The sequence below is a fragment of the Pinus tabuliformis genome, chromosome 3_2, assembly GCF_031772625.1.
Source record: "Pinus tabuliformis cultivar Carrire ecotype Pingquan chromosome 3_2, CPIR1, whole genome shotgun sequence".
Taxonomy (NCBI): Eukaryota; Viridiplantae; Streptophyta; class Pinopsida; order Pinales; family Pinaceae; genus Pinus; species Pinus tabuliformis.
Genome location: NC_142302.1, coordinates 766968400 through 767112578, shown reverse-complemented (window position 1 = coordinate 767112578; position 144179 = coordinate 766968400).

Genomic DNA, 144179 nt, shown 5'->3' with positions numbered 1-144179 from the left:
TAACGCATAAAACACAGATACATAGAGATTTTCCCCTGGATCCCAAAACCGGGACTGCCAACTTGATTTTTCATTATGTTCCTTTCAATGTTACAATACATATTTATACATGCCGAAGCATCCAATAACATGGACTGAAAACCATCGTGTCCAAAACCATGGACTAAAAAACCATTCCGTCCAAAACCATGTGCGAAAAACATGCACAAAACCATAGGTAGGTCTGCCCAACCTAACATAGGGTCCAAAACCAAAATTTTCCAGGGCGCTACCCAGACCCCATAGAGTTGGGTTACCTGTACCCCTCAACCCCCATATGACTCCCCTCGCCACGCAATCAGCATAACGAAGGGGGGGCTCCACCCCCTGTCACACGGAATAAGTCGATCTTGCGGACAAGATAGACCTTCCTAGAATCTAAAGAAGACCTAATGACAAGCAAACCAATCACACACTATCTTTCTCTAAATATGCTTTTATAAACAAAGGCAAACAAGTGTTTTAGGCCTACCTTAGGTCCAACGCAAGTTTGTGGATGCCCTCGCTCCTTCGATCCAAATGAGCTCCCTTGTCGCGAATCTGCAAACACAAACAAGCAAACAAATTAAATAGCACCTGAAAAGCCAATATCATAAAACATATTTAACATGAAAGTCAAGGAATTCATGAAACAAATGACATGAGACAATTTGTTGAGAAAAATGAGTTTGATTGTATTAATTCAAAAGAAGAAGAACTTTACAACCTGTGCCTTGACGCTGTACAAGCTCCTCCCAGGGTCCAGCAAGAAGTCTCCTCTACTTTGACAAGTTTCACTCTCTTCCCAATGAAGCCAAAAAGGTATGTGATCTCTCCTCTTAAGCTCAACTAGGAATTTTTAATTTCACCAGCATTTACCCTAAAAAATGTTCAGCTTCTAACCTCCTTAGCAACCAGCCCAATGCCTGAATTTATAGTGCAATGGAGGGAAGTTACTAGGTCCTCCTTCAAAAGGATAAGGCCCTCCTTCAAAGGGATAGCTCCTCTCATCAAGGGATTAGCTCCTCTTTTGGGATGCATGAACCACCTAAGAGCGACCAATCCACGTCAAAATTCCTTCTAGAAGCATCTAGAATTTACGCAAAGTGAGTTTTTTAGAATAAACTTGCGCCTTTTTACTTTCACAGGGGTCCGCACCCACACCTTTAGGGACAGAGTGGGCAGGTCTGCAGTTTTTGTAAACAGAAGGTGCGGGACTGCAGGTAACAGTGAGAGAAAGTGTGGAACCAGAGTTTCATTGATTTTCAATGTCTTTCTCTCATTTTCAAAGCTTGACTTAAAGAGCTGAGGTCTAAGACTTGCTTAGGAGGAAAGTACAAGTGATGACAAACCCATACTGACTGCAAATAATCATGGTGACGATATTTTTGTGTAACAGATTGCCCCCTAAAGTGCGAAGTCTGTAGTAGATGAGGATTTCATTTATCGTTTAGGAAGAGTGAAGTACTTTATCATTTCGAGGATCATCTTGTGGAGAGCCCGGTTGGAACCTGTAAAAACATTCAAATGCAAGATATATATATGAGATCATATCATCGCTGAGGTAGGCATTCCCATACTCAGATCAAAACTGACTTAGAAAACTAACTACTGCTCTGATACAGGAATGATCTTGTAATACATCACAAGTATAGACTCATGTGGACACAGTATGGGCGCAACCATCTGTTTATGAATAGTCCATTATATAATGAATACAAAATTCCTCGCAGCCTGGATTGTGGAAACTAGATCCAGGGTCTTCATTTCTACTTCCCGAAACAGTATGATTCTATCCATGCGAATGAATGTGTTGAAGTCGAACATGGTAGAAACCACTTGATTACCAGTCAATGATGTAAATTGTTAACAAGTGTGAGAGAAACCACCAGTGATGTCAATGGCTCTCAAAGTACCTAGTACAATCTATGAGATGTGAATAAATGTGTTGATGTCGAACATGTCACGGAATCCTTTGATCGAAGGTTAATGATGCAAACTGTCGTCAAAGGCGAGAAACCTGCCATTGAGGCATGCAGATCCCAAGGTACTGACGATTTCTAGATCATCTTTCTAGATAATGAGCTAAAGTCGATAGAAAGCGATCCGTCACAGGCAAGCCCACAACACGAAATCATAGATCAAGTTGAAGAAATTTAGTTGCAAGGACTGACTCAGGGATGGTCAAGATGGATGACAGATATTTTGCAGATGAATGGCTTATTGGCAGTGACCTCTTGAACACATAATGACACAACAGATGGCTTGGTGACAATTGCTCCAAAGTTAATACCCAGAAACCGGTTGAAGACTTTCAATGTGGTTTGATCAACTGCTAGGCAAAGGATTTCCCAACCCGGGTGAATAATAGTGTTGTGTTCAAGAGTGGTTACAAAGTATGACAAACAGGCTCATTTTTCTCTCTTTTCCCCCACCATTTCTAGCAAGTACCTCTTTATTTTTAACAAGCTTGAGGAGGATAACATTTGCTTGATTATAAGCTCATCCTTCGGATGAGTCCAACCTAGTTTAAATTCGAACCCTAAGAAGGAGTGGTTCGTTCCTGTTTGTAATTGAACAGGTCCTTTACTGTGAAATTTTAACGAGTCCAGTATAGGAGAAACTTGGCGTTTTTCAATTTTAGAGAGTCTGAAAAAACTTAAGAAGACTCCAGGGTTGACCTTTTTCGTAAATTTGTGTCTCCCAAGCCTGAAAAAGTATAAAATAATACTTGAGAGAACCGCTTGATCTTTACGACCAAGGAGTAATTTTCGTAATTAGTGCCCCTGATCCGAAAAAGTAAAAAAGCGATCAATGACACGTTGTTTTATAACCAATATCGAATTTGAAATGACAAAAATCCAACAATCTTTTCATGTTTTTATGGTCAGAAAAGAGCTGTAAGTGGTGTAGGAATTTACAGGGTAAGTTCCTCAGACAGAACACCAAAGGACACCGCTCACAACCAGATCACAGATCAATACACCAGTATTTTTGACGTGGTTAAAACCCTCAAAGAGGGAAATAGTCCACGACCTGAGCCAACGCGGCCACTTCAGACAATTTATTAATAAAAGAATGAAAATTTACATAAGCTTCTCTCATAGATGAATTACCCTACAAATGACCCTTCATGCGCTTTAAATAGAGATCATGGACCAATCAAGTGTCAAGCCACAGATCAAGTGTCGGTAATACCGAGGAGAGAATGAACCGTCGGATCACTACATATCGTGACCGTCGGATTGTAAGTTACAAAATGTACAAGGTAAAGAAACACACTTTACCTAACTCTATACCTAACTCTATACTAGACCAAGTTGTACTTAACTATTTCCTATGTGTCGGAATATCCTAACATCCCCCCTTAAGAACAACTTGGGATAGGATTGAAGGATTTACAAATATGACACAATAGGAGAAGGAAGGAGGCACTAGAGCCTATCCCCCCTTAGTGACAACTTCCTGAACTCCAACCATAAATCAAAGTTTAGTGAACTTCGCCTATGTGAGAGCCTTTGTAAAGATGTTTGCAACTTGATCATCTGTTGAACAATATTGCACTTCAAGAACATGGTCATGGATGAGCTTTCTGATGAAGTGCATGTGCAGTTCAATGTGTTTGCTGTGCTGATGTTGGACTGGATCTTTGCATAGCTGAATGGCACTTTGATTATCACACCAAAGTGTAGTCGGATGCTGCTGCTGAAAGCCAAACTCTGACAGGATCTGACGAAGACACAAGGCTTCCTTACTAGCTTCTATGGCACCACGATACTCTGCTTCTGCTGAAGAAAGAGAAATGGCCCCTTGTTTCTTGCAGGCCCATGTAATAGGTCCTGAACCAAGAGTAAACACATAACCTGCAGTAGACTTCCGATCATCAGGGTCACCAGCCCAATCAGAATCAGTGAAACCAACCAATAGAGGAGCTGCTTCGGCACTGTAATGAATCCCAAACTGAACTGTACCTCGAACATAACGAAGGATTCTTTTAGCTGCTTTCCAATGACTTTCACATGGGTTTTGCATAAACTGAGCAACAAGGCCAACAACAAAGGAAAGGTCAGGACGAGTATGGGTTAGATACAAAAGTTTTCCTACAAGTTGATGGTATAAGGTAGCATCAACTTCAGGAGAAGTACAAGTGACTGAAAGTTTGACTCCAGACTGGAAGGGAGAAGGGGCTGGCTTACAGTCTTCCATGTGAAAATGGCGTAGAATATCACAGGCATACTTGGACTGGGAAAGGGAAATACCCTCCTTGGATGGCAAGACTTGAAGACCGAGAAAATAATTTAAGTGTCCTAAGTCTGTCATTTCAAATTTCTTTTTAAGGCTGGACTTCACATGGTTTATAAGGTTGGGATCACTACCGGTAAGGATAAGATCATCAACATAAAGAACAAGAATGATAAGAGACTTGCCCACTTTCTTAGTGTAGACAGTATTGTCAGAATGACACCTAGAAAAGCCAGATTCTAAAAGAAAGCTATCCATTTTGGCATACCAAGCTCGAGGAGCTTGCTTGAGACCATAAAGGGATTTCTTAAGCTGACATACAAAGTTGGAGTCTGTTTTTATGAAGCTAATGGGTTGTTCCATGTAGATTTCTTCATGCAAGTCCCCATGCAAGAAGGCAGATTTAACATCCATCTGATGGACTTCCCATTTGAACGAGGCAGCAAGGGAAAGAACAAGGCGGATAGAGTTCATTTTGGCAACAGGGGAGAAGGTTTCAGCGTAGTCAATGCCTTCAACCTGTGAAAAACCTTTAGCAACAAGACGAGCTTTATGTTTATCAACTTTCCCATCTGGTCCATACTTGGTTCTGTAAACCCATTTTCATCTAACAAGTTTTCGTCCCTTTGGTAGAGGAACAAGATCCCATGTATCACTTGCCAATAATGAATGATATTCTTCCTTCATAGCTGCTTCCCAATATGGATGGCCTGAAGCTTCTGCAAAGGTGTCAGGATCATAATTTACTGGAGCTTGAGCCAGTAAAGAAGAGGTTCTGTCAAACTGAGAACGTGTGCGTCGCTGATCTGTAGGATCATCGACAAGATCACCTGCTGCATCTCGAGTAGCACGAACCCATTTTGGAAGCTGAGGAGCTGAAGGAGGTTCCTGAGATGGTGGGGGAGGATTGTCATCCTCACTTTCATCATTTGAAGAAGAAATGTTTTCAAAAGTAGAAGAGATAGGGAGAGGTGGCACATCCACCGGACTAGGCGCGCAGGCCGATATATTTTCATCAAATTTTACATCTCTTCTAATGATAACATTTTTGGACTTAAATGGAATAAGTCTATAGCCTTTGACATCTTCAGAATATCCAACAAAAGTACAGTTTTCACTCTTAGGTTCTAAAGCTTTATGATTTTCTTTTGGAATATGGGCCCACACTTCACTTCCAAAAACACGAAAGTGACTTATATCTGGTTTGATTGAGCTCCATGCTTCTTCTGGAGTGATATTTTTTAAAGCTTTAGTAGGAGTGCAATTTATTATGTAATTTGCACAGTTAATTGCTTCTGCCCAAAAACTAAGACCAAGTCCTTTAGATTGTAGCATACAATTAGCCATTTCCTTTAAGGTGCGATTCTTCCTTTCAGCTACACCATTTTGTTGTGGAGTATATGGAACAGTATGTTGCATTTGAATTCCATTCTCAGTGCAAAAGTTGATGAATGTGTTTTTAACATATTCTCCACCATTATCAGATCTTAGCTTAAGAATTTGATGTCCAGATTGTTTTTCAACTAAGGCCTTGAAGGCCAAAAATGTGTTAAATACTTCACTCTTGAGTTTTAAGAAGTATACCCAAGTGCGTCTGGAGAAATCATCAATGAAAGTTAAGAAATACTCGCAGCCAGAGAATGAAACAACTGGAAGTGGACCACATAAATCACTGTGCACAAGCTGTAAAGGGGCTGAGGCGTGCCAAGAGGCACGTTTTTCAAAACTGTCCTAATGATGTTTTCCGAGTACACATCCGGAACAAACACCATCTCTGCAAGATACCATAGGAAGACCTGTCACCATCTTTTCTTTACATAGATGCTGAAGGGAGCGATAGTTTAAGTGACCAAATCGCTCATGCCAAAGGTTGCTCATTTCATCGTTATGAGCAACAAATACTGAGGGAAGATTTGATGACCCAAAGTTGTGAAACTTATACAACCTTGTAGAATCATCAGCAATGCCAGTAGCTAAAATCTGTTTAGGATCTCTTAGGTCCTTGATTACAACATCATGAGGTGAAAATTAAACGATTTTACCTTCACCTGAATGAGTTATCTGATATACAGATAGAAGGTTGCAGGATAAGGTTGGAACACATAATACATCATTAAACTGACCATTGTCTAGATGAACAGTTCCAGTCCCTACAACACTAAGAGATCTATCATCACCAACATATATATTTTTGGTGTTACAATCATTTAAAGAAGAAAACATGGCTTTGTTTTTGGCCATGTGATAAGAAGCTCCAGAATCAATGAGCCACTCATGAGAATGAGAAGAAGAAGATACATTTAGTGCATAGCCAGGCTGAGATGCTTGACAACCACATGCAGAAAGTGCCATTCCTGAAGATGAAGTTGAAGTTGAAGATTGCTCCAATTGGATGTTATGCTTCTTCATTGCTGCTTCCAAGGCTTCCATCTTCTTAAAGCATTTGGATTCTAAGTGGCCATCTCGATTACAAAAGTTGCAATGTCTATCAGTCTTCTTCCATTTGTTTTTATTTGTCTTATCATTTTGTTGAAATGATTTTTCATTTTGAGGCTGAGATTGCTTAGGACCCTTGTTTGGTTTAGGACCATTCTTTTTAGGATATGACTTCTTAGGATTCTTTGAATTTGGTTGCTGCTGGGTGGCTAATGCTTTCTTAGAAGAGTTTCCAAGATTAAGAAGACCAAGGTGTAAGAGTTTTTCTTGTTCTCTTATTAAAGAATCACAAAAAGAGTCAAAGGAAGGGGACTTGTAGTCTATTCCTTGAGAAATGAAGGCTTCTCCTGTAGAATGGAAGGTGGAAACAAACACAGAGTAGGCTGGTCCCAACTTAGTAAGAATGGAATAGATAAGGTTACTATCTTCTTTCTTAACCTTAACACCTTTCAAGCGATATCTAAGGGTCTTGAACTTGGACAAGAAATCTTCAATGCAAGAAAAATTATTAGGGTCCAATGTAAGCAACTCATTTTCAAGTTGATGGGCTCTAAGTTTATTTTTAATCCCAAAAACTTTATTGATTTGTTTCATTGCTTCATCAGGAGTATCAAGTTCTGCAATATGGAATCTAAGATCTGGAGAAATAGACATCCCTATCAATCCACGTGCTTGATCTTGCCTATTTTCCCATTTAGCAGCCTTATCTTCATCCTTCGGTTTCTTTTCTTGGCTTGAGGCAATTCTGTAGAGACCTTTACTTCTAAGTAAATCCTCAATGTAGGACAACCATTGGAAGTAGTTGGTGCTGTCAAGGGTAACTTGGTATTGACTTTCCATTTCGACGGAAACTGAAGCTAAAGATGTTGAAACTAAGTGTTCCAATGGATAGATCTCGAAAAATTAGGCTGGTTTAAAAAAAACGGCTCTGAAAACGGCTTCCGGATGAAGAAGTTATGGCTTTTTGAAAAAAAGTTGTTGAAGATGCCGACGAAGTGCGGGAATGTGCAGAAATGAAAAATCTGCCCTCACAAAAAGGAGATTTGAACCCAAGACCTCTACTCTCTTAAAATAGCTTTGAACCAATTGAGCTATACAAAAAATTTGAGAGAGAGAGAGAGAGAGAGAGGGTTGATGCTTTGGGTTGCGTGCTTGCTTTGAGAAAGCTCTTTTTCCCTACAAAACAAAAAACACAAAACCCAACATGGACATGCAAAGAAAACGAACCTTACGGCTCGAAGTTAGCTTTAGCCGAAAAACTAAATATTTTCAAAAATGAACCTTGCAGCTCAAAGTTAGCTTTAGCTGGAAACTATATTTTCCTCAATGTTTCCGATTTTCCGAGATCACACTAAGGCGCAGGGAAAAGAGCATACGCATGAGAAAAATCCTTCCTTTCTGTTTCTGATTTGCCCAGATCGCATAGAGTCATAGGGCAAAGAGCATACACAGAAATGAAAGGTATAGATCCGGTAATAAAAAAAGCTAAATAAGTCGAAACCGAAATAAACAGAGAGAAAATAACTGTAAACTGCAAATAAACACTGTATACCTCCAGATCTTAAAAATGACGCAGCTAGGGCTACCGAAAACCTTTTCACGTGAAACGAAAGGGGTTCCTCACTGGAACAGATGCTCCCAACACAACATAGCAGTCCTCTCGGCCCGAAAGCAGTCAGAAACAATAGATCTAGGAAACGACAGTCGGATGCAGTTCTACCGGCTTCAGATTTGGATCACCAATGGACGCGGCCCTCAAATAGCTCTAATACCATGTAGGAATTTACAGGGTAAGTTCCTCAGACAGAACACCAAAGGACACCACTCACAACCAGATCGCAGATCAATACACCAGTATTTTTGACGTGGTTAAAACCCTTAAAGAGGGAAACAGTCCACGGCCTGAGCCAACGCGGCCACTTCAGGAAATTTATTAATAAAAGAATGAAAATTTATATAAGCTTCTCTCATAGACGGATTGCCCTACAAATGACCCTCCGTGCGCTTTAAATAGAAATCATGGAACAATCAGATGTCAAGCCATGGATCAAGTGTCGGTAATACTGAGGAGAGAATATACCGTCGGATCACTACATATCGTGACCGTTGGATTGTAAGTTACAAAATGTACAAGGTAAAGAAACACACTTTACCTAACTCTATACCTAACTCTATACTAGACCAAGTTGTACTTAACTAGTTCCTATGTGTCGGAATATCCTAACAAGTGGACCGTCTTTTAGTTCTGTTTTAACGAGTTTAAAAGAAAAACTTAGCAATCTTTTCATGTTTCAGGAGTCAGAAAAGAGCTTAAAGGTGACTCTAAATATTTTTTCGTCGAAAATAATAGATCTCACTTGAATAATCCGTTATCCTGAACAAAAATGCAAACATTACTCATACCTGTTTGAAATGGATAAAAATGTTGCAAAAATACCTTTCCAAAGTGAAACATAAACAAATTTACAATTTATTTACCCAAAAAACTTATAAAAAGGGTTTTCATTAATTCATTTTTACCGTTTGAGTTTTGGGTGAGAAAATAATGCTTTTGTTTAGAAAACTTCCCGTGAAGATTGCGGAAAATCCAATCGTCGGAATCGAACGCCGTCTTCTCCAGGTAATCCACATCATCCTACTCTTCATTTTTAACCGTTTCATTTCTTGTTTTAGGCTTTCATTTCATTTTTTGGAGGGTTTTTAGGCTTAAAACCCGCGCGCGTGGGCCCGCAGGTTTACCACTGCTAGCCCTCGGACCCCGACTTTTTCTCAATGGGGAAAAAGTCACGGGTCCGCACCTTCCATGTAGGCAAGGTGCGGACCCACGCACTGTGTCTAACCCAGAGGGTCCGGTCCCCACCACAAGGGTTTTTAACGCAAAATTTCTCAAAATTTGCCCAAACAAAATAATTTCTAGCATTCTAATTTATCTTTTAACTTGATGCAGAGAGTACATCATGCTAGATTGGCATGAACGAGAGCATGAGGATGTGGATGCTGCCGCATGGAATCATCAACCTTCACTTGATGCTTTGAAGGCGTGCGACTTGTACAAATTCTGGGCCATACCTGGAATGAGGGCCCAGGTGTATTTCTTACAGTGGCTGGTTGACAAATGGAGCATACAGGACCAGTGCTTCTTCATTGGCGGCCATCAGCTCGAAATCGAGCCGGCAGATATATATTTCTTGACTGGTTTGCCTAAGAGAGGCGAAGACTTGACTCTATTCAGGGCTAGGCCAGGTGGCCAGTCTATCGATAGCCTCTGGCTAGAGTTCTGCAACAGCCAGGCTAGAGACAAAGGGATAGACATAAAAACCATATCCTTTCTTGAACTCATGGTGATCACGTTTACTGTCACCAGAATTTGCGGGAGTACCGCCTTACATGTTGCCACCGGATCCCAGATGCGTATGGCAGTTGATTGCTTTCGAGGCACCATCTTCAACTGGTGCGATGCTGTGTTGGCCAATGTGAAAGGCCAACTGACCAGAGCCAAGAACGGACAACTAAATACCTTTGGTTATGGGGCTTTGGTTGTGAGCTTTGGTCTGGAGAGGGTTCCCATGTTGATCCCGCAGCACCTTACTGTTGGAGCTGGGCTTCCTCGAGAGCCCAAACTGATGCGATGGGTCGTTGTTATGGCTCGTCATCCAGACGAGGGGACAGAGGTTGTTCGATTCAAACCTGAGTATTTCCAATGGTTGGAAAACCAGGTTTTTTCTATTCAGGACTTCCCTTACGCTGGGGTAGATTTTCGTGGTGACCTAGACATGGCTCTTCCACCAGGAGAGTGGTGGAATGACTCAGGTAAAATCATTTTCAACATTTTTCCTATTTTAATTTTTTTTTATTATTTTTCTATCGTCCCAAAACTGATAGTAAAAGTTTCAAATGTAGATGTGGTTCCACAGCAACCAGTCACTCTCCGGTCTTACGAGAGGAAACAACCAGTTGCAGCCGCGCCAGCCCCACAGGACGAATCAGCAGAGGTCTTGGCCGAGTTGGAGGGTCATCTCGAGCGCTTGATAGAAGATATTCCGGAGACCACTATATATGACATTCCTCGTCGACTTCAGCGCTATGTGATTGGGGTCCTAGGACCTTTTAGGAGGTTCCTTTGCAAAGTGGTTTCTTATCGAGATCATCACCAGTGATAGGATGATCGCCTATTGTGGGCACATATGACATTTTTGTTTTTTGTACTTATCATTTTTGCTGATCATAATGTGTTTTTCAACCTATGATCGAGGACGATGTATTTTTTGACACACTCCTATATATATATATCACTATTACCGGCTTATCTTGTAAATCATGTTATGGAATCGTTTTAAATTTACATGTATGATTATTGCAAATGTCTACTTAACATTCGAGAAGCAATTGCATCTGCTAATGTATTTAAAGATCTTGGAATATGCTTATATTCAATATAATCAAATTCACGTTCCAAGAGATGCACTCTCAAAAATAACCTCAATAACATTGGATTTCTAGTGGCATGCACTCTATTAAGCTGTAATACAACGAGTTCAGAATCTAACCTCACTATCAAACTCCGAATACCAAATGAAATAGATTCAGATAATAACTCAATCACTGCACTATACTCGGCAATGTTGTTCGTTGTATGACCGAGGCTTACCCCATGCATAGATACTAACTCGTCAGAGGGCGAATAGATAACCCAAGCTGTGGAAGAAATGTTCCGTGTATCACGACAAGCACCATCAGCGAAACCAATGTATGTTTGGAGAGGCATCGACATCTGCAATATCAAGAGTAAAACCAAGATAAGCAGGAATAATGACAAAAAACACTCTCTAAGCTAAGCACATTGTTTAAACTAAAACACACCAGCTAGAAAGAAAAGCTATCCTAACTAAAAATCTCCATACCCATTCTTTAAGCATAATACCTCTTCAGGTAAAGACCATTTCTGGGTTTACCTAAAGAGTTCCCGTCAAAGTCTACCAATTCATAGGCCCCTTTTGCTAGCTTTCGCTTGACAACATAGGGACCATGCCACATAGGAACGAATTTTCCAGCACCTAATTTATCATTAGCTTGATCGTAAACTAAGACTAGATCTCCTTTCGAAAAATTTCGAGGGGTCACATTTCGATCATACTGAGCTTTCATACATTTTGTGTGAGTCTCGATCGCCAATGCAGCATCACGTCGATTCTCATCTAATTGAGCCAAGTATAAAAAATGCTTTTCCTCTTTGGAAGTGGCTGGGAATAACTCGATGGCCATTTGCAATGACGGGATTTCGCATTCAATGGGTAACATAGCTTCCAGACCATAAACTAGTTGGAAAGGAGTGAACCCTGTTGATGTTTTTACTGAAGTTCGGTACGCCCAAAGCATTGAAAATAGCATGTTATGCCAATTTGACCGATGAATCCCAATGATTCCTCGGATCATGATGACTAAGACTTTGTTGATGGATTCAACCAGACCATTAGCTTGTGGATAATAAGGGGTTGAACTATCATGACGCAAACCAAGCTGGTCTATAAGTTCGATCATCATAACATTTCGAAAATGATGCCCATGATCAGTGATTATCGCTTGTGGGACACCAAACCTAGCGATTATATGATTGAACATGAAAATTGCAGCTGTCTTGCCATCTGCCTCAAATGTAGGCATCACCTCGGCCCACTTGGTAAAATAATCTACCGCAAGGATGATATACGCATGCCCCCCGGCTGAGTGAGGGTTACATGTAATAAAATCGATACCTCATTTGGCAAAAGGACCAACTGCAATTATAGGGTGGAGAGGAGCAAGTGGAGCGCGCATCTTTCGATAAAAAATTTGGCAGTTGTGGCATTTTCGGACCACAGTAATACAATCTTTAAACAAAGATGGCCAGAAGTAGCCAGCACGCAATATCTTTTGGGTTGTGGCATACCCAGACATATGACTGCCACACGCTCCAGAGTGACAGTCATTTAGAACCCTTTCAGCTTCCTCGTGAGTTAAGCAACGTCGAAAAATAGAGTTCGCCCCACGACGATAAAGAGTATCTCCAATAATCCTAAATTGTTGGGACTGGAATCGTATTTTCCGACGTTCCGACCTTGAAATTTCTGGCCGAAAGGACTGGGTCTGGAGATAAACGATGATATCCCCATACCATGGATCTAAAGTGCTGATTAGAAACAAGGATTCGTCCGCAATGGGCTCCTCCGCCACAGTTTCCGTGTCAGCACGCGGGAAGTCACACATTAACTCCGCAAAAACTAAATATTTCTTAGACTTAAATTTTTCAAATTCCAAGTCGAACTCCTGCAGGATAACGATCCATTTAGAGTACTTGCCCCCTAGCAATTGATTTGTCAAAATGTAGATCATAGGGTTGCAATATGAAATTACTCTAGTTTTACGCAGTAAAATGTAGTGACGAAAATGTTGGACAACTTGAATAGCTGCCAATGCCAATTTCTCCACATGTGAGTATTTTAGCTCAGTTGTATTTAAAGTTCGACTAAGGTAATATATCACATGCTCAGTTCCGATTTCAGCTTCCTGAAATAAGACCATTCCAATGGTGGAATGAGAGGCGGCGAGATACAAGAAGTAATCCTGGTTGTAGTTGGGAGGATGCAATAACGGTGCATGGGTCAACGCATGTTTGAGTGCATCAAAAGATTTCTGAGCTATCTCATCCCAATATGATGGAGTATTCTGTTTCAACAACCAGGTAAAACCCTTTGTAACCTCGGCGTAGTTAGGAATGAAGCGTCATAAAAAGTTTGCTTTCCCTTGAAAACTTTCGAGTTGGCGAAGACTCGAAGGCAATTTGACAATAGCTTCGACCTTCGAGGGATCGACGCGAATGCTGGCTTTCGAAACTACAAACCCCAGCAATCGACCCGTCTCTATACAGAAGACACATTTGTGTGGGTTCAACCGAATCCGATAATGCCTACTCCTCATAAAGATTGCTCGTAAATGGACGAGTTGATAAGCTCGATGTAATGAATGAGCGGGCAAATCATCGAGATAGGGTTGCACAATGTGCTTGATGTCATGAAACGCATAAGACATGGCCCTTTGAAAAGTTGCTCCGGCATTCTTGAGTCCAAAAGGTAACTTGCAATAAGCAAATGTCCCCCATGGACAAATGAAAGCCGTTTTTGGTTGATCGGCAGGTAGAATATTGATTTGATTGTATCCGGAAAAACCATCCATGAAGGAAAATATTTCGCTGCCGGCACAATCATCAATGTTTTGATCGATATAGGGAGTTGGGTAATTGTCCTTTGCACAGGCTCGATTAATGTCCCTATAATCGATGCATATTCTTATTGTTCCTTGCTTTTTGTTAACGGGAACAATATTCGATACCCAATCCGTTAACGGGATCGGATAAATGAAACTTGCTTTGAGTAATTTTTCAACTTCTGCTTTAATTGCAACAGCTTTTCTTGGGTGAATCTGACACAAACGTTGCCGGACGGGTTTAGTGTCCGGGTAAGTCTTGATCTCATGAACAACAATCGTGGGATCAATTCCTAGAATTTCCTCATAGGACCAGGCAAACACGTTGCAGAATTCTTGAAATAGGGCCTTATATATTTGAATTTCGTCATCTGTACACGAGGCACCTATATGAATGTTCTCAACACTTCTAGGCTTAACCGAAATGTCAATAGGAATAGTTCAAGAGATGTTTCCCAAATTTAACTCTGAATCGGGATGTTTCATTGGATTCTGAGGTTCCTTGACATATTCAGTCGTAAAAATTCATGAAAAATCATTTTCAAAGCGATCATTCTCGGGTAAAAACGAAGATCTGTGATGGAGATCTTCCCATGGTAAATCATCTACACATAGGATTTCACGAATTTGTTCATCAGAGTAAACAAGTTCAGAAAACGTGATTGAATCCGAGCTTGTTGTGAAAAGTGATTCTTCACGGACCACATTCATGAAGTCAATTTCGGTTGAAGATGGGTCGGTAAATGATTGCACAGCCTCATACGCAATTGAATATGGACTCAAAGGCATGACATCACCAAATGAGTCTATCTCAGATTCAGAAGGAATGATCCAAGGATCATCATAAACAATGGTGTCTGACGTAATCATATGAATGGTTGCAAATGAAGACGATGCGTTGATCGGAGGAAAAGGAAAAGTTCCCAGTAAATCGGCATCTTTAACTAGTCCTTCTCCAACATCCTTATACGGGATAGTTGTTTTACCGACATGCTGAATACTTTCAGAAGAGGCTGGGTCGGATGAAAAATAAGCCAGCTGGTCTATTGCTATGATCTTTCCATTATGAGGAAACTTAATAACCCGAAAGACCGATGAAACGACCACCGTCATAGCATAAGACCAACTTCGACCCAAGAGAAGGTTGTAATCTAGAGGGGCATCAACCACTTCCACATCTAGATTAACGGTTTTTCCTTCAACCCCTATAGGCAAATCCTGTAGAATGCCAAAAGGATGAAACCCACGGCCATCAAAGGCCTTAAGAATCATCGGGGATTGATTTAGCGAAGGAGAACCAAGCGATCTCCAACACTGTATCGACATAATACACGTTGAAGCTCCCTCATCAATCACAATCCGATGAATAGGCCTGTTTTTGACTATCACTGGAATCTGGAAAGCCATTTGATGAGGTAAACGCAGTGTACTATTTTCTAGATAGAAAATTATTAGGTTCGAGTCCTGAACGTCAACAACTCCTATAACCGACAAAAGTAATTTACGCTGTGTTGGATATGATTGCAGCACTTCCAAAGCTGACATTGCTGAGGGTGAAACAGCTAAATCCTCAACAATGTTATAATTCTGAGCCACTCTTGCATGTGGACTGAAAGCTGACTTTCGAAGTATACCCTTGGCGGGCAGTTTGATTACCAAGAATGGATTAGGTTTCTTGATCTATAGTGGATCGGAACCGGGAGCTGAGGTTGATGGATTAGAATGAGAAGATTCTGCTTCTTTACCATCAACAGGACTTTTACTACCATAATCTTGCGATCGAGTCGCAATCCTAACACGGGACATCATCATTATGGGTTCTTCATTGGCACTCGAGGAAGAACCTATCATCTTACTGTCTTGAGCTGGAAAAGGATCCTTCAAAACAACAGGCATTTGGGAACCTTTGACAATCTTCGCAACCTCTGCATGATGAGGTCAGTCTCTTGTAAAATGTTCATCGTCACAAATGAGACAAGGATAACGAGGTTTGTGTTTTTCATCATTGGATTCCGCTTTTTCAGGTTTCTCCTTTGAATTTTTGTCCGTTTTATTCTTCTTCTTCCCTTTCTTCTTCCCACCGGATTTTGATTTGGCTATAGATGACTCTACAATGTGAATATCGACGGAAATCTCCGCAGAAGAATCTCCTGTTGGGGAATCAGGCAAGGTTATGATAGGAGAAGAATTCTTAGAGGATTTCTTCATACTTTTAGTGTTAACCGTACCAACCATACCATCGGCGGCATGAGATCCTGAAGGAACTGCAGCGATTTGATTTTTCTTGGGAAGATCGGGGATTTTCTCGTGTAACGTACCTGACTGAGTATAGACCAAGTCAAGGTACTGTGCTTGAGCAATTACTTGCTCCTCAGTAACAACTCCGGCTTTAGCTACATCTTCAGTGATCTTTGGAAACAAAGACTTTATGAACCATTCAGCCAAGATCTGATCCGGAATAAAAACCTTCACTAAATGCCGTCGATGTCTCCACTCATGAATATGATCTAAAATGTAAGTGGACGTCGATTGTTTTAACGAAGTTAACAATTCCGTGCCATTGTCATATCAGACTGGCAACTGAAAATGAGTTAAAAACGAGGTAGCTAACTAACTAAAATTATAAAAAGTGCCTCGTGGTAACTCAATGTACCACTTGGCCGTGAGACCAATTAGAGTGCGTTGGAAAAGTCTTAGATGGGTTGAATAATCTGAAATGGAGTTAGACGCACACCAGAGGTGATAAGTCATCCAATGGTTCGATGGGTCCTCTCCTGATTTGCCTTTGAACTTAGGAATATCACTAGGCAACTTATTCGGCATTGGCGGCCAAATCAGAAGATAATTAATGGGATCGTTCGTTAGGTGCGACAAGTCAGGCAAGTCGAAAGTTGCGATAAACAGTAAATGACGATTAGGGTCCCTAAAACTCTGGGTCATGAGACCAGCCCCAGGAGGAGGATATCCAGGATAACTAGGAATAGGAATTGCATTTGGGATATTGTATCCTCCCGGAAAACCAGGATTTACCAGACTGTACTGGGGTTGTTGAGGTTGTTGATATGTGTACCCAGGGTACAGTTGATACTGATAGACTGGTTGCTGCACAACAGGACCGAATTGGTACTGTCCCTGGTACGGTTGATAAGTAAATTGTGGTTGACTTGTGACAACCGTACTTGAACCAGGTTGTCCTACAGGCATCTGAACCGAAGTTTGAATCGTGGATCCAGACGGTGGTAAAGATGTCTGAGGAGTAGATACAGGAACAGTAGAAACTGGAGCTGTCGATACTCCAGAAGTAGGTGGGGTAGATTGAACAGATGTTGCGACAGTTGCAGCAGTCGTTTGAGGTAGAGTACGAGGTGTACTAGGCCCAAGCTGAGAAACTACCGAAGGTACAGAAGTTTGAATATTAGATTGGACTGGTTGTTGGGGTGTACCAGAAACTAAGGGTTGTCCAGTTTGAGATGACAATTGTACATTTGGCTGCAACACCTATTGAGTTTGCGATGGATCCCACACTAAATTCATTCCAGGGTACGGACCCATAACAGGTTGAGAATATTTAGGACCATAATCGGGTTAAGGGTAGGATTGATAATTCAAAGGTACATTTCCCGTTCCTTGAACATATGATTGACCGGAGGGTGGCTGGAAACCTTGGTTCAAGTACTGACCTTGGGGTTGATACCCTTGAGGCACGTACTGATATTGGGGTTGACCTTGAGGTATAAGTTGATACTGGGGTTGACCTTGGGGTATATATTGAGTCTGGGGTTGACCTTGAGGAACGTACTGCCCAATAGGTATGTATTGTCCTTGAGGTTGCCCCCCAGATGCAAATTGGGTACCTTGAGGTTGCCCCCCAGGCGATAATTGAGGCTGCCCCCTAGGCGGTAACTGGCCACCTTGAGGTTGAGGATTGGGAATAGAACCTGACATCATGAGAATATCTTCTACGCTCAACGACTTAGTACCATTGCTTCCAGTTAATAACCCTTGTTCAATGGGTTGAGGAGATGCTCTCGAAAAAGTACCAGAGAGTGACTGATACCCAGAGGGAACAGAAGGACCGCCGTACAAAAAGGATTCAGGCGATTAAGTAAACATGGACGACTATCTTGACATATTTAACGGAGGATAATAACCTCTAGGTGTTGGGTGATAAAGAACACAAGGTGGTGAAAAACTTAACCCTGGGTTTTTTAAGAAATTAGTCAAAGAAAGATACCAAGTACTGCTCCTAGGTGGACTGTAAAAAATTGATTCACGCTCCCTTAGCTCAATAACAGGTTGATTTTTAGGGATAGGGATGCCTACTTCTTCTTCCGGAGTAGCAAGTTCTTCGATAGCTATAAGTCCAGAAGGAAGATCTTGGGTGATTACTCTTTCTACCCTAGGTGAACCAGGACCACTAGAAGCTGGAGAAGCAAACCCTGATGTCGGAGTAGCAGCAAATTCACTTTCAGGTTCAGATATTTCAGGTTCCTCACCTATATCACTAGTAGACGAAAAGCTACCAGTAACTTCAGAAACAAACACTGACTGTGGATTATAATATGCTATTAAAGCTTGAAAATCAGGATGTACTACCAAAGAAGACTCTCCTTCTTCAGGTGACCCAACTCTACTGTCTCTAGGAGTTACAAGGACTTTCAAACCTTCAAGCTCGCTCGGTGAAAACTCAGGAGGTTGGCCCCAAAGTCTACGTGACTTCCTCGGTAATTCAACCACGGTTAAAAACTTTTAACTACTTCACACGCAAACAAAGTAAAATCTCAATGAAAACCACCTAAAGCCTCTAAAGAACCAAACAAATTTGAATCACACGCCTAAAGAATCTAGGAGATCAAACACAAACAAACAATAACTTTCCGTACTGAAAACACTAGTTGGTGATGACATCCAACGTGACAAAGTTCAATACAGAAATGGCGGTTGGAACAGTTACCCCGGCAACCTACTTAATGAATAGACTGGCACAAGTTCCTCCACTTAACCGTCTCGAGTGAAGAGAACCCCCCAGAAAATCCAAGTGAGTCTAGCCGACGTCTACTCCAGGTACAGTGGGATCTTCCCACCACTGTCACCTCAGGCAGAATCCTAAAGAATATGGCCACTAAAGTTACCAACTGAAACAAATATACCTGGGGGAACAGTCTACGATCCGATACACACGCAAGGGTAGAGTAGCAAGCTCAATCCCCTTGAAGGCTCCTTGACATAATCCAAGGTTTACCAACAAGTGACCCCAGGCTCCTCGACAATGGTTAATATGAGGTTTACCGTTTTTAATACATGAATATCTGGTGTCGTTCCCAATGAGGAAGGATTGATTCCCACACTGGTTCGGACACGATCTCGTGCTTCTCCTTTAAGAGGATCTTTCCCAGAGCATAAATGCAACAATTGGATTTCTTCCCTACCACAAGATACAACTACTTGTTTGTTTTTACTGTCTTGGAGAGTTAATTACTCTCCTACTCCAAGACACTAGCCTAAGCTAAGTTGGTGTATCAGAGCCCTAGAAATAAAAATGTTACTAGATGAATTTTACTTTAAGCGTTATTTTTATTGGTTTTTGTTTAAGTCAAAAGGTGCGGAGATGAAACTCGTGGTATGAAGACTCAACTCAAAATCACTAAAAATGCATCTAAGATGATTTAAACAATCTTTTCCCTTCGATGAACTTCTAGCTAGGAAAGAGTTTGAGAATGCAAAATACTTTGTAAACACAAATATTTCTTAACACACAAATTAAAAGAAGACCTTTTGTCCTTTCCAATGCACTCAAAACGAGACAACTAGTTATTTCACAAAAATTTCCCTTTTCTTTTCAAAGCACTCAACCACTACAAAAAACAAACTTTTTCCAAAAGAGATTTTTTTTTTAATTTTATATAAAACACTCAAAACTATCCAAACAACTAACTTTGAGATCTATAAACTATAAAAACCTATTTGAAGTCAAAGCCTACAAGATGTATTTTTAAGGATGTTTTACTTAGCTCGATATAAACTAAGGACCAATTTATGCAGAATCACAAATCAGTCAAAAACAACCAACTTTGTTTTCTTTTAAAAAATGAAAATCTAAACTTTTAAACACAAGCTTTTCGAAGTTTTGTAAAGAGAAAACACAAAGCAGATTCCTCAACAAGGGTAGATTTCATAAATGGTCAAACTCATAAGAAGGTTGGTAGACACCAAGGTGATCTGAGGTCCCTACATATTCTAAGCTCAGAGCTACTACAAGACCAAAACGAAAAACAAACCCAACAAGCAAAACTCCTAGGAATTTCACCTAAAACCCTAACACCAATGAAATCAACCTAAGGAAAGCTTCTGACAGGTTATATGCAGGTCTGGGCAGTGGATAATAACTTCTAAACAAAAACTAAGCTGACTAACAGAGGAAATCTTAGGTTTTTCAAAATTTTGACAGGGTCCGCAGGCCCACAGTTAACACAGGTGTGGTACCGCTCTGTACTAAAAGCAAAAGTGCGGATAAATACGCATTGTGTCAAAAGGCTAGGGTTCGGTCCTCTCCCAAAGCTATGAAAAACGACAAATAACCCTGGATCTACAAACTCTACCCAATTTTACACACAACAAGCCAAAAACATAAACAAAAACACAGTTTCTCAGGTCAAAGTAAAAACAAGGAAAAAATCAAGTCCCCAGCGGAGTCGCCATTTTGTCACACGGAATAAGTCGATCTTGCGGACAGGATAGACCTTCCTAGAATCTAAAGAAGATCTAATGACAAGCAAACCTATCACACACTATCTTTCTCTAAATATGCTTTTATAAACAAAGGCAAACAAGTGTTTTAGGCCTACCTTAGGTCCAACGCAAGTTTGTGGATGCCCTCGCTCCTTCGATCCAAATGAGCTCCCTTGTCGCGAATCTGCAAACACAAACAAGCAAACAAATTAAATAGCACTTGAAAATCCAATATCATAAAACATATTTAACATGAAAATCAAGGAATTCATGAAACAAATGACATGAGACAATTTGTTCAGAAAAATGAGTTTGATTGTATTAATTCAAAAGAAGAAGAACTTTACAACCTGTGCCTTGACGCTGTACAAGCTCCTCCCAAGGTCCAACAAGAATTCTCCTCTACTTTGACAAGTTTCACTCTCTTCCCAATGAAGCCAAAAAGGTATGTGATCTCTCCTCTTAAGCTCAACTAGGAAGTCTTAATTTCACTAGCATTTACCTTAAAAAATGTTCAGCTTCTAACCTCCTTAGCAACCAGCCCAATGCCTGAATTTATAGTGCAATGGAGGGAAGTTACTAGGTCCTCCTTCAAAGGGATAAAGCCATCCTTCAAAGGGATAACTCCTCTCATCAAGGGATTAGATCCTTCTCTTTTGGGATGCATGAACCACCTAAGAGCGACCAATCCACGTCAAAATTCCTTCTAGAAGCATCTAGAATTTACCCAAAGTGAGTTTTTTAGAATAAACTTGCGCCTTTTTACTTTCACAGGGGTCCGCACCCACACCTTTAGGGACAGAGCGGGAAGGTCTGCAATTTTTGTAAACAGAAGGTGCGGGACCACAGGTAACAGTGAGAGAAAGTGCGGAACCAGAGTTTCATTGATTTTCAATGTCTTTCTCTCATTTTCAAAGCTTGACTTGAAGAGTTGAGGTCTGAGACTTGCTTAGGAGGACAATACAAGTGATGCCAGACCCATACTGACTGCAAATAATCATGGTGACGATATTTTTGTGTAACACCCCCCCTCTAACCCCCAGTTAAATACATGGGCTAGTCGTGGAAAGAATATAACACAACCCAACATTCTCTCTTTTCCACAAGGGGCCACAAGAGAGCTTAGTCATTTATCCAGCCTTGCAATGCCCATTGTTTCTCTACACCAAGAGAACTTCTCAGAGCTCACAAATTTTGTCAATGCATCTGAAGTATTCTTCAAAGTGTCCACCTTTACTAGCAACACTTTTTTGTGCTATAAGGATAGACTATGACAGCCAAAGTGCAATTTTCTTGGCAAAGGACCCTGCATATCATTCAAAGACAAAGCACATATATGTTCAGTATCACTTTGTGAGGGATATGATAGAATGCAAAAAGGTGTTGCTAGAAGACAAAAATTGCACTTTGGCTGTCACAGTCTATCCTTATAGCTCCACGAAGTGTCCACCTTTACTAGCAACACATTTACTAGCACAAACCATAATCACTAGTGCCACGCAAATACCTAAAAACACGCTTCATTGCTGTGCAGTGCTCCTTCCCTGGTTTTGACATAAACCTGCTCAATACTCCCATTGCATGTGCAATATCTAGTCTAGTATAGACCATCACATACATCAGACTACCGACTACACTTTCATATGGAACATGAGACATGTCCTCTTCCTTTTCTTGTGTCTTGGGACACTATTCAGCAGATAACTTTACACCTACAGGAATAGGAACCTTCACCGGTTTACTATCCCGCATATTAAACCTCTGCAATATTGTCTCAACATACTTCCTCTGGTTTTACCGGAGCTTCCTCTTTGTATGGTCTCTTTTAATTTCCATTCCTAAAATATAGTTTGCAGCATCAAGATCTTTCATGTCGAATTTGGAGGACAAATGGGTCTTCAAATCCTGGATAATTTCTTTGTCATTTCCAACCAACAACATATCATCCACATATAAGACCAGATAAATAACACGGTCACCAATTAATTTAAAATACACACAATGATCTGGTTTTCTTCTGGTGAAGCCAAGTCCCCGTATAAATGTATCAAATTTCTAATACCACATCCTTGGTGACTGTTTTAACCCATACAAAGACTTCTTTAACTTGCATACTAGTTCTTTCTTATGCTTCACCACAAAGCCTTCAGGTTACTTCATGTAGAACTCCTCTTCCAAATTCCCATGAAGAAATGTTGTCTTCACATCCATCTTTTCTACCTCAAAATCAAAAGCAGAAGTAACAGATAAAAGTAATCTAATAGAAGTTACTTTGGAAACAGGAGAAAAAGTATCACCAAAATCAATTCTCGGCACCTGGGAATAATCTTTTGTTACCAACCGAGCTTTGTATTTCTCCACCTTTCCTTCTGCATTTGTATTATTCTTGAACACCCATTTTCTGCCAATGGGTTTCCTTTCAGCCGACAACTCCGCCAGATCCCAAGCCTCATTTTTGTGCAAAGATGCCATTTCATCAACCATGGCCTCTTTCCAGAGTTTTCCATCCTATGAATCTACTGCTTCCTTCACAGTTCTAGGATCATCATCAGTAATAGATAAAGCAAAATTTGAACAGAAAGCAGATGGACTATACCATTTTGGCTGCCTTCTTTCTCGAACTGATCTTCTCACACCCGGAGTTTGTGGCTCTTCATCTTCTGATTCCTCCTCTGTTGCAGAGTCTGATTCTTCCTCCTTTAGCTCAAACTCTATCTTCTCAGGTTCCTTTGGTTGGACTTCATGTTTAATAACATCTTTCACCTCTCTGAACACCACATCTCGGCTATACACAACCTTTCTTGTTACTGGGTTCCAAAGCTTATAACCCTTTAAACCATCCTTATACCCAATAAAGATGCACTTTTCAGATTTACTATCCAACTTGGTTCTTTTCTCCTTTGGAACATGTACATATGCATCACATCCAAATACCCTCAGATGTGAAAGAGAGTGTTTCTTACTAGTCCATACCTCTTGTGGAGTCTTATCCTCCAATGCTGATGAAGGTGATCTACTGACTAGGTAACATGCTGTCTCCACTGCCTCTGCCTAGAATTCTTGTCCTAACCCGGCACCACTGAGCATGCTTCTTGTCCTTTCCATCAACATCTTGTTCATTCTTTCTGTAGCTCCATTTTACTGAGGTGTGTATGGAGTAGTCTTCTGCCGTGCTATAGAACACTTCTTACAGAATTATTCAAATTCCTTATCGCAAAACTCTCCACCGTTATTTGTCCTCAACACCTTTATCTTCTTCTTTGTATGGTTTTCCACCAAAGCCTTAAATTCTTTAAACTTGTCAAAGACTTCAGATTTCTTCTTAAGGAAATATATCCATGTATTCCTTGAGAAGTCATCTATAAATGATACATAGTACACAAACTTACCTAGTGATGGAACCTTCACAGGTCCAAACACATCACTATACACAAGCTCTAATATATGTTTCACCCGCTTATCACAAGAGGGGAAACTCACTGATTCTTCGTCCCATATACACAATTTTCATAGAAATCAAAATCCAGAGAGCTATTACTCATACCTTCTACCATACCTTTACCATGAAGTATTTGAAGGCCCTTCTCTCCAATATGTCCAAGCCTTTGATGCCACAGCATGGTCTTCTCTCCAGAGATCAATAGATTTTCTGTTCCAATTTCAGGAACCACAGAACTGTTGCACCCATCAACAACCATGCTACCTTACAGATTGTACAGAGTTCCAATACGAACTCCCTGCATCAATACTATTTCTCCCCAAACCATCTTGCAGGTATCCTTCTCGAACACTATTTTTACACCTGCATCATCCAACTTGCTTACAGAAATCAGATTTCTGGCCAATGCAGGAATATGAAGAACACCTGAAAGTGTTCTAACCCTTCCACCTTGCAACTTCAACTTTAATTTTCCGCGACCAATAGTTCTAGCCTTCCTATCATCCCCTAAGAAGACATCACCACCATCATATTTCTTATACTTGCAGAACCACTCTCTATGGGGAGTGAAGTGAAAGGATGCACTTGAGTCAATCAACCATGCCTCATGATCTACATTTATACTTCAAGAAGTCAAGTACACATCCCCACCTTCATCTGAGGTGGTTTTCACCTCTGCAGAAGGAGAATCATTAGATCCCTTTCCTTTATCAGGAGCTTTAGATTTACAGTCCCTTTTGTAGTGCCCTTCCTTTCTGTATTTCCAGCAGACCACCTTTACAGGTTTTCCTGGAGATTTAGATCTCCCACTCGATGACTTATTTTTGTTTCATCTCCATATTTTTTTGTCTCATCTCCCTCGTCAACAAGGATGAGACTATTTCATCAAACTGTAAGGCAATTGCATTGCTACCTATTGCAATAACCAGACTATCCCACGAATCTAGTAGAGAACACAATAAACTGATGCACTTATCTTCATCTGAAATTTTAATATCAACAGATGCTAAATGACTTACCACAATATTAAATGCATTCAGATGCTCTGTCACCGAGTCTCCATCTTTCATCCTCAGGTTATATAGCTTTTTTCGTAGGAACAATTTATTCACCAGAGACTTAGATTGGTAAAAAGTCCCTAACTTGTCCCACAATGCCTTCGTTGTAGCTTCCCCTGATACATTCAACAATACTGAATCTGAGGCACACAATTGTATTGTGCTCTTTGCCTTCCAATCCAACTTCTTCCATTCTTCATCGGACACTCCCGTTGGTTTAGTACCTGGATCTACCACAATCCACTGATCTTTATCCACCAAAAGATCCTCCATCTTGAGTTTCCACAACTCAAAACTCTGACCATTAAATTTCTCGATCTCTATCTTTCCATTGCTTGCCATCTTCTTTTCACCACTAGAATTGATCTCGCAGATCTCCCACTGAACAGGGTCTACCACCGGCCCGAGTGAAACTCCTCAACAACAAAGGCATCCCCTTGAAGCCAAAACAACTTCGATACCAAATGTAGGTTTTAACCTTGTACATAAATTACCTGCATACAAATTCTAAAATACAGAAAATAAACAATGTGAGAGCATAACACATAAAACACATATACACAGAGATTTTCCCCTGGATCCCAAAACCGGGACTACCAACTTGATTTTTCATTATGTTCCTTTCAATGTTACAATACATGTTTATACATGCCGAAGCATCCAATAACATGGACCGAAAACCATCGTGTCCAAAACCATGGATCGAAAAACCATCGCTTCCAAAACCATGTGCAAAAAACATGCACAAAACCATAGGTAGGTCTGCCCAACCTAACATAGGGTCCAAAACCAAAATTTCCCGGGGCGCTGCCCTGGACACCATAGAGTGGGGTTACTTGTACCCCTCAAACCCCCTATGACTCCCCTCGCTACGCAATCGGCATAACGAAGGGGGGGCTCTGCCCCCCCTCTAACCCCCTGGTTAACTACATGGGCTAGTCATGGAAAGAATATAACACAACCCAACAAGGAAGATGGCTCGGTCTCAACACATTCCCCAACAAGGGCGATGTATCCAATGTACCTATTAAGTGGCCTCCTCTTTCTGTGCTGAGAAGATGGTTCTCCCACATCCTCTCTCACATCTAACAACAATGTGTCAGCTTCTCTCGTGCACTTCTGCCCATCTCTGGAAGACTTTGCTTGAGTGGATGTCTCCACTCCTGGAACCTCTAAATGTGGTTGCTCCGCATCAGTCTAAGGCTCCTCCTCCTTAGGAACCAAAAGTTCCTCCACAACTTGTAGTTGGAGCTCCCTCTCAAGGGAAACTTGCATGGCCTTCTGCTCATAAAACTTAAGATCTCTGCGAACCACTGTCTTCCGACTGGTAGGCAAATACACCCGATAGTTATGAGGTGTATCAGTGTACCCCACAAGTATCCCCAACTCTGCTGTTGGCTCAAGTTTCTTTCTGGCATCCTTGGTCATATTGCAATATACCAATGAGCCAAAGATCCTAAAGTGACCCACATCTGGTCTCTTCCTGGAGAAAGATTCCTCTGGTGTCTTCATCCCAAGAATGCGATGTGGGCTTATATTCTACAAATAGACTGCTATGTTGCATGCCTAAACCCACAAATGAAGTGGTAGGCCTTGGTCATGCAGCATCTTCTGAGCTGCCCCCATAATCGTTCCATTCTTCCTCTCGGCCACCCCATTCTGTTGTGGGTTATGAGACATACTCTCCACCATTGTTGCTTCTCAAGGCCCTAATCTTCTTCCTTGATTCTTTCTCAACCAAAGCTTTGAACTCACAAAACTTTGAGAAGGTTTGATCCTTCTTCTGCATGAAATAGATCCAACATTTACGAGAAAAATCATTAATGAAAATCACATAATACCTTTGTTTAGCAGTCGAGGCTATCGAGAATGGTCCACAGACATCTGTATGAACTCGCTCCAATATTGCTTCAGCTTGACTATCTCGATCATGAAATGAAGACTTGGTGTACTTTCCCAAGGTACAACCTTTCCATGTGTCCACTTGCTCAAGTTTACGTTTGGGAAGTCCGGTAGAAATCTGCTACATTATCTTCAAGGCCCCATGATGCAAGTGGCCCAACCACCTATGCCATAAGTCACCAATATCTTGGCTTTGCACCAATTCTGCTTTGGAACTCAATGTATCATAGTCATCTACCTCTAGCTTATAGAGATTCTTCACTCGAATCCTAATCCTCTTGGTCTGACTCGTGGCTATGTGTATCAGGAATGCCTTTCCTTTACTGAAGACTACATCATAGCCTTTGTCTTCCAACATCGTGACCGATACCAAGTTCTTCTTCAGTCCAGGCACATACTTTACATCAGTCAGGGTGAGAGGAGCTCCATGCTCCCTCTAAAAAACAACTGTGCCTTCACCTAAACAAGGTACTTTCCATCATCGCCCATCTCTATGCGCATCTTGAGGTCTTTCTCCTCCAAGGTACTGAATAAACTCTTATCTCCGGTCATGTGGAATGAGGCTCCACTATCCAGGTACCAAACACAACCCACCATTGATGAAACCATGCATGCAATGAGGGTAAAATCTAATTCGAACTGAGAGGCCAATGCCTCACCTTCTGATCCTTTCGAGGATCCCTTCTTGGATTTCTTCAATGGGAAATTTGTTGCATAAAGGCCCACCTCATGACAATTAAAGCATCTCACTTTAGATTTGTCAATATTCTTCACACCATGGGAGGAACTCGATTTGGAATGGGAAGCCTTCCCCTTTCCTCACCTTACTTGCTAAGGTTATATTTTCTTCATCATCATGCTTAGATGAAGAACCATTTCTGGTGCTCCTCTTGATTTCCTCCTACACCAGATCCGACCACAGTCGTTCCCAATCTGGTAGTTTCTCTCTTCCATTCACTGAGTCCTGGTAACTATGTTAGCTCTTAGGAAGAATGAGGAGAGCAAGACTCACCATATCATCATTGGTTGTCATTATTCCTATACTTCCAAGCTCATCTCTACAGGTAGTGAGCTTGTTTAGATATGTAGAAATCGTGTTGCCCTTTTCACACTTGATTTTCTAAAGCTTGTCCTTCAGCGCCAGTTTCCTCTGGTCGCTACTGTTTTGATATAGGTCCTTCAATGTCTTCCACATTGAGAACAAAGTCTCCTTCCCATGGATACTCAAGAGAATATGGTCTCGAACTCCCTCCTGAATAATCCTCCTCATCTTCGCCACACACTTCTTCCATTCTGCCAATTCTTGGGAATTAGCCGCTGCTGGCTTGGGGATTTCTTGATCAATGAAATCCTTCAAACCATTGTCTTCTAATACCGCTTCCATGCGATCCTTCCATGCTATGTAATTCGAGTTTCCATCTAGGGCATACTCGAGTCTCAAGCCATTAAACGCCATTGGTGAACTTTGAGGTGTGGTAAGAATTCGATTGTGTACCTGCAATCAAGAACTTAAAACTTTGAAATTTTCCCTTCTCAGTTATGTTGTTCTCAGCTCTGATCACCTTTGCTCTGATAAACTTGGCTCCGATACCATTCTTCTTTTTCTTGTCATGACTCAGATTCAATGGAGGAAATCCTAGAATGGCTCATGAAGCCTATGGTGAAGACTAACTCCTCCACTCCGCAAGATGATTTTGTTGTTAATAACTCTAGTCTCGAATATGATCTATATTTATGTTATCCTCTATCATCTACATGTCATGACTCTTTGTAGTGTGATTTGCCCGACCAATCTACTCCACCAACTAGTTTTTCACACTCTCTTGATTCTCGAGTTACTGGTTCAAATTGTGATAAGATAAAATACAGTCACTTTACACAAGTAGAGGAGCAGGAAGGTGAATATGCTTTCAATATATCTTCTACTTTTCAAAATACTCCATGTCAAAACAATGCACTTCCATTATTGGATGTTTCTCAATCTTTTAATCTTAGGAGTGAATTAAATACAATAACTTCTTTCAATCAATCCATGGCCCTAGACAAAAATCAATCTGATGATGATGACTTTGTTGATGAATGTGATCATGAATTTCCAGGTGCATCAACTAATCTTTTGTTTTCTCATGAATATTTTACTTTATATCTAGAATCTGATTTGGTCAAAGAAAATGTTCTTATCGAAACTTCTTCTTCATATCAATATCCCTTGTGCTCTATAATTTGCAATGCATCTACTTGTGATGAAGATACTCCATGATCTTCTAGTCCTTCACCTCATGAGTTAACCTCTCAACTAGCACAAGGTGGTGGGATTATCCATGATGCAAATGAAAATAATCAAACCATTGAGTACTCTTCCATCCCTCATCATCTCTTCTCTTGCATGAAGACAACTATTCAAATCAACTTGCTCACTAAATTTCCGTGATTCATTTATCTTCGAATTTGCGATCAGAAGAATCTTTCGACTTGACTAATTTGGTTGTTGAAGTTGAAAAATCCGGTAAAATTAGTGACATAAATGGATGCCATCCAGTGAGCAGTGGATTTATTGAAACCAGTGGTAGAATTTATCCTCAAACCATGCATGATTTGGTTCAATATTCAAAATGTGATTTTACAATTCTGGAAATTTTTGGGACCTGCCACGGAGTTGAGGCACTTCAACTTATGTTGATGGTTATGTCAGGATCTTGTGACTATGGTAAGCCCCCTGAACTAAGTCAAATATGGTTTTTCCCACACAATCCTTCTCTTTGCATGGTTTCACTTGATGAAAATTTCTTTTTGAAAAATGTTTGGTATCTTAAATGTGATTTTTCAAAGATTTTACTTCTGACCAGATTCAAGAATCTTTTTCAGTTCATTCATCTTCATGCAAATATATTGCAACAAACTCGGGTTTGGAATGTGTATCTCTCATAGAGTCATGGAATTGCAAAATTGATCATTCCAAAGACCATCTTTTGTTGGGTTGTGTTATATTCTTTTCACGACTATCCCATGTAGTTAATCAGGGGGTTAGAAGGGGGATGGAGCCCCCCCCCCCCGCCCCCTTTGTTGCACCGATTGTGTAGCGGGGGGAGTCACAGGGGGTTTGAGGGGTGCAAGTAACCCCACTCTTTGGGGTCCGGGGTAGTGTCCCAGAAAATTTTGGTTTTGGACCCTATATTAGGTTGGGCGGACCTACCTATGGTTTTTTGCATGTTTTTCGCACATGGTTTTGGCTGCAATGGTTTTTGGTCCATGGTTTTGGACACAATTGTTTTTGGTCCATGGTATTAGATGCTTCGGCATGTATAAATATGTATTTTAACATTGAAAGGAATATAATGAAAAATAAAGTTGGTAGTCCCAGTTTTGGGTTCCAAGGGAAAATCTTTGTGTAGTCACATTGTTTATTTTTTGTGTTCTAGAATTCATATGCAGGTAATTTTTGTACGAGATTAAAACCTACATCTTTGTCTGAAGGAATCATATTTATTAGATTAATTTCATGATGAGAAACTCTTGGATTTCCTTGTGAATATCATATCGCGAATCATGTCCTCATCACACCTGAAATCCTCAAGTACAAATGAATGCATGAGTTATTTTGTGGATCAAATTCTTCTTCGTTCACTGCATATTGATTGGTTTCATGTGTTTGTTGTACTGACATTCATTTTCACTTCTTTTGATGATTACGATGCTAGTGCAGTGAGTTACCATTTAAAAGTAATAGTTTTGTCACATTCATCATGCGAGGAAGATGATTCTATTGTTAAGAGCAATTGAAAAACTGTTCAAATTGATTTATCTTCATTTATTACAAACTAGGAATCTGACACTTTAATCATCCCATCTGTTAATTATTTTGTCTTTGATGACTGTCATTCATTTTATCATTTTCCCACCTATATATCCAATGCTATTTTTTTACATCCTTTGATTTTCATCGTTCAACATCTCACAATTCAGATTTTTGTCGAGAAGTTGAGGTGCTTCATCCTTCATTGATGGTTATGTCAGGTCCTCATTGCCTCGACATGACTTCTGAATATGATTAGATCTATTTTCCCTCGCAAGATTCCCATCGTAATCCCGTGCATATAATTGAAAATTCATATTTATTTCTCGGTTTTCAAGAGGATTATCATGAATTTTACCATCCAATCGCTGAATGGTTGGAATAGTATTACTTGGAAAGCTCCGTCAAAAATATAATAAGTTTTGATCTTTCCTCATGCTTGCTAAGGAGTTTGGTGGAGATGAAGACACATTTGCGGGAAGCTTAAGCTGTTTGTTGAATGATGGTTCTCGTAAAATAGGTAAGAATATAAACTGGTTAGACGCAGTGTCTATGGCCTATCTTTCTGCTGACATGAAAGACCTTCAAATTTTTGTGCAAGCTATTCAAGTTATTATCTTTCCTATTGCACATTGTTTTATATATTTTTTAATCAATCACATATTTATGATTGCAAGTTGGGAATAATTATAGTGGCTACATTAAAATTCCATTATATGTGACCCTGACCTTCTAGTTGGTTAGGTTAGGAGTATGTCTAACTGCATTTTAGTTTACCTACATGTCCATCCTAGATTCGTTTCCTGTAGTTTGTCTTTTTTTTCCTGGTTTTGGTTTCACATCATGTTTTGCTTTATTCATTTTATGTCTAGTCTTCTCGTTTTGTTTCCTTGTTGTGTGTTGTCTTTCCTTTCTTTTTGTGAGACCATGCATGGATATGCTCTATTGGATCAAAGGGAATGTGGCAAAATAGAAAAGGAATTTTTGACACTTCAACATTTGGCTAACCTTCTTTCCATCTTCCTTTTGTTGGTTATACCTTTTGGTCGATGAAGTTTCAACAGAAAATATGATCCATCCGTGAGGAGAGTTTTGGTTAAACCATGAACCTCTGTCTATTCAGAAAAACCTCATGCCCACACTCAGTTTTTATGTTTCAGTGTTGTCATTCCTATCCAATTAGTAGAGGGGGAGAAGGGGAAAAATATAAATGTGCAAACATAAAAAGAGGTATCCATATGATTCTCTGAAGGAACAACCTCTTCTACTCTCAATAATCTGGGATCACACTTCCACCCATAAAATGAATAAGTGTCAATGCATAGTCCTATAAAATAAATAAATAAGGGTGAAAGAAGAGAAATGATTCCTACGTCGAGAAGTGAAACAAGAAACTCTGCTGGGGTACTACTGTCTAGGCTCGCTAGCAATGAAGAAAAGTTTGTGTTCTTGAAGTGACTCTGTCAGGGTACTGTCCAGGCCTACTTGTAGCAGAGCAACACCAGAGATGAAAAAACATACTCTAGAAATATTAAGGTCACGAACTTCACTACCCTTCCCAACTCGAAACTTTGTGATATCACTGAATCTTATGATGTGTTTAACTGACATAGAGGTATAGAGGGGACCATGTTTATTCACGGGGTAAGTGGGGAGACCAAAGTAATATACACGATGAATCAATACTCCCTGAAGAACCAAGACCCTGCACAGAAGAGTTAACCAAGGCATAGAAGCTAAAATTCTATTAGTGTGTCGCCAAGTGTTGTCGTTTCTACAACACCCTCCAAAATTTTGGCCTATACTCAATTTCAAAGCCTTCCTTGGTCTTGTACATTGTCATCGCAAACATTGAAACTCATTCCATGTGTTTTCTTGAGGAGTTTTTGTCCCCTTTGCAAGATAGGAAAAATGTCGTCTTTTCACATGTTAGTTGTCGCATCATGTATATAAGCTTGTTCTAGTGGTTTTAAGAGGTCACCTTTGTGTAAATGAGTTGTTATAACCTTGTAAACATCTGTCGCACTCATTTCCAAATTTTTAAGAATTTTCGCACAAGTGTTATCATGGTTGTTGCAAAGTGTATCTTAAGTGTCGCTCTTGTCGTAAGTTGTCGAAAAGCTGTTTCACAAAGGGAAATGCATTTTCATGTGTATTGGATTATCTATGTTATTGTGTTGTCAATTAGTCTAAGTGTGTGATCACTGTCGAAGTCTTATTAGTGTTCAGATAAGTCTCATTGATCCCACAATCATTTTTTGAAAATCTTCCCAACCAAGCAAGCTAGATTCACCTGGCCTCCCTGAACTGCGCACTGCACAGTCTCAGTCCTCTAGCTATGGCCTTTCCTCTTGGCACTGCATAATGCATAATTTCTTCCTCCTAGAACTGCTGCACTGCACAATTTCTGTTCTCAAGCCCCGACCTTGACTCCTAGAATTGTGCAATTCCTCCTCCCAGCCTGTCCTTAACCTCACATTGCATAGTATCTAGCCTCAAGCTCATCCTTGAGCTCCTGAACTTTAAAAATGCACAATGAACCGGTCTCCCTTGTCTCTCGTAACTGCACAATTTTCTCACCTAGTGATCATTCCCTTAGACTATCACACTGATCTCTTGAATTGCGCAATTTTATTCCTCAACCCAGCCTCAACTACGTAGTATCAAGGCTCAAGGCTCCCCTTGACTACTGTAACTGTAAAACTATGCAGTCACTGAGCCCTTTTCCTAGCCGTCCATCTAGTTCTGGTTCAGTCAATGGATTAGTATGCATAATCTTAGACTAAGGGATTTTCAGACTGATGTCGTCTTGTCATGAGTGAATTGCAGGAATAGGTACCTTATCATGCTACTGGGGGATGATGGAGAAAGAGACGAAAGAGCACAACATGCTAAAAGACATTCTTGTAGTTGAGTATGAAAGTTGATCAATCAATAGAAATCAAAGGGACACCAGTTTTCGATCACAATTTGAGGCTTGAGATCATTTAATATCCCTTATCACCAAGCCATGTAGAGGTGAAAAGAAAAGAATTCTCAAGTAGACCCGTAGCACAAATTAGCAACAATGGCTTTACATTTCCACATGATCAAGTAGTCTATGTCAGTAGTGTCATGTCATGGGGTTTCACATGCCACACTATTATGGTTAATAATGTAAATTATGTTTCGAAAATGTATTGTAAAGTTGAAGTCCAAAGAACATGTATGGAATATGAAGAGTCATGTAAAGTTGAAAAGTCATAGTAAGTCAAACAATCATGAGGATAGATGAGGAGTCATAAGGAAGGTGAAACATCACTTCCTCATTGTTATATATACACCCTCATTGTAAGAGAAAATGACTTTTCACCTTGGCTCCTCTCGCAAGGAATTAGAGAGATAACCTAGTTTTTTTGAGGAGAAAGGAGTGGCTCCAATGCTCCACTATTGGAGATAAAGAAGTTCATTGTATACATGTGTCTTGGAAATTTTACTTAATAAAATAAGAATTCAAGGCTAGGACATTCTTCATGCAAGGATTATGAATATTTGTAAGACTATTCTACGAATGTTTGTATTTCATGTTTGCTTCCATCTATGCTAAAGTAGTTGAACTATTTCAGTTATTTTAGTGCTTATATTATTGAGAATGAGTTGTAATCGTTGTTATTTCTATCCAATCCTTGTGTAATATTCTGCAAGATACTAGACAAATATTTCTCATTGATTAGTTAGAATGACCACCGCTTCTTTTGTTGAATATTCCGCTTGTTGTTGTACAGATCCTTCTTGTTCATGTGTGTCTCTACTAGGGTGGTACTACTACCTCTCTCTTAGAGGCTAAATTTGCCTCCCCTTCGTAGTGGAAGAAATTTTACACACATACGATCAAAAACTCACTGGGAACGCTTACTTTCTTTTCAAAGGCACACTCACATTCCTCTCTCACTAACAGTCAGAGCTAAGAAAAATCTATAAGAATACATGGAAACCAAGCTGATATTTCAGATGGGGATCCTACTCCAAACGGTGTGAGTTCTAATTGGGATTTCACATTGAGGAGACCCCTTGGTTGACGTATATCCATCACTGTCAACAGGCGCTGACAGTGGGATTATTAGTACCAATTGTAAAATGTTGAATAAAAATGTGCTGATAGATGGAATATCAACATCTATTGTATATTTGTAAAATAAAATGTGCTGACAAGTGGAGTATCAATGCCAATTTTTAAATTTGTAAAACAAATTGCTGACAACTGTAGTATCAATTCCCTTTTGAGTTTTAAATTTTCAAATGTCAATATCAAATGTTGAAAGAGCACACGTTAGCAGAGGAGAAGTAAGTTGATCAAGCAAGTGCTGGCTAATAAAATGGTATCATGTCATTTCATAATTTCACATGGGGATATTTTCACAGCTGGAAGGTAATCATTATGGTAAATGAATAAGGTAATTCATCATGTTTATGTATGACTGATTTACTAGCACGTTAAATATCAAATGTTTTTGGGTGGTGTAAGTAATCATATTACCATGAGTTAAAATTTGTGCATAGTTTATCTTTTGTATTATTTTATCTACCGAAGTAAGATAGTTTTATCCCACATTCTTGTGATCGAATCCCACTCCCATATCCATTTCTTGTCTTCTAGATGGTGGTTATGGGGAAGAGAAGAAAGTTGCAGAGAGGGGAACCCAAAGGTCCAAACATTCTCTAGGCATATAGAGAGGTTTGAGAGCAGTTTCAGGAGGCTTTTGTTGAAGGAAGGGTTACTTTCTAAGGTATTTATTTCCATTTCATAGAGGAGGTGGTTTTCGAGGCTACAAGCCTCCCTGTGGATGAAGAATGGTGTTTTAAAATCCACATTTTTGTCGGAATTTATGTCTCATTTTTCTTGAAGGACGAATGCAAGGATAGGTCGTGCCATTTAGAGATACAAAGAGCTTGGTTGAAGGGCGGATGACACCTTATCTTGAGGATTTCACAATAATATTTTCATGTGAGTGATACTTCAACAAAGTTAATTTATATCATTTCCACTTCCTTTCTCACATTGCAGGACATGTCAGGATGAATGCTCCTTAATTTTTGTTGATGAGTCTTAAACAAATGTCTGTAAGGGTTAGGAAAAAACCATATGTTTCCTCTCATTTTATTTATTGCAAAGGATTGATTAAATTGTCAATTTAAAATCATTTAAGAAAAATCAATAGAACATGGGAGCACATTCTCTTTTGGGGGGTTTTTGTAGAGTATGTCACACCAAAGACAAAGGCCAAAGGAAGAAATAAAGGAACCAAGAAAACTGTTAAAATACCCTAAATCCTATAGCAGGGGAATTCATCTATTCGAACATGAAGCCAGACGAGAACAAAACACCCCCTCCTTTTGTTCTTGAATTGGAAAGGGTTTATAGAAGAAGAAGTGGAAGACTTAGAGAAAAGAAGAGTTTTACATCGCCCAATGTATCTTTTACTGTAGAGGCTGAGGTCACTAAGTCAATAGAGGAAAAAAAGGTTCAAGCTACTAAACTCGAGACAAAGAAAGTAGAGCCTAATTTAGCTCAGATTTATAGAGAAGGAATAAGACCACATGCTAGACCACTAAATAAACTTAGGCTAAATATCAAACTTAAAAAAAACCCTTGGCTAATAGAATAACTCATTGAGGTAGATGATACACCTAAAAAGTATTTGATCACAAACAAAGAAAAACTTACCAATTCTAAGAGGCCTAGGAGGTAAAGTAAGAAACCTACTAAAAAGGCTAAGAAACCCAGGAAAGGGAGATAAATCAAGGTTGATATGTTGTTAGAGGTAGCCAACATATTTGTCTAATCATTTTCAGAACAAAGTTTTGTTTTTCATGTAATTTTCAAGGGCATATTAAGAGGGCTCTGATAGTTAGTCTATCAACATTTTTTTTCTTCAATTTTGATGAGCGATGATAGTGGGATTATCAAATTCAAAGGTTTTTATGAAGCGCTAACAACTAGTTCATCAATGATCCCAATTTTTCTCTCGAGTTGAAAAGGTGTTAGTAAAACCATCGACGCTAGAGGAAAAGGCTATTTTGAAGGTACCAAGAAACATTTTGGAACAAATACATCCTATTATCACTTAGGGAAAACCATGGTTGCAGGAAAAACCCTAAGGTAACCTCAAACCTATTTTAGGTTCAAAGCCAACCCTTCAACCTAGAGAGGGATTTCTTTGTAAAACTCAACTACTTTATCGTCACTGTAGTAGTAGGTTTCACAATTGAGTTTGGTGGCTAGAATTTGTTCATAGGGTAAAATTGGTTGGTATGTTTACAAAACATACCATTGGGCATGGAGTCTAGTTCTAAACAGGTAAAGCTACAAATATAATGTGCAAGTTATAAAAACATGATAGCAGCAAATCCCTTGGTTGTTTGAGAAATTTGAAGAAAATAGATGAAATGAGATAGAGTGTATAGCCGATTGAGGTAACATAAACTAATGGATGATAAATAGAAGAAAGGAGCATCAATGAATCCCAATCTTAGGTACTAACATTTTTAGACATGAAAGAAAGTTTTTATAACCAAAGAGAAAAGTGACAGGGAACTACAACACATGAATTTCCTATAAAATGTTCATCAAAACTGTAATATATTTAGGACTACTCAAATATACCAGAATGCACATGTTTTTAATAAAATCCAACCCTTCTTCATTCTTCATAATCTGTCTTATAGAACTTACATCAACTAATTTCAAAATAATAGTCTCTAGATTAATTAAAATAATCTAAGATTTCTATATATCTTCAAGTTCATGCATGTAAATAAAAAATTAAATACATTTGGTTTTCACAAAAAATAGCTATAGTTGGAAAATATGTTGATATATAGGTAAAGTGAAATATCTCTCTGAAGCAACAAAACTTATAGCTTGTTGACTTTAATGTAAAAATACACAAAGGTATTTGTAATAATAATTTATTATATATAAAAATGTACAAGTGATGTAGAATGTTACAATGAGGACCTGCATATATACTAGGCAGGTGTCCCTTCACGATTGGGCATGTCTTTTAGACATGCCTTTTCACTTAACTTGATGACTAATTAACATAACAATTATTTGATTATTTATCATATATATATATATATATATATATATATAGATATTATGAATTATATTCATAACATTGCCTTCCCCTTCGAAAATACAAGTATCTTGATTTCTCCTTTAGATTTTTCTTTTTTATAATAATAATAATAATAATAATATAATATATATATATATATATATATAGATATATATATATATATATATATATATATATATATATATATATATATATATATATATATATATATATATATATATATATATATATATATAATTAGTTTGAACGTCTTGTCCATTTATAGATATATATATATATATATATATATATATATATATATATATATATATATATATATATATATATATATATATATATATATATATATATATATATATATATTAATTTTTTAATGAAGAATTAATCAATTAACTAATTTACTTATTTCTTACACACTTGCACGTTTCATACGGCGTGTCTCTTTGATCCAGTATGTCGGTTGTCTCTTTATGATCTAGTTCCTGTAGCTTATGAAACAACAAAGTTCCATCATGTGTCTAATCTTGTAATCGTCTAAATATATCAAACAAGTAGTTAACTCCTCTTTTTTTCTTCTTCTTTGGTATCATGTTTCCTCACATTCCTCACTTTCCCCTCATCTACAAATCCTTAATTGTTGGCATTAATAGAATTCCAATTGAGGTAACACAAAAAATAGTTGCCTCAGTTTCATAATCAACAAGCACATAAGAAATGTAGATGATTTTTGCAAGTGAATCTCTAGAAGCCACTAGTTCAATGTGGAAATCTTAGTGGCATGTCTCTGCTTCAATTTTTGCATATCTCGATGCAGTAATTCTGCATCTTGATCAACACGGGAAGCAACATCTTGAACAATTGATACAACTTCTTCTACCTCTTTCAACTGGACCACCAGCTCTCCAGCTGCTTGAACTGCTTCTACAGTGTCCCTTAATTGGGCTTGTAACCCATTTGTCTCATCTTTGAGAGCCTTACATTCTTGTTAAGTATCAAGCTTCATGGTTGCTAGTTCTGCTGCCTGAGATTCAATTAAGGACAATGCAGCACCCCTAATGCCAGCCATTACAACAGCCTGTCTGGCATTCACTACACCTTCTCTAATCTTTCGATGCTTGGCACGCAAGCTCATGTATTTTTCTTGAAGCTCTGCATATTGATCTAGAATGCATGCATGACCCTCCATAGCCATCTGGAGTGCTTCTTTCAGCTCTTCAGAACATCTTTGCTCATTTTCCACTTCTTGCTTTCTTTTCTCTGCTAAGCAATTGACAGAATCAAGCTCTGCTCTCAAGTCATCAACCAAAGAGATCCATTCGTTTTCCCTCTCTGTCCACTGCCGATTCTCCTCCTACCATTTCTTGTCTGACAAAGTGTCTCTGGTTTCATCAGGAGCTGCAACAGGCAACTTAGAATGGTACAGAGACCCAGGGAATGAGCAAATTTGTTAAATTCAGGCCTCTGAGTAGATTGGTTGACAACAGACAGACAAAAATTCTTGGTAGATACATAACTATTTAAATCTAAATAATATTGCAACTGAGTTCACAGATTCTTTATCTCTTCAATTAATGCATCCCTTTCCCCTAATTCACAAAAGCTACGATACTTCTCTAGTTCCTTTGAAAGACGTTTTTCCTTAATACTTGGTCATGTCACTTCTGGATGATTCTGGAATTTGTCTTCCAATAACTTGTTTGCAAAAGTCTGTAATGCAAATTCATCTTTCATATATTCCTCACTTGAAATGGTACCATCCACAAGAGCTTCAAGACTGGAAATTTTTTCAGCACTAGCTTGTTGTATGATGGAATTGCATTCTCATTCATGTTTATATTGTCGAACCTCTATATAAATTAATGTTGATGTATTAATTATGGTGTATATGTTGATCTATGAAACCATATATATTTAAACCATAACATATGAACCAATGCCAAAATCCACCTCACGTCTGTCGACCCTTGGACCGACTATGATGTTTGGCAGCGGAGGAGATGACATTGTTTTTAGTGTGTGGTTGTTGTAAAGAAAATGACAGAATTTTTGTCCACAAACATGTGCAAACCTGCTATATGACCTAAAGACATCTGCATATAATGGATTCCAAGTGCCTTTTGGGCCCATATATACAAAGCTTTAATTTGAGCACGATACGTCAAATTCGCAACCTTCATCAACACCTTGAAATCCATGGATGAGGTAAGAATCAAGGTGTAAGTTGAGCCAATCATCTAAGAAAAATATTGGAGTAGTGTAAGCATTGTAATCAAGATATTCCTTTACAAAATGCCAATCCTTCAAATAAAGCAATGATGAGTAATTTTTGTTCCCATCACAAGCCTTGAATTCTTTTTGTCACAATTTGCAACTTGAACTTGGGGTTTGGCGAAATTTAGGGAGAAGAATGAGAGATTGGGTTGGCCATCAGGAGAAATCCAATCGTGGCAAGCCCTCCTACCACCCATGAAGCCAATGAGGAGGACTGGTTCGTTGGCCTTCATATATTTATCTTTTAATTCTTAGTAGATCATATGCCTTATATCTGCTTGGTGTATCTTCCTGCTTATCTTTATCTTCATCCTCTCTGCGTCCCCCTCAAAAATTTCTTTTCCATCAACATCAATGTCTATTTCAACATATTCCTCATTGTTATCATATTGTTCATATTCTTGTTTCTCAAGATATTCTTCTTCCACATTATCTTCATCTGGATCATCATCTTGATCTATATCACTCTCATCCACATCCAGACCATCTTCATCTGGATCCTCATCTTGATCTATATCAGCGTCATCAGAATCTTGATCAGTGTCTATGACATCTTCATCTTCAACATTATAATCATCTACTACTTCATGCTCTTCACCATCTTGATTGATATCTTTTTCATATTCATTATTATCTACTAGATCTTCATTTTTATTATCATCCTTCTGATCAAAATCTTCTTTTCCTGTTTCACCTTCTTTCGTTTCTTCACTGTCACTATTATCTTCCTTATTATTGATTCCTTTAGACATGGTTTAACTTCGGCATATGATTTTTCTAAACGCTGAAATTCTTTTTGAATTTTACTAAACTTTTCCATGAATTTAGGGCGAGAACTTAATGACATATTGTGTGGTGAACAACGTTCAAGGGCTTGCATGGTTATACTGTGCGGCATGGCTCTGATACCACTGAAGCAACAAAACTTATAACTTGTTTACTTTAATGTAAAAATACACAAAGGTATTTGTAATAATAATTTATTATATATAAAAACATATAAGTGATGTAGAATGTTACAATGAGGATCCACGTATATACTAGGCAGGTGTTCCTTCACGATTGGGCATGTCTTTTAGACATTTATTTTCAATTAACTTGATGACTAATTAACATAATCATTATTTGATTATTTATCATTTATATTATTTATATTTATTTATTTTATTATGACTTATATTCATAACACTCCCAATCTATCTTCCTTGAAAATAGAAACAGGTACCTAACTGATAGCACAACATCCTAGCTGGAGAATTAGGCCCCTTTGCAAAATTGGATCAAGTTTCCACTGAAAGTACCTTTTCTGTTCTTCCTTTCTTTCATTTAGAACTCCTGGTGAAAAAACACTGATACTATTGTTGCCAGCTTCACTGGTTTTCCATTTGTAGCTTTCACTGACAGACATACTATTAGCATTTCTTTTCTACCTGTTTCAAAATCTTTGATAGTAGGAAGGTCAACATTTTCACCTGTCTAAATTTCGCTGACAATAGAGATGTCAGCGATCCCTATTTTCTCCAAAGTCACCGACAAAATAAATGTCCGCTTTGTACCTGGATCATTTTCTATCAACGAATATAGAATTTTGTCTCAAAATCGCTGACAATGGAACTATCAGTGTCACCAAAAATGCTAAATATGGGAATGTCATCTTCTCGACTGTCCTGCTGTATGAAAAAAATATTAGGTCGACTGTTAGTCATAAAATGAAACCCATGTTTCGTGAAATAGATAGACAAAATTTCAAGTTTACTCCCCTAAGCCTCTTAGCTGAGGGTACTAGCTACCCTGAGAATTACATCCACCTTCTCCAGTGTTTTTTTTTTGCTCTGCCTTGTCTCCATAGGACCTCTCTTCACAATTTATTTGTCTCTGCTCTTCTTAGAGCTTGAAACCTTCTTCCTGTTGATGATTAGGTCTTTCAGTGGATTATTGTCAATATCAATCACTTATTTGGCCAACTCTGGGTTATTTCTGAGTTTGATTTTGTATCTTAATTTGTTTGTTGGCCTTGTATGGGGTCTCTTGCCACCCTTAAAAACTTCAAATAGTGTTTCCTCCTCTTGGGTCTCAATCTCTGCTTCTTTGCCTTTAAGAACCTATGTTTTAGTTGTGTCTACAAGGGAGGCTTCAATAGGTGGAGTCACAACTTGGGGAGAGCCGATATTAGTAGGTAGGTTTACAAGGGATACAAAGTTTGGTTTAATTAGCACTTTTACTCTGGAATACTTCAGGGATTTTAGGGCCAAAATATGTAGATGGAATTTATATGTTTTCTTGGTTGGGAGTTAGCTCAACAAGGGCTTGTCCTTTGGTATTTTTATCCTTTCTGGAAGTTTTTGGTATACCTCTTCGTCTTTTAAGGGGTTGAGGTTGAAAACCTCCCCAAAAAAGGAAATGGATCCAAGTCCTTTCTGCCTTGGCTAGCTGGTTTTCGATTAGGAGTTTTATCAAGGCTTTGTGATATATGAAATGGGAGGAGGGGTTTGTGCAGGCCTCGAACCTAACTTCCGTATTCTTAATGCTTTCTAGTAAATAAAAAGAAGGATTAATTTTGATTTGACCAACAAGATGTGCAAGGAAATAGAAATGGTAGAGGTTTACCTGATTGAACCTCCCTTCGTAGGTGAAATACTACTGACAGAGGTGTAGAGGAACATGCTATTTTCCCTGTAACCACTCCTTCCAAACTCCAACCCTCCAATTTTGACCCTTGAATTCTTCTTTGAAAAATAAAGGGACATCGATCCTTGCCAACACATGACTGTGAAAAATCTTCTCTCTGTCTGCTAGTAAGGTCGTGGCCTCAGCAATTGACTGCTTTGTAACTGAAAAGGACAGACCTTAGACCTCCACACAATTTCCATCAAACCCTTGATAAAAAGACCAAGCCAATGCATCGTGGTAGTCGGTACAACGGTGGAAAATATCACTCCAACTGGATTGCTAAAACAATTGCTGGATTTCAGATTATATGTCCAGCAAATCCGATGCTTTGGGATGCCTCCTTTCCCCATCATTATGTATGATATTCTCAGGATTAAATCTTGAATCCCTGTGAGTAAAATAGTTTCAATTCCAAGTGTGACTAACTCAGAACTAGAAAAACAAATTTACTGATGGGACATGGTAAAACAACTTGACATGAAGACAAAATATTACAGTTGGTGAGTGAATGATTACAGAGCTTTAGGTGATGATTACGAATGGAGTTTGTATCATACGGTAAAATCATTTTAATGACATTCACTCATAGCAGCGGATAAAAAATATTAACCAATACTTTTTTACTCCTTCAAAATAGATAAAGACACGTTTGAATGATATCGCTGATGCTAACATGGTAAGTAAAGTCATCACTTTTTAAATTTAAAATCTAATTTTGGCATTGACATTTGGCCTGCTAGTCAAAATGAAATTGCTAATAAGTCTGTTGTTAGTGAATTTCTTCGGTATACCATATCGGATGACTAAAACGCTGATAACCCTGCTATCAATAATTTCCTTGTTTATTACAACTAAAATGCTAACACTGACATTGTCAGCATTTTCTGAAAATAAAAAAAAAACAAAGTTTTATTGTGATAACACGACCCATATAGAAGTATCTAATTTCCATATGTCCTTTTTTTGTATCAAGACCATATGTTAAGGGAGAAATTGACACATTGAGCATAATGATAAAGAAATCCTTTTCATAAATTCTTGGAAGGATATTAGTCATCAATTTGATCCCTAATTTTGGCCAGCTCTCCAACAACAACATGATATTTAGATACAAAATATTTGTATTTTGGTTTTATGTTCAAATAATGTAATGTATGTAGTTTTAATTAGAGATATACTTATCTTTTTTTGAATCTTGTAACTAAAATTTTTGGTGAAAACTTGGTTATGGTTCTGTAATATTCTATAAAATCGATAATGACAAGTGACCAAGGGTTGAATCATTTGAATATATCCTTCTTGTGTATTTTGCGTGTCTACGATCAACTATTATACAACAGTTTATGTGAGCAATTTGTAGAAATTCATGTGTTTACGACTCAGTGTCTATTTTCTAAGTTTTCTATGTTCTTCAATATTTGAATACTAGGTTTTTGAGTTGGAATTAATACATGTGTGCTCCAAATTCATTTATTCAAGTATTTATTACTTGTTTTTCACCTAAATATTACACTAGTTACTTTTTACTATTCTCTAATTTCCAAACTTGTCAAAGGAGTTGTTATCATCTTTCTTTTGTGGATATTTTCTCACTGAACCCATGGTTTATATAAAACTAGTTGGGTTAGACTCTGTTCCCAATGGTGAAATTTCCTACAATCCAACCAACCTTAGTTTTTCTCAATTAATTTGGCCATAGAGCATATTAGAGACCTTCTACCACTGTGACCTTGGGTAGTTGAGTTTAGGGAGAGATCCCTCTCCAAATTGAAGGGCCAACTTTCAATCTAAAGCGGTAAGAGGTTACCTTAGTTTTTTCCCTCTATAGCCAAGGCTTTTTCTAAGTGATAACATTTTGGTGTCGTTGCCAGGGAATGAAAGATGCGTTCTCCCTAAACGATTTGATTTTTTAAAGCGTATCTTTGAGAGAAAACATGTATTTGAACATCAAATTTTGGCTGCAAGAGTTTTCTCTGGTGACTCCATTATTTAGGTTTAAGGTGATCCCAATGTAGAAGTTCTAGCTCATAAGGGAGTGTACACATGGAGGAGCCCGAATCCTAATCCACCAGAAAACTTATCAAGTTTGGAGAAGTTGTTTAGAAAAAATATCTCTAGAAGAATCAAGTACCATTCATTTAGGAAGGTCACGTTCCTTACCTAAAAAATTTTAGTCCATAGATGATATACAATTGGATATTAAGTCTGAGAAAAATCTGTTTAGGTCTAAGTTAGAAACTAATCTCTCAGATACTGTATTTGATGAGATAAATTAAGACCTTTATTCCTAGTTTTTTCTATCAAGGATTGAATTTATTACCACAAGACCAAGATATTTGGCTTGAGTTTGAATAATTCGAGCATTTAATTTATGAGCTTCAAAAGATGCATCTAAGTCTAGTACTTTCCCCTTTTATATTCCATCTTTTTCTACTCTAGCTATCTCTGTTGGATCTCATATTCCTCCATTTTTTGTTCCACCTTTTTCTACCTCATCTTCCTCTATTGGATCTTATATTCTTGCTTCATAAGTTGTCTCAACAAAATTTTCATTTCCTTTGTCATCTTCTTTCCAAATTACTATTGTTTTATTTTCTTCAACCACATATTGTACAATCATGGATGCTAGATACACCCCTCTCAATCTCCCAACTCCACTACATGATCTTTCTCTAAATTATGGTCAATGTTTACTTCAGTTTTATGGGACATGATCCATCAAAACTCAACAACACTTGGATAAATTTAATGACTTCATATATTTGGAGGAGATAGATAATGAAGATGCTAAATTAAGAATCTTTGCACAAATATTCTCAAGAGAAGTCAAGAAATGGTTCAGAGGATTGTCGACAAGAAGCATTACAAATTTCAATAGTTCAAGCAGCTTTTCCTTGTTAGATGGGAGGTGAAGAAAAACAATTTATAGATCTTGGTTGAATATGAAAATTTAAAGAGTAACACATGGGAAATAGTGCACGAATTTTTAGCTAGGTTCAACCGAGTTTATAATTCTATCCCATCTGAGATTAAGTCACCTCCGTGTATATCTCTTCTTCATTATTTTGACACATTCGATGTGGAATTTACTTTTTAGTTAAGAGAAAGAAACCCTGTTACGTTGGAAGCCATGGAAAATAATGTCACATGAGTTGAAACTAATTTGTTGGCCAAGAAGGAAAAAATGAGAATTGAAAGGAAGGTAACAATTAAAGATGAACCCTCTTCTTCATCAGATGTCAAATTTGATGTTATGTTGAAAACAATGGAAAAATTAGTGGATAAGACAACTCCTTTTAGGGCTGAACCTCAACCTCAGGTTCAAAACCCTAATTTTAAGAGACCTCAAGGCCCTCAAATTTGACAAAGAGATCAGAGAGGCCCTGAAGATTAGCAGGTTGTAAGACCTCCTTTCCTCCTTTCCCTTATAATTTTGTTGATGAAGATCCAGCTGAGGAAACATATCAATCAATTAATTGGTTTGATGATGAAGAAGATCATATATTTGTGACTAAAGAAGAATGTGATAAATATGTTGAGTCTTTATAAGAAAAGGATAACACTCTAATGGTGTTTTATTCAAAAATCTATCAGTGTGCTTACAATAATGCAATTTCTTATTTTTAGAAACAATACACACTTAGGGGGAGAAATGTTCCAACTAAAACCCCACCACTGAAACATGTAACATGAAAACAACAAGCTGAACCAAAAAGAGACATACTTAAGAGAGTTGATGACCAAAATAAGGATTCTCCAAAAAAGGTTGATGAGGCTAAGAAAGATGTGAAAGAAGAACAGAAGGATCAAGTATCATTCAATTTGGAGAATGAGATTGGTAAAATAAATATTTTTTTGACCATGATGGATCCACCAACATTTAGGGGATCTCCCAAATATGAAGTCCCAATTAGACCTCACACCATTTTGTGTAGGAGTCCCATTTGGTATGATGATTTGGTTTTCGTTTACTTAGATATTAGCCTTATCTCTTGTTGTTCAACACATGAGATTATTGCACTGGTATCTTCAAAAAGTGAGGTGAGTGTGCCTAGTGAGTGCGTAGCGTAACTGTGTCTAGGTTCTCTTACTGCAAAAGGGGGAGAGTGAAGTGAGCCTCTAAGTGAGAGGTAATAGTACCACCTAGGAAGAGACACACGCAAACCAAAAAGGTCTATCCAACATCTAGCGGAATAGTCCACAACAGATGTGGCGGTCATTAAAATCGAAGTACAAGGGAAGACACGTCCACCATCTAGCAGAGTAGTCCACAGTGGATGTGACGGTCATTATAACCAGTAAAAAAGGAATGTTTGTCTAGTATCCTGCAGAGTAGTCCACAAGTATGAGACATCAGTGATAACTAATATAATACATTCCCAACAAGGTAAGTACTAAAACAACCGAAATAGTTCAACTATCTTAGTACACATGAAACAAACAGGAATTAAAAATGTCGAAAGAATATGCTTACAAACATCTATAAAACATACATGAAAACGTGTTGGCCTTAACAAGCTTATGTTAAAGAAAAAGTTCCAAGACACATATGTACATCATACATCACTAGCCCCAGTTGTGGGACACTGGAGCCACTCATTGCTCCTCAAAGAATTGATTGAAAAATATCAATGATTCATGGGAGGAGCCAAGGTTAAAAGTCCTTGCTCATACAATGGGACGGGTGTAGAAATTTCACCTGTAGAACAAACCGATATATGCAATGTCCTAAAGCATAATACTTATTCTACTTCTACAAAACATTAAGTGGAAGCATAATCGACTTCATGAGCAACATCAAGTAGAAACATGCATAACTGATCAAGAGAAATAATCACACATAACACAAGATATATCTAGGGGAAAGCACCAGCATAAAACTCCAACTATGTATTATCAATCAAGTGGAAATCCTCTTCAAAATACAAAAAGAATCAACTCTCAAGCTATCTAGTTCTCAATGAACTATGAAGATATGAAGATATGTCTCATGAACCAACCAAGCCTTGTATATAAAGGCTTTACCTATGGTCCAATCCCTATTTCCTTGTGCAATTTGATTAGGAAATAATAGCAAAATCATATGCAATTAATTCCAAACATACCAAGTTAACCAATGGTCCAACTACGTAGTCCTTGAGGACACTAGTTCCTCAACCATGCAAAAACTACTTACTAGAAATAGTCAAGCATCTAATAGTACACTGTCCCTTCTTTGATCTCAACTTGGTCTCTGACAAAACTGACACGCATCAGTTATCCATGAGTGAATTCTCAGTGATCTAAAATAATAGTTGTCACATGCATGCAAGCATTAACAAAATATATTTTATTATTTTAACAACTTGTTAAAATAATATAACTAGACTTGACTAGTTAGAACTAAGTCAACTGATTTTCTTAATATAGAACTCATACTTATTCCCTCAATTAGTGGAGGAAATAAGGATAAATTCCTCAATTAGTGGGACAACTCATGTGCATGCTCACAAAGACTTCAAAATCGAATTTCCTTAACTAATTAACTCAACTGGATTAATTAATTAATATTTCCAACTGCTGTTAAGACCAAAATTAATTTTACTTCCTATAGATAGACTAGGGACTACTATAAATAGGAAGGGACCCAAAAATGCTATTTTTAGAACTTTCTATTTCTAGAAGTTTCACCTCTCATGTGGCCAATGACCTCACTGGCCAAATTGCTATTTTTAGACATGCTATTTTTAGTAGGTCTATTTTTAGCACATTCTAAATTCAACATTTCTTGTTGCACATTTTTCAACACTCCCTCTCAACAAGAAAGGCTTTCTCTCGAACCCGATCCTGTAACTCTGGAATGTTTTGCATGCAACACATCTACCCGGTCCACTTGCTCCAACAACACTTGGAACAAAAACACTCCCAACTGACCACTCTATTGGGCTAGGAACATACTCTGATTGTTGAAGCTCTACCTGCTACTGACAAGTGCCCCCTCTCTGACATCTGCGCTACTGCAACATCTTCATTCATCTCACACCATTGCACACCTCTGTGTGCCACCTAGCACTGTGCAAAACACTTGTGCCTCTCGCATTGCTATAGCCTGCTAGTTATGCGCTATCCTGGGATTCCCTGCACTGTCGCTCTCTCTGCTGCTCCATCCGCATTTGTCTTTACCCAATCAATCAGTTCCTGCTACTCCACATCGGGGCTCCTGTATCAAGGTCTCATCCAAGATATTTGGTACCTCTAGGATCCTGCCCCTCCTCCTTGGGACGATCACTCTATATTTCCCCACCTCCTACTTGGAGGTATGGCTGCATGTGATCCCTCAGCCCACCTGGCTCGAAGTTTCCCCCTACTGGAGGTCTTTGCATGAGTAGATGTCTCTACTCGATCTCCACTCATCTTCCCCTTTTGTGGCTGCTCCACAACCTCCTGAAACTGTTTCACCAATCGTGGCTCCTCCATAATCGTTTGAGACTTCTTCTGACTCTGCATGTTGAGAGGTAATATACCCTCCCTCTCAACCACCAAGTCTCCATCAGTTGCCTTGCTGCTCAAGGCTTTGCATGCATCTTGAACCTCAAGAGCATACAGGTTCTTGACCCGTGAACCAATCTGCTTCACCTGTCTAGTGATGATGTGTCTAAGGAAAACCTTTCCCTTACTGAAGACTACATCATAGCCTCTGTCTTCCAACATCGCGATCAACACCAAGTTTCTCTTCAGTCTTGGTACATACTTGACATTGGTTAAGGTAAGGCAAGGTCCATGCTCCCTATGAAAAATAATCGTGCCTACACCTGAGACACTATACTTCTCATCATTACCCATCGCTCTGAGTATCTGGAGATCTTTCTCCTCCAAAGTACTGAACAAACTCTTGTCGCCGGTCATGTGGAAAGAAGCTCCACTGTCAAGAAACCAACCACTTCCCACCATGGATGAAACCATGCATGCGAAGAGTGTGAAATCCAACTCCAACTGTGAAGCAAGTGGCTCACCTTCAGATCCTTCCCTAGATCCCTTCTTGGATTTCCTTTGTGGACAATTTGCAGCGTAATGGCCCACCTCATGACAAAGAAAGCATCGCACTTTCGATTTGTCAACCTTCTTCCCATCATTGGAAGAACTGCATTCGGAAAGAGAAACCTTCTCCTTCTCCTTATTCACCTTACTCACTAAGGTACAGTTATCCTCATCATGCATGGATGAAGAACTGTCTCTAGTGCTCTGTCTGATCTCCTCCTGCATCAAATCTGACCATAGTCATTCCCAATCTGGCCATTTCTCCCTTCCATTCACTGAGTCCTGGTAGTTATGCCAGCTCTTAGGAAGGCCAAGAAGTGCTAGACTCACCATATCCTCATCTGATGTCACGACCCCTACACTTGCAAGCTCATCCCTGCATGTGATGAGCTTGGTCGGATACATAGAGATCGTCTCATCCCTTTCACACTTGATCTTTCGAAGTTTGTCCTTCAATGCTAGCTTCCTCTGATCACTGCTATTATGATATAAATCTTTCAATGTTTTCCACATTGCATGTGGAGTCTCCTTCCCATGGAGGCTCGAGACAATGTGATCTCGCACTCCCTCCAAGAGAATTCTTCTAGCTCTAGCCACACACTTCCTCCATTCCACCTGCTCAGTCTTGTCAGTAGGCTTAGGAATTTTTTGATCAATGAAATCCTTAAGGCCATTATCTTCCAAAACTACCTCCATGCGATCCTTCCAAGCTATATAGTTTGAGATGCCATCAAGGGCATACTCAAGCCTCAAACCATAGAATGCCATCGATGAAATAGATGTGATAAGAACTTGAGATCTATATCCCTAATAATAAATTTCGAATTTCTCCTACTAGTATACTGGTCTTGCTTGATCACCTGTGCTCCGATACCATGTAGAAATTTCACCTATAGAACAAACCGATATATGCAATGTCCTAAAGCATAATACTTGTTCTACTTCTACAAAACATTAAGCAGAAGCATAATTGAATTCATGAGCAACATCAAGTAGAAACATGCATAACTGATCAAGAGAAATAATCACACATAACACAAGATATATCCAGGGGAAAGCACCAGCATAAAACCCCAACCATGTATTATCAATCAAGTGGAAATCCTCCTCACAATACAAAAAGGATCAGCTCTCAAGCTATCCAGTTCTCAATGAACTATGAAGATATGAAGATATGTCTCATGAATCAACCAAGCCCTGTATATAAAGGCTTTACCTATGGTCCAATCCCTATTTCCTTGTGCAGTTTGCTTAGGAAATAATAGCAAAAGCATATGCAATTAATTCCAAACATACCAAGTTAACCAATGGTCCAACTATGCAATCCTTGAGGACACTAGTTCCTCAACCATACGAAAACTACTTACTAGAAATAGTCAAGCATCTATTAGTACACTGTCGCTTCTCTGATCTCAACTGGGTCTCTGACAGAACTGACATGCATCAGTTATCCATGAGTGAATTCTCAGTTATATAAAATAATAGTTGTCACATGCATGCAAGCATTAACAAACTATATTTTATTATTTTAACAACTTGTTAAGATAATCTAACTGGACTTGACTAATTAGAACTAAGTCAATTGATTCTCTCAATATAGAAATCATACTTATTCCCTCAATTAGTGGAGGAAATTAAGGATAAATTCCTCAATCAGTGGGACAACTCATGTGCATGCTCACAAAGACTTCAAATTCGAATTTACTTAACTAATTAACCCAACTGAATTAATTAATTAATATTTCCAACTATTATTAAGACAAAAATTAATTTTACTTCCTATAGATAGACTAGGGACTGCTATAAATAGGAAGGGACCCAAAAATGCTATTTTTAGTAGTTTCACCTCTCACCCAATGTGGCCAATGACCTCACTGGCCAAACTGCTATTTTTAGACATGTTATTTTTAGACATGCTATTTTTAGCAGGTCTATTTTTAGCACATTTTAAATTTAACATTTCTTGTTGCACATTTTTCAACAACGGGTATATATAACTATTATCACCCCAAGAAACTCTCCTAGGTTGTAGCTCGGAGATGCTCTAGAAGACTACAAACTCAACTAAATGTTGGAAATGGGCAAATGGAAGGAATGATGCATATTCAAGCCAGATAACCACTCCTACTTTGCTTGACTCCAGACATGCGTGAACACCCCCAGACTACAAGGCTTTATACCACCAATTACTCACAGTTTAAGGATTGGGTGAATATGGAGAATACTGACCACACCAGCAGATGCATAGGACCTTGTGATGTCCGACTGCAACCAGTAAAGAGGTTTGTAAATATAATTCCCTAGTGCACAGACAGGATGACAGCTCTTTGTCACTAAGTGAAAAGAAACCTGATTGACAGATTCACTGATACATTCAAGATTATAACACAGAGGTGGGATAACAGCCCCTCTAATGCTAAACATCAAGAGTTCAGGAAGAATACATATCAAGCACAACCTAGAATAGAAAAGAGGTTGAAAGTGAGCAATTAACAACAAAAGAAGCTTGTATTAGCTGAAAATGCCGACGAGACGCTACAAGTATCAAAGCAGTTACAATCTCCAGAAGTTGAACCTTACATCAAAACAACCATCCCCCTAATTACATCTGATTTCTGGGTATATATAGAGTTTCATTACAAAGGCACTCGACCATTCTAAGTATGGAGGGGTCATAATTGACCACCAACCGCTTTAACTGCCTGATGGAGTCTGAGTGCGATTTGCTTGCTGCAGTGGATGAAATTGATCTTCTCGGGTACTCTGCTGTCCTCTCAGGTGGCTGGAGTGTCGTATGGGATGAAGTCCCATAACTGTTAAATGCGTTTGCCTATTCGTGCTCTGTCCCTTTCCTTCTCGGCCATACTATTTCTTGAATGTGGTTGTTGAGGAGGAAATGCACCTGGTACTGAAAAATGGTCACCTTCATCCTTTACGGAGCATGGAATGGTTAAGGTACGCGGTCTGTGTGGTGGGTTGAATAGTCGGATGGAGGAACGAGATTGGCTGTCGGATCGGTTGGATAGACGGTGGAGATGGCTTGGTGAGGGACATCGGAAGAAGTAAGAGCGGAATAAGCATGGGCTGTTGGATCTGGGCGGAACTGATCGGACGACGGAGGAGTGATCGGGTGAGACGGGAGTCATCGGATCGGGTTTTTTGGGTAATTCTTTGGGCCTTTACATATGGCGATGTGCGATTGCGATCAGATCGCATCGCAATATCACATCGGCGGAAGCAGAGGGGCGTGGCTTTTATACACACATGGATGCGATTGCGATCAGATCGCATCGCAATATTGCATCGACGGAAGTTGAGGGGCGTGGCCTTTGTACACACATGGATGCGATCTGCGATAGCGATTAAACCGGGATCCGATAAAGGAATTAATCGTTTTTAGGACTGATGAAGGGAGAATGAGCGGGGCAAAGGAAAAGGAGAAAGTGACCGTTATGAGCTTCCCTTTAAGCATGACCAAGCAGACCAAGCTCATTTCTGACCTTCAAAAACCAAAGCTATGTAGCAGCGCTAACACTGGCTCCTTCTAGGGATGAGATCCTCCCTGTGAGGTCTCAAGAACCATAGACCACTGCCTTCTACATCAGAACAAGATTAAAAACATTGCCTAGTATTCCATTGGGCATGGAGTCTAATTAAGTCTACACTAAAACCTGTAAAAGAACACATTTACAACATTAAGGCTTGAAAACCTTAAACAACCTAAATTTTCAAAAACTGCCCATTTACTGGGCCACCAAAATTGTTTCCCCTTCTCTTTGTCAGTCTGCATGTCAGCCGATTCATCAAAGACTTGCAAAATCGGGTTGATTTGATCATCTACCTCAAAAATTTTAGAGCATTTGACCTCATCAGGTAGAGATGGTTTGTATTTCACCCCCTCTCTATACGCTCTCATCCTCTGATGTTCTTCAGCTGTTACTCCCTCTGTACCAGTGAACTTGGGCATATATTTCTGATACTCTCCTGCAGGCATGGCATTCAAAGGAACAGGCAAGAACAGGGGTCCATACCTAGCAGCTATGATTCTTTCCATCTTTGTGGGTGCTTGCTGGCCTGCCATGACTGGGATAGATGGAAGGATACTGGCAGATTGAATGGTAGGAAGTAACAAAATAGATGACAGAGACAAAGGAGTATGATGGACTGTATGGGAGGCTTTCTTTGGACTGAGATCCAAAGGGGAACTAAATTAACAAGGAGCTTTATGAATCTCTGCAGGTATTTCTTCACTAACAGTGCTAGGCTCTAGATCTTTAAACTGTACATGTTTAGCTACAAGCCTTTCTTGCAGAGATTCATAAGATTTTTTAGGCTTACCTGATCTTGATGCTCCTTTCTGTGATGTCTTCTTCTGCTTAGCAATTTTCTCAGGGCCAAGCACTGGGTCACCTGGTGATTTCTGAGGATTTCTTTGGGTATGCCTGAAAAACTGAGGCAGAACTAAAATGTGGAGTTGCCACCAAGTAGGTCCTCTAGTAGAGTCGCCAGATAGATGATTACAACCAGGAATGTGTCCAGACTTTGTTTATCATCAAAGCATGGAATTATGTCATTCTCCCAGGGAAGTTGAGCTTCAATCTCCTCTCCCCGGCAACGGCACCAATTAATGTTATCACCCCAAGAAACTCTCCTAGGTTGTAGCACAGAGATGCTCGGGAACACTAAAAACTCAAATAAATGTTGGAAATGGGTGAATGGAAGGAATGATGCATATTTAAGCCAGATAACCACTCCTACTTTGCTTGACTCCAGACATGCGTGAACACCCCCAGACTATAAGGCTTTAGACCACCAATTAATCACAGTTTAAGGATTGGGTGAATATGGACAATACTGACCACACCAATAGATGCACAGGACCTTGTTATGGTTGGCTGCAACCAGTAAAGAGGTTTGCAAATATAATTCCCTAGTGCACAGACAGGATGACAACTCTCTGTCACTAAGTGAAAAGAAACCTAATTGACAGATTCACAGATACATTCAATTTTATAACATAGAGGTGGGATGATAGCCACTCTAATGCTAAACATTAAGAGTTCAAGAAGAATGCATATCAAGCACAACCTAGAACAGAAAAAAGGTGGAAAGTGAGCAATTAACAGCAAAAGAAGCTTGTATTAGTTGAAAATTCCGATGAGACACTTGTTGTGGCCACCAACAACCCCCCTCTTTGTTTAGTATTAGCAATAACACTAAGCAAATGGGGACCCTTAATAAAAAAATCCAAAAAACATTTTTTATAAAAACTTTTGTATTTAACTCCTTAAAACTATATCGCATCGCGAGAAGAGAATAAAGCATTTCCTTATGAGCATAATAAACTGCAAAGAGGCGACGCGAAATTCATCGCATCGCGTACATTATGAAGTGCTCTTAAATGAAAATCTTAAGAAATCTCCGACGGCCGATGTGCGACATCGCATATCGCAATATTGCATAAGCAGCACCCAATGATTTAACAACTCGTCACGATCTGCGATCTGCGATAAACTAATCTAAAAAAGTTGCGATGACACATCTAGGTAATGTGATGACGTGATGCTGCTATCGCCCATCACAAATTTCCTCGGCTCAACATTCAAGAAAAGCTGTCTATAAACCAAAATTGGGCACGCGCCTTAAAATAAATTAATGAATGTATGCCAAAGTATTCAAGAAGGACAGTTTTGTGTTTTTCGAGGAGTCAGTTCACGATGAGTGTCATGATTTTATACATTCATAGAGGTCAGAGCTTTTGTATTAGTATTAATTATCCCTACTCTTTTGCGTAAACTGCAGGAATGAAAAACAGGAAACAATACGAAGCAATGAGCAGGAAACATCTAAGGAAAAGGGGAAAGCGTCAATACTTAGAGAACAGAGAAGAGATGCCTTCATAAACGGATGCCGCATGCAACAGAACCTTAGATTCCAGAGTATCACTCAACAGATGCTGATTTCAATAGGTGATTCAACATTCAGGGTCAGAAAGCTCACAAAAGCAGCATGTTTACAAAAAATCCTGAAACTTCTACCCGGTGAAGGAAAAAGTGCTAAAGGCAGAAAATGCACCAGAAAAGCCCAGAACAAAGAACAGAGGTAGTTTTCGATGCGCGATTAGCGCTATCGCTAAGAAAATTGTTCAGAAAGCAAAGTCCCTAACTTGCTTAGTCATTCGCAAGGCCGGAAACCGAAATAGCAAAAGCAGGAGCAGTTTGAGAGAAATTTGGGTTATTACCAAGTATACACGCAGTAAATCCACCCAGCCAAAGGAAGATTCTCAAAAATATCTTCTAGTTTACTAGAAAGTGGTGCCAGCGCTTGCCATTTCTATTTTCATAGCTCAAACAAAAGCAGAAGACGACCAGCCGACTCTTCCCAGGCGAATGTTGCATGCTCGCAGCACTGAGGAGCAAATACAGAAATAGTCAGGAATTAGATTCAATTTTTAGAAATAGTTTTGCTTAAGAAAAAGGGCGGTCATTTAAACCGTATCCGAAATTTATGTAATTAAGTTATTTTAGTTAGCAGTATTTAAACCCTTCTCATGCATTTGGAGAAGGGTCCAGAAATTTGTCAAAAACTTGTCCTCAGAACATGCACTTTTGCACCCTCGGAGGGGGTTTTGATGAATGGATGGATCAAGGTTTATTAATGTTTGCATTTGATATCTGCTACTGATGTTGCACTTCTGTACTCTTAGTAGATGTTGGAGCAAGGAGAGATAGATCATTGTTGCTTGAAGCTTATGAGTAGAACCAGTCATAAATGGTACTTTTATCTCTTGGCCATTTCTGCTTATATTCCTAAAGTGATATACAGTCTGTAGTTGTTTATATGTTATTGCATGAATGTGTGAGTTACCATTTGGCACTTTTGTACGGTGGAGTCATTTATTTATGTCTGATATATGAATAACTTATTATGCGATATGCTGTTCACAACTGTTTTGCCTAACTTTTTATGCAAAGTGGTTCATCTTGAATTGATTTCCATTCTTATGATAGCTGAATGATCTTTATTACCAGTTATTGTCTGAAATCTTTTTAGATCGCATAATAGAAGAAATACACCCCGGGTTAGCATAGATTAGATGTGTTGTTTCTCATTAGATTACAATAGCATAGAGTTAGTTTAAAAGTTTGAATTAGATTAGCTTTAAGTATTCTTAGATCAGCAAACATCCAACTCTGCACACACACACACACCCTTAGATTGGGAAACTGGTCCCATTATCCCCAGTCGGACCCGCTATACCAAACGGATAAGGAGCTGCCAACCAAGGTCTGGACCGGGTGGGTATCCCCCTTGTTGTCGACTCGATTTTCGGGGCTTCAACAACGCTACAAGTATCAAAGCAGTTACAATCTCCAGAAGTTGAACCTTACATCAAAACAACAACCATCCCCCCGATTACATCTGATTTCTGGGTATATATAGAGTTTCATTACAAAGGCACTCGGCCATTCTAAGTATGGAGGGGTCATAATTGACCACCAACCACTTTAACTGCCTGATGGAGTCTGAGTGTGATTTGCTTGCTGCAGTGGATGAAATTGATCTTCTCGGGTACTCTGTTGTCCTCTCAGGTGGTTGGAGTGTCATATGGGATGAAGTCCCATAACTATTAAATGCATTTTCCTGTTCGTGCTCTGTCCCTTTCCTTCTCGGCCATACTATTTCTTGAATGTGGTTGTTGAGGAGGAAATGCACCTGGTACTGAAAACTGGTCACCTTCGTCCTTTCGGGAGCATGGAACGGTTAAGGTACGCGGTCTGTGCAGTGGGTGGAATAGTCAGATGGAGGAACGAGACTGGCCGTCGGATCGGGTGGATAGACGGTGGAGATGGCTTGGCGAGGGACATCGGAAGAAGTGGGAGTGGAATAAGCATGGGCCGTTGGATCTGGGTGGAACTGATCGGACGACGGAGGAGTGATCGGGCAAGACAGGAGTCATCGGATCGAGTTTTTTGGGTAATTCTTTGGGCCTTTACATATGGCGATGTGCGATTGGGATCAGATCACATCGGCGGAAGTAGAGGGGCGCGGCTTTTATACACACATGGATGCGATTGCGATCAAATCGCATCCCAATATCACATCGGCGGAAGTTGAGAGGCGCGACCTTTGTACACACACGGATGCAATTTGCGATAGCGATTAAACCAGGATCTGATAAAGGAATTAATCATTTTTAGGACTGATGAAGGGAGAATGAGCAGGGCAAAGGAAAAGGAGAAAGTGACCGTTATGAGCTTCCCTTTAAGCATGACCAAATGGACCAAGCTCATTTCTGACCTTCAAAAACCGAAGCTATGTAGCAGTGCTAACAATAACCAAGGGTGATGATTGACCCTTGTGACTCTTGAACTACCCTCATGACTATTCAACTTCCTATGACTTTTCAAATGACATGACTCTTCATATTCATGTGTGTCCACTACACTATTGACATGGACTAGATTGTTGTGGTGGCAATGTCAAGCTGTTGTTGATGTTGAGTGATGGATATGATCTTGGATGTGATTTCTTTTTTCCTTAGCATGGTTTGATGCTGCAGGGTCTTCAACGATCTTTTGTATTGAAAGGTGGTTGCATGAATGTGTTCCTTTTTCTTTCTCTTTATGAGCTTCTTTCATCCATCGATCTGTAAGTAAGTCTTCTAGCATGTTCGCTCCTTGTTCATCTCCTTCATCACCTGGACATGATCTAACAGTGTACCTGTTCCTGTAATTCACTCATGACGAGATGACATCAAACCCAAAACCTCCTAGTCTAAGATGATGCATTTTTATCCATGGACTGGGCCTAGGATGGATGACAGACTGGGAAGAGGGCCCAAAAACTACGCATTTTGTAGTTACAAGTGACAGGGAGGGAGACTAGTCACTAAGACTGCACATAGCACAACTTAGGCTTGAATGAGGAACTCCAAAGCATAGTCTTGACAGTCGGGAAAAATTGCATAGAGGGCACTGGGAGGAAGGATTACATAGTTAAGATCATCAATGGTAGCTGCAAGTTGAAACCCTGGGAAGTAGGTCTATGCAATTTTCTAAGGGAAGGTAGGACTGGGCAACAAAGGGACCAGAGAAGAAAAATCTACATAGTTTTTGGGATCATTGAGTCTCGACTGAGGGAGGACACTAGGGGGACACCTTTGCGCAGTTTTGGGAGGAAAATTAGGCTTAGGTATCTGTGCATTACATGGTTCTAGTAGGCAGGGAGGAGGCTTGATGATTGATCTTGCGAAGTGCACAGTTCAAGTCAGGCTTGAGGTAGCTTCTATGCAATTCTAGGAAGGAAGGCAAGCTTCTCACCTCTGGGATTGTGCAACGCAATTGACCTGGGGGACAATATCTATGCACTGGGCAGTTCTGGGCAATAGAGGAGCATCACTAAGGGCTAAGATTGCGCAGTGTGCAGCTTAGTCAGGGTCCAGTTAAAGAGAGTTGTTTGGTTGGAAGGATTTTCAGGAAAATGTCTAAGTGCACGAGGCAAGTGAACTTGTGAGGAACTTGACATTGTGATCACACAATTGACATACTTTGATGAAACGACAACATAGACCACTGGAACAATAAGACAAATCATTAACCTTTGTGGGACTGTTTAGAACCAACAACGACAAATGTGACACTTGACATAGAACTTAGGACAATTGTGACGACAATTGTGCGACATTGCTTAAAACTTTGTGTATGAGTGCGACCGATGTTTACATAGCTAGGACAACTCAAAAAAAAAAAAGACCAACTTTCAAAATCACCAGAATAGGAAAGCAAGCATGATAAAGCAATCAACATGCCAAAAGACGACAGTTGGTCAATCAAGCAAAAGGGGTGAAAAGACTCTGAGGGAGCTCAAAGAATGAGCTTGAGCGTTTTCAATCATAAAGGAAAAACCAAGGAAGGATTTGAAGTTTGATTGCAAACCAAAAATTTGGAGGGTGGTGTAGCCACTACAACACTTGGCAACACACTGGTTGAATACCAACTTCTCTGTTTTGGTTCATTTTTAGTGCATAGCCTTGGTCCTTTGAGAAGTATTGATTCATTGTGTATATTACTTTGGCTTCCCCACCTACCCCATGGGAAGACAAGCTTTTCCTTGTACCTTCTCAATTGAACACAACATAAGATTCAGCCAAATCACACTATTCGAATTGGGAAGGGTAGTTTAGCTCGTGAGCTTAATATTTTGAGAGTATGGTTTTTCATCTCTGGTGTTGCTCCACTACCAGTGGGCCTATAAAGTACCCTGGCAGAGTCATGCAAGAACACAAGCATTGCTCCACTTCCAGTGAGCCTAGATAGTACCCCGATGGAGTTGCCTACTTCACCTCTTTGCGTAGGAAGCCTTTCTCTTCTTTTTCCTTTGTTATTTTTTAAAAGAGAACTGTGCATAAACACTTATTTATTTTTGGGGCAAAATAGGGATCCTGACTTATTGAGAGAAAGAGAGGTTGTTCCTTTAATGAAGCATATAAAGACCTATGATTCAAGTTTGTTAATTTAGATTTCCCCTTCTCCGTTTCTATTAGTTGGATAAGCTTGAAATACCAAACCAAAAAAATGAGTGTAGACACAGGTTCATGGTTTGACCAAAGCTCTCCTTACAAACGGATCGAATTTTATGTCAAGACTTCATTAGCCAAAAATTACAACCAAACACAAAGAAGATGGACATAAGACTAATCAAGGGATACAATGTAACAAGACTCTTTGAACTTTAGCCACACACACATTAAGAAGCTAGAATGCAGTGAGCCACAACACTTATTCACATAAGAAAAAACAATAGAAAACCAAGAAAATAAAATAGAAAACAATCAAAAGACTATGTACATAGCATAGGGCTCAGCCCCGAATCTCATTAAAAATAACACTTAAAGTCGTTTCCATTGACAAGGAGAGGGTCAATCTTTCCGTCAAGTGATTGGAGATGATACGTGTGTTGGCCAAGCTTCTCGTGGACCGTATACAAACTAATCCATAGAGATTGAAACTTAGTGTGCTTTCCTTTGTCCTTGTGGTCTTCGTCCCACTTTAAGACTAGGTCACCCACACTAAAGCTAGTTCTCCCTGCAGACATAATGAGTTAAGTCTGAATTTATCTATTCTATACTTGGGCAAAGGGGAAGGCTCCTGTAGCTGTGTGTGCAGAGACCTTGGTAAGTCCACAACTGAGTGCGCAGGCCCCTGCAGCCGTGTGCGTAGGGTTGGAAAGAGTTTGTAACTGAGAATTTGAAGCATAATAAAGACATTTTTTGAAGTAATACCTATGTATCTATGTATTATTGTTTATTTCTAAATTTTGTTGTATTTGTATTTATAAACTGTTGAATTCATTTAATCAAGAAAAGTACTTAATAGATTCGTGAAGACATATATCTACTTATATGTATGATGTTATGCATGTTTAGTGCAATCGGTGAAGGACATAAATCTATTAGCTGTTATTTAATGTAAGTTTTGGGTTTCAAGGGTTAGGGTTCACGAAGGCCAAGATAAAGCCTTAGATCTGCAGAAAACACATCACATAGCCCTCTCAATGCAGAAACCTGGTTCTAACATCCTTTAATATTGCCTTAGGTGAGATTGCAGCCTACACTATGCGAGCTTTTTCCAAAAGGGTTGGTAGTGTAGGGTTTTTTTGGTTAGCACAATTAAATTGGAACCTGCATCCATGCCCCATCAAGCCAAAAAATGGTTATGTTGCTGGGACCAAGATCTATTTGAGGGACGTGTGATGTGGGGTCTATGGAGAGCAACAAAGAAGGAGATTTAAAAGTGGATAAATCGGAAGTTTCTCAAGTTTGAAGCTCAAGAAAATAGGAATTCACTTCTGTCAAAAGAAGAGTGGTTTCATAGATATGTGTATACAAAGGAACATAAAGTTTTCTTTTACTCTTTTCTGTGTGAATTATACGAATGGTTAGCTAAATTGGCAGATGGTCAACCTAACTGGAAGTTGGATAACGCTATTTTGTGGACTCCAGAGTTAGTGAAGCACTTGGAAGGATCATAATACAAGGTTGTGAAGGCTGTTGATTACTGGATCAATAGTATTTTGGGTGGATTTATCACTGAGTTCACAATTGATACGTCTGTCAGTTATAGCAAAGTTGAACACCATTTGTTTAAAGGACCAAGAGGTAAGTATATGAAGTCTCTAAAAACCTAGACTAAAATTCTATTATGCGAGAAATGGGTTATGCCACTAAATTGATGTTTAGAAGAGGCTCGACGAGAGCTACATGAAGTGGGAAACAATTCAGAAAATATCTAGATACAATTGCTGAGTACATTCCCATGTTGGGAGCATCCTATAGTGAAGAAGAAAGTAATAGTCCAAAGATGCCTAGAGTTGTATCATAGTTGGTAGATCAGGGCACTGTGAGAATACCGCATCCATCCAATCCACCTCTGCTATCACCTCCACCTTACACACCTACGCCTCCACCTCCACCTCCACCTCCGCTATTTAGTATGATGAAAACTATGAAAATGTCCATATTCTAGGGTCTAGGGATAGAATATCTTGATCAATTCTGGTTTTTAGCAGATTTTTTATGGAAGTCACAGTAGATAACAGATGGTGATATGAAGAAAGTGCAACTGGTCACATCATTGCAAGATAGGGCGTTGACTTGGTATATGAAGTATAGTACAACTAATGCAACTACGTCATTGAAAGATATAAAAGTTTTGTTGAATAATGAATTCATAAAGCCAAAGTCTCAAGCCCAGTATGTCACCGAGGTCAACGAAATTAAGCCGAAGGTGAATGAATCTGCATGGGATATTGATCAAAGGCTGAAATTCCTACTAAAGCATGCTAATCTACAAATTTCAGACAAGTAACATAAGGACTGGTATATTGCTATGTTGTTGCCTCATTTGAGATTACCATTGTCACATAAGAAGCTTGGATCACAGGTTGAAGTGCTGGAAATTGCTATGAAGTTGGAGGATTCGCCTATTCGGGATATGAATCTTGGAGTGCAACAGATTTAGATGCAGCTAGCTAGCCTGCATATGGAGTTGCATGATCTCAAAAAGGGAAAAGAGGTAAAAAATGAGACCCGTTCTGAAGTGTGCTGCTTAAAGTGCAAATGAAATGGTCATGACTAGGATCATTTCCTAGTATACTAGAACTATCTGATTGGGGGATGTCCTACCCACCTAAAGCCAGAAACTTCCGTTGGATCAAGTAACGGTGTAATGCCTGATGCGTTATCTGCCAAATAATAGGAAAACACTCAACTGGAAATTGCCATTTGTTGGAGAAGTTCATACAAACTCGCCAACAACTATTCTTCAATTTTTGTAAGTCTATAGGCCATGATGAGCACAATTTCTGAAGCTACGAGATAATGATGGATAGAACTCTAACATATAGAGTACAGGTTGAGACACATCCATAGCAGGATAAAGGCACAACTACAACGCGCGAATGATTCCAGGGACAAGGAAGAGGATGAGCATGAAGATATGGAATAGGTCACAGATAGGTTATTTGTTACAAGTGTGGGGAACCAAGCCACTATGCGTGAGATTGTCAGAACTCGGCACATCCCTCTTGTCAATATTGTTGACAATTTGACCACATAATAGAAGATTGTCCTATACTCATCGCAAAGATGCAAGAGAAGAAGAACCAACAGCCCACTTAGAATGTCTAGATGATGAGGTCAGAACCACGCAAGGATGGCCCAAGCGTTAAGATAATTATTCGAAGTGGTGTAGCTATGCGGGAAGATAAAGTCGCAGGGAAACAACCAAAAGATACTTTATGGGTGTGCAAGTTTTGGGTTGTGTTATACCCTTTCCACGACTAGCCCACCTTCATTGTGCTGACTGCACAATGATGGGGTCAGAGGGGGTTTGAGGGCGGTGGTTAGCCCCCCTCTATGGGGTTCGGGGCAACGCCCTGGGGAATTTTGTTTAGGACCTTGTTGTACTCCTATAGTAATAGGTGTCATATTTCATGATTGACTGGTTGAGATTTGTAATATGTTCATACCTTTCCTTGCTGTAAAGGTTTCCATATTATCAAAAAATTAAAAAAAAAATGAAAAAATGTAAAGAGTGTATACACTAAAAGAAAAATCAAAGGGTGAAAAAAATAAATGGTCAAAAGAAAAAATGAGAAGAAATGAACCCCAATAAAAAAGACCAGGAAAGTGTGTAAGTCCAAATGCCACTACTATTTCATTTTCTAGCATCATGTACAACTTGTTGAACTTTTGCCATAGTTGATGAATGGCCAAACAACTTAATCTTGGCCAGTTCATGTTTGAATTTCCCGTTTTAGAGATAGAGAATAAAAATCTATCCAAACTGTTTAATCTTGGCAGATAAGTAGATAGGTAGAGAAGCAAAGGAGCTCAACTGTTTAATCTAAGCCCTTGGATGTAATAAGTGCAGACTTAGGTAGGCTTACCATGAAAAGAAAATAAAAGTTGAAAAGGGTTTGCTAGTCTAAGTGAACCCAAGAAAGAAGAAAAAATGTTAGGAAAAGTAGGTTGGGTAAGTAGATGAAGTTGCAGAATGAGACTTGTGATAGGTTTTGTCTCTAAAAATGTGTTAACTTACACCTCTATCACAAGTGCAAAGAAGATATTTTGGAGCAGCTCAAGCGAGGCATGACTAACTCCCCTTCATGTTTTTCCCCAAAACATTTACTAACTTCCCCAATGATATTAAGATCTGCTTAATATCACTAAGCCACTCATTCCATTTCATCATTTGCCTAAGTGAATTCCCATTTTACTTAGGAAAAATACATTCTCTCACCTCAAAACCCCTTTTCACCCTAAGCCTAAGTTTATCACTTAGCGCATTCATTTATATTTCTTTCATATTAACAAACTAACTTTATATTATATAAATCCCATGCAAAATAAACCCAATCCCCGTATTATGTATTTATAACAAAAACCCCAATTATAAATAATAATATCCCGCCCCTGGTTAATTATAAACCTTAGCACTGTTTGTCGGGAATTAATAAGTTTACTTGGAACCTATTAAGAACCCTTTCTGCCGTGCAAATCAAAGGATTAATTAACCTCTCCTTAATTAATAACTTAAATCACCCCGCGAACCAATAAAAATGCGCCCAATATGATTAAATGTTAATTATGCTAGTCCCGCGCGTTAACTCCCCGACATCTCCGTAGAGCACCCACCGTTCGATCTCGGCCCATCCATCCGACGCCCGATAGCCATTTCGCGACCCCCCCCCTGACTGGTGACTTTTATCTCCCGGGGAAACGACGGTTTTGGCGCCGTACCAGATCCACGTGTTGCACGCCCGCTGTGTTCGCTAGCCCTCCACTCGAAACTGCCCAAGCCCAAAAGCGGTGCGAGCAAAACCATTTACTGCCCTCCCCCTGCCGATGTCATCCGTTGATGTCAGCTGTCCTTTGCTAACATCACCTGCCATGTCACCATCCGTACTACCATGTCACCTGCCATGTCACCATCTGTATTGCCACATCCCTCACCACGTCATCTATCCCGTACCCCCCACTGACGTCATGCTGATGTCATCTGTCCTTCGAACCAAAATTTCCCGCCAAAAATAATTTTTGTTCAATAAAAAGGGAAAAAGTTAGTTTTTGCTATGTTTTTTTCATATCGCGCTCCAGGCATTAAGAGCTTCCAATTTCACAGTTCTAGCTCTCAAACTATCGCCTGACCAGAAAAGCTATATCGGCTAGCTCCGCAGCCTGCCACTCAACCTACGCAGTGCAGTCTTTCTCTTTAAAATAGGTGAAATCAAACAGAGAGATTCCCAAGCTCGCAGAAGAGAGAAACAAGGATAAACAGGGATATTTTGTTACCCCAGCCAGTGGATCTTTAGAAACATGAATGGCCAAAGTAAAGGCAGTGAAGACACCTTAGCAGTTCCATTTTCCGGACAGCGGTGAGCAGAAGTCAAAACACATTAAAGAGTATCAGATCAAGCTTTAAAGAGTATCAGTGCAGAATTAAAGGCAAATCAAGTCAAAAATAAAGAGTATCGGAGCCGACAAAGAAAAGCAGATCAGAATTAAAGGGCAGTTAAGACAAACAGTCGGCACAGAGCTACTACAGGACAGCTGCAAGCCGAACCCTAAAAGCCTGCCTCCAGCACAGCATAAGTTAGTTGTTTCTACTTTGCTTGTAAATTACTTTAGGTTAAAATCCAGATATTATCTCACAGCTTTGATGAGATACCTGTTGTACATATTTTGTTGTATAAATACCCCCTCCATTAGAGTTTTAAAGAGGTTGGGTATGTGTAGATTTCCTAGACTTTGCTGTAACTCAGATACTTTGGAATAAAAAGTTGTTGGAATCAAACTGTTGTTTGGCCTACTGGATGAAGAATTGATGCAGAAGACTTGTCACAGAATTCTTGAATCAACCTATGGATCAATAAGTACCCTTATATCTTGTGTTTTACAGTTTTCTTGTCTATTATGTCATCTATGTTTCATTATCTGAATGATAAAGAGAAAGATTAATTTATAATTTTCTTAATTGCACTCTATTTTAAGCCTTTATTATTCTCTGTGTTTTCTTCAGAATTAGCATAAACAGTGAATTCTTAATTGCTCCTATTTCCTGATTCTCTCATGTTGAGTATTTGCTAAGGAATTCTTAACTGCTCCTTATCAGTAATCATTCACTTTCCCTCTTTCAATATGTTGAAGGATTCTTAACTGCCCTTCACCCATTTGAGCCCATTCCATCTGTTTTCAGCTCTTTAATTGTTCCATGTTTGAGTACCTTGCTCTGTGATGCCATCCTTTATTAGAAACCAAATCCAGGAAACCATCCTTCTTTGACTCCATCATGCCCATTGGACTAAACTGTTATGTTTTATCTCACTGTTCTATTGAATGTCACCACCCAAACTCAAACAAAACTCTTGAACTTCATAACTAGCCTAACACCTTTAAAAAAAAAGCTAAATCATAAAGAGAGAGCCCTCTCTAGATGCAGATTGGCTAGAATCTGTATCTAAAAGATTGGTCTGTGGTTACCTCGGTCGTATTCCCTTTCTTACAACTTTTGGGAACAACCTGAGTGATAACAGACCCTATATTAGATGGGTGGACCTACCTATGGTTTTGTGCATGGTTTTTGCACATGGTTTTGGGTGCAATGGTTTTCGGTCCATGGTATTAGATGCTTCGGCATGTATATATATGTATTGTAACATTGAAAGGAACATAATGAAAAATCAATCTAGTTGTCTCAGTTTTTGGATCCAGGGGAAAATATTTGTGTTTATTTTTTTTATGTGTTATGTTCTCGCCTTTGTTTATTTTCTATTTTTTAGAATTCGTATGCAGGTAATTTCTTTACGGAGTTAAAACCTACATTTGGTATCAGAGTTGTTTTGGATTCAAGGGGATGCCTTTGTTGCTGAGGAGTTTTGCTTGGGCTTGTGGTAGTCCCTGTTCAGTGGGAGATTTGCAGGATTGATTTTGGTGGTGAAAGAAGATGGCAAGTAGTGGAAAGATAGAGATAGATAAATTTAATAGTCAGAGTTTTGAGTTATGGAAACTCAAGATGGAGGATCTGTTGGTAGATAAAGATCAGTGGATCATGGTAGATCTGGGTACTAAATCAACGAGAGTGTCCGATGAAGAATAGAAGAAGTTAGATTGAAAGGAAAAGAGCATAATACGATTGTGTGTCTCAGATTCAGTATCACTAGATGTATCAGGGGAAGCTACGGCTAAGGATTTGTGGGACAAGTTAGGGAGTTTGTACCAATCTAAGTCTCTGGTGAATAAACTATTCGTACGGAAAAATCTGTATAACCTGAGGATGAAAGATGGAGACTCAGTGATGAAGAATATGAATGAATTTAATACTGTGGTAAGTCAGTTATTATCTGTTGATATTAAAAATTCAGATGAAGATAAGTGCATCAGTTTGTTGTGTTCTCTACCAGATTCGTGGGATACTTTATACCAGATTCGTGGGATACTTTAGTTATTGCAATAGGTAGCAATGCAACTACCTTGCAATTTGATGAGAAGTCTCATCCTTACTGACGGAGGAGATGAGACAGAAAAATATGGAGAGCTAGAATGGTGATGCCTTGTCTAGAAACAAAAATAAGTCATCGAGTGGGAGGTCTAAGTCTAGAGGGAGATCTAAATCTCCAGAAAAACCTGTAAAGGTGTGCTGGAAATGCGTAAAGGAAGGGCACTACAAAAGGGAGTGTATATCTAAAGCTCCTAACAAAGGAAATGGATTTGATGATCCTCCTTCTGTAGAGGTGAAAACCACCTCAAATGAAGGTGGGGAAGTGTACTTGTCTTATTCAGGTACACATGTAGATCATGAGGCATGGTTGATTGACTCAGGTGCATCATTTCACTTCACTCCCCGTAGAGAGTAGTTCTGTGAGTATGAGAAATATGATGATGGCGATGTATTCTTGGGGGATGAGAGGAAGGCTAGAATTGTTGGTCACAGAAAAGTCAAGTTGAATTTGCAACGTGGAAGGACTAGAACAATTCCAGGTGTTCTGCATATTCCTGCATTAGCCAGAAATCTAATTTCTGTAATCAAGCTGGATGATGCAGGTGTAAAAACAATGTTTGAGAAATATATCGGCAAGATGGTTCGGGGAGCACTGGTATTGATGTAGGGAGTTTAGATTGGAACTCTGTACAAGATGTAAGGTAGCACTATTATTGATGGGTGCAACAATTTTGTTGTTATAGCTCTGATACCACTTGTTATAGATCTAACCCAAAAGATATATGATAATAGAAATAACCCAATAATAACAAGATAGAAATAGATAGAAATTATTCTTTATTGATATCAAACCCTTATGGTAGGGCAACACCATACATTTACTCCTTAAGGAAGGAGAACACTCCACAAGCCATATGCCTGCTCATACAATAATCCTTCACTATATTCCTTGACGTGGAGTCTCTAGCCTCTATATAGGCCTCATACATACAATACCATGGATCATTACCATGGTTCCCTCATACCATCAAACTAATACCATGGGCCCATTACATTATTATTAACTACTTGTGGTCCCTTACATGATATGGGTTAACCACCTTATTTATTACTATGGCCCATCCCATTATTACATTATTACCTTGGGTACCTCCCTTGGTACCCCATATTATCTGCCCCTAGGTATATAACATTTGTGGTTCCTAAAAGTGGAGCAGAAAATCTAGTGGTCTCTGGAGAAAATACCATGCTATGGCATCAAAGGCTTGGACATATTGGAGAGAAGGGCCTTCGAATACTTCATGGTAAAGGTATGGTAGAAGGTATAGCTAATAACTCTCTGGATTTTGATTTCTGTGAAAATTGTGTATATGGGAAGTAGAATCGGGTGAGTTTCCCCTTTGGTGGTAAGACGACGAAACATATATTAGAGCTTGTGCACAATGACATGTTTGGACTTGTGAAGGTTCCATCACTAGGTAAGTTTGTGTACTATGTATCATTTATAGATGACTTCTCAAGGAATACATGGATATATTTCCTCAAGAAGAAATCTGAAGTCTTTGACAGGTTTAAAGAATTTAAGGCGTTGGTGGAAAACCAGTCAGAGAAGAAGATAAAGGTGCTGAGGACAGATAACGGTGGAGAGTTTTGCAAGAAGGAATTTGAAGAATTCTGTAAGAAGTGTGGTATAGCACAACAAAATACTACTCCATACGAACCTGAGCAAAATGGAGTTGTAGAAATAATGAACAAGATGTTGATGGAAAATGAAAGAAGCATGCTCAATGGTGTTGGGTTAGGACAAGAATTCTGGGTAGAGGCGGTGGAGACTGCATGTTACCTGGTCAACAGATCACCCTCATCAGCGTTGGAGGATAAGACTCCAAAGGAGGTATGGACTGTGTTGTCGCACAGATTGTCACGACAACGCTCAGACCGGGGGCTGTCACTTTGATCCCCCATCTCTCCATTTAAGTCTGTCTCCCGTGGCTAAGGGGGGTAGACCCTATAGGGAAATGGATGTCCAACCGTGAACCAGTTGGGTTGGGAGACACGAAAGAACAAGCACTAAATTGATTTTATTATATTAATAGACCAGTGCCTTATCAAGTTAATGTTTAAATAATTACTTACTAAATGTTGCAGAAATGTAAACCACGTAGAGCAATCATTTATCATTAAATAACTCAAACAAAGATTAAATCAGAGGTGAGAAAATTCTTAAATGATATTCCGGAAATTTAAAACTTCGAAAGATAAAGATCGATACACAACCATGTAATTTTAAATGCTAACCAGATATCACATTCATGATCATTCAAGCATGCTAAATCACATAGAAATGATAAACATTAATTCCACATCAAAATTTTAATCTCAGCAGGAAAAAATAAAACGTGATAAATCCCCGAGCCAAGACTGAATCTAGAAAAATATTTCCAAAATATATTTATGTCTTTTAGATAAATCAAAATTTTAAAACTAAATGAAACTTTTAAATCGAAAAAAATCAAAATCTAAACTATAAGAAAACAATTTCCTTATGCTTTTTTTTTTAAAGATTTATAATTTTTATGAATTTTTTTATTGTTATATTAAAAAAAAAATTAAAAAATCTAAACTAAAACTAAAACAAAACTTGAAATTAAAATCTAATCTAAATCTAAAGTCTAATAAAAGGAGTTTTTTTTTTATGTCTCTTTATATTTTATATTTTTTATGATTTTAAATTTTTAAGTTCTTTATGTTTTTCAAAACTTTAAACTTAAAAACTAAAAACAGAAGAAAAGAAAGGAAAATAAAAATAAATAAATAAATTTAATCTAATCTTAAGACTAAACTATAAAAATTTAATCTACATAAAAGCTTTAAATCTATTTAAAAATAATGTTAAATCAGAGCTCTAACGAAATTCTACATCAAATAAAACAAAAACATAAAAAAAAAAAATCGATTAAAAAAAAAATTAAATTAAATCTAAATGAGAAAAACGTAAAAGTGAATAAAAATATTCAATCTAAACCTACGTTAATCACCATTCAACGCAATGTATGAATTAATACTAGACTATATACACAAAGATAAAAAATGGTGGAAGGATTTTCGATGATGGAGAGGTTTGCAGGTAGGATGAAGACTCGATCCACGCAGCACGCAGGTGAGCCAGTTCTGTTAATTCTTTGATGGATGCACAACTGAGGAAATCACATAGGTAAATGGGGTTGCCGCAGGTTGGAAATGTATACGCAGGGGATTTACAGTGAGAGGATTGAAGACTGAACACAGGAAATTGTGGAAACGTGGGATAGATAGCATGGGTAGTGCAAGAGAAATCGATGGGAAATTGTAGAGATGATTGTGGGCAGTTTGACGGCTGGAGAAAAATGAGCAAATCGAAGGAAACTCAAGGCATTTTCCTTTGGCAGATCTGTTTCCAGGTGATGAAGATTGTAGGTTTGGAGTTAGAAGGTTTATGCAGCGCAGGAATATGTATACAACAACCAATGAGGGTTTTAGATTTTATTTTTGTAGGCTTTGTATATATATATATATAGATATATATTTGCAGCTACAGGTTTGAATGAGCACGGAGATGGATGGAGCTGCGGCAAAAGGGAAATGGCAGATATAGCAGTTAAAAAAAAAGTAGATTTTGAAGTCTACGAGAATAGAGAAAACGCAGTTGGAGGGAGGACACAAAAAAAATGAAGAGGTGCAGTGATTCCCTTGCAGCATACAGGCTGTGTTAGAAATTGATGGGGAGCCTTCCTGCAAATAATGAAACCCCAGGTCTGAAAACAATTTATATTTGAAACCCTTGGACAGCAAAATAGCTCAGACAGACATTCGGAAATCTTCAGAGAACCTTGCAACCTGTAATGGAAGACAAGCACCCGGAGAATATATATGCATAAAATAAAATCAAAACCCTAGATCAGCATTTACAACTTTTGACTCTTAAACAACCAGATTTATCAATAATCAGTAGTAATATGATCAAAATTCTAGATTCACTATGAAAAATTTCAGAAAATCTCTCATGCAATTCAGAAACATAAACTAAATGATAAACCCAAGATCAAAACTACCTGGGCTTTGCAAGAGAATGCTTACGGGAGTTGGCTGGTTCAGCCGAGAACTTACCGAAACGCCCACTGATCTTCTTCAGTAAGAGTTTCCTGCACAGCCCACGTCAAACATCAATAAAGAGAGAAAAAACAGTGCTAGATCTCAGAAATTCTAATACCATTCAAACGCTAGCAAGTGAACAAGATACCTGTGCTCAACAATACTCTACTATAAGCTGTTATTAATGGCTGAAAATTACAATATGCAGAAAATAAAAATAGCTCACAGCACTTCCAGAGAGTAACACCAGCAAGATTTTGCCCCCAAAGTCTTTCTTTATTAGCACCAGAAATTTTTTACAAGAGAGCTTCTTCAGCACAAGACTCACAGATCGAATGATCTCAAATGACCCCTAGCACCCTATTTAAAGGAAAAATTCCCAACAGCTAGTTCGAGTGATCCATGTCAAAATGATCTCGACCGTCGATGAGGATCAAGATATCTCTTAATCTCATCCGTCGAATTTTAATGCATTAAAAAATTGAAATACTGCATTTATTTACTCAAAATATTATTATTTTATTATTTCTAGGTTTTTTTATTATTTTATTAATTTTTATTTATTTTTTATTTTATTATTATTTTTTATTTTTAAACTTTTTAATTTTTTAATTTATTTTTAAAAGGATCCTCGAACTTAGCCTTTGGAAAAATCACCTAGGACCTAGGACTTAGGACTTATGAGGGGATTAAAACATTTCTTAACCCTCAAGACACTTTACATCATGACTTTTACAACTTTACATCCCAAGGGGGAAAACCCATTTGACATAGACCCTCATAAACCACCCAGTTATGCGACACAACTATAATCTAGCAGATTAACACATTAGGATTCTCCTAAGATTCTAATGACAAAATCCATTCCGGCTTTGGGGTTAGGCTAAAGGAAAAATCTGCCGATCATGGATCAGTGAGACGAAAAACCTTCCGGAACGTAGATTATCACTAGAAAATTAGGTCCACCTAGGCAATTTACATACATGACTCATATCTACTAAGATTATTTACAATTTATACATGCAGACTGGGTTTACAACATAATATGATCAAGTCGACGATGACTGTCGAATGGCACGGACATGTCGATCAAGTGCTATCCCATTTTTTGCGAAGAAAGGGGGTGTACTGCTATGGGTAGTTGACCCGTAGTGGTCAACATCTGGCTCTACTTGGGGACACGTTGTTGCACTGTAGGAATGTGAGAATCCAGAATCTGCATCCACGCAACACACAACAGAAATAAGTAGCGTCCATTCAAAAATCACCATATATCATTTAAGCACATAAAAGATAGAAGCTCTTCATTTATTAACAAGGAAAGTAAATCTAATCCTAAATCAGAAATAAAACGCTGAAATAACAAGGAGTAGGGATAGAAATACAATACAAAGGATGCCCCATGGCATCAGATATCATCTTTGAAGAACAACTTGAGCATTTGGCCATTTGCAGGTAGATCAAGTGGTTCACCATCCAATCTACTCAAGTGGAATGAGTTTGGTCCAGCTATGTCTCGAATGATGTACGGTCCCAGCCACAAGCTGTCGAACTTCTTATGTTTCCCTGGTTTCTCATTCTTGCGATCCCACAGAAGTACCATATCTCCCACCTGCAAATATCTAGATCGAGAGAATTTATCAAAGCTTTTCTTAATGTTAGATTGTTTTTTACATATAGCATCAAAAGCTGTCCTACGAGCTTCATCTAACTCCACAATCTGATCTATTCTATTCTGAACAACATCCTTATTAGTAGAAAAATGTTGAAGGAGCTGATAAGCTGGCAATTTCAGGTGCACAGGTAAGGTTACATCCAAGCCATAAACTAATTCAAAGGGAGATTTACCAGTAGCTTTATTCTTAGTGATTCTATCTGCCCATAAAGCATACTTGATTTTGCTATCCCATGATCTCTTATTATCTCCTACTATCTTCTTGATAATGGCTATGAGATTCTTGTTACTTGATTCAGCCAGTCCATTACCCTGAGGATAGTAATTTGACGAATGAGATAAGACAATGCCATACTTGAAACAAAAAGATGAAAACTCTAAGGAACTAAAAGCTTTGGCATTATTAGTAGCGATCTTAGCAGGGACACCAAATCTAGTAATGATGTCATTTTCAATGAAATCCAGAATAACCTTTTCAGTGGCATTCTTAGCAAGAATGGCTTCAACCCATTTAGTGAAATAATTCGTAGCAGTCAAAATCCATGAGTAGCCATTGCTAGAATTTTCAAGGAACTTCCCTATGAAGTCCAGACCCCAATGCTGAAAAGGTGCCTCTACAATGACAGGTTGTAGGGGCAAGGTAGCAAGCTTCTGTTTCCCAGTGAATAGTTGATAGGCTTGACAAGCTCTAACAAACTTGTGCACATCAGAAAAAATTGAAGGCCAATAATAGCCAGCTCTCATGATTTCATGGGCGGTAGTTCTAGCAGCATAATGACCACCACAAAATCCTGAATGAAACTCAGAGATCAATTTCTTGGACTCAACGTCATCAACACACCTAAGCACTATGTCCTCAGGATTTCTCCATCCAAGGCCATCCTTCATAAGGCAATACTTAGTGGCTTTTAGTCTAAGAGCCCTTCTCTTATGAGCAACTAAATGGTTAGGACATGCAAGATTCATCAAGTAATAAGCTATGTCCTTGTATCACTCATGCTCTGCTAATCTTTGCAATTCCAGTGAAAATAGATCGCTAAGACAGAACAAACCAAGAGTCTTTTCATTACCTTCAGTCAACATTTGAGCCAAACCTTGGCCTTTGACCAGCTTGGTGGGTCTGATTTCTAAATCATATTCTTGTATTTTAGTAACCCACCTAGCACGAGTCCCTAAGCAATCGGTTTGAGTTAATATATCTTTAACAGCAGAATGTGGGACGAAAGCAATGATTTTAGAATAACCCACATAAGTTTTGAAATGCTTAAGAGACTTGACCAAGGCATAAGCCTGCTTTTCCATGGTATTGTACTTCAATTCGGAATTTTGAAGCGCTCTACTCATGAAAGCGATAGGCTGCTCATGACCATCTTTATTTTTTTGTAACAGGACACCAGCAATGGTATCTTCGGAAGCGAAAGAAAAAATCATGAAATCCTTGGAATAATCGGGACTAAATAAGACATGAGCTCTTGCAATAGCGCATTTGATTTCTTGAAAAGCCTTTTTGTTGTCTTCTTGCCAAACAAATTTTGCATCTTTCTTTAGAAGACTTTGAATAGGCTTAGTTATTTCTGCGTAATTTGGAATAAACCTTCTAATAAAATTTGTCTTTCCAAGGAAAGACTGAAGGGATTTAATATTATGAGGGAGAGGAATCTTTTGGATTGCTTCAATTCTTTCAGGATCAATCTTCATTCCTTCCTTAAAAATGATATGGTCAAGTAATTTCCCTTCCGTTACTCCAAAAACAGACTTAGCTGGATTCAAAGAAATCTCGTATTCTCTGCATCTATTGAAAACCTGCCTAAGATGATTTACATGACCAATACCATCTTTAGAAAAAACAGTAAGATCATCTTGATAACCCTTTGAAGGCATAATACATAGCCCTTTGGAATGTAGCCCCAGTGTTTTTTAATCCAAACGGCATTCTGATGTATTCAAAGGTACCCCATGGTGTGGTGAATGTGGTTTTATGACGATCTTCCTTTTTAACCCATACCTGATTGTACCCAGAAAAACCATCTAGCAACGACATCATTCCAAAACCAGTTACTCTTTGCAATAAAGTCTCCATGTTTGGCAAAGGGTAATTATCTTTCTTGCATGCTAGATTAAGGTTTCGAAAATTGACACAAAGCCTTATCGTACCATTATTTTTCCTAACAATCACTAGATTTGAACACCATGTTGAATGCCTTGTTTGAGCGATAATTCTTGCTGCAAGCTTTTCGCGAGCTCTTTCTGAACCAAGGGGGCTAATTTAGGATTAATTTGCCTAAGTTTCTGACGAAAGGGTTTAGCATTGTCATCTTTTAAGGGGATAGTATGTTCCATGACATCTTCCCTATAGCCCTTTAATTCATCATAAGGAAAAGCTAAAACATCTCGATATTCGCGAAGTAAATCAGTTAACTTTTTTCTTTCCTCCACATTAGTACCTTTACCAATTTTAACCATGTTTGGGTTTTCAGAAGTACCAATGTTTATCTCAAGATATTCACCTGGGTCCATCCTATTTTCTTCTCTTAACTTCATGGCATCATGCCGATCAAAATGTTGCTCTAAGGCAACCACATTCCTAGGAGTAGGATTTATGATATGCTCATGATTTAAAGATCCATCCTCCTCAGAATATATTCGGAAACCCTCAAACTCATCCAAATTATTAAGAAAACGAATGAGTTGCTTTTCATCATTGAATACCTGCCAATGCTCTGAGTTATCTGGAACAGATGGTCTAAATATCACTTCCATTTTAATCTTATCATTAATTAGCTCATCAGATAACTGGAAAATAGTAGCAGCTACGACAAGTTCATCTGCCAAACTATTTTGCTCTCTCGGGATAGCTTTGAGGTCAAGAGCATCAAAGTGCTCCATAGTATCCCACACAACATTTCGATAATTCCTTAGTCTTTGATTTTTGCATGTGAATTTATTTTTAAGCTGCATGATAACTAAATCAGAATCCCCCTTAATGCTAAGCAACTTGATCTTCAAAGACTTTTCCAATTCAAGCCCCAACAATATAGCCTCATATTCAGCGACATTGTTGGTTGCTTCGAATTCTAATCGATAGGCAAACTTGAAAATGTGATCAAGGGGAGATTTAAGCACTATTCCAGCACCTTTACCATGCCTAGACGATGCACCATCAAAGTACATATACCAAACTTTACCCTTGAGATCCTTAATCTTATCATTGGGAGGAATTATAAAATTAGACATGATGGCATAGTTCCCAATGTCAGATTGCTCTTTGATTATCTCGTTGTGAGGTCTCTTAGGATCTTCAACATGAAATTTTCTTTCGGGCTCTCTATTTAGTCTTACAAAACCATCACCCCTAGGAGAAGGAATCATAGCATATGACCAATTCATTTGAATACTTCCTCCAAGATCAGAGGCCCACTTTCTGGATAACAGCATACCCCAGGCATCAGGCACATCCACAACAACAATATCCATGACAATCATGATGTCTGGGTAAACTGATAGATGAACTTGCAAATCTTTGATTAAACCATGCACTTCGATTTTCTTAGAATCCATGGCGCATATGTTATAGTAGGGTCTAGAAACTCTTAAGTTAAGATGTTCCATGACCCTTTTAGTCATTACACAAGTTGATGCACCAGAATCCAACATGCAATTATTCAATTTATATCCGTTAACTAACAAGGTGATAAAGAAAGGCTGGTGATCTTTGTTATCAGCATCTAAGCTTTGCAAATATATGGGAGCATCATGATAGTCAACTTCCCAAGTCTTCTGTTGAGAAGTATTTACTTGCTGACCTTGAATAGCTTTTAGTAACTTGTCTCTTTGGGAAGGGATTTTAGCAATCTCAAAGACAGGAACCCAAATTTTTGCATTGTTAAACCAACTTCCCAAATCGACATCTAATCCAGAGTTTAAACCAGGGTTAAAAGTTCGAGGGGGAATTTGATTCCCGCTTTCATCTTTATCCCTTCTCTGATAGGTCAAACCCTTATCTCTAGCAATTTCCAAGATTTGGTCGGGAGAGGGTTTTTCACCATATAACCTAGCCAAAATGTCATATTCATTTTCAAGGCTATTTATACTAAAAGCTGATGAAGGATTCATAACATCACGACTCTTTTCCTTGACCTCTATCCAATCATCCATAGACAAAGGGAACTTGCTACCTACTTCATTTATTTGATCACCTATTCCAAACATTCCATTATCTAAAATTCTTCTAACGATGGGACAAGTGGCCTCTTCATGAAGAGCATCACAAACCTGACAGTAAGGAGGAGCATTATCAACCAAATTAGTTATCAGATTAGGAGGTATTTGCTCACTAGATTGACCCTTCTTTTGCCAATTTTTATTTCTGTTATTATTATTTTCTTTCCATTTGAATCAACCTATTCTGTAAAGTGGTTATCTCCTTATTATGATTAATTTCCAAGGTTTCAATCTTTTGAAGCAATTTGAGAACAAGTTTGCTCTCAGGTTCTTGAACTGCTTTTCCTTTAGGTTCTTTTAGTTTCATAGTAGCCCTATCAAAACCTGGGATCTCAGACTTCCCATATGTTGCCTTGTCCTTTTCAAGCTCTATAGCTAAGGCTTGGAAATCTCTATAATCATTAAGTTTAGCACGCCTTAATTCATAAGATAGCTCAGGACTAAAGGCATCAATGTAAAAATCTTGGAGAGATTTTTCTATAGGTTTATAGTCTCGAGGTAATTCTCTAATAATACCATTAAACCTTTTATTAAATTCTTCAACAGCTTCATTCTCTCTCTTTTTTATTATGCTAATAGCTTTTACAAGGTGTCTTCCTTCCCTCTTATCTCCATATTTTTCTTTAAAGGCATTAATGATAGATTCTAAGGAATCAAATGAATTCTGAGGCTTTTCAGTAAACCATTCATGAGCATCACCTCCCAAGGTTAAAATGAAAAGAGTCATTCTAACATCTTCATGATCGAAATCAGGAGAGCTTGCATACTTAGCCATCCATATGCTAAAATCCCTTAGATGCGAATTTGCACTGATCGCATTATCTCCCTGAAAGCTAGGCAGCTTATCTATCCCAACCGATGGAAGAGCATTAGGGTACCCTGGAATGTTAGAAAAATTGTAGGGGGAATACATATCCATGATGTTGTGCCTAACTTGACTAGTAAAAAGCAAATGGATATCAGAGAGGGCTTCTTGTCCGAGGTTAACAAGAAGTGTACGAGAAGAGAGTTTGTGTAATCGTACCCTGAGGACCCTTTCAGGATCAGGAGTAGGATTGCACAGACTGCTTGGATGTCTTCTAGTATACACTCTTGAAGATAATATATGAAGTGGAGTCGCCACCTGGACAAGAAGTGAAACATGGAAAAGCTCGAAATGAAAGGACCAAGGACAGAAAAACTCTGTCCTCGGTAACGGTGCCTAAAAATGTTGTCGCACAGATTGTCATGACAACACTTAGACCGGGGGTTGTCACTCTGATCCCCAATCTCTCCGTTTAAGCCTGTCTCCCACGGCTAAGGGGGGTAGACCTTGTAGGGAAATGGATGTCCAACTGTGAACTAGTTGGGTTGGGAGACACGAAGGAACAAGCACTAAATTGATTTTATTATATTAATAGACCAGTGCCTTATCAAGTTAATGTTTAAATGATTACTTACTAAATGTTGCAGAAATGTAAACCATGTAGAGCAATCATTTATCATTAAATAACTCAAACAAAGATTAAATCAGAGGCGAGAAAATGCTTAAATGATATTCCAGCAATTTAAAACTTCGAAAGATAAAGATCGATACACAACCATGTAATTTTAAACGCTAACCAGATATCACATTCATGATCATTCAAGCATACTAAATCACATAAAAATGATAAACATTAATTCCACATCAAAATTTTAATCTCAGCAGGAAAAAATAAAACGTGATAAATCCCCGAGCCAAGACTGAATCTGGCAAAATATTTCCAAAATATATTTATGTCTTTTAGATAAATCAAAATTTTAAAACTAAATGAAACTTTTAAATTGAAAAAAATCAAAATCTAAACTATAAGAAAACAATTTCCTTATGCCTTTTTTTTAAAGATTTATAATTTTTATGAAATTTTTTATTGTTATATTTGAAAAAATAAAAATAAATAAATAAATAAATCTAAACTAAAACTAAAACAAAACTTGAAATTAAAATCTAATCTAAATCTAAAGTCTAATAAAAGGAGTTTCTTTTTTATGTCTTTTTATATAGTCTAATAAAAGGAGTTTCTTTTTTATGTCTTTTTATATTTTATATTTTTTATGATTTTAAAATTTTAAGTTCTTTATGTTTTTTAAAACTTTAAACTTAAAAAACTAAAAACAGAAGAAAAAAATAAAATAATTAATCTAATCTTAAGACTAAACTATAAAAATTAAATCTACATAAAAGCTTTAAATCTATTTAAAAATAATTCTAAATCAAAGCTCTAACGAAATTCTACATCAAATAAAACAAAACCATAAAAAAATAAAATCGATTAAAAAAAAAAAATTTAAATGAAATCTAAATGATAAAAATGTAAAACTGAATAAAAATAATCAATCTAAACCTACGTTAATCACCATTCAACGCAACGTATGAATTAATACTGGACTATATACACAAAGATAAAAAACGGCGGAAGGATTTTCGACGGCGGAGAGGTTTGCAGGTAGGATGAAGACTCGATCCATGCAGCGCGCAGGTGAGCCAGTTCTGTTAATTGTTTGATGGATGCACAGCTGAGGAAATCGCACAGGTAAATGGGGTTGCCGCAGGCTGGAAATGTATACGCAGGGGATTTACAGTGAGAGGATTGAAGACTGAACGCAGGAAATTGTGGAAATGTGGGATAGATAGCATGGGTAGTGCGTGAGAAATCGATGGGAAATCGTAGAGATGACTGTGGGCAGTTTGACGGCTGGAGAAAAATGAGCAAATCGATGGAAACTCAAGGCGTTTTCCTTTGGCAGATCTGTTTCCAGGTGGTGAAGATTGTAGGTTTGGAGCTAGAAGGTTTATGCAGCGCAGGAATATGTATACAGCAGCCAATGAGGGTTTTAGATTTTGTTTTTGCAGGCTTTGTGTATGTGTGTGTATATATATATATTTGCAGTTGCAGGTTTGAATGAGCGCGGAGATGGATGGAGCTGCGGCAAAAGGGAAATGGCAGATATAGCAGTTAAAAAAAAAAAATTGAAGTCTACGAGAATAGAGAAAACACAGCCAGAGGGAGGACACACAAAAAAAATGAAGAGGTGCAGTGATTCCCTTGCAATGTATAGGCTGTGTTAGAAATTGATGGGGATCCTTCCTGCAAATAATGAAACCCCAGATTTGAAAACGATTGATATTTTAAACCCTTGGGCAGCAAAATAGCTCAGACAGACCTTTGGAAATCTTCAGAGAACCCTGCAACATGTAATGGAAGACAAGCACTCGGAGAATATATATGCATAAAATAAAATCAAAACCCTAGATCAACATTTACAACTTTTGACTCTTAAACAACGAGATTTATCAATAATCAGCAGTAATATAATCAAAATTCCAGATTCACTATGAAAAACTTCAGAAAATCTCTCATGCAATTCAGAAACATAAACCAAATCATAAACCCAGGATCAAAACTAGCTGGGCTCTGTAAGAGAATGCTTGCGGGAGTTGGTTGGTTCAGCCGAGAACTTCCCCAAATGCCCACTGATCTTCTTCAGTAAGATTTTCCCACACAACTCACGTCAAACATCAATAAAGAGAGAAAAAACAGTGCTAGATCTTAGATGCAATGGAGATACCTGCCATTACTTCAGAAATTCTAATACCATTCAAACCCTAGCAAGTGAACAAGATACCTGTGCTCAATAATACTCTACTATAAGCTGTTGTTAATGGCTGAAAATTAAAATATGCAGAAAATAAAAATAGCTCACAGCACTTCCAGAGAGTAACACCAACAAGATTTCAACCCCAAAGTCTTTCTTTATTAGCACCAGAAAAATTTTACAAGAGAGCTTCTTCAACACAAGACTCACAGATCGAATGATCTCAAATGACCCCTAGCACCCTATTTAAAGGAAAAATTCCCAACAGCTAGTTCGAGTGATCCATGTCAAAATGATCTCGACCGTCGATGAGGATAAAGATATCTCTTAATCTCATTCGTCGAATTTTAATGCATTAAAAATTGAAATACTGCATTTATTTACTCAAAATATTATTATTTTATTATTTCTAGGTTTTTTTTATTATTTTATTAATTTTTATTTATTTATTTATTATTATTATTATTATTATTATTATTATTATTATTATTTTAACTTTTTAATTTTTTAATTTATTTTTAAATGGATCCTCAAACTTAGCCTTTGGAAAAATCACCTAGGACCTAGGACTTAGGACTTATGAGGGGATTAAAACATTTCTTAACCCTCAAGACACTTTACATCATGACTTTTACAACTTTACATCCCAAGGGGGAAAACCCATTTGACATAGACCCTCATAAACCACCCAGTTCTGCGACACAACTATAATCTAGTAGATTAACACACTAGGATTCTCCTAAGATTCTAATGACAAAATCCATTCCGACTTTGGGGTTAGGCTGAAGGAAAACTTTGCCGATCATGGATCGGTGAGACAAAAAACCTTCCGGAACGTAGATTATCACTAGAAAATTAGGTCCACCTAGGCAATTTACATACATGACTCATATCTGCTAAGATTATTTACAATTTATACATGCAGACTGGGTTTACAACATAATATGATCAAGTCGATGATGATTGTCGAATGGCACGGACATGTCGATCAAGCGCTATCCCCTTTTTTGCGAAGAAAAGGGGGTGTACTGCTATGGGTAGTTGACCCGTAGTGGTCAACGGACTTGTAAGAAACCCTCTCTCTCACATCTGAGGGTATTTGGATAGTAAATCTGGATAGTAAACAAAGTTGAAAAGAACAAAGTTGGATAGTAAATCTGAAAAGTGCATCTTTATTGGGTATAAGGATGGCTTAAAGGGTTATAAGCTTTGGAACCCAATAACAAGGAAGGTTGTGTACAACCAAGATGTGGTGTTCAGAGAGGTAAAATATGTTATTAAACATGAATTCCAACCAAAGGAACCTAAGAAAACAGAGTTTGAGCTAAAGGAGGAAGAATCAGACTCTACAGCAGAAGAGGAATCAAAAGATGAAGAGCCAAAAACTCTAGTTGTGAGAAGATCAATTCGAGAAAGAAGGCAACCAGAAAGGTATAGTCCATCTGCTTTCTGGTCAAATTTTTCTTTATTTATTACTGATTATAATCCCAGAACTGTGAAGGAAGTAGTAGATTCAAAGGATGGAAAACTCTAGAAAGAGGCCATGGTTGATGAAATGGCATCTTTGCACAAAAATGAGGCTTGGGATCTGGTGGAGTTGTTGGCTGGAAGGAAACCCATTGGCAGCAAATGGGTGTTCAAGAAGAAGACAAATGCAAAAGGAAAGGTGTAGAAATACAAAGCTCTGTTGGTAGCAAAAGGTTACTCCTAGGTTTCGGGAATTGATTTTGGTGATATTTTTTCTCTTGTTGCCAAGGTAGCTTCTATTAGATTAATTTTATCTGTTTCTATTGCTTTCGATTTTGAGGTAGAACAAATAGATGTGAAGAATCTGGAAGAGGAGATCTACATGAAGAAACCTGAAGGCTTTGCGGTGAAGGGTAAGAAAGAACTGGTGTGCAATTTAAAAAAGTCTCTGTATGGGTTAAAACAGTCACCAAGGAGGTGGTATCAGAAATTTGATACATTTATACGGGGACTTAGGTTCACCAGAAGCAAAACAGATCACTGTGTATTTTAAATTAATTGGTGACCATGTTATTTATCTGGTCTTGTATGTGGATGATATGTTGTTGGTTGGAAATGACAGAAATTATCTAGGATTTGAAGACCCAATTGTCCTCCAAATTCGACATGAAAGATCTTGGTGCTGCAAACTATATTTTGGGCATGGAAATTAAAAGAGGTCAAGCAAAGAGGAAGCTCTGGTTAAACTAGAGGAAGTATGTCGAGACAATACTGCAGAGGTTTAATATGCAGGATAGTAAACTGGTGAAGGTTCATATTCCTGTAGGTGTAAAGTTATCTTCTAAACAGTGTCCCAAGACACAATAAGAGGAAGAGGACATGTCCCATGTTCCATATGAAAGTGTAGTTGGTAGCCTGATGTATGCGATGGTCTGTACTAGACTAGACGTTACACATGCAGTGGGAGTATTGAGCAGGTTTATGTCAAAACCAGGAAAGGAGCATTGGACAACAATGAATCAGGTTTTTGGGTATTTGCATGGCATTAGAAGGATAGACTGTGATAGCAAAAGTGAAATTTTATTGGCAAAGAACCCTTCTTATCATTCAAAGACAAAGCACATTGATGTTCAGTATCACTTTGTGAGGGATATGATAGAAGACAAAAAGGTGTTGCTGGTAAAGGTGGAAGCTTTGAAGAATACTGTAGATGCATTGAAAAAATCTATGAGCTCTGAGAAGTTCTCTTGGTGTAGAGAAACAATGGGCATTGCATGGTTGGTTAAATGATTAAGCTCTCCTGTGGCCCCCTGTGGAAAGAAAACAACAAGTGGGAGAATATTGGTTTTGTGCATGGTTTTCAGTCCAGGGTATTGGATGCTTTGGCATGTATATATATGTATTGTAACATTGAAAGGAACATAATGAAAAATCAATCCAGTAGTCCCAGTTTTTGGATCCAGGGGAAAATCTCTATGTTTATTTGTTTTATGTGTTATGCTCTTGCCTTTGTTTATTTTATGTTTTTAAGAATTCATATGCATGGAATTTCTATACGGGATTAAAACCTACGATAGGGATATTGACGAAGATACTGAATTTGATTTGCATAAGGAAAAATAAACATTTATGGAGGTGAAGAATAGATGTGAGGATTCAGGGGTTTCCACATCAAAGAATAAGAATGAACGAATAGAGAAGCCTGAAGAGGTCATCGTTGCATAGGATATAGATCCCTCAGTATTTAAATTCTTCTTGCAAACCTGCATGAAGCTCTTAAGGGACCAGGAAGCAGTGGAGGGACTACAAGACTTAATAAACAACTGCGCTGGAAAGGGTAAGACACTACCTGAACAACGTGTTGTGCATATAGTAGACAAAAGTAAGAAAATGATTGGTTAGGAGATGAGATTGATTGCACAGATCAGAGAATTTGAAATGGACTAGGTGATCCTAGGTTTGGGATCTAATGCAAATGTTTTTCCTAAAAAAACCTAGGAAAGAATGGGAAAGCTGACGCTATAGTGGTCTCTAAGTCAGTTGTGAATGGTGAACAAATAGGATATTATTCCTATGGAACACCTACATGGAGTAACTGTAGACATTGAAGGGGTGTGCGCTATAGCTGATTTTTAGGTAATCAAAATAGTGGATGATATTAATCCCTTTCCGGCGCTACCTGGAATTGGTTGGGAATTTGATATGAATGCGTTCATCAAATTGAAGAAGCACAACATGATGTTTGAGAAGAAGGAACTGAGAGTCATTGTTCCATTGGATCCAACCGAAGGTGTGTGATATAAGCTTACTATACGGAACGAGTATTGGATCAATCCTACGATAGATGGAATAATTACTAGGGAAAAGGACAACTCCTGCAACTCAGATTTAGATGAGGAGATTGAGCATTGACATAATATATTGCATGAAGTATCAATGTTGTGATGAAATGAAATTACTAAATCACTCTAGTGTATATCCATTAAGGTACACAATTTAGCATATTATGATGGCTTGAAAGATGTAAATTTGTTTCTTGATAAATTTGAAAGGGATGTACTGGAGAAGCATTGGCTCCAAGCATTGGACATCGTGCTAAGAGCTATGCTTGCTAGATGGTGGGGTACACATCAGGATAGTTTTGCAGACTAGAAGGAGTATTGAAGGATGATGAAGTTGCATTTGGCTATGAAAATACCTGCATTACTAAAAAATATACAGGGAAGGATGATCCACGTGAGCATTTGGCTCATTGGACGAAAGCATGAGGAGAGGAACCATAGCTTGAATGGGTACATATATTATGCCACACCTTGGATACTATTTCGACGAATTGGTATTTAGAAATAGAGTTGCGGCATGGAACCACATAATCAGATGTTATGAAGGAGAGATTTTTGCTAACATTCAGTTTTGAGGACGGATTCAAATATTTTGATGAAGCATAACAAGCAATCAAGGCTATGATATTCATAACACCTATAGAGTGTTATGCTCTTAATACTGCAAGACGACACCAGAATACCAAATATGCAAAAGAATATACCCAAAACATAGAACAAGAGCAATAAAAGCAAGTATTTTATTATTTAGAAAGCAAAGTTCACTTGCCTCTTCAAGGGGGCAACCTACAAAAGAGCTGAGCTCGATTAAAAAATAAGACACAATGCTCCTCGTAGGGAGTCTCTGTCCTTTATATAGGATTCATACATGCAATACCATGGGGAAATACCATGGTTCTTATTAATACCATCTATCTAATACCATGGCCCATTTTCAACTAACTGTGGTCTCGTCATTAAATGCGGGTTAACCACTTACAATTATTAATATGGGCTTTATTGACTCTTTACTTAACTATAACTATGACTCGATCCTATTACATAAATAAGGGGGTTAGGGTGGGACCCTAACATGCCCTCCCCCATAAGAATAGCCTTGTCCTCAAGGCTGAAGCTGCGGAAACTGCTGAAGAATAGTGGCTGGTTCCCAGGTTGCATCTTCCAGAGAGGTGTCTTTCCACTTGATGAGGACTTCCTTGATCAGGTGACCACGCAGGTGTCATTCTCGTGTGTCCAGGCCCTGTTCAGATTGGAGCCAGATTGATCATTCTTCATCCAGTTCAGGTAGACTGGTTTGAATTCTGCAATTATTCCCAATCGCTTTCTTGAGGCATGAGACATGGAAAACCGGATGGATTTTTGTAGTGGGTGGTAAAGCTAGCTTGTAGGCTACTTCTCCAATGCGCTGAAGTACTTGATATGGTCCGTAGAATTTTGGAGATAGTTTCTGACAACCCTTGTCTTTGAGTGATGTTTGCTTATATGGTTGCAACCTCAAAAATACCTGATCCCCTTCTTGAAATTGGCATTCTGAGCGATGCTGATCTACCTGTTGCTTCATGCAGTTTTGAGCTTGATGAAGATTCTCTCTAAGATGGGCGAGCATGGTTGTGCGGTTCTGTAGGATTTGATCCACTGCTTCTACCTTCGAGCACCCCTTGATATAAGAAGTAGGGGAAGGAGGGAGTTGACCATAAACTGCTTCATATGGAGTCATTTTGGTGGTGGCATGATAGTTGATGTTATACCACCATTCAGCTAGAGGTAACCACTGTACCCAGAGATGTTGCTTTTCTGAAGTGAAACAACTATGGTAGGTTTCTAGACATTTGTTGACTACTTTAGTTTGACCATCAGTTTGTGGATGATAGAAAGTACTGAGTTTTAGTTGGGTACCTTGTAGCCTGAAGAGTTCCTGCCAAAAATTACTGGTGAAGACCGGGTCACGACCAGACACAATGGAAGTGGGCATGCCATGTAATTTGAAGATGTGATCCATGAAAGATTGAGCGACCAAAGTCGGTGTAAAAGAGTGGGGTAGGGCACAAAAATGAGCATACTTAGAAAGTCTGTCCACAACTCACCATGATGACTGACTTGTTTCCTGACTTTGGAAGACCTATAATGAAATACATAGAAACCTCTGTCCATATTGATGCCAGGATGGGCAATAGTTGTAATGTGCCCAGTGCCTTGACTGTCTCTCCTTTATTGCACCGACAGACATCGCATTCAGCTACCAAAGTAAGAATGTCCATTTTCATGCCTGTCCAAAAAAATGATCTTCGAGTGCGAGCATACGTCTTATGAAAGCCTGAATGTCCTACAGTGGGAGATGAGTGCAACTCCGCAAAAATGCGGCTTTTGAGGGTGGATGTTGGTGATATTACAACTCTGTCCTTGTAATGAAGAATCTCATCCTACCACGAGTAGCCCTCGATGTAATTTGGATCCACCTGCAATTGAGTAATGAGTTGGGAGAGCCAGGGATGTGAAAACCATTCCTTGCGAACCTCTTCAATCCATTCTGGAATGGGAAGGGAAATTGCGAGTAAGGTACTTTCCTCCTCAAATTGGCAAGATAATGCATCTGCTACAATATTTTCACGCCCTTTCTTGTAAATTATCTCATAATCATATCCTAGAATTTTGGCAAGCTATTTATTTTGTTGTGGTGAGGATAGGCATTGCTCCAAAAAATATTTAAGGCTTTGATGGTCTTTGCGGATTTGGAAGCATCGTCCCAATAAGTAAGGTCGTCAGGTATCTACTGCATGTAAGATGGTCATCATCTCCTTCTCATAGGTAGATTGTCCCAGATTCTTTCCACTTAGTTGTTGGCTTGTGAAGGCCAAGGGTCAACCTTCCTGCATTAAGACCGCCCCAATACCCATACCCGAAGCATCACATTCAATGACAAAAGATTTGGTGAAGTCGGGTAGTGCTAAGACTGGAGTGGAACACATGGCATTTTTGAGAGCTATAAAGGCCTGTTGTGCTTCATCATTCGAGAGAAATGAATTTTTCTTGAGGAGTTGAGCGAGGGGCCTCACAATGAGACCATAATTGCGGAAAAATTTGTGATAGTAGCCCATGAGACCCAAAAATCCTCTTAGGCTCTTCAAGGTCTTAGGTTGAGGCCAATCCTGCATTGCCTGGATCTTTTTGGGGTCTGCCCTAACACCTTCATGCCCCACAATGTGGCCCAAATACTCAACTTCTTCCATGCCAAAAGAACACTTGGACATCTTAACAAAAAATTTATGCTTGCGAAGCAGTTGCAGGAGCAGATCTACATGTTGAAGATGTGTGGCCCAAGTACGACTGTAGATGAGGATGTCATTAAAGAAAATAAGGACAAATTTTTTGAGATATGGTTTGAGCAGGTGGTTCATAAGGCTCTGAAAAGTGGATGGGGCATTACAAAGACTGAATGGCTTGACCAGGAACTCATAATGGCCTTCATGAGTTCTGAAAGCAGTCTTTGGAATGTCGACTTCTTTCATGCAAATTTGGTGGTAGCTTGAGGGAAGATCAAGCTTAGTGAAGAATTCAGCCCCATTTAGTTCATCCAGCAAATCATGAACAACTGAAATGGGAAATTTATCTTTGACTGTCAACATATTGAGGGCCCTAAAGTTTGGACACATATGCCATTCCCCATCTTCCTTGAGCACCATGACCACTGGTGATGAATAAGTACTAATGCTGGGACGAATGACGCCTGCTTCCAAAAGTTCCTTGATTATTTTTTCTATTTCATTCTTTTCGGTGAACGGATATCTATATGGGCACACATTTGGTGGTTGTGCCCTTGGGACCAAAGTGATGCTATGATCATGTTCCCCTCTCGAGGGTGGAAGCTCATGAGGCTTGTTAAAGACTAGCTGATGGGTATTTAAGATCTATTGCATCTCATGATGAATCGAAAGAGAATTGGGTTCAAAGGCCTGGATGGCATTAAATTGAGCTATAACTCCATGATGGCGCTTTTTTTAACAATTTTTCCATTCAATGTGAGCTGATGATAGAGGGAGCTCCCACCTGGAGTCCGCGGAGGGTATGTGTGTGTTTGTTCTGTTTAAAGCTCATATATAACTCCTAGAAATCCATTGTGATTGGGCCAAGTGTGCGAAGCCATTCAGCACCTAGGACAATGTCGCACCCTCCCATGTGTATGGCAAACATGTAGGTCTTTAACTGATAATCCCCCATTTGAAGTTTGAAATTTTCACAGTAGCCTTCACATTTCATTGTGCCCCCATCGGCAATTTGGACTTGGAATTCAGGAACTGCTCGTACAAAACAATGCGCTACTTCCATGACTCTTTGATGGATAAAATTATGTGTACTTCCACTATCAATCAAGACTACTACTGGGTGATGCTTAATAAAACCTCTGATTTTGAGAGTTTTAGGCGAAGAAATCCATGCCAAAGCATGTAGCGAAATAACTGGTTCTTCAGGTACATTATCCTTCTGGTTGTCCTCTTCTTCCTCCTCTGGTTCCTCAAGTGGTGGGGCTTCCTCCAATGAGTTGTGATCAGTAGCATCAATTTGAAAAAATTTCGGCTCCTTGCATTTATGCTTGGGGGAATATTTTTCATCACAGTAGTAACATAATCCTTTCTTCCTTCTTTCTGCCATTTCTGCAGGTGACACCTTTTGAACCTTGAGTGTTTGGGTAGTGTTGTGACCCTGTGGGGGCAACCCTTGGCGGTGAAATTTGGGCGATTGGATTGGGCCGCTAACGTACGTTCTACTTCATGAGCTATCTTGCAAGCCTCCAGCCATGACGGAGGGTGGTGCAGTTGGACGTGGGCTTGTATGGCCTCTTTAAGACCATTGATAAAACATTCCGTGTAGAACTGATCTTGTAGACCTAAAGTGCGAAAAGCTAAGGCTTCAAAGGTTGTAATATATTCATCCATTGTTCCAGTTTGACGGAGCTTAGTGAGACGACCCAAAAAAGCAGAGTCATGGTCAAAGCGATCCATAAGAGCTTTTTTGAATGTGTCCCAAGTCAAGAGCCTTCCATAGCAACGTTGATGCCATTGCCACCATTGCCATCTTTCGTTGTCCAAGTACATGATCCCCACACTAAGCTGAGTGTCATTATCTAGGATGTAATTCAAATTGAAATATTGCTCCATTTGTGTTATCCATGCTGCCAGGTGAGAGCCATCAAATTTATGCATGTCCAGCTTGGGTGGTCACGGATGGGATTGTTGGTGGGTGCCCCAAAGGTGAAGAGAGTGGCTAAACTCGCCCTCACTATGTTCATTGCCAATATATGCCTCCTCGCAGGCTTCCGCCTTGCCCATAGAGAGTGTTGTAGTTAATTTCGTCAGCTGATCTTGGATGTCTTTCAAGGATGCTTCAAGTTTTTCCATCCTTTCATTCGCCATAGCTTGATTTCTAGTTTCTACCATGCACCGAGCTGATTTACTTGAAATTTGGGACCGCCCGAATTTTTTTAGCACTAACAATTGAATGGTACCACCTTGCTCAGCTCATCGTCCTGATTCTTATGGGCTAAGTCACCAATAAGCACCTCGGGGGGTCTCAGACTTTTTTTTTTTACTCCTTGCTTAGGAATATTGTAGTCACCGAATCCCTGAAATGTCAATGCTACCAAAAGTCCTACGAAAATCACGCCCAGGTATAGGAACCCACAAAACTACTCAGATCTAGATGGTGGATCAGATGGATCTGAATGGCAGAACTGATTGCTGCTATGAATCTGATGGATCTGAGAGATCTGGATGGTTGATCTGATAGATTTGAATTGTGAAACTGGTTGCTGCTGCGGCGGCAAAAACCCCACTTGCAAGATCTGATCAGGCAAAGATCATGTATGATCCAGAGAGAGATCAGGGGACTATGGTCTCCAGGGGTGTCAGGTGCTACAGATCACAATATACATAAGGGTCTGACAGTAGTACTCGGCCCAATTTTTTAGGGCACTAACCAAGGAGGATCAACCGTACCCTTAGCCGTACAACCCGACTACCCTATCGTACGGGCAAGTAATCTCTCTGAGTGTTGTTTTCGGTGTACTGTAGCAGCAAGACGGCCAATGGTTTATCTATGGCGAGGTTTCAAGGGAACTAGGGGGCTTCCGATATACCCAGAAGGTACTTGGAAGACAGTCCATGCGCAGTTCTGTCTAATGCGCTACTACTCGAAGGGGTACCCATAAGAGTTACAAGGGAGTCCAACAAGCATGACCACCTCTTGTATTTCCTGCGTGCATGCCTCCCCAAATCCACAGGTTTATGCCCTCAACGACAGATCCCGTGGTTTAAAGACGCCGGAACACGTCTCTAGCCAAAAAAAATTGCTAAAAAATGGAGATCCCACTGGCCCTGGAAAGTGCTCTGATACCATTTGTTATGCTCTTAATCCTGCAAGACAATACCAGAATACCAAATATGTGAAAAAATATACCTAGAACATAGAACAAGGGCAATAACAACAAGTATTTTATTATTCAGAAAGCAAAGTTCACTTGCCTCTTTGAGGGGGCAACCTCCAATAGAGCTGAGCTTGATTACAAAATAAGGCACGATGCTCCTCGTAGGAAGTCTCTATCCTTTATATAGGATTCATACATGCAATACCATGGGGCAATACCATGGTTCTTATTAATACCATCTATCTAATACCATGACCCATTTGCAACTAACTGTGGTCCCATCATTAAATGTGGGTTAACCAATTACAATTATTAATATGGGCTTTATTGACTCTTTACTTAACTATAACTATGACTCGATCCTACTACATAAATAAGGGGGTTAGGGTGGGACCCTAACATAGAGCCTATCACGTGGGTACAACCTAACAGGAGTGCGCAGTTGCACCATGATTTGGAGTGTTACAATGTTACCACAGAAGAAGGTGAGGAAGATCCTAGGAATATCAGTATCCCTGAGTCAGAGGAACATCACAAAGTCATTCGACCTGAGGTAGAGGTTCTTTACATTTCAAAACCATTGAATACCAAGAAAGTGAACATTGGGTTGGAAGCGCAGCTGAAGTTTGCGAATATAGGCAATTACTGGCATGAGGACACAATTAACAAAGTCACGGAGTTGTTACGTGAATATAAAGACTTATTTCCAACAAAGTTCTCTGATCTAAGGGGGATAGTAGGTGATCTGGGTGTTATGAAGATCAATTTGAAACCAAATGTGAAGCCAGTAAAGAAACTCCCCTACCAATTGAATCATAAATACAAGGAAAATGTGCGCGAAGAGCTGGATAAGATGCTTGCAGCAAGGATTATTGAGCTTGTAGAAGAAGTGGATTGGGATAGTCCTATGGTAGTTCAAGAGAAGAAGACAAAGGGTGAAATTAGGATCTGTGTAGATCTAAGGAAGTTGAATGATGCTTTTGTACATGATCCATTCCCTACGTCGTTCACAAATGAAGTCTTGGAGAATGTTGGTGGTCAAGAAGCATACTCTTTTATAGATGGATTCTCAGGATATCACCAGATCAAGATCACACTAGAAGATCGAAGTAAGACTACCTTCACCATAGAATGGGGCTCTTTTCAGTATACAGTTATGCCCTTTGGACTTAAGAATGCCCCTACGATCTTTTCTAGGGTGGTAGTTGTAGCCTTTAAGGAATTTATTCACAAGTTTTTGGAGGTCTACTTTGATGATTGGATGGTGTTCAAGTTAGTTAAAAAGCATGTTTCAAGTCTTCGCCTAATGCTGGATACTTGTAGGAAGTATTAGATCTCCCTAAATTTGAAGAAGTGTATATTTTGTGTACCATATGGAATACTTTTGGGCCACATTGTTTGTAAGCAAGGGTTGATGGTGGACCCTGCTAAAATTTCGGTGATTATCAATTTGGATCCCTTGAGGAATGTAAAATAGTTGTGCACAACAGGGCCATACATGATACTATAGAAAGTTCATTAAGGTATACACGCAAATCACTTCACCCATGGAGAAATTATTGAAGAAAGATGCCACATTTTGCTAGGATGACAATTTCCAAAAGAGCTTAGATGTTTTGAAGGAAAATATGGTTGCAACACCTATTCTAGTGTTCCCCGATTGGAAGAAATAATTTCATGTACATGTGGATGCGTCTTGCATATCATTAGGAGTAGTTCTAATCCAATCAAATGTAGGATATATTGACCATCCGATTGTATTTGCGAGCAGAAAACTGTCTAAGGCGAAGAAGCATTATTCAACCACGAAGTGCAAAGGGTTGGCGATGGTATATGCGCTCCATAAGTTTAGGCATTATCTGTTCGGTGCACACTTCAAAACGTATACAAACCATTCAACTTTGAAGTACCTGGTCAACAAGCCTGTGTTGGGGTGGGGGAGGGATTTGTAGGTGGTTACTGCTATTTCAGGAGCATGACTTTGAAGTAATTGTGAAGCTAGGAAGATTAAATGTTGGACCCGAACACCTTTCATGGATTGTGAATGCCGAAGAACCTACAAGTCTTAATGAAGGATTTCCTGACACGTAAATCTTTGATGTGCATGTTGCAGATGAATATTTTTTGGATATAATCCAATTCCTGTCTACGGGTGTATCTCTTGAGGGATATAAGACGCAACAAAATAAGGAATTGGTGTTCAAGGCTATCAATTTCTCCGTCATTGCAGGGCACTTGTATAAAATTGGGACGAATGAAATTCTGCGTAGGTATGTACCGGATTATGAAAGACAAAGTATCCTCACCGAATCACATGGAGAAGTTCCTAGTGGACATTATGCTGGGAGAGTGACTGCGCAAAAGATCCTACGAGATGGGTTGTGGTGGCCAAATGTACACACATATTCAAAGGAGTATTGTAGGGCATGTGATGTCTGTCAAAGGATTGGGAAGCCATCATGAAGGGATAAATTGTCTCTGAACCCACAAGTATCTCTACAGGAATTTCGACAAATGGGCAATAGATTTTGTGGGACCTATTCAACCATATGGAATAGGGTCTTTGGGGTCAAGTTGAGTCAAATTTTGGTAAAATTTTGTAATATTATTTTGTAAACATGTAAAGGCTCTTTGAAATGTGGAAGTGGAGCACGAAGCTAATATGAGTGATCCAGGTGGCTCTAGACACATGCAGAAGTCCCAGAGGACTCACAAAGGGTCAAAATTCAAAGTGGTCATATTTCTCCCAAACTAGCACCAAATCAAAGTGCTCGTCGCCCTAATTCCAATGATGCGAATGACACTCAAATATTAGCTCGTATGAGGGAGATAGAGTCAGTCAAAGTTTTGGTCAAAGTTGTCAGTGGGCCACATTTAAGTGTCCTACAATTTGACCGACACCGAGACATGAAATCTAGCTCCTAAAAGCAGGTGAATTTGTTGGATGGTTAATTTGCCCAATGACCCTTATTTTCGTTAAAATTAAAAATGATCAATTTTTTTTATAAAACAAAAAAAATAATGAAATATATATAATGAGGTGGTAGGCCATGACCCCTACCACCTGCCCAAACCATATGTTAAATCCAAATTAATTAAAAAAAAACAATAGGCTAATAGGCCATGACCCCTGTTGACCCCAACCACCATACCCAAACATATTTAATTGGTTGCATATTGAGCAGGCCACCTCCAGTGGAGCCGTCCCACAAAATTTTCCATAATGCTTGTACTCCGTGGGCGGTGAGGTTTGGACCCACCCGGATGGAATGCCCTGCCTGCTGCTTGGGCGCCCACACTCCACACGTATTACCACCAACAGCCGTCCCACAAAATTTTCCATAATGCTTGTACTCCGTGGGCGGTGAGGTTTGGACCCACCCGGATGGAATGCCCTGCCTGCTGCTTGGGCGCCCACACTCCACACGTATTACCACCAACACACGCCTCCACTTAAATGGTCTGATGTGTCCCCACAACGGCTACAGCGAACCAAACAATATTTAAATACAACAAAAAAAAAATGTGCCATTAAAAAACCATAATATACTATTAAAGGGATTCAAACCCTAATCTCTGTCGGGTTAGTAATCTCCGCCACCGTTGAGTCATGAGGCTTGACCTTGGTGGCTCTACCCACAAACACTATATAAGCCTTCAATTCATTTGCACAGGAGAGGAAGGCTGAGCAAGTTTGAGAGCGGCGAAAGCGGATCCAAAAGCTAATGCCGGAACCGTGCACGGGCAAGATTTTCGAGAAGGAGAATATTTTGCAGGAATCTTTGCAAAGAATATTTTGACGTTGTGAGAAATCTTTGAGATTCCATTGGGAGGTAAAATTTCATTTGATTAGAATGTAATAAAGTTTACAGTAAATTTTCTCAGATTTTCGCAAGGAATGCAATGGCGAGGTTGGATTCTCCTTTTGAGCAACGGATTTGCATATTCCTAGGAGGGGAGAATCTTTGAGAATCTTGAGGGAACCTTCTAGATTCTTCAGAAGCTAAAATTTCCCAGATCCAGAATGCAACCAACTTTATACTCATTCTTCTAAGAATTTTGCAAGGATCTCAAAGACAATATTAGTTTTTTGATTTGAGTTGCAGATCTCCATTCAACCCAGAGGAGGGAATCTTTCGAGAGTCACAGGAGAATCTAAAATATTCCTACAATCCCAGATTTTGCTGTTGTCAGAATTCAACAAATGGATAGTCGATTTTACACTTCTAGATGACACAAATTCAGTGGTGCAGTTGTTTTTACCAGCTGAGCCTTCTATTTTTTTGGCCATTTTCCAAATTGGAGTAACATTGTCAGATTTCAAAGTGTGGATAGTCAATTCTATGCCATTCAACACCATGATTTTGATGGTGCATTCAGATCCAGCAGTTGAGTATTCCATTCTTCAGTCAGCATCAGAGTCGAGGTACATGAAGTGTTTTTTTCATGTACTTATTTGATCATTTGTTGTGAGATGTATTATGTTGTTTTTATTCCTGCTTGATGTATGATGCAGAAGCTTTGTGTATATTTCATGTGAGATGCATTCATCATGGATTGTTATGTGTGTTTTGATTGAGATCCCTTTGTTGCCATGATGACAAGATACTCATTGTTACCATGGGTGTTTTGGTTGAGATCCATTTGATCCCATGATGGCGGGATACTCATTGTCACCATGTGTAAGATTATGTCATGCTGATAGGAGGTCTATTGTGAGTGATAGTTCCTGTGGTGGAACGTCTCGTGGAGAGACCTTGCCACTCATGAAGAGGGAAGATGTCCTTGTATGATAGAAAACATAGTCCATGTACATCTTCACCATTTCTAGCACTGAATGAAGTGGCCAAAACCATCTTGACACTGGGCCTGGAGACATAGTCCACACTAGACAAACTCTATTATCAAAGTTTCATATCTACGATTTGTTGGAAATACTGAGAGGGGGTTGAATCAGTATTTCCTATTATTTTTTGCAATTGATTAAATATTAATTTAAGACAATTCAGAGCATCATTACAAGATCATAAAATATATCACATGAAGAGCAATACAAGGGATTTTAGCTTTAACAAGCGTTGTATTATTGTGTACAATGTACATACAATACTTTACCAGGAAGACTGGGAAGGAAGTTTGAGACTCGCAAGAGTTTCCAGCAATCTGGAAAGAAGCAAAATGCTTCCTGAAAGTTGGGCACCCGTACCAGGGATAATGGCCCAAGTATAAACACTACTTCCACTGCTACATTAATTTCCACTACTGCCTCTTTGTATGTTTCCCCCACTACATGTTGCTTCTACTACACCTACGGTTTACTGCTGCCACTGTAATACTCATTACTGCAACTTCTGCTGCAACACTCTTTACTGCCTTCACTATCTAATTACCTTATTTCTGTTCCACATTTTTCTCTACTCCAACTACTTCCTGTACCATACTGTTATACCCGCTGCTACTACAACTCAAGCTCTACTGCTGTCACTTCACACTGTCCACTACTAAAGGTCTCTCATATTGTGAATTCCTACCTTTAACATATCACTGATCTACTACTGGTCCATCTGCTACTGCTATATTATCACTATCCACTGCTTCTGTCTGTTGTTACCATCACAAATGCTGTAACTTCTTGCACTGCTTTCACTGCCTTCACTGTTTTAGTAAATTTAATGCCGTTGCCTTCTACTACTGATCCCACTATCACACTGTTGTCTGATGCACAACTACTTTTCATTACTTGCTTCTTCACTTTTATCCCTGCCCTTTCCATACCAATGCATATTGTTGTTGTTTCCACTTACTGTTGTCCATGGTTTTGCAACTTACAACTGCTCCTATGATGCCTTAGCCAGTTGTCATGTAGAGGATCATTGTCAGGAATCATTATTGTCTTGTCTTGTTGTAATATTGTTATGATAAGGTCAGTGCCTCATAGATCATACAGATTATTTCAAACATTGAAAAGGTATTATTATGAACCATTGAGCATATATAAGAAATGCTATTGATGCCACTTTATATAAATGATTCCTTATTGTGTATACTTACCGTTGCTTCACTGTGTTCTGGCCTCAATAAATGTTTCCTTACTGTGTATGTATATCAAACGTTGCCTCACTAAATACTGCCTTACTGAATGCAAGTTTTCTAGTGTTTCTGTGCTGGAGAAGATGTCACTGCTAAGTCAGTTTTTATCCTTGGAAGGGTAGCTCGAACCCTTGGACAAAGTCATGATATTTTCAGTTGTTGGATGAGTTTCCCATTGTTTGTGGACTGCGTATGGGTAGTAGAGTTGGACATGTTGACTGTGGTATCCTATCAATACTGTGAGCAGGCTGAGTATCCAAATTTGGTGTTGCGTATCAAGGGATGGATGTGTGTAGCTTTGTAGGATGCTAAAAAATAATACAGTCAATGCAGACTCTTCCTTAGAAGGACATATAACTAAGCATAAGGCTCAGCTAAAGTGTACACCTCTGATTTTTATGAGTTCTGGAGGGTTCACTGAAGGAGATAAGCCATTCTTGTTCACCTATCAAGTCTGCAGTCATATTCTGGCAACGTACTACCTCTGAGAGTAGTTTAGTGTGGAGCTATAGGAGCTGTTCCACTTATCAAAACAATTATCAAAAGTCCCACCTTTGTAATAATGTTACATAGTTACAAAACCATAGGGCATCGAAGCAGGTGGTGTAGGATAGATCCCTCCGAGATGGTACTTGAGCTTCCATTAGGTTATATGCATCACTTGCATTATCATCAACAACTACCCCTGCATCCGCCATTTGGGAGCTTCTATTGATCAAATGTCACACTGCCCAAGTGAAAAATTCATGGAGATTAAATGTGTAGTCGAGAAATGGTGCCGATTAAATAGAAAGCAGCATTGCGTTTTCTATAATATTAGTCTTCCTTTGCGTTAAGCAGCAACACTCTAGTCATTGTATTCAAGAGACAGAGGCATCCCTTGAGACCTAGCGAAAACCCTTTCCCAAAAAAAATAAAAACCCTTTGTTTGTTTCTGGTCGCATGTATTCACGTATTCTATTTTTCGCTTCTGAAACTAAATATGCCCCCTTTCAACAATTTGCAAGGAAAGCCTAAGGCAAGCGAAACAATGAAACCAAAAACTTTCCGGCCACAGACATGCATAGAATTGATTCGAATTCCTTAAGGCCCAAGGAGAATTTCTTAACACCTTTGATACTTAGAATCTCTCACCATCGCACTCAAACTTCAGAAGACTTCTTTTAATTTTTCTCTTCAAAAGACTCGGCAATTTTTTTTCACTTAAAAATAATAATCTTGTGTTTATATAGCTTACTGGGCTCTTATAAAATGTGACCGACATGAAACTTCTAGAGAAGAAATTTAGTTTTGAATTAAAAAATTTGAACCAAAGAAAACCCCACGAATTAATCTTCTGCTTTTGGTCCATGATTAAATAATATTATTGGTCCTTTACCAAGCGTACATATTTTTTTTTTATAATAATAATAAATCATTCCTTAATCTCATCCTTTTAATAAATATTCTCGCCTTATGTTATGTACCATACTCATTTCCCATCCTTTTAATATTTTGAACCAAAGTAATTTCCCCTTTTTATTTTTTTTTTAAACTTAACTTTATGGAATTTAATCACAAATGATGCCACATCATTTTTATGGGCCAACTCATCAACCTTTTGGGGCTTTGGGACCAAAGCTTGGGGCCTTAATTTCAACTGGGCATATCTTACAAACTATGAGGGCCCATGGGATGCTCCACATACCACAGGAATCAGCAAGCCAAGAAGAATATAATGGCGAAGGTCTCCGAGGCAAGCTCACTGATCTGTTGTGCCAAAAACATCAACAAAGACAGGGTGTCGTCACCGTCCAAGGAACTCAAACCCTAGGGCTAGGGTTTCATCCAACTGTATCATCCCCCGCATGCCTACCCTTGCTCTGACATCAATGACCTGCTGCACATATGATTAATTATCCTAGCACTACTCTCACTTTGACATCAATGACAACCTATTCAACACGATTTGTTGATTGTCATTATGTTTCCATTTGCTTGAGCATGCATGTATGTTCATTTATGCTTTGCTAAAAGGAAAATCTAACCACATAATGAAAGCAAAATATCTTGGTTAAATCCGAAAGTTGAGTCAACCCAGATCAATGAGTCAAAGGGGCTTTAGTCCCTTAGGTGGGTAAGTGATAGAGAGTTTTGAGACCCGCCCATGGTCTGCGAACCATGGTATTGTAAGTAAAATGCTATATATAGATGAGTCATAACGAGTCTAAAGATAGAACTTTTTGATAAGAATCATTATATTGGGGAAGAAGTTAAGGCGGGAAAGATTTGTTCCCTATACTTAGGCGAAAGGGGAAGGCTCCTGCAGCTGAGTACGTAGAGACCTTGGTAAGTCCATAGGCTGAGTGTGTGGGCCCCTGCAGCTGAGTGCGTAGGGAAAAGAAGTCTGTACTTGAATGATTATACTCAATAAAGACAATTTTGAGCCAATTTGGATGCATCTATGTATTATTTCTTACTTCTGCAAGTTTATTTATCTTCACTATGTGTTATGATTTACATGAATTAATGCTTATTTGTTGCGCGAAAATAGTAGATTTGTAATATTTATGCATGTTATGAATGAATATAAACCTTCGCGAAGATCTAGAAGTTGTTTAAGTGCATTTACAATAATTGTCTGTTTGGAAGGGTTAAAGGTGTGCGAAGGTAGATCTAAGCCATAAAGACTGCATGAACCCATCACACAAGCCTCTGGATACAGAAACCTAGTTCTTTCATCCCCCAATACTTCTTCGGCTAAGACTGTAGCTTGTGCTACGCAGGTTGTTATCGAAAGGGCCAATAGTTAGGGTTTTGTTGGTTGGCACAGATAATGTTGAACCTGGGTCAAGCCCCATCAAGCCAAAAAAATGTCCATTGTTGGGAATGAGATCCGTCTGACAAATATGTGATGTCGAATAAGTGGCTCGATCGGAAGTTACACGTGTTTGTAGCTCAAGAAAACATAAACCCATGGTTATCTAAGATACAATGGCTGAATAGATACCTGTACATAGATGAGACCAAATCCTTCTTTAGTTTCTTTCCTTGCGAACTACATGAGTGGCTATCCACATTAGCGGATAGTCAAGGTAGGTGGAGGCTTGAAGGTCCTGTTGTGTGGACCCTAGAGTGGGTGAAGCACTTGGAACCTTCAGAAAATAACATCATGCATCCTGTGGATCACTGGATTGATCGTATCTTAGGACGATTCATCACTTAGCTCGTGATTGATATGAATATCGGCTATAGTGAAGCAGAGTGCAAGTTCTTCAAGGGACCAAAAGGTAAGTACTTAAAATCTCTGAAAACTTGGATTAAGATGTTGTTGTGTGAGAAATGGGTTATGCCATTATATTGATGTTTGGGACTACACGAAGCGGAAAACCCTTTAGAAGGAACGAAGAATCAGGCTTTGAATACAGTCCATTGTTAGGATATTTTGATAACGATGACAAAGGAACTATTATGAGAAAAACTAAGCACGCTACAAATAGCAATCTAGGGTATCCCGAGGATACCCCATCCATCCAATCCACCGCCACCTCCACCTCTGCATCAACCATTCAACATGGCGAACATAATAAATATGTTGATCTTTAAAGGGGTAGGAAATGAGGACCCCAGACAATTCTGGTTTGTCACAGATGTTGTATGGAAGGCACATCAGATTACTGATGTTAATATGAAGAAAACGTGACTGGTCACAATGCTGCAGGATAGGGAATTGATGTGGTATATCAAGTTCTGTACAGTTCAACCCAGCGTGATGATGGTGGAGACTCAGGAGGCACTGAACAATGAGTTTAAGAAGCCTAAGTCTCACTTGTAGTCTGTAACAGAGTTTATAAACATAGCAAAGGGTGAATGATTCTGCGTGGGACTTCAATCAGAGGCTAAAATTCCTGATCTGGCAGGATAATATGAAGATCACAGATGATCAGCACAAATACTGGTACATTGCTTCACTATTGCATCATCTAAGATTTCCCTTATCATAGCAGAAGATAGGAACACAAGTAGAGTCTGTGGAGATTTTGATGAGGTTGGAAGCCTCACCATCATAGGATATGAACGTTGGAGTACAACAAATTTAGTCGCATCTAGAAAGCTTGCATATGGAATTGTAGAGCTTGAAGACAGGGAAGGAAGCTCATTCTGAGGTGTGCATAGAAGTCTGGTGCATAAAATGTAAAGACAAGGGACATGATAAGGATCACTTCCCTATCTATCAGAATTACTTAATTGGAGGAGGTCATGTTCCTTTGAAACCTAAGAACATTGCAGGACCGAGTGTAGGTGTACCCTTATGGTGCGCTATCTGCAAGACAACTTGGAAGAATGCAACTGACGATTGTCACCTCTTGCAAAATTTTGTGCAGACTCCGCAATAGTTGTTTTTTAGCTTCTGTAAATTAGTTGGACATGATGAGAAAAACTTCCAAAGCTAGGAATTAATGATGGGATTGGACCCCTACGTATTAGATGTAGGCAGAAAATCAGCCTCAAGATCAAGGCGCAGGTGCAATGCACAGAGGATTCCAAAGTCGCATAAGAGGAAGAAGAGGAGGGGTTGGCAGAGGTCATGGATAGATCAATTATTATAATTGTGGCAAAGAAAGTCACTTTGAATGCATTTGTCAAAATCCAACACCTCCATCCTGTCAATACTGCAGATAGTTTTCCCATGTGATAGAAGATTACCCAGTGCTGATAACAAAGATGCAGGAGAAAAAGACACAACTTCCCATGCAAAACATACAGATGATGAGGCAGGATCCTTGCGAAGAGGACCATAGGATCAATATAGTGACACGAAGTGGTATTTCCATGGGAGAGGATAAAGGAAAACTACTAGAAACTGAAGGCTAGGTGTGCAATGTTGCCGAAAAAGAGGTCAGATTTGATCTCAACAAGGGTAAAGAAAATTTTATGGAGGCCACGAAGAACTTCGCTGAAACTTCTACATCAGGAAGTCAAGTGAAACCGACTCGAAAAAATGAAGAGAAAGATGTGGATCCCTCACTATTGGCCACCTTTTTGAAAACCTGTATGAAGTCGTTGGGGGATAGGAAAGCAGTGGAAAGGATCCAGGGGCTAATTGATAATTGTACAGGTAAAATCAAGACACAACCTAAACTGTGAAGAAATTGGGTAAACAGAAGAAGCAGACAAGGCACAATATGAGGCTGACCGTGCAGATTGGAGAATACAAGATGGATGAAGTCATCTTGGATCTAGGATCTGATGCAAACGTGTTGCCAAAGAAAACGTGGGAAAGGATGGGGAGACCTACACTACAATGGTCTCATATACAACTACACATGGCCAATCAACAGAAAATCATTCCTATGGGATGTCTATATGGGGTAACAATAAACATTGAGGGAGCAAGCACTCTGGCTGACTTTGAAGTAATTGAAATAGTGGATGACAACAATCCTTACCCTGGGCTATTGAGAATTGATTGGGCCTTCGAAATGGATGTCATAATTAACTTGAAGAAGTGAAATATGACATTTGAAAGGAAGGCGTTGTGAGTTATTGTACCACTGGATCCTACTGAGGGAGTGTGCTACACTGAACCAGCTCACAACTATGAATAGGATGACAATTTGGATCAAATATACAAGATTGCTATGTGCGATGAAGATTGGATAAATCCCACTAAATATGGGAGAATTACATGGGATAAAGATAGCTCATGTACCTCAGATTCATATGAAGAACTCAAGCATTGGTAGAATAGGCAACACAAAGTTTCAACATTGCACTGCAATATGATGACAAAATCATTTTGGCGTGTATCCACGAACGTAATAAATCTTCCTTATTATGATGGCTTAGATGATGTTATTTTGTTTCTAGATAATTTTGAAAGGGAGGTACCAGAAGAACATTGGTTCTAGGCTCTTGATCTGATGCTATGCGCTATGCTTTCCTGTTGGTGGGGTACGCATAAGGATAGCTTCGCTGACTAGAAAAAGTAGAAGAGAATGATGAAGCTAAGGTTTAGGTACACGAATACCTGACTGATAGAGAAATACTCAGGTAAGGATGATCCATGTGAGAATTTGGCGCGATGGAAAAAATCTTGGGGAGAGGAGCCTCAACCAGAATGGTTACATATATTTTGTCACACCGTAGATACTATTCCAATGAACTGGTACTTGGAAATGGAGCTATGCCATGGGATGACCGAGTGGGTTATCCTGAGGGAAATTTTCTTCTTAACTTTCAGTTTTGAGGATGGATTTGTGTACATTGATGAAGCGCTCCAGGAAATCAAGGCTGCAATGTTCAAGATTCCTGAGGAGTCGGTAGAATGGGTTCAACTGGACTGAAATACATAATTGCACCATGCATTGGAATGATACTATGTGACTGCAAAAGAAGAAGAGGATCCACGAAATATAAACATTCGAGAGACTAAGGGACAATGCGAGGTTGAAGGGACCAAAGCAACAAACCCTGATATAACAAAACCTTCAAATACCAGGCAAGTGAAAATTGGATCTGACGCGTAGCCTAAGTTTGCGAAGATAGGTTATTATTGGGATGAAGATACAATAGATAAGGTTGTAGAACTACTATGTGAATATTGGGACTTGTTTCCTACCAAGTTCTCAGATCTGAAGGGCATAGTGGGGGATCTGGGTGTGATGAAGATCACTCTAAATCCCGATGTGAAGCTTGTGAAATAAAGACCCTACTATATAAATCCTAATACAAAAAGAAGGTGCGCAAAGAGCTAGACAAAATGTTGGAGGTTGGAATCATTGAGCCAGCGGAAGAGTCTAAATGGGTAAGCCCTATGGTTATTCAGGAATAGAAGAAACAAGATGGAATCAGGATATGTGTAGATCTAAGAAAGCTCAATGATGCATGCGTTCATGATCCATTTCCAACGTCATTTACAGATGAATTTTTGGAGAATGTTGGAGGGAAAGAAGCCTATTCGTTCACTGGTGGGTTATCGGGGTACTATCAGATTAAGATCGCACTGGAGGATCGCAACATGACTACCTTCGTGACGAAGTTGGGATGCTTCCAGTACACAATAATGCCATTCGGGCTGAAGAATTCACCCACAATATTCTCTAGGGTAGTAATTGCAACTTGTAAAGAGTTCATCCATAAATTCTTAGAAGTATATTTTGATGGCTGGATTGTGTTTGGGTTGGTAAAGTGCCATGTTACAAGTTTGCGCCTTATGTTAGATACTTGTCATTGATACTAGATTTACCTAAATTTGAAGAAATGTATCTTTTGTGTGCCCTATGGGATATTGCTGGGCCATGTGGTATTCAACCAGGGATTAATGGTCGACCCTGCCAAGATAGCTATTATTTTCAATTTAGAGTCTCCCAAGAATGTAAAGCAGATGTGTGCAACCATTGGCCACACTAGATACTATAGGAAGTTTATCAAATCTTATGCACAGATAACTGTGCCAATGGAGAAATTACTGAAGATGGACGCGACTTTCTACTAGGATGAGGAGTATCTGCACAGTTTGGATGTGTTAAAGGAAAAGAGGGTGACTGCGCCCATCTTGGTGTTCCCAGATTGGAATAAAGAACTTCATGTTCATGTGGATGCCTCTTGTATTTCATTAGGTGCGGTATTGACCCAACCAGGTGAAGGTAAGATTGATCATCCTATAGACTTTGCAAGCAAGAAACTATCAAAGGCAGAGAAGAACTACTCAACTACAGAGCACGAAGGGTTGGTGATGGTGTATGCACTACAAAAATTTCGACATTACCTATTGGGCGTGCACTTCAAAATGTATACAGATCACTCCGCTCTCAAGTACCTGGTCAACAAGCCTGTGTTGGGGGGGGAGATCTATAGGTGGTTATTTCTCTTTTAGGAATATGATTTTGAGGTGATTGTGAAGCCTGGACGATTGAATGCAGGACCAGATCATCTATCTAGAATTGAGATAGGTGAAGAACCCACTAGTTTGGAAGAAGGATTGCTAGATGCACAACTCTTTGTTGTACGTGTCGCAAATGATCAATTTGCTAACATAATCCAGTTTTTAACCATTGGCACAACCCTGAAGGGATATTCTACATAGCAGAAAAAGGAATTGGTGGTTCGCGCAACTGATTTTGCTGTAATAGATGAACACTTGTATAAGATGGGGTCCGATGAAATACTACGCTGATATGTTTTGGTGTTTGAACAATCCAACATCCTCACTGAAGCAGATTCAGGAGTGGCAGGAGGACACTGTGCAGGGAGAGAAACTGTGCAAAATATTCTGCATGTAGGATTCTGGTGGCCAATGGTGCATAAGGATTCTAAGGCATATTGTAGCATGTGATGCTTGTCCGAGGATGGAGAAGAAATATCAGAGGGGCGAACTACCCTTAAACCCGCAGATTTCTTTGCAGGTGTTTTACAAATGGGCGATTGACTTTGTAGGTCCAATATAGCCGCCAGGGAAAAATACGGGTACATAGTACATTATTATTATGACAAAGTATTTGATGAGATGGGTAGAAGCACAGCTAGTCAAAGACTGTACTGTTACTACAGCTGCTAAGTTCCTCTTTGAGTTTTTCTTGACGCAGTTTGGATGTCCTAAGATATTGATGAGTGATAGGGGTATGCATTTCTTAAATGAAACAATTTCCACGATGCTTGAAGAATTCCAGGTTTGTCATCAAAAGAGTATGCCCTATCATCCTCAAGATAATGGTACAGTTGAATCGTTCACCAAGATATTGGAGAATGTGCTGATGAAGGTCTGCAATGCGAAAAGGAATGATTGGGATGTACACATACCAACAATCCTATGGGATTATAGGACAATGTGTAAAAAGTTGAGAAACCAAATTTCGTTCAGGTTGGTCTATGGGATAGAGGTTGTGATGCCCATGGAGTATATTGTGTCGAGTCCGAGGATTGCAACATTGACTACTATGGCGAATCACGAGACTATGGAGGAGCGCCTCGCGCAGTTGCCTGAATTAGAAGAAAACTAGTTTTCAGTAGGATTTGACCAACATGTGTAAAATGAGTGAGAGAGGGTGTGGCACGATCAACATATTAAGCTACATACCTTCAAGGTGAATGATTTAGTGTTACTTTATGACAGTAAATTCACAAAATTCCTTGGAAAGTTTCAAATGCATTGGCTAGGACCCTATGTAATCAAGGAAATTACATATGGTGGCGCAGTTCAACTCGCGAAGCTGAATGGGGAATTGTTTTCGGGAAAAGTCAATGGAAGTTGATTGAAGTCATATAAAGGGGATCCTGCCCCTGCATAATGACTACACGATGACGAAATAGTCTTAGTACTCCAGGCAGCTGCAAGGAAGTACGGGACTATAAACTACACTACCCAAGAAGTGGAAAGACAAAGTAAGGGGGCCACATGATGGAAGAAAGAAGTGCGGCAGGAGGAGCTACACCAAGAGGGTTGTGCCATGGAAGTTGCTACCATGGAGTAAGGTTGAAACTAGTTGTTGGGTGTGATGTCGGTGATTGGATGGTGAAATTTTTGTTAGAAGGAGTGGGTAAGTTGCATTTATGGTGCAAATCTTTGGAAATCCACTGCCAAAGATGTATTTATGATAGAAATTTGGAGGGAACAGTCATATTTGAATTTGAAATCACCTATAAATCTGGCATGTTGCCCTGCATTAGAACACTTTACTCTCTGAAAATCACTTGTGAGCTTTCTTTCCTTAAGCTGATGAACATATCTAATTGGGAAGAACATTTTAAGCACCCAGGGCTAGCTAACGTATTTGAAAATTTTCATAAGGCCTTCTTAGACAGAATGACGGCCACTAACCCCATAGAAACTGTAATTTCTTAAGCTACAGCCCCTGAATTCATACAGGAAATGGAAGCAACACCCTCTGTACCTACAGTTGCAAGGTCGCCTAGGCCTAAGATTTTTGCTGCTGAGAAGAAACAAAATAAATCGCAACAAGTTCCGATGCGCCAATCGCTGAGGAAAAACCCTAAGAGATTCGCCAAAAGGGGAAATGGATAAGTCCAACCAATTGCGTGAACCCTTGGATCTTGATGAAGAAGAGGTTCACGGAGGAATTGAGTAGATGGAAGCTAAAGAGGGTGAGCCTACGACTCAGCTCCCGAAGTATATCCCACTGCGATAATGAAAAGTGAAGGTATCGAAAGATCCAGATACCGATAAGTTTATGGTTTCTACACCACTGCTACCAGAGAAGGTAGTATTTGAAGGCGTGCTCTTAGGGCACATTCTTGCACTCAAAATGAAAGAGTGGGATCTGGCAGATCATGATAAATTCCCCCAGCTGGCGCCAAATAAGTATTTGGTGAATATTTACTGCAAGGAGATCGGGGTAATGCGCCTGGAGCCAATGAAATGGATCATCAAATTTCAAAAAGCAGGGTTGATGAATATGTTGTACGTGTCATATTTTAGCTTAACAACCATCAACGTGGTCTGTGTGCAACAATTTCTTAACCTAGTACATGATGGGTGTATCTGTTTGGGAGAACCCATCCCTATTATAGATATGTTGATCCATCAGATCACTATGTTGCCCCATCAAGGAGTGGATCAAGCAGAGGCATTTGGAGGCAAAACCAAAGAAAAAAAACTCGAGACCAGATGAAGAGAAAGTTAGGCTTGGTAAAGAGGTCACGCTAATATTCCATCCACTCCATTACAAACAAGGTGGTGCAGTTTTACATACATATCTTTTCCTGCAAGATCATGTAGAAAGGTCACGCAAACGAGGTTTTGGTGTCGGGAATTTCACTAGCTGAGCGGCGTGCTAAGGGTGTGCAGTACAACTTGGTGCAGTACCTCTGTAAGGATTTTTCGGAAAAATACGGGAGGCCCAAGATGAAGGAAATTCCTTTCACTATGCTTGGCTACTACCATTAATTGTGCTAGTCACATGGAGGCTACCAAAAGACAGTCAATTCCCTCCACAAGAAGCTAACTTACCAGAAGCCGTGAAGTTCATTTCGCTCTGGGCGATGAAGGACCCTACAAGATTCATGGAAACTAAGATGTTCTGGGTGCTCATCGATATGCTTCTCCACATGGTGATCATACAGAGGTCATGGATGTCACCAACTCTGTATGAGAAACTGGATGCTTATGCAGAGTTCAAGGCAGACTTTCACAATGTGTTTATCCACTTGGGACGTGACTCGAAGAATACATGGTACAAGTTACCTTACCTGGTCAGTGAGGAAGATGTGCAGGAGGTTGTTGGGAAATGGCCAAGGGAGTGGCTGCACCCTTCATATGAAGGTGCAGGTACAAGAAAGGTCAGGGAAAGTTCCTCCGCACATGCCACAGCAGCACAGAAAAAGAAGGAGGCTGAGCAGGCCACAACTTGAGAGAAATTTGTGCCGTAGAAGAAAGAAGTTGCTACCAAAGTAGTTGTTGCTAAGGAAGATGCTGAGAAAGACTGGGTGGCTAAGGAGACCATTGTTGATGTTGAGGAGTCTGCTTCTTAGCACACTAAGGAGAAAGGGAGATTGATGTTGAATGGGGTGGGGGAGAGGAGCATAGCACTCCCTTTAAACTAAAGAAGTAGACTAAGGAGACAACTTCTGAACCTAGAAAGAAGAAAAAATCCAACAAGCACACACACATTGATCCAATGGTCGTCACTGAGGGGGACTCGAATGAAATCGAAGACAAGATCTGTGACACTACGATAGAACTGTCGATGTAGTTCGAACAGCGGCACCAGTAGGTGTTGGGGAATGTGTAGAAGGATCTGTACGACTTGAAGATTTAGACATGATGGCTGCAAGCAAGCGTTGGCAAGGCAAGAAAGATTCAAGTGAGACTGCAGCAAGCGAGCACGACTATGGAGGATATTGACCAGACTCTGGAACTCAGAGTCATTTCACTACCAGAGGGGTCTTTACGTGTGCATTCAAAGGAAGGAAACACTCAGTTGGCATAAATCAAGGACTTGGGTGTCAATCTCGTGGTGCTTCCTATTCAGACCCTCCATGAATTACATCAAGGAGTATCCAATGAATTAAGGGTCAGGGAGCAACACGTGTTGCTAGTAAGCAATGAAGTGAAGACCAATAATGACCAGATATTCATAAAAAAGGCATGGGCACTGAAAGAGAAGGAAGAAATAGACACGCGCAACCAAAAATTGGAGGTAGCCCTTAGACAGGCATGTAATGTGCTGCCAGAACTCAACATTCTCAAAGATGCAACATAAGCAAAAAAGATTCAGAATTTGGATGCAATAGTCAGGGAATAAAAGGAGGAAATTGGCTGAGTCTGACTCAAGTTGCAGATGCAGATCTCAAAGTTGTAGTTGAAGTTGCAGCCGACCACTCTGCTAGAAGTATGGGAACAATGCAGAGCAACAATTAAAGAGGGAATGGCCACTCTAGACACAACAGTCATGTAATACACAAATCTCTTTGAATAGGCCATGGAACTTTGGACATCTTTATAGGAGGGCCCCACTTTGTTGAAGATTGGCACAAATATAAGGGAGAAGGAGTAGAATTTTAACGAAATAAGGTCGATTGTGTGCACTTTGGTGCCATTCCAATGCTTTTCTCGGCTACAGGAAGGACAACAACTGCAGACAAAAATTGAAGAAATGCAACGAAAGGAGGCCACCTTGAGGATCAAGACACAACCATGGACATAGGAAGCATGCTGGCTCACTCTATTAGTTCATGAAAAATTGAAGACCATCCAGCAGATACAAAGGACGATGGGCCTTGCAGTGGAAGGCCATACTACAAAAAAGTTGGTCGAAGAAGTATAGTAGGTCATGGTGCAAGGTACTGCTGATTTGAAGGTACTAAAGGTGGAGTTCCATGAACTCTAGCAGAATATTGTTGTTCCATTCGAGTGATTTGAGGCTGAGTCACCTAATTTATGTTGGGGGCCTATTGGGATAGGGTCCCTAGGGTCAAGTTGAGTCAAATTTTGGTAAAATTTTGTAATCTTATTTTGTAAGCATGTAAATACTTTGTGAAATGTGGAAGCGGAGCATGAAGCTAATATGATTCAAAGGGGCTTTAGGTCATTAGGTGGGTAAGTGACAGAGAGTTTTAAGACCCGCCCATGGTCCACGAACCATGGTATTGTAAGTAAAATGCTATATATAGATGAGTCATAGTGAGTCTAAAGATGGAACTTTTTGATAAGAATCATTGTATTGGGCAAGAAGCTAAGGCATGCAAGTTTTATTCCCCATACTTGGGTGAAAGGGGAAGGCTCATGTAGCTGAGTGCAAAAATACCCCATCACACAGGCCTCTGGATGCAGAAACCTGGTTCTGTCATCCCCCAATACTACTTCGGGTGAGACTGTAGCGTGCGCTACGCAGGTTGTTACTGAAAGGGCCAATAGTTATGGTTTTGTTGGTTGGTGCAGATAACGTTAAACCTGGGTTGGACCCCATTAAGCCAACAAACCACTAGGAAGGAAGACAGGAGCATGCTACATCATCATGGCGATCGAATACTTGACTAGGTGGGTTGAGGTGCAACCTGTGAAGGATTGCAACATGAATACAACTGCGAAGTTTATATTTGAGTAAATTCTATCTAGGTTTGGCTTCTCTGAGATTTTGATGAGCGACAGGGGTTTACATCAAAACTTGGGTAACCCCAAAAATGACCCAGGGGACCCCATCCCAACAGGCCCCCAACACAAAGATGTGACTCACCCTCTAGTCACTCAGCTAGCATGGTGATCTTGTTGCAAAGATCTGCAAACTCCACTTGCACAACTGCAACCTCGACAACGCTTTGCATAGCTTCTTGCTTAACTTCTTCGATGAGTTGCTCTGTAGCTGGTCCTTCCGCGACCAACTTGATATTTTGTTGTGCCTACTATAAGCCCATAAACTTCTCCAAAATGTTGGTTGATACTTGGTAAGCTTCTTCTAACCAAGGTCCCAACCCAGCCTTAAGTACTACCTCCTTCTTTTGAGTTGATTCCACTTGTGCGAGGAGCTACTTCCCCTCCTGCAACTTAGTGAGGCGCTGTGCTATAGAAATGGAGTGCGTCGTTGCCCTAACCTCATCGTACCAATTTGGAGTTCACGAATCTTTGTATTTAAGATCTACAGGTTCGAGTCTTCCTACATAGTTGTTACCAACTCCATTACCTATTCAAACAAGGTCGGTCAGTCAATGACTGTGATATCTAAAGCGGCCATCCCTTCCTTGATGGTGGCTTCGCGCTGCTCTCTGACTTCGAGCAGAGTTGTAGGCTGTAATTTGAGCTACAGCTTTGTGATCTTCATATTGAGTTCAAATTGAACTCGCCCAACCTCTACCTTTCCTTGTGCACTCCTGTAACTAATTTGCAGATCTTGGCTTCCAATTGTGCGTCCTCTGGTATGTGCAACTCTGACACTGTTCTACATGCCTCTACAACCGCGACCTCTAGTCTGGAACTTGGTGCCTGGATAGTATCTTTCTGTTTTAAAGCCTGTGTTTTCTCAACGAACATCTATTCATTGTGTATGCAATTTTCGTTGATCAAATTGAGAGCGCACTACTCCCGAGCCCTCAATTCCTCTATTAATCCTACTTACAGCGCATGAATAAGCTCATTGGGGAGCATTTCAATGTTCATTCTAATGTTGTTAAGAGTACTTAAGATGATTTTGTCATTGGATGACTCTGTGTGTAGGGACTATTCTGGTAGAGAAACTGTTCGAAGGTCCAATGTACTTACTAGTTTTGCAACCTGACTTATCCCCGGTGCTAGGCTTGTTTGTGCTACATTTGCTTGACCTGCGGCCACCTGTATCCTGCTAGCTTAGATCTGTAGCTCACGCAGATCCTTCTAGATTCTCCCCGGCATCTGCATGTAGTGTTTCTCGAATTGCTGCAGCAACATAGTTGTAGTATCGTGGACTTTGTCACCAATCTCATCGAGATTGCCCTCCGTCAAGGTCATGGGATCCACCTATGTTTTATCTGATTTTTCCTTCTTACGAGAACCCTCTTGCTACTGCTCTCTATGCTTCCTTAGATGAAATGTGTTATCTACCCCTCATCTCCTCCACTACCCTACTTAGATTGTTATTCCTCTTTTGTGGCAGGCGAAGGGGACTTACTGCTTCTTTGTGATTCATGCTTCTCTTGCTTAGCATGCCCCTATGCAACGTGCTCCTTCTCCATCCGATCCTTTTCTATGACTCCCTTTTTCCCCTACACAACCAATTTTTGCACAGCCTGCTTTGCTACATCCTTCCTCTTCTTCTTAGTCGAGCTGCCCATGTCCTTACTAGTTCTTGCATCCAAGTCTGATGGGACGCGCCATTCTGTTGGCTAGTGCTTGATCACCTCTTGAATATCATGATCCGTGACCAAGTATGGTAAATCGTACCATTTCTATTGCGGGTCCTTGCTCGCCTGAATGTAGACACAGTGGAAGTCATCTTTAAAGGCGACATATGCTCACAACTGCTCGTACAAGGTTGGGGACAACCTTGGGTGTTGGTTGATGGCCATGCGAAGGCTTGACTCCATCAACACCCAGAAGATATTTGTCTTAGTAACCCTCCCAGGGTCCTTCGTGGCCCATAAGGAGGTGAACTGTGCCACCTCCAGCAACCCTTCCTTTAGTGGAGGAAACTGGCTGCCCTCCGACAGCTCCCATGTGACCAATACGATTGATAATAGCAACCACACATAGTGGAATGGTTTGGTTTCATCCTGGACCTCGCGGAAGTTCGCGAGGAATTCACTGCATAGGTATCATGACCAGTTAAACTAGACACCCTTCACCTATTATGCAGCTAACGATACCACAAGTGCCAGAACCTCGTCCACGCCACACCTTCTCATTACTTTTATTGTCATGATTTGTGTAGAAATCTGTACCTGGGGTCGTTGATAGATGTGATGGAATAGCTGCATGGCTTTTTCACAAGCTCAAACTCCTTTTTCATTTTATCTGCCAAATATTTTTCTCTTGCCTTTCCGCCAAACTCCTTGGTTGGATTCAAACCCTCATGCGGTAGGTGCGTGATCCTGTGGATGAGCATGTCCGTGATGGGTATATGTGCTCCTAGCCATAAGCACCCATCATGCATGAGAGTAAGTAATTTCCGCACACAGATGGTATTGATCATAGTGCTGTGATAGTGGGCCACCCAGAACAGGTTCAAAGCCTAGAATTCTCCACTCCATGGATCCATGCCACCATCTCTAACTTGGTGATACCTGACTCCGGGTAGTAAACACGCTTCATATAATTTTATGTTGCAACGTGAGGGAAACGTTCATGGTCTGCCAAGTCCGAGTCTTACATCTTCAAAAAGGGGACCTACTCCGGCAGCAGGGGCATAGAAATGAAAAATTTGTCAGAATCTAGGTCCTTGGTGACCTTTTTCTTCCCTTTGCGCAAGCAAATTTGTCAGAATCTATGTCCTTGGTGCCCTGCCCTCCTCAACCTCAAAATCGACAACCCTCTCGAGCTACTTGTCCTTCTTCTACTTTTGAGTTGTAGAATGTTTCCTGGGTGAATCACACACCGGCACCAACTTCTTCTGCTTATCCTTCTTCGGCCTCTGGGTTTCTCGAATAGGTGTAGGCTTCGGCCTAGGCAACCTTGGTGCTATAGGCACAAGATTCAGAGCTTCCATACATACTACCTCTATGGCATCTCCCTCAGATGCGAAATCTCCCCCAATACTCACTGTCTCAACAAGGCTTGGTCCTAACATGGTTTTAAGGATAAACTTCTGGTTCAGCTCTGGTAAATTGGCAAACGCATGGCTCACAACCAAATCCTCAAAGAATGAGCAACTCATAAGAAACAAAAAACTCAGCTTAAAAATTCTACGTGTGCAAAGTGTTCTATGTTGGATGGCATGCGTAATTTATAGGGAATTTTGAATTCAAATCTGACTTTTCCCCCAAAATTCGGTCATTAATGTTGTTTTGGTGGCAGATCTTCAAAGATTTTAGCCTTAAATGTCGCCAACCCACTCCTCTTAACTATCTCTTGGTTGTCAAATCATGAACAATGACTCCAACGATCATTTTCCTATTGTGTTGCACGTCACCTCCCTTCGTAGAGCAGCTCCTTGCACACAACTTCTTATACTGTAACTTCATCATATTCTACGCAGCCTGCGTGTCGCGTAGTCCTCAAACCTAGGCAATGTAGTTTATAGTCCCGCGCTCCCTTGCAACTACATGGAGCACTAAGACTTTCTTGCCATCATATAGTCATTGAGTCAAATCTCCTATATGGCTTTAATCGACTGCCATTCACTCTTCCCAGAAAAGGTTCTCCATTCAGCTTCACGAGCTGTATTGCATCTCCATCTGTAATCTCTTTGATAACATATGGCCCAAGCCAGTGCATATGAAATTTCCCTGGAAAATTAGTGAACTTGCTATCATACAACAATACTAAATCTTTTACCTTGAACGTGTGCAATTTGATGTGTTGATCATGCCATGCTTTTTCACGCTCCTTCTGTACTTGCTAATGGAATCCAATTAATAATATGTCTTCTTAAAGCTCCATCAGTTGCACGAGCCATTCTTCCAAGGCTTCACGATCTACCATACCTGTGAAAGATGATATGTGTAGACTAGGCACGATATATTCCATCAGCATCATAGCTTCTACACCATAGACCAATCGAAAAAGTGTCTGACCTATCAGCTTTTTGCAAGTAGTCTTGTATTGCCATAGAATTGCAAGTATGCGCACATCCCAATCATTCTATTGCACGTTACAAATACTCATCAATGCATTCTCCCAAATTTTATTAAAGGCCTCAACTGTCCCATTAGCCTGAGGATGATATGGTGTGATCTTCTAATGATAAACCTTGAACTCGTCAGTTAATGCGCTAATTGTTTCATTGAGGAAATGCATACCCTGATCACTCATCAATACTTTTGGGCAACCAAATCTGGTTAACATATACTCAAACAATAACTCTGTTGTTGTAGCCCCTGTACAATCCTTCACTGATTGTACCTCTGCCCACCTGGTTATATACTCCATCACTGTGATGATATAAAACACACCTATCTTTTCCCTGGAGGATGAATGGTCCCAACAAAATCAATTGCCCATTTTTCAAATGGCTGCAATGATACTTGAGGATTCAATGGCAACTCATCCCTCCGTGATGGTTTTCCCATTTGTTGACATGCATCGCATGCCCTACAATATGCTTTAGAATCTTTATGCAGCGTAGGCCACCACAACCCTGCACACAAAATCTTTTGTGATGTTTCCTTTCCTACATAATGTCCTCCTGCAGCCTTGCCATGGGCTTCTGTGAGGATACTACTTCGTTCAAAATCTGGCACATACCATTGTAATATCTCATTAGCACCCATCTTATACATATTTCATGCAATCACCGAGAAGTCCGTCGTGCGCACTACTAGTTCCTTCTTTTACTGACTGGTGTATCCTTCTGGTGTTGTTACTATAGTCAAAAAGTGGATAATATCTGTGAAGTGGTTATCATCTACACGCACCACAAAAAGTTGTGCAATAGGCAACCCTTCCTCCAAATTAGTAGGCTCTTCTCCTGTCTCGATCCATGACAGATGATCAGGTCATGCATTCAACCTTCCATTCTTCACAATCACCTCAAATTCATATTCCTGAAATAGAAGTAACCATCGGCAAATCTTCCCCCGCAACACGGACTTATTGACCAAGTATTTCAAGGTAGAATGATTTGTGTCCATTTTGAAATTTCCACCCAACAAGTATTGCCTAAACTTCTGAAGCATGTACACCATAGCTAATCCTTTGTGCTCCGTCGTTGAGTAATTCTTCTTGGCCTTTGATAATTTTCAACTCACGAAGGCTATAGGGTGGTACATTTCTCCTTCACCGGCTTGTGTTAGCACTGATCCCAACACAATGCACGAGGCATCTACATGTACATGGAATTCCTTTTTCCAATCTAGGAAGACCAATATCAGCGCAGTGACAATATTTTCCTTCAATACATCCAAACTTCGTTGAAACTCCTCGCCCCAATAGAATGTATCATCCTTCTTCAGCAGTTTTTCCATGGGTGCGGTAATCTAAGCATAAGCCTTGATGAATTTCCTATAATATCATGTATGCCCAAGCATTGCGTGCAACTACTTGACACTTCTTGAGGCCTCCAAATTTACTATCACTGCGATCTTGGTAGGGTCCACAATCAGCCCTTTCTTGCACACCACATGACCCAACAAGATGCCAAAGGAGACACAGAATAAACACTTCTTTAGGTTTAGCGTGATTTGGTATCAGCGACACATATCCAACATCAGGTGTAGACTTGCTATATGGCACTTCACGAAGGCAAATACTGTCCAGTCATCAAAATACACCTCAAAGAACTTATGGATGAATTCCTTAAACGTTGTTGTAACTATGTGAGATAATATCGTGAGCACATTATTGAGTCCAAATGGCATGACAGTATACTTAAAGAAACCCCATTTGGTTGCGAAGGTTGTTTTTCTCCTGTCCTTTGGCGTGATCTTGATCCAATGGTATCCTGAAAACCCATCTGTGAAAGAGTAGACCTCCTACTCTCCAACGTTGTCCAATACCTCATCAGTAAACAGTGTCGGAAAAGGGTCATGGACGTAGGCATCACTAAGCTTCCTTAGATTTATGAAAATCCTTATTTCTCCCTTCTTATTCTTTTCTTGAACCACCATCGGGCTCACCCAATAAGATTCTTCCACCTGTTCGATAATGCCTACTTCTAGCATCTTATCCAACTCCAAGCGAACCTTTTCCTTATATTTGGGATTAAGGTGTTACAACCTCTTCTTAATGGGCTTTACGTCCAGTTTCAAAGTAATTTTCATCACACCCAAGTCACCTATCATGCCTTTCAGGTCCAAAAACTTGGTACGAAAAAGAGCCTGGTAATCATGGAGTAACTCAACAACTTTATCCACTGTGACATCATCCCAATAGTCCTTGATCTTCGAAAATTTTGGTTCTGCCTTAGTACCAATATTTACTTGCTTGGTTTTCAATGGCATGGTGATGTCCAGGTTCTCTATTTGTGGACCTTCAACTTTGTGATGGCCTTCGGTCTCTGGAATATTGATATTTCTTGGATCCTCATCCTCCTCTTCAGTAGTCACATTATAGCATTCCAGTGCATGGCACACTTGGGTTCTCTAATCTAGATGAACCAGTTCCAAAGGGTCCTATGAAATTCTCAAGATCACTGCCTTAACCGCCTGTAGAGCTTCATCAATGCATTCGAACCCATCTTCAAAATTGAAGGTCATTAAGAATCCTTCCTAGTACCAATCCATATGGATTGTATCCAAAGTATGACAGAATAAGTGCACCCACTCCGACTGCGGCTTTGTTCCATAAACTTTAGTCCACTTTTCCAAATGATTGTGTAGATCATTCCTCCCATCGTACTTCTCATTAAGTCAGATTTTTGGACAACCAAATCGCAACCTCGTCATCCTTTTGTAATCTTGCCATTCATTGAAGTTTTCCTTGTGCGTACCCCACCATCGTGCGGGCGTAGAGTGCAGCGCCCAATCCATTGCTTGGAAGTGATGACCTTCAAGGAATTCTCATTCAAATGCATCCAAAAACTTATCTACATTAGTTAAGCCATCATAATAGGGTAAATTTCTTACCTTCGATGACATGCAACGCAATGATTTAGTCATCATGTTACAGTGCAACGTAGATACTTCATGCAACCTATTCTTCCAATGCTCCAATTCTTCATCAGAATGCAAGGTACAGGTACTTTCCCGTCCCCATGAAATCCATCCATCGGTTTTTGGATTAATCCATTCTTGATCTTGCGCAGTTATTTTGTAAATTTGATCCAATTCATCATCACTTTCATCATAGTCACGGACCAGTTTGGTATAGCACGGTCATTTTGCAGGGTCCAATGGTACTACCACCCAAAGTGATTTCCTCTTGAACGAAATTGTTATTTTCTTCAAGTTGATGACTACATTCATATCAATGGCCCAGTCAATTCCAAGGAGTGTGGGGTATGGGTTGTTGTCGTCAATAATTTCTATTACTTCAAAATCTGCCAACGCGATCGCATCTTCTATATCTACAGTGACTCCGTGTAGTCGTCACATAGGGATAATATTTTGTTGGTTCTCCATCCTTATTTGAATCAAAGACCACTGCATCGCAAGTCTCCCCATTCTCTCCCATGTATTTTTAGGCAAAATGTTCACGTTATACCCCAGATCAAGAATAACCTGGTCCATCTCATAATCTCCTATCTGTGCGGTGACCCTCATCTCATGCCCTGTTCTTGCCTTATGTCTGCCAATTTTTCTTACTATGGGGTATCCATTAGGAGCGTTTTATTTACTAGCACACTTGTTTATTAATTCCTACATGCCTTTCAAGGCCTTGCTATTGTGCACAAGTTTCATGCAGGTTTCCAAGAATGTGGTAATTACAGAGGGATCAACCTCTGTAGGCACACTAGTCTCTGGTACTTTACACTGGCTTCCTAAGGTAGATGCCTCAGCGAAGCTTTTCTTGGATTCCATAAATTTTTCCTTCACATATGCCAAATCAAAACCAACTTCCTTCTATGGGGACTTGCGAACCCATCCATATTCTTCAGGCTATTTTCCCTTACCATCCCCAGTTTCTTCTTCACTCCTCAGCATGATATTGACATTCATATCTTCCTCGTGAGGCTCGATTCTCATCATTTATAAGTTCTGTGTAGGTTGTTGAGGCTATGCCTTCTTCTCCTGCATCTTAGCTATCAACACAGGCCATTCTTCTATAGTGTGGTCAAACTGAATGTAGTATTGATAGGAAGGGCATGTCTGATTCTGACACTCTCGCACATAGTGCCCTGGTGTTCCATAATTATAGAAAATAACCTATCTGTGACCTCTACCAGGTCCTCCTCCTCCTTGTCCCCATCCCCTTCCTTGATAACCTCCACGTGCTCCTCCTGTGCCCCGATCTGGAGGCTGAATTTCTGCTTGCATTTGGTAGGTAGGTGTTCTTTCCATCATCAACTCATAGCTACAATAGTGGCGCTCATCGTGACCCACCTATTTCTAGAAATCACAGAACAACTGTTGTGGTGTTTGGATGAACTTTTGTAGCAAATGACAATTATTCATTATATGTTTTCTAGCCACTTGACAAATAACGCACGATAGTGCGAGCCCCACAATCAGTCCTGCTGGAGCTTCCTGTCGTAGGGGAATTGATCCCCCTCCTGTAATATAATTTGTGAAGACAGGGCAGTGATGTTTATCATGCCCTTAACTTTTACACTTGAGGCACTAGACTTCCTCGTGCACCTCTGGCCAAGCCTCCTCCTCTTTTTTTATGCTTCGCAATTCCAAGAAAAGGTTCTACAACTACAAGTGAATCTGTTGGACTTCTAAAGTCGTGTCTTGAATAGGTGTCTTGTGCAGTCTCATCACGATTTCCAAGGATTCCACCTGAGTTCCTATCTTTGGCTGGGACAAAGCAAACCTCAGGTGGGGCAAAAGCGAGGTTATAAACCACTCGCGGTGCTGACCATCTGTGAGTTGCATATTAGCTTCATGGATCACACTAACTCCCAAGGTGTCTTGTCAGCCCTCATTGTGATCTCCTTAAATCCAATTATTGACTATGAGTTATACTTAGGCTTAGTAAACCCCTTGTTTAAAGCATCCTTAGTATCAACTAGCATTGCTAAAGGATGATCCGCACAGTACTTAATATACCATGTCAACGTGCGACCTTGTAGGGAAATAAATAAGTGCACCTTCTTTATATTTTCATTAATGATCTGTTGCGTGGTCCACACATCATTCACAAAAAAACTAGAACTGATCTGTATCTTCACTCCCTATACCCTTGAAAATCGACAGCTTTATTGAGTTCAACATGTTGAATGGCGGTGTTGGAGGCAAAGGTGTGGGCGAAGGTGTATGCTATGGAGGCGAAGGTGGAGGCAGAGTGGATGGATGATGTATCCATGAAAAACCCTGCCTTATCAGCTGGAAAGCACTCCACAATGAGGCCTGTACCGCTCCCTCATCATCACTCGAAGGAGGTCCAATCAATGGGTTATATTCAGGACCTACTTTCTCTTGATTTCTAAAGATTCGTCCACTTTACGTAGATCCAAACATCAAGGCAATGGCATAACCCGTTTCTCACACAAGATCATCTTAATCCAGGTATTTAGAGATCTCAGATACTTACTCGTGGTCCCTTGAAGAATCATCACTCTGCTTCGTTGTATCTGACTAAGGTATCAACCGTGAACTCCATAACAAATCCTCTTATAATCCGATCGAGCCAGTGGTCAACAACACGTGTGATCTTGTCTTCAGAGGCTTCCAACCTTTGTACTAGCTCTAAAGTCTACACTATTGGACCGTCAAGTATCCACCTTCCTTGGATGTCTACCAACTTAGCTATCCACTCATATAGTTTGATCGGGCAGGTGCAGAAGAAAATTTCATGTATTTTTGTATAAAAATATCTATCCAACCACTGCTCCTTCGACATGCATAAATTTATGTTCTCATGCATCGCGAATTTGTGGATCTTCCTATCCAAACACTTCTCAATTTCCTTCTTGGTCAGATTCTAGTGATGAGATATCACATATCTCCTTATGTAGATCTTGATATTGGCAACAGAACCATTTGTTAGCTTAGTGGGTCCTAACCCAGGTTAAGAGTTAATTGCACCAAGAAAAACCCTACACTACTAGCCCTTTCGGCATCAACCTGCATAGCGCAGGCTGAAGTCTCACCCGAAGCAGTATGGGGAGGTTATAGAACCAAGTTTCCACATCCAGAGATCAGTGTGATGTCCATTATTTCCTTATATCCGCCTTTGCATAGATCTATAAGCCCCTAAGGCTTATTATTGCAACTTCACTTAAACAGCCTTTAGAACTTCACAAAGTTCTATGATAAGGTTTTGCGGACCCTTAATGGATGAATCATTTACTTGCGTGCACCATAAAGCAACCCTAGACCTGAGTTCACATAGATCTAATTAAGTATTCAATAAACATAATAGAATGTATTATAATCTCCACGCAAATACTTAACATGCATTGCGTACAATTAGCAAGACTTATCTAATAGAGTAGCGCATCAATACATTATTATTTCATAAAGACATTATTCCATCACAACATATATCACAAACATAAATAACAAAAGTAAAAATATAAACACACGAATTCCTTCAACTCTCTTCTTTATTGATCTTCAGTATGGGGTTACAGACTCAAAATTGCCCTACGCACTCAGCTGTAGGGATCCATGCACTCAGCTGCAGACTCTACTCTAGGCCTCCACGCACTAAGCTACAAAGCCTTTTCCCTTCTATCTACCCATTGTTCCCCTTTCCTCAGACGTAGACCTAAGCATCCCTTGCCATCTCCCCCTTAGACTCTCTAAGACACACCTATTTATAGCTTTTTACATACAATCCCACGGTCTGTGGACTCTAAGTGGATCTCAAAACCAACTCAACTCTACATAGCCAAGGGGCTAAAACCCATTTTGACTTCTAACTATCTACGCACTCCACATCCACAAATTACGAAGACTTTACATCTTTTTATCAAAATTTACATCAAAACTTGGGTTTTTAACCCCAAAATTGACCCAGGGGACCCTATCCCAACAATGACCAACATGAGTATCAACATTGCAGCACTTCCTATCCAGATCTTGTACGAGTTGCACCAATGAATTTTAGATGAGCTCCATGTCTGAGATAAAAGAGCTCTGTTGATTATCAAAGAATTAAAGACTAACAATCGACAGATGTTTGTAGAGAAAGCGCAGGCCTTGTAGGCCCGCGACGAGGTCATATAGTGGAATAAGTAACTAGAGGCATCCCTTACCCAAGTGTGCAGCAAGCTCCTTGAGCTCTGAATTCTAGCTGAGGTGACCTTTGCAGAGAAAATTCACAAGTTAGTTGTTGCATTAAAGGAACCCAAGGAGGAAATCGGGGTCCCTTGGGTCATATTTTGTTCAAGTTTTGTGTAAATATATTTTGAATTCTCTGCATTTTGAGGAGCAGAGCATGAGTAGCACAGATCAATAGGAGTCAAAGTGGATTTAGGAAGGCCAAATCCCCTTAGTTTGTTAAAGTCAAGTTGTTTTGAGACCCGCCCATGGTTTGCGGACCATGGTATTGTAATAAAGGAAGAGTATAAAAGGAATTCATGGAAGAGTCATCGGTAATTGATAATAAGTGCATGAGTTAAGTCTGAATTTTTTTGTTCTATACTTGGGCGAAGGGGAAGGCTCCTGTAGCTGTGTGCGTGAAGACCTTGGTTAGTTTGCAACTGAGTGCGTAGGCCTCTGTAGCTATGTGTGTAGGGTTGGAAAGAGTTTGTAACTGAGAATCTGAAGCATAATAAAGACATATTTTGAAGTAATATTTGTGTATTATTGTTTATTTATGAATTTTTTGTATTTATAAATTGTTGAATGCATTTAATCAGGAAAAGTACTTAATAGATTCGGGATGACATAGATATCCTTATATGTATGATGTCATGCATGTTTATTGTAAGTTATGGATTTCAAGGGTTAGGGTTCACAAAGGTCAAGATAAAGCCCTAGATCTACAGAAAACACATCACATAGCCCTTTGGATGTAGAAACCTAGTTCTAGCATCCCCCAATACGCCTCAAGTAAGATTGTAGCTTGCACTACGTAGGTTGTTGCCAAAAGGGTCGGTAATGTAGGGTTTTTTGGTTAGCATAGATAACTTTGAACCTGGGTCCAAGCCCCATCAAGCCAACACACATAACACAATAAGTATATGGGGAAAGCTTCATCTCAAAACCCCCACTATCTGTATTGCATTAAATGTTAATTCCAAGATGATAATACAATGCTTTTTTCTCACAAGAACAATCCTAGCACTTAGTATGATCAATCTCCCTGCTCACAAGCAAGCTCAAGCTAATTTCTAGCCTCTTTTGTTGCTCTCGAAGCCCTTGATTCCTTGTGTTGTTCCTTTTAGAATTAACTCATATTTAATGTGGGAAATCCTTCCCTAAAACTGTGTAATCCAATTAGGTCCACTTCCTGATTTCATGCATGATATTTACAACTCGGTAAATCATACAACTAATAGTACATTGTTCCTGCACTCTAGTCTCAACTAGGTCTTTCTCTAAACTAACATGCATGAGATTTTGATGATGGAATCTTCAGTTAACTGGAGTAACACTTGTGGATGCACCAGTGCACCAACTGACTACTAATCCTCTATTAGATCCATAAATAGTTAGAACTAATTTAACTCGTCATAACTTAGTAAACTGAATTATCTAATTACAACTCATAAATAAACTCATCTTGGACCCCTAAAACCTAGGGATCACACTCAAATGTCTTTAGATAAACTTCCAACTTGGAATTCTTAAGTTAACTAAGTCAACTTAACTTAGTTAACTATTACAAGTTCCTTATGAGAAAAGAATTACAATTTTAATTCACAATTTAATTCAAGGACAAATTAAATTGGAGTTTCTGGATTCTATTTCTAACATTTCTTGTTGCTATTTTCAATAGCTTTTGATATCCATCTTTTTGTTACTAACAATGCATCTAGTATAGTCACAGTGAATAGGATCAAATATTATAAGCTCAGGGGGAGCCATCATTGTGAAATTTCAGTGCTATACCTTCTGTACGTGGATCCTATGAATAGTAGTTGCATATATATGCGATTTCTTAACCGAATAGTCATGTATATTTTACTATGATGAAGAAACAAGCTGCAATTTTGCTTATTGGTTTTGGGATTGGTTAAGTATAGTCTACAGATATGGCATAGGTTAGAGGGGAGCATTTTTTATGCTTCTAATAATGCATTGTTGGCATTATGTTTGCTTTAGAATTCCTTGGTACATAATGATACTTATCAATGATGATGTTGCTTATGTTGTTGAAGTTCTTGATTAATGATGCAAAAGTGTATGTTGTTGAATTTCTTGATTAATGATGCAAAAGTGCATGTTGTTGTTCATGTTGCTGCTAACATATTCTTATGATGCAGATCCTATATGGTATATGATATTTTTTTATGACTATCATGGTCTTATTGAGGTCTTTTGTCTTGATTATAAGTGTCATATATGTCATTTTATGTAAAGGTCACGTAAAGACCTGGGATGTAATAATTGTAAAATTCGATCATATATGGACTATTGTGGTCAAGTCATGTAATCCCATCTTCTTGGGATTATGATGTAATTTATAACCCCACTATGCTTGGGTGATTGATGTAATACTGAGTTCAAATATGTAACCCCACTATGATTGGTTGATTGATGTAATTTTGTGCCCTTGGTGATAGGAAAAGTCATATTCAGTTGAGTCATAGAGTCATGTACTTCATTGAGAAGTTTTAGCATGTGCTCAGGGGGACCATGGTCAGTATATAGTATAGATAAAAAATGATCAGTCTCCATTCAACATTGGTCATCCCTTTTCCCTTGATGTCAAAGGGTGAGAGAATCTTGGTGTTTACAGGTACCTACAAGTGGTGGTGACTAAACACTAAAGTAGTTTCCATCAAGTTCAAAAGGGGAGATTGTTGGAAATATGAAAAATGTGTTGTCCTTGATGGAAACCTACTTAATAAACATGTGAACATGATGGTAGCAGGATGAGTATTCAGGCTAGCACAGATTTGAAAGAAAGATTGGACAAAAGAATATCAGTTTAGAGATAGAGGAATGATAAAGATGAAGTTTGAAGAAGTATATGCAGGTTCTATGAAGAAAATTTGTGTACATGCGCGGTTATGGAGAAGAAAAAGTGCATATAGTTTCCACACCATGGTATTCTTAAAACCAAGGGTATTTACCCTGGTATTGACCAATAGTATTGAGCCTAACAACAAATATTGGATCCCATCAAAGAATATCATTGACATTAGTGTGGTTTTGACCTATGGTATTCGATAATATATAAGGAGGTGAAGATCAAAGTACTTGGTATGTGAAAGTAATTAATTTTTCATGAACAGTTAAATCTGAAGCAAGTGAGCGTGTTATGGGATATTAATGATTTGTTTGATATGAAACTAATTATGCCCCAGGAATTTGATGATGGATTAGATCCAATAGATTTGAAATGATTGTCTTGATAATGGATTGGTTTGATCTACGATATTTATTCTTGACACATGTTTTATTATGTAAGTCAAGAGAAGAATATGTTCTGAAGATATGATTGCAGTAGAGCTTTAAGTCAGTATTTCCAGATCCGTACGCGGGTTTTATAACATGAAAGGTCCGTACATGCGTTGGTTTGATATTGGTAAGTAGCGTATTTATTTAGATCTGTATGCAGGTTTCATTCTTGAAATATGTGTATACATGCGAAAATTATTCCTGGAAAGCATGTATATTAGTTAGGGTTTTGTTGAAATAGATGTTTGATCAATCTAATTAGTCTTGTTTTGTTTCTGTTGTCTTTCAATGAATTCTTACTTGATGATTTGGGTTTGACAGTGATGATTGAAGTTGAATTGAATGATTGAAGAGTGATGATGTTGCTAGCTATATGTGATTGAAGACCTGTGATGGTTCTGTGATTATTTCAAAATGATTTAGTGGTTCAGGGTTTAAATTAGTGTGTGTTTTACAATAATAGTGATTTTATTTCAGGGTTCAGTGTTTTGATATTTGTACATAGGTATGCCTCATGGAAGGTGCGTATATACATAGATATGATAAAGAAAAGTAGCATATATATTATGATATTTTAATGATCAAGGTTTGCAATGATAGAATATGGTTTCTATGATGAACAATATGTGGATTGGTATTCTGGTGAATGGGTTTACAGTGATATAAATACTTTGGTTATTTGATATTGATTTGGGTCTCAGTTCATACATTGATTAAGTGATTTTATTATTTAGGTCTAGTTTAAAAATTTTGATGAAACGTGGCCTACAGATTTGATGTTTTGTATCAGGTGGATCAAGCGCGAAAATTTATGAAACGTGGTCCACGATAGTACAGGAGGTTGCAGCTCCCTTCTAGTGGGTGTTGGAGAATGAGAGAATTTTGTAGCCTTCTGTAGGTGGGTTCATGTGTGATGGTATAATTTTATGCTAATACAAGACTGTAAAATCACATCGTCGTAATAAAAAGAAGGCAGAGATGATAGTAGCGATGGATTTTTCCCACATTGGGTTTCCACCTAAAAATCATGGTGTTCATATGTGTTTCTTATGTGTGACGATTTATTGTTTTGTTACTGCATATGGTTACTGTATATCTGATGCTGATGAAATACTAACATATCGGTTCAAGATAAAATTCATTGAAAAAATAAGTTGATTGGATATATGCTAGTTGTATGCATTAAAGCAGAATAAGAAAATTAAATCAAATATTGATTCACCCCCCGCCCCCCTCTCATTATTTTTCCTAACATAAGAAGTGGATTCAAAGGATGGAAAATTCTATAAAAAGGAAATGATTGAAGAAATAACAGCCTTGGATAAAAATGAGGCTTAGGATTTAGTCGATTTTCGTTTGGAAGGAAACCCATTGGAAGAAAATGGATGTTTAAGAAGAATATGAATGCAAAAGGAAAAGTGGAGAATTATAAAGCTCAGTTAGTAGCGAATGGTTATTCCTAGGTACCAAGAATTGATTTTGGTGATATTTTTTCTCCTATTGCCAAGTTAGCTTCAATTAGATTACTTGTATCTGTTTGTTTCTTTTGATTTTGAGGCATAGAAAATGAATGTTAAGACAACATTCCTATATGGGGATTTGGAAGAAGAGATCTACATGAAGCATCAATAATGCTTTGCAGTGAAGGGTAAGAAAGAACTAGTGTGTAGGTTAAAGAAAAAATTGTATGGGTTAAAGCAATCACCAAGGATGTAATATCAAAAATTTGATACATATATACAAGGACTTGGCTTCACAAGTACCAAAGAAGATCACTGTGTATATTATAAATGAGTTGGTGGTCATGTTATTTATTTGGTCATGTATGCATATGATATGTTGTTGATCAGAAATGAAAGATAAATTATCCAGGACATGAAGACAAAATTGTCTTCTAAATTCAACATGAAGGATCTTGGTGCTGCAAAATTTATTTTGGGCATGTAAATTAAATGAGAACAGGCAAAGAGGAAGCTAGAGTTAAACCAGAGAAAGTATGTCGAGACAATATTGCAAAGGTTTAATATGCAGGATAGTAAAGCGATGAAGGTTCTTATTCCTATAGGTGTAAATTTATCTATAGAATAGTATCCCAAGACACAAGAAGAGGAATATGACATGTCCCATGTTTCATATGTGAGTGTAGTTGGTAATTTGATGCATGCAGTGGTCAACACAAGACCGAACATTGCATATGCAATGGGAGTATTGAGAAGCTTTATGTCAAAATCAAGGAAGGAGCATTGGACAACACTAAAAAGGGCTTTCAGGTATCTAAGTGACACTAATGATTATGCCTTGTGCTACCAAGGAAGCCCAGTATTGGATAGAGTGTTGGACATACATGGATTTGTTAATGCAAACTGGGTTGAAGATCTGGACCAGAGTAGATCTACAAGTGGGTATGTGTTTAACCTATTTGGAGGAGCAGTCAATTGGATGAGAAAGAGATAGTCTTGTTTGGTCAACTTAATGTTCTTAAATTGCAAGCATAAATTATTGGCCGGAGTTGGTAAACCTATGAAGTGAAGTTGCACTATATGTGCTAGAAACCTACTCTTTTGTTTAGTAATATCGTTATGTTTGTTTTGAGATTTTCGTTGTTATTTAGATTTTTATTGGAGTTAAATTTCTACAAACTAATTTATGGAAGTTAAGCTACTATTAGATTAATTTATCAAATCATGTCTAAGTAAGTATACTTCTAAAATTTCTTATGTTATTTTATCCTAAAATCATGAATCTATATAAACAACTTGCTGCTATGAAACAGAGTATTGAAATTGAAAAGCTTGTCTAAGAAATATATACAATTCTAATTTTAAAGAGCATGAAATAAATTTCTAATTACAATTGCAAGGTGATATAAGTTATAATTCTAAAAAGCATGAAGACTCTAACTGTAATGAAGTGAAAAAATGTTGAAGAACTAAAATATTTGAAATATTATAATCATAAACGAAATGCGAAATGGTGAACGAGGTAACTGAGTTTATTCGAAATATTGAAAACAACGAAGTAACTAAACTAGAATGCAGTGATAACATAAAGCAGTTGAATTAAAACAATCATAAAGTAATGAAGCAAAAATAAACTAAAAACCTTAACTATCTGTAGGGGTCCTCCACATCTAGTAGGTATGATTCACAATCACATATGCATCGAATAAGAAAGGTAACTTCAAATTAACACAACAACGAAGGTTTGGTTCACAATTTCTTCAGCAGTTAACTAATACTTCCTTGTTGATATCATTTATAAAGGATACATATTTATATAAAATGTGTTCTCAATCAGTTGAGACTTCTATGCCTAAGGTCTGATGTTCAATCCTAATTCAAATATGAAACTAGACAGGAAAAGCATCATTTCGTCGATTTGCTATTTGGAAAGAAAATCGAGAAAACATGTTGTGCTTGGACTCTTGTTGTTACATGTTGACATGTGGTTTCTTTGGTGAACTGGCTCAAATGAATAGGAGGAGATCCATGAGGGAATCGATCCTCAACTACCCATATGCTTAGTTACTTCATTAGTGCACCAGGACCCCGCGAACCATGGAGGTAGCTACAAATTTATAAAATGGCTATAGAATCATGTTAATTCCATAGCTAATGCATTCTTTAATATAACAATAAGGAACATTAACACATATGAAAATAAGACATGTAAGATTTGTTACCTTATCAAATTCTATGATTTACTTCCTTTATTGAGTTGATAGTGATGATGAAAAAGAGGAAAATGGTGGAAAATGGGTGTCAAAACAAAATTGTTATGGAACTCTACAAGCATATAGTCTCACTTTCAACTACAAAGGCTGAATACATGGAAGTCACTCATGCAAGCAAGGAAGAAGTTTGGTTGCAGAGATATTGTTCAAGTATGGGGTTGGTACAACAATCTATCAGGATATATTGCAAGAGCCAAAGTGCAATTTTCTTGGAAAAGAACCCTTCTTATCATTTGAATACAAAGCATATTGATTTTCAGTATAACTTTGTGAGGGATGTTGTTGAAGACAAAAACATGTTGCTGGTAAAGGTGGACACTTTGAAGAATGTTGCAGGAATTTTTAGGGATTTTATATGTCATTGAATTCCCTAAATTAAAAATGTCAACTGAGATTTGTAAAATTTGAGTTGCAATGCATTTTGGTTCAGATCCAAACTTACCCTATGCATATTTAGTGTGAAATTAAGTATAGAATACTCACACTCTATTTCTAACAATCACACAAATTATTGAAGTGAAGAAACCTATTTCATTATACAATCTAAATTACTAATAATGAAATCTATTTTACGTTCAAAACTCAAATTATTCTCAATTATGGCACATCTAACTCAAAAACTCATCCAGAAATAAGATTGGAAACTATCACAAGCTATGTTCTCAAATCAATCTAACAACTACTTCATTCAAAAACCATTATGCAAAACTAATCCCCAGGGTGCTACAAATAGAAAGTAAACTCAACAATGTCTTGCTATGTACCATTTCATTCAAAACGAACTAAGAAACTAAACACATAACTTATGGCTTGCTAACTTGGAACCGATTTGAGCTATTAAATAACAAACAACTTCAATTTATATCAAAAGAAATAAATCTAAATCAAGGCTTTCTATTGAATCAAATAGATGAAAATCTATCTACTCAAATGATCATTACAATACAACTCAAATAATCATCACACAGTAAATCGAGTAACCAACACATTGTAAATGACATGCAATTCTCCAAGCATTAACACACAATTTACACCAAATAATGACACATTGTTCCTAATCAATTCTGAGCATTCAATTGAGCACAAGCTACAATATTCTCTTTCCAATAATATATAGATCCACATGTGATTAAAACACTTCCATTTAGAACAAAGGATTCAATCTTAAAATATAAGAATTTATTTCTCAGAAATTTGTTCTAAACCGAAACCTTCTTCTTTAGCGTTCACGAGATCGTGAGAGAAATAAAAGAAGTTAATGGATGTAGAGTATACTTATGACAATGTTCCTAAAGCTTTCAAACACTCAATAAGCATTATACTAGTGATCGCAACTCAGATCTACGAAAACATTAAAGGAAACTTAAGTACAATTCTAAGTATGGGAATTCTGGAAATATTCAATGAAAGAAAATTAATATTTAAGTAAAATTATGCTTAATTAATTTGAAACACGCCTCCTACTTAAATAAAATTTTTACAGGACTCAACTGAGGTTTTTGGTGGGCCCTTGCCACAACCTAGAACAAGTCTAGCTTAATTGAATGATTCACAGATCAAGGAAAGATAATTCTCAGGTATGAATAGAAGTCAAGATAGCTATATTAAAAGCCTTTAATAAAACATAAGTCTGAGAGTTTCAAAATAGATCCAAATGATATTGGGTCACAATATCTTTGTCATTGGTTCATTCTATGCATATATCTATGTGTAACCTCTCATATAAACACTGGCCTGTTTAAAGAACTCAGGCCTACAAATGGTTACAACAACATGACCGAAGAAAGAAAATAAATTTGTGATCTGGGCTAATTTAAGCTAGGCTAAATCCCCAGGATCATTTCACCAAATCATAACTGAACTATTCCATTTGTGACACTAACTTTAGATCAAGGAAACTAATACTATGATTATCAATAAAAGAACTATCTTTAGGATTACAACAATTGAATGGTTGCCTGCTACTAAGCTTGAAATAAAGTACCAAACTGAATACATAATAATTGCTCCAAAAATGGTCACTTGATGTATTCATTGGATTGGGTGTTGGACCTCTAATGACCTTCCCACATACTCAAGTGTCTTCCCTATATTTAATATTCCATCTATATATCATTCAATTAAGTAAAGAATATAAATTTATTTAACATCTACCAAAACCAAACAAAGATATATGAAAATGGTCCTTATTAGTAATTCTCATCTCCACTATAAAGTAACATAGTTTGGTTAGCATGGAGTGATTTTATGGTGTCAAAAAGGAGTAAAGTGGGATAAATGATAGTAAAACAGTAGGATAGGGTGTGAAAAAGGGTACAAAAGTAGGGCCCAACATCCCCCCATGCTAGAGGAAATGCATGTCCTCATGCCGCTGTCCTTTTAAATCTCAACCAGACATCAAAACTAGATCATCCCTTCCTTCAAATTCCTACCACATTGAGTAAGACTTCCAAACCATAGTTTTCTTGCATTAATGGTCGTCAAAATCTCAGGGTTTGTTGATGGGCATTAAGCCTTTTGACAGGCTTCAGTTGCTTCAACTTCCAACTAATAATTCACTTGTTCCTCATGAGTAATGTTTCATTCTTGGATACTAGGGATATATTCTAGTTCTGATACTCCTCATTGACCGATCAAACATAACAAAACAGCGTCTTGTACTTATGATCCATTTCCTTAAGTTTTTCATTCTTCCTCTATAGTTTTTCTATCAGAAGTTGTAAATATTCTTCACCGCAAGCTGAGGTATTCTCAGTAGGTATGGTTTGTTGCCGTGAACTACTCCCTCTGTGAGTTGGCCCATCATGTGTTTGGCTCTTCTTATATTTAGATGCCCACTTCCTTGTCACTGGTCCCATGTCATGTTGGCCCGAATATGGTGAAATACTTAAAAGATATTGGAAATTACAAACCGGTCCATCTTCTTCAAGTGGAATATCCCTTATTTCTTCGACTGCCCGAGAGGGGATTTTTTCTTCCTGTTCTGGAGAAGACAACACGGTGACAAGTTTAAGGTTTTGAGTATCGAGGGTTGAAAGTTATTGTCTATACATGCTTTTGGTGTGTCGCCTCCCTTGTGACAAGGTTGGAATCTCTGATAATTTTTTTTATGTACTAGTCACACGAGTAATGATGTCACTTCCTCCTCTTATCCGAATAGTTTCCTCTTCCTTTTCTTATGGGCTACATCAACTCCCTCTGGTTTATTTTTTATTTTTTATTTTTCTGTTGGTGAGGCAACTGATTTTGCAAACTCCAACTGGGGCATTTTTCGTTTGCTCTATTGAGGCTCTTTGGTTGTTGCACCATTATTTATAGGTTCACTCTTCTGCTCCCTATTTATTTTGCATTTTTTTTTCGCTTTGATACTAGGGTTGGTTTCTTTGTAGATGAACTAGGGTTTACAAGTCCAGGGTTATTCTGGGGTTTCACCAAATGGCCCTCCTATTTTGTTAATATGAGGGTTATATCAGGCCTTTGGCCTTGTTTAGAAATAGAATCAGGAGGCACCTCGGTTCCTTGTCCCAATTTCTTTGATCGAGGGCCAATAAGAGTTTGTTGACCCTTGATTTAGTTTTCTTCATCAGGAAAAATTTCAATCAAAAACTCTTCCCAATATTTCTTAAGTTGAATCCACTCATGAACAACTAACATATTTGTAATACTTTGGGGACATAAGCTAATTTCAACATTTTTGGTAGTGGACTAAATAGCCCAAGCGACCTTATACAAAATTCTATGGATGAAAAATGGAAAATTGACTTCAAGCTTGTCTGAAAAGTGTAAGAGAAGCCTAATGTGGTAAAGGAAAATATCGGCATACCTCCCATTGCAGGTGATAAACCTCTGTAATGCAGTGATGAGTGGACCCCATTCCCCCTCTATACATGTTTGCAGACTCCCTTCAACCAGTTGATAGACTTGTGTGCAGGATTAAGAAAATTAGCACAATCATCCCATTCGAGTGGCCCTGCCTTAAAATATCTTGCACCAGTTAATGGTAATTCAGTTGATTTTCTTATCAACTTTATAGTAACCCTAATTTTCAGGCTCCCAACCTCTGCAACATTTCCATTGAAGCTCTTTGTGAAGACCATAGCTTCCCTGTCATTATAACCCTGAACCTTTTGAAGAATACCCATCCATCCCTTCTCCTCAAACTTCCCCTTACACACTACATATTTTGGGCTATTACGAAATTGGGCGAATGTGGGTTCAAGGCAGTCGGCCCCCATGCCGAAGGTGGAACAATGCTGAAGGTTAGAAAGAAAATGCAAGGATTCACCGGTCAGTTAACTGCTAAAACTTAGTAATGAGACAGATAACCTTTGTTTTCAGGCTTCACACAGACTTAAATTTATTTGAAACAGCGGCTATGTATTTCCAAACTATGGTGTGGATTGGTTGTTTGTAATGATGAGTAGGTACTTGACACATATATCACATGAATAAAAATGAATGAGGTGAGTAATGATATAGGATGGACTAGTATTAGTTGGATATGGAAAAGACATGTAAATCATTACAACAAAAGGAGGTAGATCACTATTACTATCAATTATTCATATTCTCTAAATTAGTCTAAGTAAATGCAAATTCATTCATACCTTGATTTGACTGCATAATGATATTCAAGAGATCAAAAATAATAATGATGGGGACAACTTGATCCTAAGCTGAGTGTCCTCTCCATTTTTCAACTTCATTACAAAAACTAATATTTAACCATGAATGATCCAAAAAATTTTCAATTTGTTACATCCATTGATTTCAAATTTGTTAGGCTAAATTTATACCATCTATCTTATTTGGACTTGATATTCATTCACATAAATATTATTCAGTACCTAACTCAACATATAATTAGTATTGAATTAAGTATAGAACCTCTGAACTTACTCATCAAGTCATAAAAACAGTAAAAAATTATGAATGTATTGGAAAAAGTGAACAGAAAGACTCCATGAAACTTCATGTAAGCCAATTTTAGGAATTGTGATTGAATTTGAATTTTGTTTGCTGTGGAACAATCTTGGTGCCATCAATCCATGGATTTGGCCAGGCCTAGAATGATCACTGCTTGCGGAATTTAATTTTGGGAGTCTGAAATGCACAAAAGAAGACTCCAAGGGGTTTTTTTTCCAATACTTATTCTACCGAACCCGGGAAAGAATAATTATGTACTCAGCAGAGCCCTATCTACCGCTTTCTCATACATTTAATGAGATTGAGTTAGCTGATGATTGGGGGTATTCGCTTTTAGAGAGTCTGAAAAACCCAAAGAAGACTCCAAGGATTTTTTTTTGGTACTTATTCTGCCAAACCCATAAAAGAATAATTATGTGCTTGGCATATCCCTAACTAGCACTATCCCAACAATATTAATGAGCCTGGGTCAGTCAATGCTCAAAACATTCAATTTTAGGGAGTCTGAAAACATTCACAGTAAACTCTAAAACATCATTTTTCATAAATAATATGTCAGGTCCAAATAAAGGAATAAACCTATCCTTGACATCTTTCCTCCTTGTTCTATGTGAGTTGCGGAGGAAAACAAAAAGCCAGCCCACTGTTATATATATATATATATATATATATATATATATATATATATATATATATATATATATATATATATATATATATATATATATATATATATATATATATATATATAATAAAAATAAACAAATTTGAATAACCAACAGGAGTTGGATCCCCCTTTTGAACCAACTCCATTTATGGATCCTACATCACATTCTACAAAAATTCATGTCGGGAAAGTGGGCAGTGGTAGATTTTCAGCCTATGGTCATTTACCACAAACAAAGTCTAATCATCATCAATGTTTTTAATCCTTAATGAGCCATTATCGAAGACTTGCTCCACTTCATAGGGACCTAGCTACCTGGTTGAAGACTTACCTTTGAAATGTTTAAACTTACTATCATACAATAGTGCCCAATCCCCTGGTTGGAAGACATTTTTCTTGATATACTTAGCATGCCACTGAGCTCTCTAATCTTATACCAACATAGTTCTTTAGAAGGCATCTTGCCTGAATTTGTCAATTTTGTTTAGCTAAAGTATTCTTTATTTATGATCTTCATTTAGATCCATTCCCATTTGAGTAGTAGTCTGAAATGTTTTAATCTGAAATTCAGTGGGGAGCAACACTTGCTTCCCATATACTAACTCATAGGGATTATATCCTGTCGCATTTCTCCATGTTATCTGATAAGCCCATTACGCTTCTAGAAATCTATCAGCCCAGTCATCATGGTGTAGCTGAAATATTTTAGTGAGAATGGACTCCAAGACTTTGTTAGTAGATTCAACCTGTCCATTTTCCTGAGGGTGGTATGGGGTATATTTCTGGTGCTTTATCTAGTACTGTTCAGTGATAGTCTTTACTAGTTTGGAAGTGAAATGTGTCCTTTAATCAGTGATAATTTATCTAGGCACCCAAAACCAAGTGAAGATGTATTCAAAGAGGAAATCTACAACAGAATTCTCAGTGGCAAAATATAAAGCCTTATCTTCCACCCACTTCGTCACATAATCAATACAAATTAATATGTACCTCTTCTTCTTGGACATGGGAGGAATGTGCCTTACAAAATCAAATACCCACTTTTCAAAAGGATCTATTGATATTTGAGTTTGAAGAGGCATCTCATCACTTGGAACGGGTTTCCCCATTATTTGGCAAGCATCACAATCAGAAACAAACCTTTTGGTATCTTTAAAGAGAGTGGGTCAGTAGTAACCTGCATTAAGATCTTATAAGTTATTATTTTGTCTGCAAAGTACCCACCACAAGGTTCATTGTGGAAAGCTCTCAGTACATCATACATTTCATCTTCCCATACACACCTTCTCATGATTAAATTAGGTCTGGTGCAGTATAGGTCCCCTTCTATCCAAGAATAGTTGGCACTCCATTGCACAATGTTGTGTTTTTCCCTAGTGGATAGATTTTGTGGAAACCTACCTGATACCAAATAGTTGGCCACATCGTTAAACCAATGAGTATGTGTTCAAATGGCAAACATATTATCATCGGGAAATTCCTTTGGAACTGGTACTGGAACTCCAAGGGTTGTATCTGATGCATTAGATACAAATTTGAAAAGGGAGAGACTAGTTAGGTCCTCTCAACAACAGAACAATTGACATTTTTTTCCTTCTGTACCTTAAAAGCATTTTGGCAATCAATGTCCCATAGAAAATCAACATCTTTAGTGAGAAGTTTAAAAATGGGTGTTGCAATCTTAGTGAAATTTTCAATAAATCTGCTATAATACCCTGCATGTCCAAAAAATATTCTTACCTCTTTTTGCAACATTGGCACTGAAATATGTGATATTACCTCAATTTTTGCAAGGTCAACTTTTATCCCTACTTGTGACACATGGTGACCCAAAACAATTCCCCCAGATTGCGTAATTTTCTATTTGATATTACTAAGGGCCAGATGAGCTTCTTGGCAATGAAACAACACTTTTTCCAAGTTCTCCAGAGCCTGCTGAAAGTCATCACCATACACTATGAATTCATCCATATATACTTCGACACAATCGTGTATAAGATAAACAAATATAGCTAGGGCAGCTCTCTGAAAAGTAGTTGGATAATTTCACATGCCAAATGGAAGAACTTCGTAAGCATAGGTGCCCCATGGATAGGTAAAAGTAGCCTTCTCTTGATCTTCCAAGGCTATTTGGATCTAATTGTAGCCACTATACCCATCCAAGAAGGAGAAATACTTCTTCCCTGATAGAGTATCAAGCACTTGATCAATAAAAGGCATAGGAAAGTAATCCCTCAAGGTGGCTTTGTTCAGCTCTCTGTAGTCAACACAAATTTTCCATTTCCCATTTTTCTTGGGAACCATGACCAAGGGAGATATTCATTTACTGTTAGAGATGGGGTATATGAAATTTTCACCTAAAAGTTTTTGTAATTCATCTTTGATAATTTCTTTGAGAATTAGATTCATTCATCTTTGTGGCGAACTTACAAGCCTGATTTCTTCGCTCGTGTAAATGTGGTGTATACAAGTATTAGGATGAATCCATTTCATATCTAAATAATCCCAAGAAAATGGTCTGGACTATTTTTTAATCATGTTTATTACCTGTTGTATTTATTCTGTACTTAAATCTGTACCAATATACAGTGTTTTTCTAACATTGATTTCAACAGGTTGGGCATCTACTTCTTTGTTTTCTTCCAAGGATGAAATAGTAAATGATGCAAACACAATATGGTGACAAGTTTCCTGAAATTCAATGCTGAAAACATGATGATAGCCACTAAAAGAAATAGGATAATCTATACAACTGATATTCGATAAGAATTGTTGAAAAGCATTTTCTTCAGACCATTCTTGAAGTCCTATTTATTATTATAAATTCAGCAAGGGAAGCATACAGTATTCTTCCCCATAGGGATTTTCCAACGAAAGAGGTACTTCAACGGCTAATTAAGCATGTGGAAAAATAGTCAATTTTTTAATTTGTAAACCATTAGAAATATTCATTTTCCCTTTTCTACACCCAATAACAACATCATTCATGGCCAGCCAAGGCCACCCTAGAACTATTGGATGTCTAGGCTTATTAGTTTGTGGAGAAATTACTATAAAATAAATTGGATATTCCTAGGAAGTTAATGTAATGACTACGTCTTGTAGGACCCCCATAGGTTTAACGATGGACTTATCTGCTTGCTCCAACACAATGGGTGTATGTATTATTTGTTTTAATTACAATAATGTTATAGTATCAATAGTCATTGCATTGATGGTTGCCCTAAAATCTACTAGAGTATTAGGAAGAAATTTTCCATCGATTTCTATGGTTACTATGGGGTACCCTAGGTCATTGTATTTTGGTGGTAATCAAGATATCATTTCTGACATTTGGTTGATTAATTTAATATTCTGATTTTTATTCCTCTTTCTTCCTAGATTTTTAATTCAAAGATCCCTAATAATCTTGGTATAAATAGGAATGTCTTTAATGGCTTGTAGCAAATGAATTTTTATATAGACATTCCTCAACTCATACTCCATGCCATATTTTATGGGAACTTTGGTATTCTTTACCATAAATATTTCTAGAAAATGAGGCTCCTTGGGTTCTAAGAGCTCCTGTAGTTCTTTTATTTCATTGGTTTTTTCATTTTCTATTTTTTTAATAGTTTTATCCTTAGATTCTACATGAGGGTCCTCCTCTCAAATAACTACTACTCATTTATTTTTGTTAAAATTTTTCCTAGACCTTAGTTGAATTTCATTTAAGGGAAAAGCAATGATAACATAAGTGGGAAAAGGTTGTGGCTCAATGTTTTGTACATGTTGTGGAGGTATATTATTGGGATTAGAAATTGGTTGTGCAGGCACCTGTGTTCGCCGAGGAGGGTTAAAAGATTGTTGCATATGCTGTGAAGATGAATTAGTATTTTGAAGTAGGGAAAAGGTTTGTTGTACTAAAGGTGGTAGTGGTAATGAAGGTTGCTAAAGGTAAGGTGGATTATACACTTGCTTAAATTGGGGCATATTTGACAGATAAGACATGTAGGATGGACATTGATATGAAGGGTATGGAGGTGCTTGGTTTTGAGACGGAAAGGTTCTCCCATAAGGATTCCCTGTCCATCCTTGGTTCCAACGTGAACTTTAAGGTGGTTGTGTAGACCATCAAGGATAAAATGGTTGAGGATTCCATGGTTTATTTTGAGGAAAACCTTGCATGTTAGGGTCTTGATAAGTATTATTGTTTGGCCCCCTCCATGATGGTTTCCTAGTTGATTGAGGAAACTCACTAATCTCAGCCCCCCCTTGTAAATAGCTTGTAATCTAGGAAGGGAGGGGCACTAGTCAGTGGGGTGCTCATGTGTACAAATCCCGCAAAATTCTACCACATTAATGGGGAATTCTCTCTCAGCATGCTTTCGTCTGCATTTAGGACAGAAAACAGCCAAAGCAACCTTCTCTTCCTCTTGTTTTCTTTTAATTTTCAGAGTATCCAATTGATCACTAATGGTGTTTAGGATGTATGTTTTAAAATTTTCCAAGAGGTTCCCCAACTCAACTCGAGTGACACCACCCTGTACTGGTTTAGAATTCCTAGACACATAATCCCTTGAGTTGTCTCGATCCTTTTTCCTACCTTAGCTTGACTTCTAGAATAAGTTCTGCATAGTTCAGCTATTTCAGCAAAGGGCTTCTTATAGATATCACTAGAACTTAAGAGATTTAGTGTTTCAATGCATTCTTCCCTTAACCCTTTTAAAAAGATAGTCTTAAAGGTTCTCTCATCTAGATTACCCACTCGAGATTTGTGATAGTTATAAAGGAACCTTTCAAGGTATTCCTCCAAACTCTCGTCTTCCATCTGTTGCATCCTAAAAATATCATTAACATCTCTGATTTTACAGTAATCCTGATATTTTTTAAGAAAAACAAACTTCATATCATCCCATGAGTAAATAGTATGTTCTCCCAAACTCATAAACCATCTCAAGGCTGAATCTTTCAAGGTAGTAGGAAATAGCTTAATTTTATGTGCATCATCATAGTAATTATAACTTTTGCAAAGAATATCAAATTCGAACAGGAAAGAGTCAGGGTCTTCAAAGGACATACCATGGAAAAGTGGAAGAGATTCCAAAGGTATATTCTTCATAGTAATGTTTCTAGTGATGTCCAGAATTGGAAATCTAAAGGTAGTCTTTGAATCCTCCTCATTTTCCTCATGTCCCCCTTGGCCCATCTCTCTAGTCATTATTCCCATTAAGTAAAGTGTTGATTCTATCATTATCCCCAACATTGGCCCCACCATTATTTTTGTCATTGTTTCGGTCACCATTTTTGTTCTCCTCACCACCCTTTGTTAGCCATCTTTGTTACAGGTTCAGAAGTAAGCCCAGGTATAATATTCTAGCTAGAAGAAGATTCAACTGGATTGGGCCTAATATACCCAGGTCCCAAATCCCTTCAAGGTCCTCTTACTATTGATTCTACTTGTGAGACTACCACAGTTCCGTACCTACAACAACTGCTAAAATAGTTTTTTCTTGTTGTGGTATACCTTGAAGTTTTGTTGCCTCCTCTTGATGTGATATTCCTTTTACGGAGGCCATCGTTGTGGTATATGTTTCTCCCTCCTCTCTAATACCTATGTAACAATTGGAGGGATTATTTGGGGGCACTTTTGTGGGGCCAAATGATTCTGAAAGCAATTTTGTACTTTGAATAAATCTACCCTTACTATCTCTAGGCCTACCTCTACTTTTGCGCATAAGAAAAATAAAACACTACAAATATTTACTAAAGAAAACCATACTTTGGAGCAACCCCACCATAGTGGACAGATGGCTCTTCACTCATGTCTTACCGTACACTCTCCACCCTCTAATTTCCTTGTAGAATCCTTAGTACACATAAGTCTTTAAAGAAATATTACCTGGACCGTTTGCAACTCCCTCACAATGGCGCAAAAAATGTTAGGGCTTTTATATGTTGTTGAATTCCCTAAATTTAAATTTTCAACTAAGATTCATAAATTTCGAGTTGCAATGCATTCCGGTTTAGATCCAAACTTACCCTATGCATATTTAGTGTGAAATTAAGTACAAAATACTCAAACTTTGTTTCTAACAATCACACCATGAATTGTTGAAGTGAAGAAACCTATTTCATTATACAATCTAAATTACTAATAATGAAATCTATTTTACATTCACAACTCAAATTATTCTCAATTATGGCACATCTAACTCAAAAAATCATCCAGAAATAAGATTGGCAACTATCACAACCTATGTTCTCAAATCAATCTAACAACTACTTCATTCAAAAACCATTATGAAAAACGAATCCCTAGGGTTCTATAAACCAAAAGTAAACTCAACAATGTCTTGCAAAATAACTTAGACTATTTCCTACATACCATTTCATTCAAATAAAACTAAGCATATAAACACATAACTTATGGATTGCTAACTTGGAATCGATCTAAGATATTAAATAACACACAACTTCAATTTATCTAAACAGAAATAAATATAAATCAATCCTTGCTATGAAATCAAATAGATGACAAGATATCTATTCAAATTATCATTACACTACAACTCAAATAATCATCATGCAGTAAATCGAGTAACCAACACACTGTAAATGACATGCAATTCTCCAAGCATTAACACATGATTTACACCAAAGAATGACACATTATTCCTAATAAATTCTAAGCATTCAAGTGAGCACAAGTTACAGTATTATCTTGCCAACAGTATATAGATCCACATCTGATTAAAACACTTCCATTCAGAACAAAGAATTCAATCTTAAAATATAAGAATTTATTTCTTAAAAATATGTTCTAAACTGAAACCTTCTTATTCAGTGTTCACGAGATCATAAGAGAAATCAAAGAAGATAATGGATGCAGAGTATACTTATGACAATGTTCCTCAATCTTGAAAATACTCAATAAAAATCATACTAGCGATCACAACTCAAATCTACGAAAACATTAAAGGAAACTTAAGTACAATTCTAGGTACGGGAATTCTGGAAATCATCAATGAAAGAAAATGAATATTTAAGTACAATTCTACTTAATGAATTCAAAACACACCTCCTACTTAATGAAAACTATTACAGGACTTAGTCGAGGTTTGTGGTGGGACCTTGCCACAACCTGGAACAAGTCTAGCTTAATTCAATAATTCACATATCAAGGAAACATAAATTCTCAGATATGAATAGAAGTCAAGACAATTATATTAAAAGCCTTTAATAAAACATAAGTATGAGAGTTTCAAAATAGAGTCAAATGATATTGTGTCACAATCTCCTTTTCAATATTTCAGTCTATGTGTATATCTATGTACAACCTGGCATACAAACACTGGCCTTTTTAAAGAACTCAGGCCTACAAATGGTTACAACAACATGATCGAAGAAACAAAATACATATGTGATCTAGGCTAATTTAAGCTAGGATAAATCCCCAGGATCACTTCACCGATCATAACTGAACTATTTTAGTCCTGACACTAACTTTGGATCAAGGAAACTAAAACTATGCTTATGAAATAAAAGAACCATCTTTGAAATGCTGACAGTTAACTGATTTCCTGGTATAGAGCCTAAAATAGAGTATTGATTTAAGTACCAAACTAAGTACATAATAGCTGCTCCAAAAATGGTCACTTGATGTATTCATTGGACTAGGTGTTGGACCTCCAATGACTTGTCCACGTACTCAAGTGTCTTCCCTATATTTAAGATTCCATCTATAGATCAGTCAATTAAGTCAAGAATATAAATTTATTTAACATCTACCTAAACCAAACAAAGATATATGAAAACAATCCTTATTAGTAATTCTCACCTCCACTATAAAGTAACACGGTTTGGTTAGTGTGGAGTAATTTTATGGATAAATTATAGTAAAACAATATGTTAGGTTGTGAAAAAGGGTACAAAATCAGGTCCCAATAGGCATTGACAAAGTTTGTGAGCACTGAGAAGTGTTCTTAGTGTAGATAAATAATGAGCGTTGTGATCCTAGACTTATGATTTTGTACCCTTGTGACCCCTTATGTGCAAAGAAAACAAAAGGTGGGAGAATGTTAGGTATGTGTTATATTCTTTGCATGACTAGCTTCAGGTGTTGTTCTATTGTGTTGGGCACAACGGGAGGGTCACAGGCGAGAAGCAACCCCCTTTGCACAAGGTTTTGGGTAGCACATCTAAAAAAAATTATGCATACCTAAGGATGGTTGGGAAGAGCCAAGGATTTGGGGTGGGCCAAAGGATGGTGGGATGACCTACCCATGGTTTTGCGCATGGTTTTTTTCACATGGTTTTCAACATGATGTTTTTTCCATGGTATTTTGTAGATCCAATCAAGGGAGTTACAATTATGTTCTAATCCAGGGATAATGGATTGGGGGTTTATGAATGCTTCGACATGCATATAATGCATTATAACATTGAAAGGAATATAATAAAAAATCAAATTTCTTTTCCCAATTTTGAATTCTAGCAAAAAAATATTTGTGTATATTTTTTATTCTCATCATTGTGTTTTTTTATTTTTTAAGAAGTCATTTGCAAGTAATTTTTTATAGGTTTAAAACCTTTAAAACTGATTCAAGGGTTCAGGACATTTCTCCACATAGGAGTGATTTCTTCCATAATGGGCCTAAATGGGATGGGTACCACATCATTCTAGGGTTCAGGGATTCCAGTTGTTTCACCTTTGTACTTCAACAGCGAGGTCTGAATACCAAATGCAAAAATAAATCAAATAGTCCAAAATGTCCTAAAAAATATTTAATAACA